General features: G+C 46.8%; 2 protein-coding genes and 2 long non-coding RNA genes across 5 annotated transcripts; 2 read left to right on the forward strand and 2 right to left on the reverse strand.

Annotated features, from left to right (window-relative positions):
* Window positions 1-581: 581 nt before the first annotated feature.
* On the forward strand, window positions 582-65,315 carry LOC146052759 (prefoldin subunit 4-like). 2 transcript variants are annotated; one of them, XM_083167943.1, is made up of 4 exons: window positions 582-722; window positions 4,201-4,408; window positions 62,061-62,198; window positions 65,112-65,315. In XM_083167943.1, exons 3-4 carry the CDS (start codon window positions 62,100-62,102, stop codon window positions 65,241-65,243), a joined length of 231 nt encoding a protein of 76 aa, XP_083024069.1. In that variant the 5' UTR covers window positions 582-722; window positions 4,201-4,408; window positions 62,061-62,099; the 3' UTR covers window positions 65,244-65,315. The 2 variants fall into 2 exon arrangements, with proteins under 2 accessions (XP_083024069.1, XP_083024070.1); XM_083167944.1 differs by having other exon boundaries at window positions 590-722; window positions 4,204-4,408.
* Window positions 65,316-104,354: 39,039 nt separating this feature from the next.
* LOC146052763 (uncharacterized) lies at window positions 104,355-106,980 on the reverse strand. The gene is made up of 3 exons (XR_014467638.1): window positions 106,912-106,980; window positions 106,443-106,556; window positions 104,355-104,392 (listed from the first exon to the last, which is right to left on the reverse strand). It is a non-coding gene; the product is annotated as an uncharacterized LOC146052763 (long non-coding RNA).
* A 2,225-nt stretch (window positions 106,981-109,205) lies between these two features.
* LOC146052765 (uncharacterized) lies at window positions 109,206-112,212 on the reverse strand. Its single transcript, XR_014467640.1, has 3 exons — window positions 111,753-112,212; window positions 111,493-111,570; window positions 109,206-109,236 (listed from the first exon to the last, which is right to left on the reverse strand). It is a non-coding gene; the product is annotated as an uncharacterized LOC146052765 (long non-coding RNA).
* Window positions 112,213-116,902: 4,690 nt separating this feature from the next.
* Window positions 116,903-129,026, forward strand: LOC146052760 (uncharacterized). The gene is made up of 11 exons (XM_083167945.1): window positions 116,903-116,972; window positions 117,333-117,395; window positions 117,884-117,964; window positions 118,358-118,417; window positions 118,618-118,698; window positions 120,499-120,576; window positions 121,233-121,301; window positions 122,682-122,858; window positions 123,718-123,768; window positions 125,599-125,634; window positions 128,848-129,026. Coding segments are annotated over exons 1-11 (774 nt in total). The 5' UTR covers window positions 116,903-116,971; the 3' UTR covers window positions 128,925-129,026.
* Window positions 129,027-144,179: the final 15,153 nt, after the last annotated feature.

Consider the following 144,179-nt stretch of genomic DNA (forward strand, 5'->3'; position numbering starts at 1 on the left):
TCTACCCAGGTCCTGACCTGGGTAGAACACGGCTAGGACCTGGGTAGAGGGCGGTGTAAATGGGAACGCCTGGTCGGATGACCCGGCTCCCATTTACATGAATGGGGAACGTCCAACCTGCGGACCGCAGCGTCCGCAGGTTGGACGGATTGTCAGTCTGACACTGACAGCTGGCGCTGCTGTCTGCTATACTCTGCAGACAGCAGCGGCGGCGGGGGAGGGAGGTGAACGGATGCCTGTGTGCGGCATCCATTCACCTCCTGTCCAATGGCGGGGGGTGCGTGCGGGGACTGGGGGCAGCCTAGCAGCTTACCTTAGTGCTGGGCTGCCCCCAGCAGCGTTACGGGTACGGTGGCGTCGATCGGCGCTTGAAGATGACATCGCGCTGTCATCTTCAAGCGCCAGGAAGGGGCGGGAGGGGGGTGCGGGCGTTTAAGCCCGTCCGGTCAGTGGCGTAGCTATGGCTAGGCAGCCCCAGCCGTCGCGGGGGGGAGCCGGTGCCACTGGGGCGTAGCAGGGTCACGGCACTCTCAAAGCCGTGCAAGCTCTGCTCAGTGCTCTGCTGGGAGGAAGCTGGGTATATACTATTGAGCCGCCTGTAGATGGCGATGCAGCGCACACTGAGCTGAGCTCCTCGGCTGTCAGGAAGCTCCTCTCTCTGTCTCCAGGACATGGGGCTGCCTGATAGACGGAGCTATGAAGGGGTGACATGCTGATTACAGGTTTGTGTCCCTTGTTGTGGGTGCCAGTTGCAGGGGCATGGACAGGGGAGAAAAGTGTGGGCACCATTAATGTAAGCTGGCCCAGTGAGTACTATGTCTTGGTAGCTGCAGTGGGAAGGGGGAGGACTTGGTATATGGAAACTGGGTGCCCTCCATTGCTTGTGGGGGTTATTTGCTTTAGTATTGGTGTTTGTAAATATGCTGTATGTGTGTATGTATGTATACTTTTTGTGTATGCTCTGTGTGTCTATAGCTTGTGTATGTTTCTAAATATGCTGTATGTGTGCATGTTGTATGGTATCTGTGGTTGTATGCCATGTGTGTATGCTGTATGTGTGTGTGTGTGTGTGTGTGTGTGTATGTAAATATGCTGTGTGTGTGCATGTATGGTATCTGTACCAGTATGCCATGTGTGTGTCCGTGTATGTCCTTTGTGTCTAAGGTATGAGTGCTTTTATGTACTGTGTGTGAATGATATGTGCACGTGTGTGTGCGTGTCTGTATGGCATGTCCTGTGTGTATGTATGGCATGCGTGTGATTACTGTAGTGTGCATGTATGTCCTGTTTGTATATATGTATGGTATGTGCGTGTATATGATGTGTGTCTGTATGGTATATGTGCGTGTTTGTGATGTGTGTCTGTATATATGGTATGTGTGCATGTATGTCCTGTTTGTATATATATATGTATGGTATGTGCATGTATGTGATGTGTGTCTGTATATATGGTATGTCCTGTGTGTCTGCTATCTATTAGCCCCTGGTCCCTGGATGCCTGCGTTCAGTATAGCGACACTAGTATCCCTAATGCCTTTAGAAGAGCGGCCGCTGAACTTCAAATGAGTCAGGATGCCAATGCCGTAATACTGACAGGTAGAATCCCGATTGGTGAGTATGAAGGAAAGAGCGGAACGAGACAGCGAAATGCTATGGAGAGAGTGGGGGTGTGAAGGAGAGAGAAATAGAGAGACAGTGACGGAAAGAAAAAGAAAGTGTCAGAGAGAGAGAATCAGACCCTTTGGGCGAAATGTAATAGGGTGTGATTTTTTAGACATGTGCGATTTTTGGTCAAAAACGGCCGAAATCGCACATTTTCCGAAAATCGCACATTTAATAGGTTGAAAATCGCGGTAAAAAATCGCACTTTTTACCGCGAAATCGCACTTTTCTAAGTGCGATTTTTAGTCACATTTCAATTCGCATCCAGATGTTTTCCCATTATAAAGTATACAACTCGCAAATGTAATAGGGTGCGATTTTTGGTCAATGTTACCAAAAATCGCAAAAAAAATAGATCAGGTTCTGACAGGCGATTTTGACAGAACCATGCACAGATCATTGAGATCTGTGCATGGTTCTGTTAATAAAAATGTGTAAAAGTGTTTTTATAAAAAAAAAACGGCGTGGGGTCCCCCCTCCTAAGCATAACCAGCCCCGGGCTCATTGAGCCGGACCTGGTTCCAAAAATACGGGGGGACAAAAAGCATAGGGGTCCCCCGTATTTCTGAAACCAGCCCCGGACTCTTGGACCGGTCCTGGTTCCAAAAATACGGGGGACAAAAAATCTGGGGGTCCCCCGTATTTTGAAACCAGCACCGGGCTCCAACAGCCCGCGGTGTCATGCCACAGCCGGGGGACACTTTTTATACAAGGTCCCCCGGCCAAAACATGAGCACCGTGGCTGGTCAGCCTTGGACGGGGTACCTGGAGGAGTGGGGACCCCCCCAATAAAGGGGTCCCCCCCCCCCAGGCTTCACCCGTCCAGGGCTGAAGCCCGGGGCTGTCACCGGCGTCCGTGGCCAGTGGACGCCGGCCTGATAGGGTTAAATTCATCATACATATCATTACATTGCTTTTTACCGGCGAACTACAAGTGCCAGCAGACCTCCCCCGCATGCTGGGACTTGGAGAACCACAAGTCCCAGCATGCGGGGCATTAATGGGCCCGCTGGGACTTGTAGTCCACCTGTAAAAAGAATGTTTATAAAAAACACACACACAGAGAAGTACAAGTTTATTACACACACACACCTCAATTTTACACCAGCGTTACTTACCATTCCTGGATCCAGCGCTGGTCTGGCTGCTTTACAGCCGGCTCCCCCCGAACTGACAGGCAGCGGGGAGAAGCGGCTGTCTCCGTCGCTTCTAACAGCCTCTGTAGCGCTGTCCGAGTGCTACAGAGGCTGAGAGCGTGATTGGCTGAGCTACAGTATGCGTCTCCATGGAGACGCATAGCTCAGCCAATCAGGACTGAGCTATGCGTCTCCATGGAGACGCATACTGTAGCTCAGCCAATCACGCTCTCAGCCTCTGTAGCACTCGGACAGCGCTACAGAGGCTGTTAGAAGCGACGGAGACAGCCGCTTCTCCCCGCTGCCTGTCAGTTCGGGGGGAGCCGGCTGTAAAGCAGCCAGACCAGCGCTGGATCCAGGAATGGTAAGTAACGCTGGTGTAAAATTGAGGTGTGTGTGTGTAATAAACTTGTACTTCTCTGTGTGTGTGTTTTTTATAAACATTCTTTTTACAGGTGGACTACAAGTCCCAGCGGGCCCATTAATGCCCCGCATGCTGGGACTTGTGGTTCTCCAAGTCCCAGCATGCGGGGGAGGTCTGCTGGCACTTGTAGTTCGCCGGTAAAAAGCAATGTAATGTAGTGTGTAATGTATGATGAATTTAACCCTATCAGGCCGGCGTCCACTGGCCACGGACGCCGGTGACAGCCCCGGGCTTCAGCCCTGGACGGGTGAAGCCTGGGGGGGGGGGACCCCTTTATTGGGGGGGTCCCCACTCCTCCAGGTACCCCGTCCAAGGCTGACCAGCCACGGTGCTCATGTTTTGGCCGGGGGACCTTGTATAAAAAGTGTCCCCCGGCTGTGGCATGACACCGCGGGCTGTTGGAGCCCGGTGCTGGTTTCAAAATACGGGGGACCCCCAGATTTTTTGTCCCCCGTATTTTTGGAACCAGGACCGGTCCAAGAGTCCGGGGCTGGTTTCAGAAATACGGGGGACCCCTATGCTTTTTGTCCCCCCGTATTTTTGGAACCAGGTCCGGCTCAATGAGCCCGGGGCTGGTTATGCTTAGGAGGGGGGACCCCACGCCGTTTTTTTTTTAACTTTTTTTTTTGGGAACAAAATCGCATTTATGAAAATGCGCACATTTTCATGACTGAAAATGCGCACATTTTCATGACTAAAAATCGCGGCAAATCGCGGCAAATCGCATTTTTTGCCGCTAATTCGCATCTCATTACATATGCGAATTCGCGGCAAAAAACGCGATTTTTAAAGGTGCGATTTGGTGCGATTTTTTTTTAGTCTAAAAATCGCACCCTATTACATTTCGCCCTTTATATATTTTGCAATGGGACCCACAAGGTTCTAGTTATGCTCCTGCACCCCAATTGTTTGCCCTGAGTTGCTGGCAGCAGCACCAGAGTACTCTGACCTATGATCATCCTTTTTCATCTCCCACAGCAGCAGCGTGTCTCCTGGGCAGCAGAACTTGCTGCTGCAGTGCAGACTCCACCCTTCCTGTCCTAGAGACCAACCAAGCTTTCACACGCGCAGAGCCAAGGAGGAGCGACCATCACAAAGCACCCGTCGTGACCTTCAAGATAATGGTTGTGACCCACTGCCATCCCCGCGCTTCAGTGTCCTCTCCTGACTGCAGTTCTAGCATCTGGTAAGATGTGTTTTGCTTGGTTTCGGGTCAGGAGATGGGGTAACTGGCGCTCATTTAGGGCACCCTCATATGTTTGTGTGCCAGGATGGTGCTCCCTTCCCAGAGGCTGCCCCGGTTCCTGCTGCTGGTCGTGCATGGGGTATAGAGGTGGTGTCAATGGTGCCTGCAGCAGCACTGGAAATAACTTTCAATATGGCAGCTTAAAGTGCAATGTATGTACACTTCTAAACCTAGTAGCTGCTATACCCCTTCCCTAGCCTCTGCACTGAATGCCCCTATCCTCCTTCTTGCCCCTGCTCCAGCTGATATTTAACCATACCCCTCGCTACCCCCAGTACTGCCTATCCCTAATCCACCTTGGCCTCTCCCTAACCCGTTACAGCATACTTACGGCTAATTGTTGGCTGTTGACATTCCGTTGTTGGCATCCTGATGTGTTTAAATGTTCCAGTTTCAGTGTTCTAATGGCAGTTGGGATGCCAGTGTCGATATACTGAACACCAGCAACCTGATTGCCTGGAAGCTGACCTCATTCAATATATATCGGGTTTCACCATGTGTGCATAATGTGTTATATTCTGTAATGGGCATTACGGTGTGTGGCATAATGTGTAATTGACTTTAAGGTGTGTGGTATAATGTGCAATGGGCATTACGTTGTGGCATAATGTGGCATAACTTTGAGTGGCATAATGTGTTATGGACATTACAATATGTGGCATAATGTGTAATGGGCTTTATGGTAAGGGGAATAATGTGTAAGGGTCATTATGGTGTGTAGTATAATATGTAATAGACATTACAGTGTGTGGCATATTGTCTAATAAGCATTGCCACACACCCTTTATGGAATGATATAGGTTCCAAAAAATGGGAGGGGGGCACCAGATTTTTTTTGGCTGGGGGGGCAAAATTTCTAGTTACGCCACTGCGTCCGGTGTAAATGCCCATAAACGCCGGGTCGCACCCGGCTTCAACCAGGGTCCAAAAAGCCGGGTGCGACCCGGCGTTTTGGTCTAAAAGCATTCAAAGATGCCACAGTGTACTCAAACATTGCAAATATACTGACAGCCATGTGAGGTGACATGTACCTTCCAGTATATAAAAACAATAAAACTTGTTTACAACATATCCTTGTGTCATGCCATGGTTAATGCAATGCAGTGAGCAGTCACCACCCACTTTTGATGACCTCATCTCTGTGTGCATTTAAAACTGTCCTTTTCTTATGACACACAGAGTTTTGCAGGAAAAATCCAGCTTCTGTGTGAAAGGGGTCGACACGGGAAATACCCGGGTTTTTGCTCCTGTGTGAAAGGGGGTCAGCACCTTGCTGCCTAGTTCTACCCGGGTTTTTGTATCCGGGAAATACCTGGGTTTTTGGGATTTTTATGTCTGAAAGGGATATCAGACAGTAAAGATGGGCCCCCTTCAGCTCTGGGCCCCATAGCAGCTGCATCCCTTGCACCTATGGTAGTTACGCCCTTGATCATGTAATAGCACTGTATTAATCTTGTATCCCAGTAGCCACTAATACACATTATACAATTACATCCATTAGAATACTGTACCTCTCTGACTGTTTTGCTACATAATCTATGGTCTTCTCATGCGTCAGTCTTTGTTTTAGGTAATATTGAGATGAGAATATGTTACAGTGTGGCATAGGATCTCTGTTTAGGTGAGGCTGCTACTGTCTAGTCCACCAATTAATTGTCTTCCAGCAGGTGTCCCAGGCTGATGATGTACATCTAGATCAGGGGTGGGCAATTATTTCAGCTGGGGGTCCACTTAATACTTCCAGCAGATATTTGAGGGCCGCACTCTAGAAATAGGGTGTGTGGTCACTAAAAAGGCGGTATGTCTTCGAATGTATTGTAGCACACCATATACCCTTTTACACAACATGCAACACAATAGTAGGCCCCTTATACTTGCCTCTTACATATTATGCCATACAGACTGAGCCAAAAGTCACATTATGCCACACGGAATGAGTGAAATTTTACACCAAAGTAGTAAAAATTCACATTATTCCATGTCCCTCATATTTCCACACACCAGCCCCCATTAGTAATGCCTCACACCTGCCCCCATTAGTAATTCCACACACCTGCCCCCATTAGTAATGCCTCACACCTGCCCCCATTAGTAATGCCTCACACCTGCTCCCTCTTAGTTATTATACACATCTGCTCATGACCGTCACTCCGCCCCCTGGCATTGGCCTTCTCCAGTGCAGCATCGGCAAGTGTGTTTGCAGACCCCCCGCGGTCAGCAGGGATCTTCTAGTGTGTATGGGGCTTTAGCAGCACTGCCCAATGTCAAGGAGCAGAAGCAAGGCCAAATAAGGTATTAGCATGCATAAAGGGCACATAGGGGCTAGGGAAAACAGTGTAATCATGCCACTGTATAAATCATTGTTATAGCCTCATGTAGGATACAGTGTACGGTTCTGGTTACCATTTTTTGACTAGGATGTGATGTTAGATGAGGGCGGAAGTTGTTAGATGCCTTCACAGTGTTTTTTATTTCATTTGTAAGTTACGTAGGTGTAGGTTATATTCTTTTTTTGACTGGATTGTACTCTCACCAGTGGCGTAACTATAGCACCGCAGCCCCCGCGGTCGCACGGGGGGGGGGCGCTGTGCATATGGGGGCGCCGGGGGGGCTGCGGTGCTATAGTAATCCCCCCGCCCCCCATCCCCCACAGGCTTACCTGTCCGCATGTCCCGGCTCCCCTCCTGGCTTCAATCAATGCTATGGAGACGGACTACGATAAAATGGCCGCCCCATAAAGCAGACTGTTCTCTGAAACTGTCTGCGGTATGGGGGCGGCCATTTTATCGTGGTCCGTCTGCATAGAATTAATTGAAGCCAGGAGGGGAGCCGGGACGCTCGTACAGGTAAGCATGCGGCAATGGGGGGAGGGGGCACTGGAGGGGGCACAGGCGGCCGGACGGGCGGGGAGGGGGGCGCCCCCCCCCCCATTAACGGCAGGTGGGGGCGCCCCAAACAAAGCTACGCCACTGACTCTCACGGGCCCACTTCGCTCGCAACAGATTTATATTCGCCCACCAGGTATACGTGGACCCAGTACATGATGGGAAAAGTAAAAAAAAACAGTGGTACTCTGCCAGAGAAGGATGTGATAGGAGAATTCAGTTAATATGTTTAAAAATTGGAAAAACTATTTTATTAGAAAATAGTATACAGGGGTACAATCATTAATATAATGTCCTATAGTGGGCACAGATTGGACAGCCTCTGTGGGTGATCCGGAGTTATAATGAATAGACGGTAACCTCATCTGGGTCATTTACACCACAGGAGATCAGTTATAGGTTGAACTTGATGGACGAATGTCTTTTTTCACGTGCACAAACTATGTTACTATGTAAAATCCCGCCCCGTACAAGCCTGGGAATTGCTTAGTATAGGACTGCGAATAGCGGCAAATCTATTCACATGCGGCTCCCCATGAAATTATGGCTCCCACTGTGTGTGTAGCACCAGGCGCGCATGCAGGGGGGGTTTCCGAGTACCTGGAAACCCCTCCCCCCGATCTATCTGTGCATTTGATATATTTTACGTGGCTCAAGTGCCACGGATATTTAAGCGGCCGTTGCCCCTGCCCCATCCCCCGGCCTGAGGGAGCTGCTGCCGCATGCAAGCCCCTATCACTGCCAGGCATTACTGTTCCCATAGGACTTAGTGCTAAACGGTGCTGCAGCCGGGCTGGCCGGACTCCCGTAGGCAGTGACTGACTGCATGCAGGTCAGGGGTGGCGGCAATGGTGCGGTGGTGCAGCCAGGCTGGCCGGACTCCCGGAGGCAGTGACTGATGGCATGCAGGTCAGGGGTGGTGGCAATAGCGCAGTGGTGCAGCCGGACTCCTGGAGACAGTGGCTGATATGCAGGTCGGGGGTGGCGGCAATGGCGGCGGGTGGTAGAGGAGCACGGACAATGACCTGCTGGGTAAGTTTACACTGTTTAGTAAATAATCATGGCTGCATTTTTATGGGCGGCTGTGTGTACTTGCCTGTATGCTGCTGTGTGCGGGTATGTTTATTGCATTTGTTGGGAGGTTTAAGTATGTTGTGCGTTTTTGCTGTATGTACAGATGGAGCTAGACCCATCCTGGCAGGGAATGGCGCTGGCGACGCCAGCCGCCATCCCCCGCCAGCGCCATGTCGATGGCGAGAAGGGGACGCGCGCGCACGAGAGGCGCACGCGTCCCCTTCCGACGGCGCTTCCATCCGCTCCCCCGGGTCCCCGCCGGCTTGTCGGCGGTAACCCGGGTCCCCGCCACCTGCCCGCACCCCCCCCCTAACCCCCCCTAACCCTGTCCATCTCCCTGAGGCGGAGACGGACAGGGTTTCCGTCGCCCCGCACGCGCGTCTCAGTCTGATGGATGGCGAGGCTGCTGGCGGATCGCCAGCGGGGACGTTCCTGCGATCCGCCAGCCAGGATGTATCCTGCCCCATCTGTATGTATGAATGTATGTATGTATGTATGTTTTTGCTGTATGGATGGATGTGTGTGTGCACCTGTAGTATGTATTTATATATTTAAACCACTGACTGTGTGTTTGTGTGTGTGTCTCCTTTGTGTATGTCTGTTTGTAAGTATACTGTGTATATGTTTGTACAGTTGTATGAATATTTACAAACTACAGTAGGGGACATGCTGTGATTTCATGATTAAGTTCCCCTTGGAGTTCTGATTTTGCTGAATATATGTGTGTGTGTGTATATGTATGGAAGGGATACTTACAGGATCCCTGCGCTCAGGATACCAGCGGTCACCTGACCGAGCCAGGCATCCCCATACTGTAAATCCCGACAGGGGCTCTTTCGGCAGCCTAGCCCTTTCTCGCCTGCAGTGGTGTAGCTAGGCGCCACGGTGCCCGGAGCAAGGCCCCCCCCCCCAATTTTTAGTATGCGGGGCTCTTGCGCGGTGATAAAGGGTGTGTGGCCTAACATTATACAATAATGCCCATTGCACATTTTTGTGAACTTTGTAATAGCCATTACACATAAAGCCACATGGCATAATGCCAATTACACATAAAGCCACATGCCATAATGCCAATTACACATAAAGCCACACATGATGACCATTCCATACTATATAACAAATCGTAATGCCCATTACATACTATATGACAAACCGTAATGCCCATTACATACTATATAACACACCGTAATGCCCATTACATACTATATAACACACCGTAATGCCCATTACATACTATATAACAAACCGTAATGCCCATTACACATTTGACACATAATTGCCAAAAAATAGTGGGTCCCTGGGACCCCTCACGTCCAAAAAATGGGGTCATAATTGTGTTTTTCTGAGTCCCACACAATAGTGCCACTTGTGCACAGAGGCACCTTGACCTACTGTGCCAGGATTACGCACACCAGTGCCGTCTTTACACAATGGGCAGTTGCCTAAGGGCCCCAAGGATTCTAGGGGCCTACCCCAATGACCAAGACGGCACTGCCCCAGGGATCTGCTGCGACTGGAAGCTTATTTGCCGGGTGTCGGGCAGGAAGCACCAGGCAGGCATCAGCCGCAGCCGCTTACCGAGACCTATACATGTTCCTGCAGTGCACAATGCACATCAGCCGGCCCCAACCTAAGATCTATAAGAGGGGGCGGGGACAGCAGGCTAAGCCACCAGCAGCGGTCGGACCTCTGTGTTGTGTCCCTGCCCTGCTTCTCACTGATAGCTGCCCTCCTGTCACTCTGCTCCCAGCTGCAGCCCTCGGTCCATGGCCCTGCCTACCTGGGGTCACTCTACTGCCACCACACTCGTCACCATTACACAAACAGTGTAATGTGACACAGAGCTGTCAGCAGGGAGATGATGGTAGCCACCATGGAGACTCCCAGCCTCTGCCACTAAAGGTGCCCAGCTCTCACATGTCATACACACGTACACTGCCAGGGTGCATGCCTGTCTCCCAGCCGCTGCCGGAAGCCGACGGCTGGAATCCTGTAGCTGTAGCGCTATTTTGCCCGGCAGCGGGAGGCGCTGCTGATTTTGAAAGGACACTGATTAGCTGAGAGAATTCAGCCAACCAACGTCTGGCCAGTCTTTTCAACATCAGCTTCCCACCCGCCGCCCTGCAACTAGCGCGGTGCTACAAGCTCAAAGCCCGGGGCAGCGTGCGGCAATGAATAGGCACCGGGGTGGGGGTGGTTCTGCCCACTGACCAGACAATGCTGCTGTCCTCCCCATCTGCCGCTCCTGACTCCCCCTCCCAGCCGGTGACTCCTGCGCCGCCACGTTCCCGCGAAGCTGCCGCCCAGGAATCCATGTCGATCCTGCCAGTGCCCGACCAATCAGCGTGGGGCGTGTCCCAGGGGACCCGCCCATTTTAAAAAATGGAGTCCCTGGTCAGATCATGTATGAGTTCATGTGTCCGGGACTCCGTCTCCAGCCGGCACAGCGGGGAATGGCGAGCGGGCGAATTGTGGGAGCAGGGCGGGGGAGCCGGCAGCAGAGTGCACGGCTCCGGCGCCAGGTTATATTACAGCGCCCGGAGCAAGTGCTCCGCCTGCTCCACCCTAGCTACGCCACTGCTCGCCTGCCCTCCTAACTCTCCCTTTTAGCAACCTAATCCTACCCCCCCATGCAGCCTGACCCTATTCCTCCCCTTAAGTGCATAACCCTGCAGCCTAAACCTACCCCCTTCTCCCTGCTCCGCAGCCTATCCCTATGTCCCCTCACTAGTGCCTATCCCTAACCTCCATTCCCTGGGCGCAAGCTAGCAGTCCCCACATACTTACTAATCGGGATGCAGGCTGTCAGGATTCCGTTGATGGCATCCTGATGGCCGGTTATATGAAGGCAGTAGGGATGCTGGCATACACTGAACACCGACATCCTGACCACCAGGATTCTGACCTTATCCCATACGGAAACCCCCCCATGAGAATCCTGCGTTTGCCCCTGCGTAGCCCAGGACCTACTCGGCGGCTGTGATACAAAGAGGCTGTTCTGGAGCGGAGCTGAGATGGCAATAGCCCATTGTAGCCTATGGCTATGGGATTGCACTGCCTGGGCTGCAGTGCGTTTGGCGGGGGGTCAGCGCTAACCGCGCAAGCGCAGACCCCCTGGCACCCGGCTCCGGACATCGCAGGGACGGACTCTTTTCGGAGCCCTGTCCCTGCGCCCTCAGGGATGATACATCCCTGTGATGTGTTTACAATGCGATCCTGGGCGGTAATATTCAGCCCAGATTGCATTGTAAATACGATCAATAATAAATGGGCCCCTTAGTCACCACCCAGTCAGAGGGAAATCCTGCCCTGAAAATGGCTTGTGAAAATCACATCAATCAGCGAATAGCTGGGTTTTCAGTCTGTGCGAAACCCAGATCCTACTGTGCGACAGAGACAGACTGATTGAGGCCGGAGCTGATGTCACAGGACCCTCCCTAAAATGTTTCGGCAGGCCAGTGGTTCCCCTGACACTCCCAGATAGTGGCTGGGTGACACCCCCCAAACATCGGCTTCCTGCCAGTCAAATAGCGATGAAAAGAAATGCTCATTTTTGTCGCTGTTTGGCTACAGGCAGGCGTACAGTGATCCATATGCACGTGCACAATGCTGAGGTCTTAATACCCCCAATGTGCAGGGCATAATTGTGAGGGGCTTAATGTGCAGGGCAGTACTGTGTGGGCAATACTGTGTGGGCAATACTGTGTGGGCATTATTGTGTGGGCAATACTGTGTGGGGCATTATTGTGTGGGCAATACTGTGTGGGGCAGTACTGTGTGGGGCATTATTGTGTGGGCAATACTGTGTGGGCATTATTGTGTGGGCAATACTGTGTGGGGCATTATTGTGTGGGCAATACTGTGTGGGGCAGTACTGTGTGGGGCATTATTATGTGGGGCAATACTGTGTGGGGCAATACTGTGTGGGGCAATACTGTGTGGGGCATCATTGTGTGGGCAATACTGTGTGGGCAATACTGTGTGAGCAATACTGTGTGGGGCATTATTGCGTGGGCAATACTGTGTGGGACATTATTATGTGGGGCAATACTGTGTGGGGCATTATTGTGTGGGCAATACTGTGTGGGGCATTATTGTGTGGGGCATTATTGTGTGGGGCAATACTGTGTGGGCAGTACTGTGTGGGGCAATACTGTGTGGGCAATACTGTGTGGGGCAATACTGTGTGGGGCATAGTTTGCGGGTCATTGCTGTATAGGACATACTGTAGGGCCTAATTCAGCATGGATCACTAATATGAGAAGTTTCAGATGACTGTGAGTAGATTGCAGCTGCCAGGGGCGTAACTAGAGCATTCAGGGCCCCATAGCTAAATCCCCTTCCCCCTCATTACAATGCCTCTGGGGGGGTCAGAAAGTGATAGAGGATTTCATGGAAAAAGAGGGAGAGTAAAGGCCCCCATACATTAGGCCGACTTGTCCTAGGGACAAGTCGGACCCAATTTACCTGCGAGCCGCCCGGCAGCTCCCCGGGAGGCTCACATACAATTTGGCACTTGATGTGCCATTTTTTACATGGGATAAATCGCATGCGATTTATCCCATGTTAAAAAAAAAACCCCCGGGGAGCTGCAGGGCGGTGAGGAGTAGTGGGGGCGGGCAGCGGCAGTAGTGGGGGCGGGCAGCGGCGGCGGATGCGGGGGTGGGGGCGGCCAGCGGTGTTGGGGGCGGCCAGCGGTGGTGGGCGGCCAGCGGTGGTGGTGGGCGGCCAGCGGTGGTGGGGGCGGGCGGCGGGTGCGGTGAGCGCTGCTGACCTGGCCGGGCAGTGTACTTACTTACACATAGCAGCAGCGGGGACGGGCAGCGTAGTGGCGGCTATTAGATTTTTAAAATACTTGTCAAATGACCGGCCGCTCTCTGATTGGCCGGAGAGCTCACAGCCAATCAGAGAGCGGCCGGTCATTTGACAAGTATTTTAAAAATATAATAGCCGCCACTGCGCTGCCCGTCCCCGCTGCTGCTATGTGATTGTGTAAGTAAGTACACTGCCCGGCCAGGTCAGCAGCGCTCACCGCACCCGCCGCCCGCCCCCACCACCGCTGGCCGCCGCCGCTGCCCGCCCGGTGTCTGCATGCATATGCCTGTCAGGTGGCAGGCATTTGCATACAGGGAGGTCGGACGTGATCGTATGTACAGACCGTCCGACCTCCCTGATCCGGTCCGATGCGCACGGGACCGCGCATCGGATCGGATCAGATATCACACACATACGATTTTGGGCCGATTTCATCCGATTATCGGCACAAAGTGCCGAAATCTGATGAAATCGGACCAAAATCGCATAGTGTATGGGGGCCTTAAGAGAGAGGTGGGGTGGTGTGAGAAAGGGATGAGACAGATAGAGGACATCAAGGAGAGAGACAGGGTGTCAGAGAGAGACGGAGGGATGCGACGAGTGAGAGAGAGAGTGTATAACAGAGGGAGAAAGAAAAAGAGGGGAGCAAGAGAGAAGGAGAGAGAGAGAGGATGTCAGTGACACAGACAGTACGATTCAAGGAGGGAGAGAGAGATGGGCAGCGTCAGGGAGGGAGAGAGAGATGGGCAGCGTCGGGGAGGGAGAGAGAGATGGGCAGCGTCGGGGAGGGAGAGAGAGATGGGCAGCGTCGGGGAGGGAGAGAGAGATGGGCAGCATCAGGGAGGGAGAGGGAGATGGGCAGCGTCAGGGAGGGAGAGAGAGATGGGCAGCGTCAGGGAGGGAGAGAGAGATGGGCAGTGTCACGGAGGGAGAGAGAGATGGGCAGCTTCGGGGAGAGAGAGATGGGCAGCGTCGGGGAGGGAGAGAGAGATGGGCAGCATCGGGGAGGGGGAGAGCGATGGGCAGCGTCGGGGAGGGAGAGAGAGATGGGCAGCGTCGGGGAGGGAGAGAGAGATGGGAGAGTTGGGGAGACACAAAGAGTCATGAGAGAGAGTCAGTCAGGGGGCAGGCATAGACGGTGCAACAGAGCACGATATGGAGACATAGATGGACAGACATGCAAACAGACGGACAGATGGGTGGGAATGGGGTCTCACATTATTATTATTATTTATTAACAGTTTCTTATATAGCGCACACATATTCCATAACGTTTTACAGAGAATAGTTCACATCAGTCCCTGCCCCAGTGGAGCTTACAATCTATATTCCCTACCACATGCACACGCACACACAGACATTCTAGGGTTAATTTTGTTGGGAGCCAATTAACCTGCCAGTATATTTTTGGATTGTGGGAGGAAACCGGAGTACTTGGAGGAAACCACGCAAGTACGGGGAGAATATACGGGGAGAATCAAAGTACGGGGAGAATCAAACCCATGACCTCAGTGCTGTGAGGCAGTAATGCTAACCATTACACCATCCGTACTGCCCAATTACATACTTATACTGCCTTCCTCATACATACATACATAAATCCACTGACTCCCTCATAAATACTGTACAAACATTCATTCACTGCCTCCCTCATACATACATAAATACATACATGCATGCATACATACATACATACATACATACATACATATATACATACACTGTCTCACTCATACATACATACATACATACATACATACATACATACACTGTCTCCCTCATACATACATACATACATACATACATACATACATACATACATACAGTACATACATATATACATACATACATACACTGTCTCACTCATACATACATACAAACATACATACTGTACATACATACATACATGCATCCATACATACATACACTGTCTCCCTCATACATACACACACACACACACACACACACACTTTATCCCTCATACATACATACATACATACATACATACAGTACATACAAAGTACATACATACACTGTCTCCCACATACATACATACATACATACATACATACATACATACATACACACACACACTGTATCCCTCATACATACATACTGTACACTGTCTCCCTCATACATACATACATACATACATACATACATACATACATATACACATACATACAGTACATACAAAGTACATACATACACTGTCTCCCTCATACATACATACATACATACATACATACACTGTCTTTCTCATACATACATACATACATACATACATACATACAAACATACATACAGTACATACAAAGTACATACATACACTGTCTCCCTCATACATACATACATACATACATACATACACAAGCTGTATCCCTCATACATACATACATACAGGGCCGGCGCTACCCACTCAGCAGCTCCTGCAAAGAGGGAGGCGCCATGCTGAAAAGGTGCTGTCTCCCTCCCTGCTCTGCTAAAGCTGCTTCAGCCCTCACTGTCACTGCCTCCAGCACGCCGCCCGCAGCGCCTGTCTGACAGCGGGCGAGTGGCAGTATAAACAGCTGCTCCCTGCACCGCGAGTGCACACAGCCTGCACGCCGCCCACAGTGCCTGTCTGACAGCGGGCGGCAGTATGGAGAGGCTGAGCAGCTCCCTGCACTGCGCACACACTGTCCTCCTCCTGCGACCTGCCCCTGCCCCCTGCCCCCTCTTCCTCACGGACACTTGCGCTGAGGCATGTAGCGCTGCCTGTGAATGCCTGGATGACATGTCATGTCCGGATCCGCCCCTACCCATTGCTCCCTGCCCCTGTCAGCTGTCAATCAAATGACAACCAGACAGCAGCACCGCCTCCCTCTTCTTCCATCTCCTCCTTCTCTCCCCTCCTTTCACCCTCAGTCACGAGAGGGGTGTAATGGCGTCCTCAGAGTCCTGCCTACGCAGATAGAAGAGGAGGGACTGCGCAAGAGTTAAACAGCAAAAGAACAGTGAGTCTTTTATTATACATGTTTATAACAATTTTTTTAATAATTGTAGGTTTTTTTATATTCATTTAGACACTTTTTAAATAATGGGCTGGGTTATGTGCCTAAAGGTGGCCATACACGCTGCGATGTGCGCCTCTGCGGGCATCGCAATGCACAGTACAAAGAGTATGTGCTGCACATACTTTTTGTACTGCTTTCGGATCGCATGCCGTGCGATGCGATCTAGCCCATAACGTATGCGATTCTCGTGTAGTGCCTGAAACATTTTGCAGACACAGCACTGAGATGGTGTATGCATACATGTACATGCACCTGAGATCCTCCATAGGATAGCATGTGGCATATGCTCCCACAATCGGGCTGCAGCTTGTTGCAATGGCAATGTGAAAGGGCGCAAAATTTATGGTTTGAAGGAAGGCGCCGGACACCCTAGCACCAGCCCTGCATACATACATACACTGTCTCCCTCATACATACATACATACATACATACATACATACATACATACATACATACACACACTGTCTCCCTCATACATACATACATACAGTACATACATACATACATACACACACTGTCTCCCTCATACATACATACATACATACATACATACATACATACATACACACACTGTCTCCCTCATACATACATACATACATACATACATACATACATAGTCTCCCTCATACATACATACATACATACATACATACATACACACACTGTCTCCCTCATACATACATACATACAGTACATACATACACACACTGTCTCCCTCATACATACATACATACATACATACATACATACATACATACACACACTGTCTCCCTCATACATACATACATACAGTACATACATACACTGTCTCCCTCATACATACATACATACATACATACATACATACACACACACACACACTGTATCCCTCATACATACATACATACATACATACATACACTGTCTCCCTCATACATACATACATACATACATACATTCATACAGTACATACAAAGTACATACATACACTGTCTCTGAAGGGTTAATCAGCCATCTTGTTTTCATTGAAGGGTTAATCAGCCATCTTGTTTCTCTATGTCTGTCCCTGCTGATTTCAAGGTGGTTATATCCTGGCTCTTTTCCAGTACTCGCTGCTATCATAAACTTTGTTACTTTCCTTAGACACTGTACATTCTGTGCTTTCTCATAACTAACGAATACTACACAAGGCGATGTATAAGCCACCCCACAAAGACACTGCTATTTCCCTACCTCTGCACCAAATATTAACCAATCATGTAATTGAACCAGCGTCGTTTGTTGTGTATAAATATGTTGTTTTCGTCATCATTAAATCAGAGTTCAACCTTGTATCTGTGGTCATCGTTACTGGTCATATCATATGAGGTTACACTCTCACGGAGCTCTAAGGGGTCTTCACACTGAGGTCAAATAAGGTAATTAATAGATCAGACAATCGATACATCGGCGTATGATCGATTCTCTTCAAGTGGGGGCTCGGCCACCGGGATGCGAGGTCCATTCCTACACAGATGTCATAAAGATTTTACAGTCTGCCTGAATCTGTTGTGAGGTTACGGACATACTCGATCCTGAACCTGTGACACCATGCCTGGGGTATGTTGAATGTCTTATATAGAAGTTAGAGTCTTCTATCATAGAAGTTAAAGTCTTCTATTTTTGTGCACATAACCTGATCTAGGATCAGATGCCGTACTTGGAGTACGAAGGAGACCTGGGGTCTTTAGTCTAAATAGTACCTCACTTTGAACGCCCATTCTTTATTGGCCAATTGTCTTTATTGTATTGTCTTAAAGTATAAGTTTTTCTTTCATTCAATATCCCTGTGTGATTGGTGAGTATACACACTCGTGATATCTGTATTTCCTTGTAAACCGTGCGGCTGGTAAGTTCACGCACAATAACTTCACCATTTGTCTAATCTGACTACTGTATGCCAACAGACTTGCGGACTTTATGCTCTCCTTCTCGGAGTAACGCAACGTGAGGCTTCACATACAGTTCTCAGCAACAAAACCACTGGACTCTATCCACTGTCACGTAGACAGTCTGTGGTTTCCACTAACAAAATCATTATACATTTAAAAATTTTATGAGATGTCTAAAGTGAATACATAATTCTAAAAGTGAACAGACAAAGACTAACTCTCGCAGATTGCTGCTATAGGTTATACCTGCCTTTCTGTGACAGCGTCCCTAGTCTGTAAACTTTGAATTTTTCACGCTCTCATATTATAGTCATATATGTCACATCCTAGAACACCACAAATAGGAACTTGTTTAGATTGCCAGTGTAGTATAGTACTCTGGTACCATAACCCTGAAAGAGACGATTATTGGCCAAAGTTAATATCTGCCAATAGTGAACTCATAAGATTCAAATCTACACTTACATCTCTGCCTAGCGGCACTGTTGCGGAAGCAGTCCTTGTTTTAGGCTGTCATCTGCGCACTGACGTTATTCAGAAATACATTGATCAACCATATCCACCTTTTGTGACATCAATACCGATTAATCTCTTCACTTATCCAATTATCTGTCCCAAATCAATAGAACAAATTCAAAAATTACCTGAGAAATCTGACATATTATATTTCTTAGACTATAGTGAAGATTATACCCATCAACAACAAATAAAGAAGTGGAAATTATTTTCACAAAGACATCATAGACAGACTTATAGTAAACATGGGTTCAAAGCAAAGTAAAACTACTGTCAAATATCCACCCCCATTACCTAGTGAAATATGTAAGGAATATGTTGCCCACAAATTATTACCTTGTTAATCCATGAGGTGGACAATATAATAGATGGGACTGGAATCAAGTCCCCAGTATTAATACCCCGATCCCTGCAATATAGTAAACAGCTGCAGACTATCCCCTTAACAAAGCACAGGAGATAACTGACATGTGGAATGAAATCACCGTACACCAGTTCAGCTTTGAAAGATCTATTTTCTGTTGAGCTCTCAGGGTGTACGGCGGATTCCTGCTAGGCTTCTGTGTCTTTGCTGGAAGAGGGGGGTCTGAGGGGGAAGCTGCAGTATTGGCCTCTCTCTCCCTAACACTGAACATCGCTGCCTATTGCAGTTTCATGTAAATAGAAACCTACAGTCACTGAATTTTGGAAGAGATTTAAAAGATGCTGGACTGAGGAAACGGGACTATTTCTTGAAATATTCCCTTTACTCATTTCCACCTTTATCAATAACCTACACCCCTCCATTTCCACGCCAGTCAAACAGAATGTCTCTACCTGGACATCTGACAAACTCACTGAATTTAGTGAGCACTTATATGAAAAAGAATCTGCTGGATGTTTTGATATGAAGAAGACTGTCGTCACTTCTACTCACAACTTCCAAAATAATAACAGAGGCCCACCAAATAGACCAAATAGGGGGATCCCACAAAATAACCAGAAAAGACCATATAGACCCCCTCAGGGTCCAACACCCCGTGCGCCTCCATACAACAGAGATTACAACAATACTGGTGCAGTACCAAGACAAACAACTTGTTTCAACTGTGGCCGGAATACACACTGGGCTAGGGACTGTCCACTCCCTCCCCAGAAACCACAACAACCTTACACTCCCAGACCCCAACAGGGACCATACAGACCACACTCAACATCAGTTCAAGACCATGTACGTTTCAGAGTGGACTGGTCTGACCCTGCACATTGACGGGGCCCGGAGGAGGGTATCCCATCTTTTGCACAGTTCACTACTCATTGGGAAGATTCACCCCTCATCACATTATATGTTGATGATAAAAAACTGTCCTTTCTAGTAGACAGTGGGGCAACAACCAGTGTTTTGTGTTCTCTTAACTATGATGGTGAACTGCAAAAGACTACTCCTTCAATGGGAATCAACGGGATACCCACTGACACATACCTGACTGACCCAGTTATCATACGCTCTGACAAGGGAAAACACTTAGGGATACACCAATTCAGGATCATCCCAGAATGTCCTGTTAACTTACTGGGCCGTGACTTGTTTAGTAAATTCCACATCTCCATCTCACCCTCTCCACAAGGGAGTGGGCTCCAAGTCACCTCCCCACACTTTGTGTCACTACAAAATACTCTGGACAACTCACTTGATCAAATTGATGATAGAATTTGGGCCATTGGCCCTTATGACACTGGCTTCATACCCTGTACACCATACAAAGCCAAGCTCAAACCAGATACACAACCCGTGTTTTGCAGACAATATTCACTCTCACCAGAAAAGATTGAAGGTCTTAGACCTATGATACATGACTTCCTCGAACAAGGCATACTCAGGTACATTGTCTCACCTTACTCGACACCTATCAACCCTGTTGCTAAGGCCGATGGCTCTGTTAGATTCGTACAAGACTTGAGAAAAGTAAATGATCTCATTGTTCCTATTGCACCCATAGTACCTCAATTCACTCATCTCAGCAATCCCTGCAAACGCAACCCACTTTAATGTCATAGATTTAAAAAACGCGTTTTTCAAGTATTCCTATTGACACAGAGACCCAATTACTCTTTGCTTTTTCATTTAAAGGTAAACAATTAATGTGGTGTCGTTTACCCCAAGGCTATATTGACTCTCCCGTGGTCTATAGCATAATCCTCCAAGCCACATTGGCTCCATGGCACCCCCCCCATAGTTCTGTCCTGCTACAGTATGCAGATGATCTGCTTCTCTGTAGTGTCACCGAGGAGACCAGCCGGTTAGATGGAATCTCATTGTTAAACTGGTTAGCAGAATGTGGACACAAAGTGTCAAGAGAAAAATTGCAATGGTGTAAAACGCATGTCAATTACCTGGGTTTTGTACTCTCTGAGGGAGAAAGAAAAATCAGTCCACAACGCATACAGTCTGTATTGGGCCTGGTCACCCCAACTACCCAGAAGGATATGTTGTCTTTCTTGGGTATGGTAAGTTACTGCAGACAGTGGATCTCTGATTGTTCCTACTATGATAATATCTTGAGACAATGCACACTCAAAGACAAACCCAAGGTTATACAATGGTCAGATGAAATGTATTCTGCATTTAAAAAATTGAAAGAAATGTTAGTACAGAGTCCCGCGCTTGGTCTCCCGGACTATATGTTATCATTTCACTTGTTTGCAAGGGACACATGTACAACTATGGCGGGTGTACTGACCCAACTTCATGGAGGCAAAATGCGCCCAGTCGCATTCTTCTCAAAGGTAATGCCTGTCACTGTGCAAGGAATGCCAGCTTGTCTTCGAGCACTGGCTGCATGTGCAATGGTTGTTGAGATGTCCACATCACTTACATTAGGACATCCCACTGTGTTACATACCACACATAATGTCCTCTCCATCCTCAAAGGTCTACACACACAACACATGTCTGCCCAAAGACTCAGCGGCTATGAAGTACTCCTACTAGGGAACCCTTCTCTCACTGTAAAATACGCAACAAACACAGAAGGACCTGTCCCTGTACTAAACGCACTTTTAGGTCTTAAAGGACCTGACGACGAGGCGCCGCCTCAACATGACTGTACTCTGACAATTGACTCAGAAACTTCACCCAGACAAGACATGTCGACTGTGCCTATCCCCGATGCCGACATAATATTTGTTGACGGCTCCTGCAGCCGTCCCAATGACAACACGTACCAGGCAGGATATGCAGTGGTTAAACTTCCAAACACCACCCTTGAAGCAAAGACAGTCCCCTTACAGTCAGCACAAGCTGCAGAACTCATTGCACTCACTCGAGCTTGTCACATTTACAAAGACAAACCTGTCACAATTTACACAGACTCCAAATACGCTTACGGAGTTGTTCATGATCATGGGATGATCTGGTAACGCCGAGGCTTCACTGGTGCTGATGGGAAAGGCATATCACATGCGCAACTCATCACAGATCTCTTACACGCAATTACATTACCATCTCAAATTGCCATCCTTCATTGTAAAGCACACACTGGAGGAAAGGATGACATCAGCAAAGGCAACGCTCTCGCTGATACCGCTGCTAAACGTGCTGCCACTACAGCAACATATAACCTCACTCTTGCTGTCATCTCGCCTCCTTCGCTAGATGATACATACCTACTGACAGAATTACAGGCTGCTGCCTCTAATTCAGATCTATCAGATTGAACATATCCAATATTGCAGAAGAATCCACGGACTGGATTAATCTGCAAAGAGGGGAAACCATGTATACCCCAAACCAGTGCATCATTGTTCATAGTACATTACCACGGAGTAGGACACCATAGTATAGTAACAACTACTTTACTCCTCTCCAATGATTTCTACATTACTAATGCCAAAGAACTTGTAAAACAGTACATCAGTAGATGTATAGTGTGTCTTAGAAACAACCCAAACAACCCAAATAAAGCAAGACACCAACATCTAGAATACCCAACCACACCATTCACACATCTTCAAATAGATTTTACACATATCAATAATGCAGGAAGCTTATCCCACTAAATCAGAAGATGCAAAAACAGTAGCCCGCATACTCACGCGAGAGATCATTCCGCGCTGAGGATGCCCGCTCCGAATCAATAGCGATAAAGGTTCAGCCTTCACAGCCAAAGTCACAGCAGAACTAGTCAAAGCACTGCAAATAGAATGGAAGTTTCACATTCCATATCACCCACAGAGAATGACTCCACAAAAGACTCTAGGTTACTCCCCCTTTGAAGTACTGATGGGCAGACCTTTCCCCACTCCCTGGGCAAAGAACCCTTTAGTTACCACAGAAGGAGACTTAGAAATAATAAGAGAAGAGTATGTCAGATCCCTAATACAGAAACTTAATGAAGTTGAACAAAATGTTATCTTTAAGAATCCTTCTCATCCACAGATACCCACTCACCCATTTAGGGTTGGAGACAAGGTCGTTGTAAAGATCCTACCCAGAAATAAGCATCCAGGAGATTTCACCTACGGTCCAGAAACAGAAGTGGTCGCGGTTACCAGGACGGCTGTCCTCACCGACGAAGGACCAACGTGGATCCATGCATCCAGAGTAAAGAAAATTCCACCTCCACCACACGTCAACACAGAGGTCGACACCGATCCCGAGACTGACACAGACGGGACGAGAGAGGTAATAACGGGAGCCAGTGGCTCTGACCTCCAACTTGGAGAAGACCTGCCGGCTGGAGGTGATGAGGAATCAGGGGTACAACATTCTGAAGCCGAGGACGACGCTACAGGATATGACTCCCCCCCACCTTAGCCCTAGTGATTTTATTCGGGCTTGTTCTTTATAACTGTTTTGCTGAAGTTGATATTACTCAGAATGATGGACGTTTTACCTTCTGGTATAATTCTTCTAGTACAACTGTTGCTACTTTCATATTTTCTTATTGTGATATTGTATCTTGTTCAAACAATCAAGGCGGGAATCGAGGAGAACCACCGCTGCCCTGGCTGTGTAACATCCAACACACACCACACGCTGTAAGTCACGTATATATCTGTGTCACTAGTACTTACTGGGGAGATTCTTGCAACTCATGGGGGGCTGTTGGGTGGAACACTAGAGCAGATACTACTGTCTTTGAGAGCAGCCAAGACTGGGGATATTGCCCCGATGTTGGCCTCCATAAATGGTCCCATGGTCGATCCTTACTAACCCGTATGTCCCTACGAAAAAAGGGCACTTGCAATAGCCAATTTATTATTAACCTAGAAAACCCAGCCCCGGCGATCCCGGACTATATGTCATGGGTAAACATCAATCAGGAGAAAGCGGGGGCCCAAGGGGAAGATTCCATTTAAAAGACATGTATGATAACCCAGAATACACCGCCCTCAAAATCACTGTAAAACCTAAAACACCATCATCATTCTTTAAACCACATGTCACTACTTTTAATGAAATGTTAGCCATTAACAACCCCACTTACGAAAACACTATATCCATAGAGACTAGATTATCTGACGTAAATTATTGGCTAGAATGGATGAAATATAATGCACGTAAAGTTAATCAAACTGATTGTTATGTGTGTGGAAAATCCAGACCCCACTTGGGTACGGTGCCCATACACATACCTTCAGACCAAGATAAATGTTTCTTTAGCCTGTATACTGATATTATTGTAGAAGAAACCAAATGTGAACAATGGAAGAAAGAATATCCCATAATGGTAAAGAATACCAATCCTGGTAGTACCATAACCATTTATCCTGGTAATTATACATGTTATTACTCAAACAGCACTGCACAAAACACTGTAGATCTGAAATTGTTTCCTGATGGGTATTGTGCTGAACGAAGACATATCAGTGTACCCACCATGAAAAAAAATCATTAGGAGACATTTATTTTATTTGTGGAGACATGAGACTCGGGACAAAGCTGGACAATCCTTGGAAAGGAGAGTGTGCCCTGGCAAAGATCATTATGCCCATACACATTCTCCCAGCCGATTTGTTTGAGCCTCCTCCCACAAATAAACCTACCACAAACTCCAGAAACAAAAGAGAAGCTCCAAAGGAAAGCTTCGATCCACACATATACATAGACACTATTGGTGTTCCCCGGGGAGTTCCTAAAGAATTTAAGGCTCGTGATGAGGTCGCTGCCGGCTTCGAGTCCCTGCTTCCCCAGGTAACCATCAATAAAAATGTGAACTGGATAAATTACATATATTATAATCAACAGCGCTTCGTTAATGATACTAGGGACGCTTTGAAAGGTATTGCTGAACAGTTGGAAGCTACATCACAAATGACATTTCAGAATCGTATGGCTTTAGATATGATGCTTGCCGAGAAAGGAGGAACCTGTGTGTACATAGGTAAGGTTGATGGATGCTGTACTTATATCCCAGACAACACAGGTCCTAATGGGAAAACTACCCTAGCTATTAAACATCTAGAAGATTTATCCATCGAACTCAAGAAGAACTCAGGTGTCACGGACCCCTGGAGTAGCTGGTTTGGATGGCTAAACGATTGGAAACACGCACTAACACAAATAGGCATGTTTATTCTCATTATAATTATTGTACTTATGATAGTAGGATATTGTGTCTTTCCCATATGTAAGAAGATTGGTTCCAAGTACCTGGATAATGTAACACCTGCTATGTACACTGATCTCGCCAAAAGCCTTCCCTCACCAGAAGATTATAGTGAATATGTTAAAATCCATCGTACCAAACAAGATGCCATCTACAAGAATCAAATTGTCTAAAAAGGACATTGATTCTAAGAGGGGATTGAAGGGTTAATCAGCCATCTTGTTTTCATTGAAGGGTTAATCAGCCATCTTGTTTCTCTATGTCTGTCCCTGCTGATTTCAAGGTGGTTATATCCTGGCTCTTTTCCAGTACTCGCTGCTATCATAAACTTTGTTACTTTCCTTAGACACTGTACATTCTGTGCTTTCTCATAACTAACGAATACTACACAAGGCGATGTATAAGCCACCCCACAAAGACACTGCTATTTCCCTACCTCTGCACCAAATATTAACCAATCATGTAATTGAACCAGCGTCGTTTGTTGTGTATAAATATGTTGTTTTCGTCATCATTAAATCAGAGTTCAACCTTGTATCTGTGGTCATCGTTACTGGTCATATCATATGAGGTTACACTCTCACGGAGCTCTAAGGGGTCTTCACACTGAGGTCAAATAAGGTAATTAATAGATCAGACAATCGATACATCGGCGTATGATCGATTCTCTTCAGTCTCCCTCATACATACATACATACACTGTCTCCCTCATACATACATACATACATACATACATACATACATTCATACAGTACATACAAAGTACATACATACACTGTCTCCCACATACATACATACTGTACATACATACATTCATACTGTACACTGTCTCCCTCATATACATACATACACATATTACATCCTATAGATTGTAAGCTTGCGAGCAGGGCCCTCCTACATTTTGACTGTCTGTAAATACCGTTTGTTGTATCCCTGTCTCCTTTGTAAAGCGGAACGGAATATGCTGCGCTATATAAGAAACTGTTAATAAATAAATGGTACTTGTTTCCTAGCACTGCACCAGCGATTTTAATTGCATTGATCGGGACCTAAAAAAACGCGTCGATTGCATCACATGCAACCAAATAGCATGCGATGCAATTGACGCGATCGTGGCGAGCGCAGCGCGCCACGCTTCGGGCACTTTATAATGTCAACTCCACGCCGACGTGGATAGTGGGGTTATGAAAAGTTCGGAGGACACGTACCACCGCCCCTCGCGGCCTCGCTGCGCTCACCACTCTTCGGGTTGGCGTCAATAGTGGGGTGGCGTTAACAATGTGGGGCCATTTCACATACTTAATACCCAAAAATCGGGCCCATTGGGCCATTTCATATTGTTCCATACATGTATGTAAAATCGCGTTGATCGCGTCGGTCGCATTGCATGCCATTATAATGGCATGGGATGGACGCGATGAACGAGATTTTATCCATGCCGGCAATTAAGGCTAAAAATAGCCTAATATTGCGTCGGTCGCATCAATCACATACCTTAAGTTACCTTAACTTAAGGTATGCGATTAACCACGACGGGACCCGTGCTAGAAAACAAGTACCAAATAAATAAACTGTCTCCCTCATACATACATACATACATACATACATACACTGTCTCCCTCATACATACATACATACATACATACATACATACACTGTCTTCCTCATACATACATACATACATACATACACTGTCTCCCTCATACATACATACATACATACATACATACACTGTCTCCCTCATACATACATACATACATACATACATACATACATACATACACTGTCTCCCACATACATACATACATACATACATACACTGTCTCCCTCATACATACATACATACATACACTGTCTCCCTCATACATACATACATACATACATACATACATACACTGTCTCCCTCATCTCTTATATATTTGGCTACATCTGTCACTCAAAGTGTGCCTGAAGCTGTAACGCTGGGTGGAGCCTCTGACTCCCATGACTGACTCACACGACAGAGAACCAGCCCAGTAAGCCCACAGTGCCTCTCCATGGCCCTTATTCTGGTTGGTGCGGTCGAGCTGCATATGCGGCTCCGACCGCACCAGACGAATCCCCGCCTACAAGACGGATCGGCACGGCCGTCCGTACACGGACGGCTGCCGATCCGCATGAAAATGGCGGGGCGTACGCCTCCACCATGGCCCTTATTTTGATCTGAGCGGTACGGCCCGCGTGCGGCCGTACCGCCGATGTTTACACTCTGCACATGCGCAGAGGTCACTCTGCGCATGTGCAGGGGAATTCGCCGAGTAAAAAATTTAGACGCCGCAAAGGGGGCGTATAGGGGTGTGAGGGGCTTAATAGCCTCATTACCCTATGTATACGCCCAGCGTTTCATGGGCGTTCCCATGCAAACGCGGGGCGTATGCATGGTAATGAGGCTATGACGCCAGTGATGGGGGCGGAAAGCTGACATCGCCGGATGTCAGCTGCCCGCCCCAATACAAGCTTTCACACGGACGATTGTCCGTGTGCTCTAAGCTTGCGTGAGCGGGGGGAGCGTGCGGCCCTGCCTTCGATGGTCATCGACCATCGAATGCAGGGGGCAGCTCCCAACATGGTGGAGGCGTACGCCCCGCCATTTTCATGCGGATCGGCAGCCGTCCGTGTACGGACGGCCGTGCCGATCCGTCTTGTAGGCGGGGATTCGTCTGGTGCGGTCGGAGCCGCATATGCGGCTCGACCGCACCAACCAGAATAAGGGCCCATGTTGGGAGCTGCCCCCTGCATTCGATGGTCGATGACCATCGAAGGCAGGGCCGCACGCTCCCCCCGCTCACGCAAGCTTAGAGCACACGGACAATCGTCCGTGTGAAAGCTTGTATTGGGGCGGGCAGCTGACATCCGGCGATGTCAGCTTTCCGCCCCCATCACTGGCGTCATAGCCTCATTACCATGCATACGCCCCGCGTTTGCATGGGAACGCCCATGAAACGCTGGGCGTATACATAGGGTAATGAGGCTATTAAGCCCCTCACACCCCTATACGCCCCCTTTGCGGCGTCTAAATTTTTTACTCGGCGAATTCCCCTGCACATGCGCAGAGTGACCTCTGCGCATGTGCAGAGTGTAAACATCGGCGGTACGGCCGCACGCGGGCCGTACCGCTCAGATCAAAATAAGGGCCCATGTTACACAGCAAAGACACAGCTACTCACCAGACACACCAGGTGAGCGCCCCACACCTCCATACCTCCCAACATGACCCTCTCCAGGAGGGACAGAATGTTCTGTTTGTGGACTTCCATCTTAATTTATGATTGTCATCACCTGTTTTAAACAGGGTAATTGATAAGAAAGGTGTTTAAGCACAGGTGATGGTAATCCATAAATTAAGAAGAAAGTCCAGAAACAGAGCAATGTGTCCCTCCCCCCCCCCCATTCACGGCAAACCCCACGATTAAATGGCACATCCAAAACACTGACACGGCTATGGTCGACAATGAAAAAGGTTGAAATGAGTTTTTGAAGATTTATTTTTCTTTTTTTAATGTTTTCATATTCATTCTCATGTGTCGACATGGACACCAATGAAGTGCCACACTTATGTCAACATTTACATGTGTTGACCTTTCTGTGTTGATTTTTTCTTGTAGCAATTTTTTTACAGTGACAACTACTGTATGTGCACGTCAACCTACACATCATCAACCAATTCTTTGTATAATATATAACACCTGTTCTGTTTTACTGTAGGTGTTTTAAGTCAGATCTTTTACTGCTACTATTACTGTTTATGTAAATGCATTCTGAATGACAGCAACATCCTACTATCCTTCTACAAGAATATATAACCAACTAGGTGATTTATCGCGCCCCGTGCCCCCCCTTTCCGCAATTCCCCCCCCACGATTCACGCCCCCTCCCACGATTCACGTCACCCCCCGCACACACACCCCTCCCGCAATTCGCAACCCCCCCTCCCGCAATTCAAGCCCCCTCCCACGCTTTGCGGACCCCCCCTCTCCCGCGATCCGCGGACACCTGCGCCCCCTCCCTCCCTTGATTCACGGCACCCCCCACACCCCTCCCACAATTCACGGCACCCCTAAGCCCCTCTTTAGTCCCCCGTATTCTCACACACCCCTATCACTACCCAGCTTCCTTCTCTCCTGAACCGTAACTTCCACCACTGGGGAGTCGCTGACGCTGTTTTGCCCACATGCCCCTATCATGCCTCATAGCCCAGCCTCCTGCTCTCATTTACCCTAACTCCCACACAGTAGGAAGAGACACTGACTCAGGGCCACCATCCTGTACTCCTGTACTGCCACACTGAACCCTCACCCACTGGCAGATGCTGCACAGTATCTCCCACCCTCCTCTTTAGTCCCCCTTATGTCCACACATCACTACCCAGCCTCCTGTTTTCCTGTGTCGTGACCTCCGCCAGTGGGGAGCCGCTGACTCAAAAACACCCTACTATACTATTGCACACACACAGCCCCCCCCCCCACACCCACAAATGTCACTGTACCATCCACACTATCAATGTACATCTTACTCTGTAACCGCTTTTTAATTAAACAAAACAATACACACGCCCTTCCAAATCATATGCTCTCTATTTAACACATTTCACCTATAACTCAAGTTGCAATACAGGCCATCTTTCATACAATTCTAACCATCTTTCTCATATACAAATGTTCACAAATTAAGGAAGCGCAGCCCCTTATGACGGTGTGAAGAGCGCCCGTAGGGCGCGATGAATCACCTAGTACATACATACATACATACATACATACATACACTGCCTCCCTCATACATACATACATACATACATTCACTGTCTCCCTCATACATACATACATACATACATACATACAGTATATACGTACATCCATACATATATTCAATGTCTCCCTGTACATGCATGATATGATCTCCCTATATAGTGCTGCAATGTCTGGGGAACACATGGGCAGAATTCCATGGCTGACAGACAGTACCCCCCCCCCCCATTAGGGTCCATGGCAGTAGCCCCACTCCCTGATCCCCCCCCCCCCCCCCAATAGGCTCCATGGCACTAACACCACTCCCCCAGGAGGCTCCATTGCAGACAGTAGCCCCCCTCCCCCCAGCTAGGGGTGCGCTGTAGTTGCCGGCGCTGCTTTTCATAGGACCCCATGCTCCTGTCCCTTATTTGCAGGTGGGCGGAGCAGTTGTAAGCAGCCAGCACCGTGGATGTGACTTTGTGTATCTTCCGGCGCTGCTGCTGCCGACCCGCCGGCGGAGAGACAGGGACGGAAGGGAGCCACAAAAGACAGGGCAGTGCTTCTCTTAGCAAGGAGTACTGCTAACACCCGGCTCTACCGCGGTGGTGGAGAAAAAAAAATACTTGGTGCAGGGGGTTCCTTGCTGTGCCCACGGCCACGGGCCCCCTTAAATGGCAGGGCGGGCGGGCCCCATAGCAAGTGCACCCCCTGCACATTCTATCGTTACACCACTGGCTGCTGCCTAGAAAGAGAACCCGCCCCGTGCAAGCCTGCAAATTAATTATCAAAACTACCACAAAACGCTATTTTCCATAAACATCTAAAGGATTTTGCCATATGCAAATGTGAGAAACTCTGAGGCTTCACAGAGTGCTGCTGTCTCAGAGTGATGATGTCACAATGTACTACTGATCACATGGTCTGAGCTGTTTGGCTCTGGGCTCATATCTTCACGGAAACTGGATGAAGGAAGACGTTATCCGTGAAGATGGGCAGTTGTCTGACCAAGTGCTGTGATGACGATGCTGATGTGCAGTGCGCTGTACCTGTGAGATCCCAGAATGCTGATGTCTGTGTCAGAGATGGCGATTTCCCAACTGAGGATCAGAGATATTTGTTATGGAAGTGGAAGATAATTTCCACACCACCGGCATTTAGCAGCAGAAGGAGCAGATGGCTCAAGCGCCATAGGTTTACCACCAGAAAGAGCAGAAGGCGCAAGCTCCCCAGGTTTACACCTAGCCTGACCCCCATAGAGGAGGAGGAGGAGCCTGAGATACTGTTGGCCCGGGTATTGGCAACTTGGCGCCTGGCATCGGGCTACCAGAAGTGGAGGGATTTGTACCCTATAACATCATTATATTGATGCTTATGCTAAACTGCCTAATGCTGAACTGCCTAATCAGACTGTATATATATCCGTACTGCTGCTGGTCGGTGGTGACATGGAGTGTATACCTTTGTGTATATTTGTATATATGTAAATTTGTAAATATTGTAAATATTGTACATAGTTATAGATAGATCTATCTATCTATCTATCTATCTATCTATCTATCTATCTATCTATCTATCTATCTATCTATCTATCTATAGATAACCAATGTACAATAAAACTCTGTACAATAACAGTCCGTGAGTGTGTGTGATGTGTGTGACACAACCCTGGTGCATGCGCAGCTGGCGCATACCTACACATATCCGACATCACACTAAGACCAGTCACTACCTTTGCTGTGCAGTGCTTCTCAGTGTCAGTAGTGGCGCAGAAGGGTGTGTGTGTGTGTGTGGGGGGGGGGGGAGTGGGTACTTTCTACCTGGGCCTGGGCCTGTTGGAGAGTCCTGCTCCTCCTCCTTCATTGCAGGTTGAGAGAGAACCAACTGTCACTGCAACTGCCTCTCTCCCCAGCTCAGCACATGCTGCTTAGTACTATGTCCTGAGCTGGGGAGAAAGGCTGCTGCAGCACCCCTGAGTGTCAGTCCTCAGGGTCCTTGCAGTGCATTTTTTCCTCAAAGCAAGCCAGCATACTTACGTACCATCTCGGAATGTCTGGGAGGGTCCCAAAAATCAGGACCCACTCCCGGAGGGCGAGGCTAAAATGACGCAAATCGCATAATTTATTGCCACCCCCTCCTCGAAGAGCGGCGAATCACGGCATTTACGGCACGGCATCTGCCCCCCAGACAAGCTGCAGAGAGTCTCATCTCCGGGCTTTTCCCAGAGAGGAAACAGCTGTGGTAGGCAAGTATGCTAGCCAGTACACAGGTGTAGTCATTACTAACTTACACCATATTCTGGGGAAGATGTATGAAGCAGTGATAAGGGAGGAGAAGTGAGCCAGAGGAGAAGTGGCCCATGGCAACCAATCAGCACTTAAGTCACATCTTTTATTTGCATAATATGAAATTATACAGAGCAGCTGATTGGTTGCCATGGGCAACTTTTCCTCTGGCTTATCTTATCTTCCTTATCACTGCTTCATACACCTACCCTAATATGTGCTGCATTCATTGCTAACTGACATACTGTAGAGATCCACAAGTGGTCTGTAGATCATTATGGGGCAGATGTACTAACCAGAGTAAAGTGCAGAAATGCACTGAACGCTGGTTAACTGGGGGCAATTACGTTTTCCATAATGTATTACTAGCGCACCTAATGTGCGCTGGTGACAGCCCGCCGAGTTACGCTCAGCGTGGCTGTCCCCTGAAATCCCCCCCAGTGATTAGCGGCCGGGGCAATGTATTAACAGACGCCCAGGCGGCCCAGTCGCTTCGCCAGCTCAGGGCTAGCGCTGTCCTATCCCCCACTGCGGGGACAACGCTAGCCCTGCTGCTGGCTCCAAGCTGCGCTGGAGATCTCATGATAAAAGTGAGATTTTGCGCATGCCCATTAGAGCCGGCCCTGGGGAAAGCACGAGTACACATGCACTTGGCCGCCGGGGCTGCTGATAAGGATTTAATACTCACAAATGGTGACAGGATATCGGACATATATGTGGGTGAGAACCTGGGATCCAGTGATCATCAATTGGTATGGTTTAGTATCAAGGCAGGGTCCAACTCCAGTCACACAAAAACTAAGGTGTTGGATTTTAGGAAGGCTGACTTTGCAAAAATGGGGAGATGTTTAAGCGATTCATTAGCGGATTGGAGGAACTTGAAAGGAGTGCAGGAGAGGTGGAAAAAAATAAAAAGTGCAATACTAAAAACGACGGACCTTTGTATCAAAAGGCTCAATATAGTATCAAGGGTACTATAATGGAAACTACTGAGGAGGAAAGAGATCTAGGAGTCACTATTTCAAGTGACTTAAAGGCAGGAAAGCAATGTAGCAAAGCAATGAGGAAGGCTAGTCAGATGCTTGGTTGCATAGGGAGAGGAATCAGTAGCAGAAAAAAGACGAAATAATGCCACTTTATAGGTCATTGGTACGACCTCATCTGGAATACTGTGTCCAGTTCTGGAGACCATATCTTCAGAAGGATATAAATACATTAGAGAGTGTACAAAGAAGGGCAACTAAAATGGTGCATGGCCTACATCACAAAACCTACCTAAAAGACTAAAAGATCTTAACATGTATAGTTTGGAGCAGAGAAGGGAAAGGGGGGACATGATAGAAATCTTCAAATATTTCAAGGGTTTTAACATAGTACAGGAGGGAAATTTTCTTCAAAGAAAAAGAAGTAATATAACACGAGGACATGCACTGAAACTGGAGGGAGGTAGGTTCAGGGGAAATGGTAGAAAGAATTACTTCACAGAAAGGGTAGTGGAATAGCCTCCCATCAGAGGTGGTAGAGGCTAAGACAGTAGAACAATTTAAACATGCTTGGGATGGGCATATGAATATCCTTACAAAGAAATAAGGATTAAAAAGGGTTAAGATTACCTGAAGGGTAAAAAAGGGGCAGACTAGATGGGCCAAATGGTGCTGATCTGTCGTCAAATTCTATGTTTCTATGTTTCTAAGTAGAGCCATTAACGCTGGGCATAACGGCTCTCCTTATTGGCTGGGGGGGTCAATACATTTCACCATAACGGGTACCTGCTTCTCCACGTTATGCAGGAGAAGCAGGACCCGCTATTTTAAAAACGTTATAGCCATCTTAATACATCTGCCCCTACAGTATGTAACTAGAGGCAAACTCACAGGCTGGGCCTCCTATTTAATGTCTTGAAGCCCTTAGGTCTACATGTGTAGCTGCAGCCATGTAAGATCCAACGGAGTCACACCGGGAACTGACAGATGAGGAGGGAGCTGTACAGAATGCTGGTCAGAGGCACCCATTATAAATACACCACTGGCTGCACTGCATCCAGGTGTGATGATCCATTGGAATGGCCCTAGAGCCGGCCCTGGTCATATTGTTCAACAATGGAAACTGATTCGCAACATGATGAGTTGGTGAAGCTGGCATACAGTCTGAGACACCTAAACTGCAAACTATGGCAGGGCATGCTGGGATGTGTAGTTCCACAGCAGCTGGAGGGTCGCTTACACTAAGTGCAGTGTATTTGGCCAATGAGTAGACAATTCTATCCAATACAAATCTGTTGGACAGGGCGGGATCCCCAGAAGCCAATAGTGCACATCGGTGTATGTACAGCATCTGTGGTCTATCAGCAAGAGGAGAATAATGTGTATAACTGGCCATGGTCTCACAGCCAGATACACCACTAGGTATGGGGAGAAGTGGCAATAAGGCAGATGTATAGATCTGCGGGTCTATGGTGGTCAGGGCCGGTGCAAGGCATCTTGGCGCCCTAGGCAAACCTAAAGGATACCGCCCCCCCCCCCCCCCCAACTTCACATTACGCAGGAGCTAAAAATCACATTACGTCACACAGTAGGAGACAAAAATACATTACACTGCACATTAGGAGCCAAAAATCACATTAAGTCACACAGTATGACCCAAAAATCACATTACGCCGCAAAGTAGGGGCCAATAATCACATTACACCGCACAGTAGGGGCTAAATATCATATTATGCTGCACAGTAGGGGCCAAAAATCACATTAAGTCACACAGTGGGAGCCAAACATCACATTCCGTGGCACAGTAGGGGCCAAAAATCACATTACACCACACAGTAGGGGCCAAAAATCACATTATGACACACAGAAGGAGCCAAAAATCACATTACATCGCACAGTAGAAGCAAAAAATCTGTGGCAGGAGAAGTTAACATTAGGCTGCGGTAGGGAAAGTGACGGCTAGATTGAGGCGGGGAAGGTGACATCTAAGCTGCGGCGGGGAAGGTGACAGCTAAGCTGCGGCGGAGAAGGTGACGGCTAAGCTGCTGCAGGGAAGGTGATGGCTAAGCTGCGGCGGGGAAGGTGGCGGCTATGTGCCAGGGGAAGTTAGTATTAGGCTGTGCCAGGGGAGGGATGGTATGGATAGGCTGTGACAGTTAAGGTGATAGCTAGGCTGCAGCAGGGGTTGTGATGGTTAGGCTGTGGTATGGGGGTTAAAGTTAGGCTGCACACTCCCTGCTATCTTCCATTTGTGCCACCATGGTCTGCCGCATTGGAATTACGCCACTGGCGTATTAGCTGGTAGCAGCGGGCGCACATAGAAATGTATGGACAATCAGTGATTGGCTGAGAGCTCTATTAGTCAGAGAGCTCTCAGCCAATCACTGGCTGTCTATTCATTTATATGTGCAGGGTGGGTGCATGATTACTACACTGGGAAGTGGGCACATAGCTAGTCCCCAGACCAGCAGCTGCCTACTACAGTGATTATTTAATAAGTACAGGCAGCAGCAGGACAGTCACACAGGCGAATCAAATGATGATGGTGGCATATTCTCCACGGGAGGATGAAAACACCGGTTTCCTCACTCACCAATCAGACAATGGCAGTGCCCCAGGATATCTACACATTTATGACCTGCAGGACCTCACCCAAGCTACCCTTAAGCAAACACAGTCAACCCATGAGCAAACTCAGACCACATGGGGACAAACATAGGCATTTGTTGCCTATGGATATTAAAAGAAGGTTCATCAACCTCAATAACAAGCTCCCAAGCAACCAGCCCACAGACTGCCTCATCGGTGACTCCAATGCATAGTGTCCATATGATGAGCAAGGAAGGACACAGGCGGCACACTCATGAGCAATGCTTCCTTGTTAATCTCCGGCGGGTGGCGGAGCCGCCGCCCGCCCAGCTACTCAGTGACACAGTCCGTGCTGCCAGCACAGACTGTGTCAGAGTAGCTGGGGGGGAGGGGGGCGGACGGCGGCTCCGCCACCCGCCGGAGATTAACAAGGAAGCATTGCTTTCTGAGTCGGAGCGTGCCGCCTGTGTGACTGTCCAGTCCAGCGCACCGGGTAGGGGGGCAGTGGATTGACCGGCTGGGGCTGGGGCGGCCGCCATCGAAGTTTCCCGCTGGCTGCTGTAAGCCTCATGACCGGGCGGCAGCCAGGGGTGGGGAGTGACTGTCTGTCAGCGGCAGGCCGGCAGCAAGGTACACATCGGGCTCCGGTGGGGGATATGGGGGGGGGATCTTACTTACCTAATAGCTGCTTGTTGTTGCTGCAGTCTGCAGATGATCGCTGACGCTGCAGGCAGCATCTTCTAGTTGTTCCTCCGGGCTCTCCTCTGCGTAGCTTCCTGCTGCTGCTGCCGGCATGCTGGCTGGCTGCAGCTCACTACCGCCCTCCAGTGGCCGGCGCCCTAGGCAAATGCCTAACCTTGCCTAGTGGTGGCGCCGGCCCTGATGGTGGTATATAGAGGTGTATGGCGGTATATGAGGGTTTATGGGGGTGTATGGCGGTATTTGGGGGTATATTAGGGTATATGGGGGTCTATGGTGGTATATAGAGGTGTATGGCATGTATGGCGGTATTTGAGGGTTTATGGGGGTCTATGGTGGTATATAGAGGTGTATGGCAGTATATGAGGGTATATCGTGGTATATAGAAGTGTATGGTGGTATATGAGGGTTTATGGGGTGTATGGTGGTATATAAAGGTGTATGGCGTATATGGCGGTATATGAGGGTTTATGGGGGTGTATGGTGGTATATAGAGGTGTATGGCATGTATGGCGGTATATGAGGGTTTATGGGGGTGTATGGTGGTATATAGAGATGTATGGTGGTATATAAGGGTTTATGGGGGTGTATGGTGGTATATAGAGGTGTATGGCGGTATTTGGGGGTATATGGGGGTGTATGGGGTATATGGGATCTCCTGCCAAAATATAACACTAGTGAGGAACCACTTCCAGCCACTGTGACCACCAGACGTTTATAAAAATGCCGGGAAGACCTCAGGTAAGACAAAGACATGAAGTAGCCTATCGTGTCATACTCTATAGGGGACATTTACTAAGATGGGAGTTCTATTTCAGATGGGATGTTGCTCTGGGAAACCAATCAGATATTGTCTATTATCTTCTAGAAAAGAGGTGGGCAACAGGCGGCCCGGCCCGCGAGACACTTAGGTCTGGCCCGTCGTACTGACATATATTACTATGACAAGCGGCCCGACTATAGCCGCTTGTCAGCGCCATGACAGACATAACATAAGCTTTGCAATATGATTACTTTTTTACTGCTGCCGCCGCCGTTAATGCCCTTCTGTGCCTGCCACGCACAGCATTACTGGAAGCGTGGGAGGCGACGCGGCAGCCGCCTCTCCGCCATTGGTTGGCGCGGCCGCGTCACCGCGTCCCCTCTCACGCTCCCGGCAGACAAAGACGGACATTAACGGCGGAAGCAGTAAAAAAACTAATCATAATGCAAAGCTTATGTTATGTCTGTCCTGGCGCTGACAAGCGGCTATAGTCGGGCCGCTTGTCATGTTAACGGCGGTGGCAGCAGTAATAAAGTGTCACCGCGTCCCCTCTCACGCTTCCGGCAGACAAAGACGGACATTAACGGCGGCAGCAGTAAAAAACTAATCATAATGCAAATGTTATGTCTGTCCTGGCGCTGACAAGCGGCTATAGTCGGGCCGCTTGTCATGTTAACGGTGGTGGCAGCAGTTATAAAGTGTCACCGTGTCCCCTCCCAGGCTCCCTGAAATTCTGTGCAGGGCGGGTGCAGTAGGGTTTTGGCCGGCAAATCTTTGAGGCGGCAAAACGGCTGCTACGCAGTAACGCAGCTCTCTCCTGGCTTCCCCCTCTCAAGGAACACCACACCACACCGCACAGAGAATTAATAATAAATAAAATCAAAGTAAGGAACAGGCAATTATTTTATGTGCATCAGCCTGATGACAATGTTTGATGAGCATTGAAACGTTGCTGACAAGCCTCAGTGTCTGAGTATTTAATTTCTTTGAGTGTCCGTATGAAGCTGTCGGAGTGCTGGGATATATTACCGCTGTAATGTGGATGACATGCTCCGGACCAAGTTGTGTTTATTGAGCAGAGTGCCGGCTGGATATATACACACACACACACGTGTAACACTGTATGTACGTACGTGTACACAAGTATGTATAGATGTGTATATATATATATTATATATATATATTATATATATATATAATTTCGCAGATGAGGCGGCACTCACAATAGCAAGAAAGTAGTCGACAGCCTTTATGTCGTCATCAACGTTTCGAGATTTTATTACTTATCTCTTCTTCAGGATACAAATTACAAAGCGAATATAAGCATCTTAAATACCCCACACCACGTGCAAACAGCCACTGCCGTTGGAGCACGTCAGGGGACACCCACAATGACGTCACTCCTGAGCGCTACGCCATCACGGCTGCATCTAATTACAACTAGATACAACAAAAACAAATACAAACATTTACAAAAGTTTTAAAATATGTAGAGAATTACAACATCAGTACCTATATATCTATATGCATTTATAGATATATATAACACACAACAAAACCCGGGGGCCAGGTCGCCATGGCGACCAGATTCTGCTGACTGGCGACCAGATTTGCCAGGAAGCAGAACCCCCGGGAAGAGTGGTGGCTGCTGCTGGGAGATGGACAGGGAAAGGCAGGGAGCTGGCAGCAGCATCTCTGTAAGCAGTGGGTCCCCGTGGCTGGTTATCCTATCAACACTTGCAGCAGCCTTGGGTGCCTGTTTCAGACACGTAAAAAGATGGTGCCGCAGTGGGTTATGTTCAATATGTTCAATATAACAGCTAGCACGGCGGCAGCCCGGCAGAGCGGTGCAGAACTCTCCCGGCTGCCGCTGTATCAGAGCAGGTCAGCAGCGCGCCTATTTCAAAGCCCAAGCACGGCTCCCGATTAGCTTGTGTAATAGGCGCTCTGATGCAGCGGCAGCCGGGTGGGTTCTGCACCGCTCTGCCGGGCTGCCGCCGCGCTGGCTGTTATATTGAATTTAACCCACTGCGGCACCATCTTTTTACGTGTCTGAAACGGGCACCCAAGGCTGCTGCAAGTGTTGATAGGATAGCAAGCCACAGGGACCCGCTGCTTACAGAGACGCTGCTGCCAGCTCCCTGCCTCTCCCTGTCCGTCTCCCGTGTTTTACCGGGCTGCCACAATGCTGGCTGTTGTATTGAACATTATAACCCACCATGGGGACCTGCTGCTTATGCAGAGGGAGGCACCAGAGAACAGAGGCTCCCCCCCCCCGTCATTTTTTTCTCAATATGCCCCTGCCTGGCATCAAGCCACAAACCCATAGCAATGATCATGTAGGTGAGCAGCACTGTGACATAATATGCCATGGGCATTATGGCATGTGGTAATATATGTAATGGGCACTACGGTGTTTGGTTTACCGTGTAATGGGCATTAAGGTGTGTGGGGTATATGTAATGGGCATTATTGTGTGTGGTATAGTACGCAAAAGGTTTTTCAGTGTGTGGCATAATGTGTAATGGGCATTGTGGCATGTGGGTATGTGTGACATGTGTAATAGGCATAATGGTGTCACTTTTTGGCGCACACTGTCACTATTTTTTTCTGGCTCCTACATTTTCATCCTGGCTCCTAGATTTTTAATAAATTTGTCAAGCCCTGTGCTAATCCATAATGCAACAATTATACATTTAATCATTAAATACGCCCATTTAAGATAGATAATCCAGACAGCTATTATATGGTATATATTATAATGTGCTCGATTTACTATATGCAATACAAACATTGCGCAAACTGACAAGGTACATCCTGGCTGTACTGTTAGATACTTCATATAAAACAGTGGAGTCCAGCATACTCATTAAGACCGCCCGGGGACAATGTCCCCAACCTGTGAATCCACATTGATTCACGCTGCAATAATTTCAATCCCCGATCACCCCGTCGCAGACTGCTGGGAATGTGGTCTATTATAATGTATCGTAGTACTGCCATGCTGTGTCCAGCCTCGGCAAAATGCCTTGCCACAGGCTGGTCACTGGTACCCTTTTCCAAGGCCTTTTTATCGCGGAGCGGTGGCCCGCCATCCGCTCTCGCAGGGTACATTCAGTTTTGCCCACGTAACATAAGCTACATGGGCAAATTATCATATATATAAAGAATTTGGTTTGGCATGATACCCTATACCTGATGTTAATAGGCGTACCACTGCGGGGGTGATTGAAGCTGGAGGCGGCAATGAGTGATCTACATGTAGTGCAATTTAAGCATTTAAAGCAGCAATATGGGTGTAATAATCTGAGCCGGATTGAGTTCAAAGCACGAAAAGATTTATCCTCCTACAATGACATTATTATCCGCCCCGCGGATAAAGGCGGGGCGATTGTTATTCAAGATCTTTCTGCCTATAAATGTGAAATTGAGAGACAGTTATCTGATCATTTGGTTTACAGATTGCTTGATGAGGATCCCACCCCGATATTTAGTCGGGAATAAATGCAGTTTTGAAATTTGCTGTTGAAAATGGTGCCATATCGCAGGATTTGGCTAATGCATTGGTTCCATCAAGTCCAGTGGTCCCCTTGCTGTATACGTTGCCCAAGATCCACAAGGGTCTTGTGGATCCTCCTGGGCGACCGATTATTGCAGCAAGGGGATCACTTTTTCAAGTGGTGTCTACATATTTAGACACACTATTGCAACCGTGTATTATTAATAGCATTGGTCACATTAAAGACACCACTTGTTTTTTGAATGCCCTAGCATAGATTAAGGAGTTACCATCTAATTGTCTGCTATGTAGTGTAGACATTTCAAGTTTATACACGGTAATACCGAATGATGAGGGACTTGCTGCTGTACGGTCATTAATTAGTGATAATCCACTGTACAATGGGCCACCAGTTGGTGTGGATCTGGTTCTTACCAGGAATTATTTTTTGTATGACGGGAGATTTTATTTACAGACCTCGGGGTGTGCGATGGGGTCCAATGTGGCCCCATCGTACGCCAATGCCTATATGATGGTCGCGGAGCGCAACATCTTTTTTTGTGATAATATGGTAACACCCTATATTAAAATGTTTTCCCGTTATATTGATATTTTCATTATATGGCAGGGTACCGAGCAGCAGTTTGTCCAATTCATCGAAAAACACAACAGTACCAATAATCCTATTAAATTCACATTTTCAATCGATGCCTCATCTATCCATTTTTTGGACGTCAAGGTATCGATTGTAGATGGAACTGTATCCACTTCATTATTCAGTAAGCCAACTGATCGCAATGTGATGCTGCACGCAACAAGTTTTCATCCTAAATCCTGCAAATACAGTTTGCCTTATTCGCAATTCATTAGAGCGAAGAGGATTTGCAGTGAAGAGGACGATGCAGAACATCACATTGATGTCAAGATTGATAAGTTCCAAGCTCGCGGGTATGAACGCGAATTATTATTAAAATCAAAAGAAAAAGCGATGTTGATGCCCAGGAACCAATTACTCAATCCCAGAAAGAAGATAAATACTGACTCTATTAAGATGCCATGGGTAAATCATTTTAATACTCAAAGTAATAAGATTCGTCAAGTGACTAAGTCTTTGTGGGCAATTGTACAGTCCGATCCAGCCTTGGGTCTAGCGGAGACGCGTATTTTGCCCTGCTACACCCGGGGCAAAACGATCAGAGACTGGGTCATGAAGACTGATGTCACGGGTATTAATCAACAGCAAAGTGTTCAGGGTAATTTTCTGTCATCCAGGCCTGGCTGCTTTAAATGCTTAAATTGCACTACATGTAGATCACTCATTGCCGCCTCCAGCTTCAATCACCCCCGCAGTGGTAAGCCTATTAACATCAGGTATAGGGTATCATGCCAAACCAAATTCATTATATATATGATAATTTGCCCATGTAGCTTATGCTTAGTGGGCAGAACTGAATGTACCCTGCGAGAGCGGATGGCGGGCCACCGCTCTGCGATAAAAAGGCCTTGGAAAAGGGTACCAGTGACCAGCCTGTGGCAAGGCATTTTGCCGAGGCTGGACACAGCATGGCAGTACTACGATACATTATAATAGACCACATTCCCAGCAGTCTGCGACGGGGTGATCGGGGATTGAAATTATTGCAGCGTGAATCAATGTGGATTCACAGGTTGGGGACATTGTCCCCGGGCGGTCTTAATGAGTATGCTGGACTCCACTGTTTTATATGAAGTATCTAACAGTACAGCCAGGATACCTTGTCAGTTTGCGCAATGTTTGTATTGCGTATAGTAAATCGAGCACATTATAATATATACCATATAATAGCTGTCTGGATTATCTATCTTAAATGGGCGTATTTAATGATTAAATGTATAATTGTTGCATTATGGATTAGCAACATATGAGGTGTGTTATATATATCTATAAATGCATATGCCCGGTACTGATGTTGTAATTCTCTACGTATTTTAAAACTTTTGTAAATGTTTGTATTTGTTTTTGTTGTATCTAGTTGTAATTAGATGCAGCCGTGATGGCGTAGTGCTCAGGAGTGACGTCATTGTGGGCGTCCCCTGACGTGCTCCAACGGCAGTGGCTGTTTGCACGTGGTGTGGGGTATTTAAGATGCTTATATTCGCTTTGTAATTTGTATCCTGAAGAAGAGATAAGTAATAAAATCTCGAAACGTTGATGACGACATAAAGGCTGTCGACTACTTTCTTGCTGTTGTGTGAGTGCCGCCTCATCTGCGAAATTGTATGTGGGTCCCTTAACTGGGATACCTGGAAGGCACCCGGCTGACGATTTGGAGAAGGAGTGCTGCTCGCTATGTATTATATATATATACACACACACATACAAGATATAATGTATGCGGCCCTCGAATATTTACTGGTTTTATTAAGCGGCCCCCCAGCCAACATAATTGCCCACCCCTGTTCTAGAACATCCCATGTGGAATCGAACTCCCATCTAAGTAACTGTTTCCCTATGTGCTCTATAATGGTGCAGTGGATTCAGGTAATAAATCAGGGACAAAATAAAGATTGTTACACAGTATAGAAATGGATGAATGACAGAAGTGAGGAAATGACACACACACGCGTGTACACATCCCTGTATATCTCACATAACAGGGCCCTAAATACACGGCACTGCGCTTAAGGTTTGGGTACAGCTGCATCATCGCCAAGGGCATAACTAACATAGGTGCAAGGGGTGCAGCTGCTATGGGGCCCAGAGCTAAAGGGGGCCCATATTTAATATGCATTACCAGGCTCGCCCACAACAGTAATATGTTTTACATACATTTATTACCATCAGTTACTAAATAGGGGGCCCTTACAAACGTTTGGTATGGGGCCTACGAATATCTAGTTACGCCCCTGACCATTGCCAAGGGCAACAGAACTATTCTTAGGCAGCAATAAGGCCAATGTTACTTTCCCTTCAATGTGACCAACATAGATAGAAGCTCACAGATCCCTCCACCGTTGACTTTTCCCTCCTCTGCCATGGGCCTGATTCAGATCTGCTCACATGACAGTGAATTAGTAGCACGGTGCTAATAGTTAGCCGCCGCCGCCGAGTACAATCCCTACCTTCCCAAACCTGCTAATGGGCAGCTCACTCACCATCAAATGATTTCACCACAATGGGCAGCCTGTGCCTAGCCCTGGACTCAGCGGCTGCAAGGAAATCAGCCTGATCGAGGCCAGAGCTAACGTCACACACCCTCCATTGAAACGCCTTGAAACACCTGCTTTTTCCCTAGGCACGCCTGCGTTTTTTTCTGGCACTCCCAATGAACTTCTGCGGCTGAGTGGGCTCGATGGACAGCAAGCAATCCCCTGCACCATGCTTAAGTTTTTTTTTTTTTTTTAAGAGAGCCGCGGCCGCCTGTATGGGGCAGCTCGCCGGAGGGGAGAGTAAGGACTGGGAGGAGCCGGGCGGGGGGATGGGAGGGGGCGCGAGTCGGGAAGAGAGACTGTCTGCAAGGAGGAGGGATTGTCTTGTCTCCGAGTCTGCCTAGCTGCCTCTGGCACGGCAGTGGGGGACTGACAGTGAGGGGCAGCCAAGGGAGGAATCCTGACAGTGAATTGTGATGGCAGTGTCCGACACAGCCACTCACCACGGCCGCCACCTCCCCCAGCCTCCTGCCGGCTGACGGTGAAACCTTCCCCGCCGCCTCCACATGCTGCGGTCCCCGGCAACCACCCCCTCCCCTCCAGGCTCCTCTGCTCCCCAGTAGTGTCACACTTGTAGAAACAGGGCAGCAGCATTTTGAATCTACTGCTGTCAGTGAACTAATCCCTGCTCGCAGATCGGCAGTCTCTCCTGATTGGCTGCCGGGCCGTGAGCTGCGATTTACTTCAGGAGATCTGCAAATTCAAAATGCAGCAGCGCTGTCTCAATACCCCTTTCACACTGACTGTCTGACCCATGTAATTGCTAGGACAAGCTGGTGCATCCCTGGTCCTGGCTCAGCATGAAAGAGTTTACCCAGTCGTACAAGGAATGGGATCATTCGTCAGACTGCATTTAGGTCTACAAGCATTAGGTCCACACCATTAGGTCGACTTGCATTTAGGTCGACAGGGTCATTAGGTCGACAGGATCATTTGGTCGACATGTGTTAGGTCGACAGGGTCATTAGGTCGACAGTGGAAAAGTCGACATGTTTTTTTTTTTTTCCGGCACACTATTTTATTCTCCCACCATGCCCTAGTGGATGGTAGGGCATGAAATACCGCCTGTCAGCACATGTCGGCTCAAAAAAAAGTCAAATGATCCCATGTCGACCTTTTGCCTGTCGACCTTCCCCATGTCGACCTAATGACCTTATAAAAGTTGACCTAATGACCCTGGCGACCTAAGTCATGCCGACCTTCAGTCATGTCGACCTAAATGCATGTCTACCTAAATGCAGGTTTTTTCTTTATTGTTCAATGTTTGTTAAATGTCAATATGTGGTTTATATTTTCACTTAAATGGTTTTTATAAAGATATTAATAAAAGGTATATTTTAAGATACATTCCTTCTTCTCTTTAAAGTGCGCCAACAAAAAAGACAATCCTTCTCTGTCCCTTTTTTCTAAATGCAGGTCGACCTAGTGGTGTAGACCTAAATGCTGTAGACAATATGACCGTATCACGTCGTACAATCAGATTAGCTGTTGTGTGAAAGGTGGACCTGGGTCATACCTAAAAGGCTCCTTATTGGCAGACTAAGGATTCTTGGAGATAATGGCCCTTATTCTGATCTGTGCGGAAATTCCCGCATTCTTACGGAGCGGTCCGCACGCCACGGTGTTTTGCCGCGTGCGGCCATCGTCCGTAGAAACGCCCACGTGTCCTCCGCATTCGGACGGACTCACTCTTTAAGAACAGGGCGTGTTTACGGACGACATACAAACCATGCGTGTGCGGGAGAAACACTCCGATTCGGCACGGTATTACAGAGTATTACAGAGTATGCTCGGGAATACCGCATCCGACCGGGAGCCAAGCGGTGCTACCGCACGTAAGCGGAGTATTTACGCCAAACAACCCACTATGAAGTATCTTCTGCAAGACATCACATGACCCACTTATTCAATTACCTATCCTCATAAAAAACTGCTTATTTGGAAATGGAATCAATTAGATTCCAATATATCCTTACAAGCATGCCTAACACATGCATTGCACACATTAACCCTTACAGCAATTGAAGTGCAATGGTTTCAATTAAAGCACTGACAAGCGTCCTATTAGTGAGTAATGAGTAAAGGAGTAGATTGTATTGGGTTCAGGTGTTAATGGTTGTAGTCATTAGGCGTACGTTCGCCTACCGCATGAACGAGTGGTGTCCGCAAAGCAATAGTACACTTGTGGACACCGCACATTTCAGCCCTTTTTGCTCGCGTGCATTCGGAGTGGTTTCCGAATGTACGCCCCCCAACATAAGTGTACTCCCCCGTGTCCGCCCATGTTTCCGCCCCGTTTTGCCCACTTTGAAACTACGCCCATGTGTCATTCCGCATGACGCCCATAATACGCCCCTATTTCCCGACTGATTGCGGGGACCAGTTTTGGACGGGCTTTGTCCGAACTGGTACCGAGTCAAGGCGTGGCACATGCGCGTAGCGTTCTCCACGCATGCGCAGACGCCGTAAAGACGCTATCCGTAAGAACGCGGTAAAGTCCGCATCAATCAGAATAAGGGCCAATGTAATCTCCAAGCATACTGTATTGATGGTGACAATGTGGGAATAAACCAGGTTCACCAAGGTGGTGTGAAAGGGGTAAGTGTTTGGCTGCCAGTCCCCGATCTGCTTGACTCAGAGCAGAGACAGTCCTAGGGGGGTGGAAATAACAGCAGTCTCCAGTCTCCTGCAGTTCAGGAGCTTTGTATCTGGGTCCACAATCTCCTGCCATGCCCCTTGTTTTTGGGTCTGATGCACCAGTCCCATTTATCCACCTGATGGTGGTCCTGCAGCAGCACGTACACCTGCTCCCCCACTAAGGCTATTGTCACATTATTAAATGGACCCCATGCTCCCACATGTACTTCCCAGCAGTAATGTGATGGTGCAAAGGCCTCTCGTACTCCCACACCTGTGATGCAGACGAGCCGCGGTGCCTGAGGAACAGCGTGGGACACAAGAAGAAAGAACATTGGTAAGTTTGTAACTGTTGCATAATGTGTAATGGGCTTTGCGGTGTGTCGCATAATGTGTAACGGGCTTTGCGGTGTGTCGCATAATGTGTAATGGGCTTTGCGGTGTGTCGCATAATGTGTAACGGGCTTTGCGGTGTGTCGCATAATGTGTAATGGAATTTGCGGTGTGTCGCATAATGTGTGATGGGCTTTGCGGTGTGTCGCACAGTGGCGTAACTATAAATTTTGCTCCCCCCAGCCAAAATATTTTCTGGCGCCCCCCCACATACTGTCCCTTAGGGAACCTAAGTACCTTACACTATACACTCTATGGTTAGGGCTATAGGCTGCGGTGTGTGTGTGTGTGTATGGTTAGGGTTATAGGCTGCGGTGTGTGTATGGTTAGGGTTATAGGCTGCGGTGTGTGTGTGGTTAGTGTTATAGGCTGCGGTGTGTGTGTGTATGGTTAGTGTTATAGGCTGCGGTGTGTGTAAGGTTAGGGTTATAGGCTGCAATGTGTGTGTGTGGTTAGGGTTATAGGCTGCAGGGTGTGTGTATGGTTAGGGTTATAGGCTGCAGGGTGTGTGTATGGTTAGGGTTATAGGCTGCGGTCTGTGTGTGTGGTTAGTGTTATAGGCTGCGGTGTGTGTGTGTATGGTTAGTGTTATAGGCTGCGGTGTGTGTAAGGTTAGTGTTATAGGCTGCGGTGTGTGTGTGGTTAGTGTTATAGGCTGCGGTGTGTGTGTGTATGGTTAGTGTTATAGGCTGCGGTGTGTGTAAGGTTAGTGTTATAGGCTGCGGTGTGTGTATGGTTAGGGTTATATGCTGCAGGGTGTGTGTGTATGGTTAGGGTTATAGGCTGTGGGGTGTGTGTATGGTTAGTGTTATAGGCTGCGGGGTGTGAGTGTATGGTTAGGGTTATAGGCTGCGGTCTGTGTGTATGGTTAGGGTTATAGGCTGTGGTGCGTGAGTGTATGGTTAGGGTTATAGGCTGCGGTGTGTGTGTGTGGTTAGTGTTATAGGCTGCGGTGTGTGTGTATGGTTAGTGTTATAGGCTGCAGTGTGTGTGTATGGTTAGTGTTATAGGCTGCGGTGTGTGTATGGTTAGGGTTATAGGCTGCGGTATGTGTGTGTGGTTAGGGTTATAGGCTGTGGTGTGTGTATGGTTAGGGCTATAGGCTGCGGTGTGTGTGTGGTTAGGGTTATAGGCTGTGGTGTGTGTATGGTTAGGGTTATAGGCTGCGGGGTGTGTGTATGGTTAGGGTTATAGGCTGCAGGGTGTGTGTATGGTTAGAGTTATAGGCTGCGGTGTGTGTGTGTGTGTGGTTAGGGTTATAGGCTGCGGTGTGTGTTTGTGGTTAGGGTTATAGGCTGCGGTGTGTGTGTGTGCATGGTTAGGGTTATAGGCTGCGGTGTCTGTGTGTGGTTCGGAATATAGGCTGCGGTGTGTGTGTATGTGTATGGTTAGGGTTATAGGCTGCGGTGTCTGTGTGTGGTTAGGGATATAGGCTGCAGTGTGTGTGTGTATGTGTTCGGTTAGGGTTATAGGCTGCGGTGTCTGTGTGTGGTTAGGGATATAGGCTGCAGTGTGTGTGTGTATGTGTTCGGTTAGGGTTATAGGCTGCGGTGTGTGTGTGTGTGTGGTTAGGGTTATAGGCTGCAGGGGGGGTACAGTAGGTGTACACACTCACAGGCAAACTTGGTGCAGGTGTATTGGTGCAGTTATTGTACTTATCTGCTCCTGCAGAGGTCTCTCTGCTGGCTTGAAGTCTGCACAGCCGTGCAGTCTGGAGCAGGAGGGTTCTATTAGACAGGCAATGAAATAGCGCTGCAGGCGCTATGTGGAGACACCATCGGGCGGTGATTGACAGCTCCCCCATCATAATGGCACAGCGGGCTCCGTCTCCTCAGCTCCCCCGGCATAATGATACAGCGCGGACTCAGTCTCCTCAAAGCGGTTGCACATATAGCGCCAGGGCTCTCCTCAGTCACTACAGGAGGACGCTGATATGAGGTACACAGCAGGGGCACAGCAAACTGTGCGGTGTGTGTGTGGTTAGTGTTATAGGCTGCGGTGTGTGTGTGTGTATGGTTAGTGTAATAGGCTGCGGGGTGCGTGCTTGTATGGTTAGGGTTATAGGCTGCGGTGTGTGTATGGTTAGGGTTATAGGCTGCGGTGTGTGTATGGTTAGTGTTATAGGCTGCGGTGTGTGTAAGGTTAGGGTTATAGGCTGCGGTGTGTGTATGGTTAGGGTTATAGGCTGCAGGGTGTGTGTGTGTATGGTTAGGTTTATAGGCTGTGGGGTGTGTGTATGGTTAGTGTTATAGGCTGCGGGGTGTGAGTGTATGGTTAGGGTTATAGGCTGCGGTCTGTGTGTATGGTTAGGGTTAAAGGCTGTGGTGCGTGAGTGTATGGTTAGGGTTATAGGCTGCGGTGTGTGTGTGTGGTTAGTGTTATAGGCTGCGGTGTGTGTGTATGGTTAGTGTTATAGGCTGCAGTGTGTGTGTATGGTTAGTGTTATAGGCTGCGGTGTGTGTATGGTTAGGGTTATAGGCTGCGGTGTGTGTATGGTTAGGGTTATAGGCTGCGGTGTGTGTGTGTGGTTAGGGTTATAGGCTGTGGTGTGTGTATGGTTAGGGCTATAGGCTGCGGTGTGTGTGTGGTTAGGGTTATAGGCTGTGGTGTGTGTATGGTTAGGGTTATAGGCTGCGTGGTGTGTGTATGATTAGGGTTATAGACTGCAGGGTGTGTGTATGGTTAGAGTTATAGGCTGCGGTGTGTGTGTGTGTGGTTAGGGTTATAGGCTGCGGTGTGTGTGTGTGCATGGTTAGGGTTATAGGCTGCGGTGTCTGTGTGTGGTTCGGGATATAGGCTGCGGTGTGTGTGTGTGTGTATGTGTATGGTTAGGGTTATAGGCTGCGGTGTGTGTGTGTGTGCGCATGGTTAGGGTTATAGGTTGCGGTGTCTGTGTGTGGTTAGGGATATAGGCTGCAGTGTGTGTGTGTATGTGTTCGGTTAGGGTTATAGGCTGCGGTGTGTGTGTGTGTGTGGTTAGGGTTATAGGCTGCAGGGGGGGTACAGTAGGTGTACACACTCACAGGCAAACTTGGTGCAGGTGTATTGGTGCAGTTATTGTACTTATCTGCTCCTGCAGAGGTCTCTCTGCTGGCTTGAAGTCTGCACAGCCGTGCAGTCTGGATCAGGAGGGTTCTATTAGACAGGCAATGAAATAGCGCTGCAGGCGCTATGTGGAGACACCATCGGGCGGTGATTGACAGCTCCCCCATCATAATGGCACAGCGGGCTCCGTCTCCTCAGCTCCCCCGGCATAATGATACAGCGCGGACTCAGTCTCCTCAAAGCGGTTGCACATATAGCGCCAGGGCTCTCCTCAGTCACTACAGGAGGACGCTGATATGAGGTACACAGCACGGGCACAGCAAACTACAGTGCTGGGACCCCCCCCACAAGCAGCGCTACAATTGAGGGGCTAACTGCGCTGTCACTCAGAGATGTGACAGCGCAGGACCGCCTATACCTGGGGATGGTGGCTGCAGGGGACAAACAGCCTGCGGGCTGCTGCAGGGGTTGCCATGGAGAAGGTTGCCGAGCGCACCTCTCCAACACCTGTGGCCCCGGCTCCCCCCCGCCACCGCTGGGGCTGCCTCCCTTATACACATGACACACATAATGTTTGTTACACATACTGTATGTCGCACATTATTAATGCATTTATACTTGACACACATAATGCCCCTTACAGATATTGCGAACACTATTGCACAACCAACCCACCCGCAGACAGCACTCGCACAGCCACTGTGATCCTCTGCTTGGATACAGATGTTTTCTCATACATCTTGACTCAATAAGCCATGCAGCTCTTGGCCAGTTCTGCTAACGTTGGGTGCCTTTTTTGCTGAAAATGTATCTTATTTGCATTGTTATAACCAGCACACACAAGGAGCTTCCGATGATTCAAATGCTATGCGGCATGCCTATATTCTGTGTGCGACTGTGGCTGTACCTGCATATGGAATGCTATCTTACAGTGATTTCTATGAATACACTATTTCATATGCAGATTCAGCCTCACTCACACACAGAATATAGGCATGCTGCATATCATTTTAATCAGCAGAAGCTGCTGATGCCCCTGGGCGTTCCAAATGCCCTAGGCAATTGCCTAGTTTGCCTATGCCTAAGGCCGGCTCTGATTATTATCATCATCATGATTACTATTATTATTATTATAGCAGGGTTGCCAACCCTCCCGGAATGACGGGGAGGATCCCGAAAATCCCCCTACCGCCCTCATGTACCTGGTTGCAGAGAAGCTTTAAATTGCAGCGATTTGCGGCTTTTCTGCAGAAGGGGTGGGGCTAAATATGCAAATTGCACGTATTTGGCCCCACCCCCTCATCGGAGACCCGCATATTGCGGGATTTGCATTACTGGGGGCAAGGACTGATGATTTCTCCATCAGGCCCCACCCCAGAAGTGTTGCTGACAGTCTCCTCTCCGGGGTTCTCCTGGAGAGGAGACTGTAAAAGTCGGCATCTCTGTATTATAGTTCTGCACTAAAGCAAGAGAGTATTATTTTTGAGCCAACATATAAAATGCACCAAAGAGAACAAGAAATGCACCACAGAGAACAATAAAAATATAGGCTAGTCAATGCATGGGCAACAGTACAGGAAAAAAGAAAAATACATTTGTAAAATAACTGGTTGGTAAATACAATATAGCAGTCAAAATCTAAATATTTTTCTGCCCTCTGAATATGTGCCTAAATAATATATATGATGTATACAGCCTTGAGTATATTTCTATATGCATATTTATTTATACAAATCTAAGACAATTATTAAAATCAGAAGGATAGTATAGTAAAAATGCAAAGACATTGGAGTATAAATACTAAGTGGGGTGATTTCCTTTGCTTAATCCAGCAATATTATTATTAAATGCAAAACATGCTTAGCTATAATTTCAATATTATTGTAGTTTTAAATCCTGCTTTACTAAATACAGTCACAACACTACATTTTCTAATCATATGAGATATAAGAGAACGTGCTTTCTTAGTGCATGCCACTAGATGGCGTCATAAGAGCAACTATATTTCCCTTCTGCAGCTCTGCTCCTCCTGTACCTTTAGGCATGATGATTTGGAACTAAAACATAAAAGTGACTATACAGTAAGTGTGACAGAGGGTGTCGCTAGAGAGCTGAATGAGCGAACATCACTGGCATGCAATGCAGCGTAAACAACCTATTGGTATTCGGAAAATCGCTCTAATTGTCTTCTAGTGGGCCTTATTCAGATCTGATCGCAGTACAATTTTTTTGGAAAATGGGCAAAACCATGTGCACATGTATAGAGAGAGTTACATTTGTGTGAGTTATTTTGTTTCTGTGCAGGGTAAATACTGGCTGCATTATTCTTACACTGCAGTTTAGATTTCAGTTTGAACACACCCCACCCAAATTTAACTCTCTCTGTACATGTTACATCTGCCCCACCTGCAGTGCACATGGTTTTGCCCATTCTCCCAAACAAATTTGTACTGAGCACAGATCTGAATAAGGCCCAGTGTGTAACCTGCTTAACATTTCTGGACTACTGTGCATGCAAAAATAAACAGTATTTACCCTGCATAGAAAAAATATAAATGTATTTGCTCCCCTTGCTTTGCAACATTGTCTGTAACAAATATAAAGTTACTTGCTTTTCCTGCTTTACTTCCAAATCAGAATCACCCTGTAATAATTATAAAAGACATAAAAAAACAACTGGCACTAGACTGATATTTAGATATGTGTTGTTATTAGCGAAACACAGGGGCATGATTCAGACATGATCGCCAGGCTGCATATATTTGCAGCATAATGAGCAGGTTAATGCCACCCCGCTTCAGCCAGAAACACGCCAGCTCTGGTTGTGTTGACAAATCGGTTCCAGGTGAGCACCAGGGAGGCCCCTGATGTCAGTGCACCCAACCACGTGACTTTGAGCATGAGTTTCGAACAGTTGTGGGTATCATATACTGTTCACTGTGGTACACCACCGGTACAGCTATAGGTGCCTCTGGACCTGATTGTCAGTTACACACATACACTCAGTATATACACTTGATAAAATTTGTTAGCACAATCAGATTGTCAGGGCAGTGAATTTATGTAAGCATTGAAGCACATAAGGATAACTCTTACCAGGCAGTGGACAAGCAAGCAGAGACAGGGAAGTGTGGGAGTGCCACCGGACTCAAAAAGCATTTGCACTAAAGATGGAAAATTAATATTTAATGTAGCCCCCCACCATACGCCACCCCCCTTATTATAATGAGTATGCTTACTTACCTGATTTGTTTGTAACTATTGAATTTTAAATCATTACCATACTTTAGGAGAGAAGCAGAATATAAACATCCTTGCTTTATTTATAGACCGTCATTAATTACCTGCAGACACAACTGCTTAATTAATGTATTATATGGTCATTAATTGCACAATGTTTGGTACGGGCCGCATTCAGGCATTACTTGCATTAAAGTGGGAACTTGCCTCTGGCAATGTTAACAGGGATCTGTTTTATATCACTATATAGTTACAGAGCCATCTGCACAAATAGTGCGACTGTAAAGACAAGGTTATTGGAAACGGTTATTATCGTGAAGCATAAGACAAGGTGTGATTAAAGCATTGTAACCTGATAATGCCGTCATTAGTGAATTTCTTTTACAAGAATATGAAGAGACTTTAAGATGATAAGAAGGCTACAAAGGTTATTTACTAACAAAGTGCAAGTGTATAAATCCCACTTGTTTCGAGGAATCTCCTATATAGAAGCAAATGTCTGATTTATAGCTACCAGTTACTGTAAATGTTAAACTTTTAGAGTAAATAAATTCAGGAGTCATCTTCTTTTGACACCCCCAGAATGATGCTGTCTTTGGGTCTGATTCTTTGCAACTTTGTCTATTGCAAATATAAATGCAGAAGGAGGTGCCAGACATCCCCTCGCTGCATTTGCGATCCCATCGCTGTGACTGAGGTCACAGCCTGGGATTAACATCATCAAACAAAAGAGATGAAAAACCAGCGCTATGTTCTTAACCCCTTACCGCCGCAGCCTGTTTTTGCCTTCCTGACAGAGCCCTTTTTTTCAAATCTGACATGTATCACTTAAGTGGGGATAACTTTTTATTGCTTTTACTTATCCCAGTGTTTTTGAGATTGTTTTCTCGTGACACATTGTACTTTAAGTTAGTGGTAAATTTTGGTCGATACAGTCTGTGTTTATTTGTGAAAAATACCAAAATGTCATAAAAAAATTGAAAATTTTGCAATTTGCAAAATGTTAGATTTTCTGCTTGTGAGACAAATAATCATACCACTCAAAATAGTTAATAACTAACAAAGACCATCTTTGCTGATGACACTAAACTGAGTAGAATTATTGAATCAACAGAGGATGTGAACATACTTCAAAATGATCTTAACAAACTAGATGAGTGGGCTAAAAAGTGGAAGATGAGGTTCAATGTGGATAAATGCAAGGTTATGCATCTCGGGAGACGTAACCAGTGTGTAAGTTACAACCTAAGCGGGGAGGCATTAGGTACTTCAGCACTTGAAAAGGATCTAGGAGTCCATATAGATAATAAGCTGGGGTGCAGTGTTCAATGTCACATTACAACAAAAAAGGCCAACAGAATTCTAGCATGTATTAAAAGGGGCATGGAAACTAGGGACTCAAAAGTAATTATGCCACTGTACAAGGCATTGGTTAGACCGCATCTTGAATATGGAGTACAGTTCTGGGCCCCACACTATAAAAAGGACATCATGGAATTGGAAAAAACCCAAAGAAGAGCAACAAAGCTTATCAGGGGAATGGAGAATTTAAGCTATGAGGAGAGATTAAGCAAGCTAGGACTATTTACACTTGAGAAGAGACGTTTAAGGGGGGACATGCTCAACATGTACAAATATATCAGGGGCCAATATAAGGAACTCTCAAGCACTCTTTTTACTGCAAGAAAGGAAACTAGGACACGAGGGCACGAATTTAGATTAGAGGAAAGAAAATTTCGTTCCCTCAAAAGAAAAAATTTCTTTACGGTCAGAGCAGTCAAACTTTGGAACTCTCTTCCTGGAGAGGTGGTGTTGGCAGATACAATAAATACGTTCAAAATAAGGTTGGACAAGCATTTATTGGATAAAAATATCCAGGGGTACTAATAAGAACCATATTCTGTCTTTTACAAGGGATAAGCTATTAAAACGTAGGTTGAACTAGATGGACGCAAGTCTTTATTCAGCCTTATCTACTATGTAACTATGTAACTATGTAACCATATGTCTACTTTATGTTACCATCATTATTTCAACCTCCTTTTAATTTTTTTGGACACTAGGGGGCAGCAGAGACAAAATTATACACAGAACACGGAAAACGCTGCAATTGACTGTTCACATTTGAACAGCCAATTGCAGCGATCGCCGATGGGGGGGGGCATCGCTGCCCCCCCTGGGCCACGAGGGAAGATGTCTGCTGTCAGGGACAGCAGCCATCGTCCCTTTGTCACCGCGTCTATAGACGCGGTGACAGTTTAAAGTCATGACGTACATTTATGCCATGCGTCGGGAAGTACATCCCGACCATGACGTAAATGTACGTCAAATGTCGGGAAGGGGTTAATTGCTCCGCCGTGAAATCCTATGGGTTCTGAGTGGCTTGACTATCTGTTGGAACCACACTTTATAGTTCAGACCCACATTCACATAGCAGTTTCTTTAGGGAAATATCCCAAGTCAAAACGCCATTTTTATATATTCGACACTTACTTAAGAATTCAGTCTCGCGTGCCCGTAACAGTTTTTTTTGACCAGTGATATTTTTCAATCAAGACAAGACAGGTGTAATCTGTATGAAATTTACTTAATGGTTCAATCTCGCTTCCCATAGCAGGTTCTTTTGGAAAACACAATCCAAATGCTTAAAGGTATAAAAGCATTTAATATCCACGAAATCACAAAAAACATGTATAAAACAAAGTTCACAAAAACACTGTTGAGGGGCGGGGTGGAAACCAGATGTAGGAGTGAGATGTTCCGGCCACCGGCGCTGCAGACGTGGCGGGCTGGGCTGGGATTACCATCATGACTGTTGGATGCAATGTTTCCCACAGGTGGATTCATCTGCAGAGACATTTGAATCAGCGTATACTGCTGAATGAGACACTTTGGGGGACCCCCTGGCCAGGGCTAAAGGGTCTGTCCCCAGCCCCCCTGGGCTGTGGGGGATGGGCTGATGCCAGTAAAGTGTAAAACACAGAATAAATAATTGGTTTCTGTTGTGGAACAACATGCTCCAGCAAGCCTCCACTGCATGCATGGACTTGGAGAACCACAAATCCCAGCATGCGGGGCATTAATGGGCCCTCAGGTTCTTGTAGTTCCACAACAAAACCAATACCTAAATAAAACACACAAACACAACGTAATAAAGTATAACTTTTATACACACCACACATACTGTATATACTTACCTATAGGGTCCACTGTAGGCCTGTCCTCTTCTACATGTAGAATCCATAAGGTACCGGTGAAAATAAATCATACTCACCACCCCATCCAGTGTAGATTGTGTCCTCTTTGGTCTATGGCGTTTGTCCCAATAATGCGTCGCAGCAAACCTGGTCGCACGGTGGCACATTAAGTCTGACAGTATGGCATAATATGGAGTTACAGGTGAGTGAAATAGCAGCGATTATGTCATTTTTTTTAATCACCACTGCGCATGTGTCAGATGCACTACTTTATTGTACAACACTGAACTGTACAGTATGTTAAATAGACATTTTTGTCTGAAAATACTATTGCATAGACGTGTGTCTCATTATGCTATTTATTACAGGCTATGGGGATAAGTATACAGTATGGTCGAAGTACATATTGTAGCAGGCCAGACTCTGGTCTATGGCTACCATGTTTCAACTAGGGCTTCATGGGAACCCACATCTATGGAGCCAATGACAGGATAGTTTACACTTGTGTAAGGGAATCGCCGTATGTGCGTCCCATTACGCTATATACAGCATGAGCGACCAGACTCGAGCGCTAAGCGTGTTAACAATATAGCTACCGGGTTTCAGCCAAGGCTTCAAGGGAACCCACATCTTTGGAGATATCGACGGCATACAGTACTTTACACTTGTGTAAGGGCATTGCTGTACGTGCGTCCTATTACGCTACATTAGTTAAACACATAATTATGCTACTGAAAGAATGACATACAGTAAGAGCAGGCCAGACTCGAGCACCAAGCGGGTTAACAAAATGGCTACTGGGTTTCAGCCAGGGCTTCATGGGAGCCCACATCTGTGAAGCTATTGATGGCATAGTTTACACTTGTGTAAGGGAATTGCTGTACGTGCATCTCATTACGTTACTCTAGTTAAACACAGAATTACGCTACTGTATGAATGACATAAAGTAAGAGCAGGCCAGATTCAAGAACTGAGCGGGTTAACAAAATGGCTACCGGGTTTCAGCCAGGGCTTCATGGGAGCCCACATATTTTATTAATGGCATAGTTTACACTTGTGAATGGGAAGGGTGGGTACAGATATGTTAGCTATAAGATGGTACCTTAAAGTTGAACTGCACCTCCAGTGACCTTCCCTTTTTTCTGGTAATGACTCCACTGGCTTTCCTAAACTATTGAAGAGAGACTAGATCTGTACCATTGGCATATTTATAACTAGCTGACCCGCCCGGCGTTGCCCGGGAAAACCTTGGGGTTTCTTTATTTCCAAAATTGCTGAAAAATGTCATCTTACAGTATGCTGTGACAAAGACCTAAGATTGTAATTTGTTATAGATTCCACCATAATGTTAGAATGTGTTTGCATTGATACTCAATGATGGCAATGAAATCAGGTGTGGTGTTGTTGTTTGAAACACCACACTCCTGAGTTGAAAACTTGTATGTGTTGATGAATTCCACATCCACTCCTCAGATTTAGCACCTACTGTATGACATATCCTCCAACATCTGAGGGTCAGAAATCGGTACAAAATTTAGAAAGGGACATGTCCACACCTCAATTTCTATACTTTCAATGGTACAGTTTCTAGGGTGTGTAATTACCGGCGCTGAGTGCGTGGGGTCCGGGGTGGGCGTTACTTACCGCGCCATAATTAATTAAAAATTCACTGCTCCCTGCCACTGCCACTCCCCTCACCGAACCTGCATGCAGCAGTCTCTGAGGTCTGGGGATCTATAAAGCACATGCACCGAGCATCTCTACCAAACAGTGGAGCAGCCCCTGAGTGTGGGAGCATGTCCTCGGGCCTGGCCACATGATGTCATGACGCGACGCACATTATCCGCACCACTGTAATGCACCACTGGGAATGGGTGCAATGGGCCAAATTCTTCCCTACACCCGCCGGACAAATCCACTGATCCAGCCATCACAATCATCAATGGATGCATTGATAAGGTTTGGAGTTTAAGAAGTTGAAGAATAAGACTGAAAAAAAGAATTGCCATGTTACAAAGTGTACAATTTACTCAATAAATCGTGAAAAAAATAAGTTCTGATTCAAACTGATAATTGTTTGGATGGGGTTGGTTGTGAAACAAATCTATAGGTGGGGGTATGGATATTGTGGGCATAATTGGTGTTTGTTACACCTACAGGGGGCCCTCAATTGATGGGATTTTCACTACAGTGTCACGGTCACAGTGTCACCATAGGGGGATTCCCAATTGGGGTCCAGGTGGTCTTTTAGGGACCCTTTACAATCCTGTAGGTCTCTTCTCCTTGAGCTTACAGTCTCCCTTAATGATAGTCAATCACTGAGGGAGACCGTAGGCTCCAGGAGAAGAGACCAACGGGATTGTAAAGGGGTCCCTAAAAGACCACCTGAACCCCAATTGGAAATCCCCCTACGGTGACACTGTAGTGAGAATTTCTCATCAACTGGGGACCCCCTGTAGGTGTACCAAACACCAATTATGCCCACAATATCCATACCCCCTCCACCTATCAGTGATCAGTTTGAATCAGAATTTATTTTTTAATCCTACTTTCATTTCTTGATTGTACTGTACTTCTATGTACACATATTTTTTTCACGATTTATTGAGTAAATTGTACACTATAACGTGACAAATCTTCATCTCAGTCTTATTCTTCAACTTCTTACACTCATAACATTCAAACAAATGCATGCAGCGCTCATGCCCATCGACCAAACATTATCTATGAACCAAAAGAGTCTGGGAAACCCTTAAGGCAGAGCAGTGCCTGATATCCAACTGACTAACAGGGTGAGTGCAGTGTACCCACTTTGTATTGATCAATGGGTGTATTGGCCAGGACAAAGATTTCTCAGTGCAACTGGCCGGGGAGCGCAGTGACGGGCTGGAGGACTGGAGAGACGGATATGGGGAACAAAGTAGAAACGGTACATTAGGTACAGTTTTTATTTGCCGGTACAGACGGTTAAATAAACGGCAAATTATTTTTTATGTGTTCTGTGTGTTTGTGTGTGTTGTACTGTTTTTGTGTGTGTGTTGTAGTGTATGTGGTTGTGTGTGTTGTATTGTATGTATCTGTCCAATGCGTAAGTGTGTGAGGTGTGCTACGTATATACAGTATGTGTGTGTTGTGTCTTTGTGTATCTGTGCAATGTTTAAGTGTGTGTTTTGTGTGTGTCGTACTGTTTTTTGGGTGTGTGTGGTGAATGTGGGTGTGTGTTGTGCTGTTAGAGGTATGTTATGTGTGTGTGTTGTGTGTATCTGCCCTATGTGTAAGTGCATAAGGTGTGCTATGTATAAATCTGTGTGTGTGTAGTGTGCTGTGTGTATCTGTGCAATGTTTAAGTGTGTGTTTTGTGTATTGTACTGTTTTTGGGGGGGTGTTGTAGTGAATGTGGGTGTGTGTTGTACTGTGAGTGTTGTGTTGTGTGTATCTGCCGAATGTGTAAGTTTGTGATGTGTGCTACGTATATATATGTGTGTGTAGTGTGCTTTGCGTATCCTGGCAATGTTTAAGTGTGTGTGTTCTGTGTGTTTGTTGTACTGTTTTTGGGTGTGTGTTGTAGTGTGTATGGATTTGTATTGTACTGCATGTGGTGTGTTGTGTGTGTGTGTATCTGTCCAATGTGTAAGTGTGTGAGGTGCTCTACGTATAAATGTGTGTGTTGTGTGCTATGTGTGCGTATGTGGTGTACTGTGTGTGCGTGTACAATGTGTATGTGTGTGTGTGTGTGTGTTTTGTGGTCTATGTATATCCTCAATTATTTCCTAATTGTTTAAAGCCTTCACCATAATGTTAGTTAATGTGCAGGCATGGGTGGGCAAACCCCATTTAAGAAGGATCGCCTATACAATGCAATCTGGGTGGAATATTACCTCCCAGGATCGCATTGTAATGTGCGAGCAAATCACTGGGATTTACCTTTCTGTACTCCCTCCCTGCTATGCCCTCAGCCAGGTGGTCTGCCAACAGTGTGGCCTGTATCCCATAGGCTACAACGGGCTACCGCCATCCCAGAATGGTGGTATCCCTGGACCCGATGCTGCCCGATATTGATACATCAGGCAGCATCACCTCCCCCAAGAAACCTGTGGGGAAGCTGCTACAAGTGAAGCAAGTGGAATCACAGCGGGAATCCTTCCATCTTGCATTCGGGGAATACTTAATATTTGCGGCTTTACCCTGAAAACGGGTGTTTTCGGGGTATTGACCACAATTTTTAAATGATAAATGGACCCCACTGCAAGCTAATTATGTGATCTGTATCCCATAAGCAAATGCCATATTCAACAACCATGAGCAGTATCCTGGTTAATCTGACAGTATTGCATCCTCCATAGAAACCTATTGGGGGTGACAGCTGCAAGTGACATCAGATTTGATGCTGTCCCTCACATACATCATCAAATCAGTGGTTCCCAACCTCAATCCTCAAGTACCCCAGACAGTTTATGTTTTCCAGGTCCTCCTGCAGATCCTTTCATTCACTGACACATTAAAAACATGTACTGTTGCTGGTACTTGAGGACTGAGGTTGGGAACCACTGATTTGATGATCCTAAATACTTGTACACACACTCACACATTGAACACATGTTGTGGGAGAATAAGTAGAAAATATTGGTACTGCTTTCCTAGCACGGCGCCCGTCTCATTGATTGTATGCCTTAAGTTTAAGGTACTTAAGGCATACAATCAACGCGATGGACCCGATTTTTTTTTTTTTTATCTCATGGATCTTATGCATCCATGAGATAAAAAATCGTGAGCCCCCAATAACCATTGTTAACGCCACCAGCACTATCAACGCCAACCCGAAGCGTGGCGAGCACAGCGGTACGCGTCCTCCGACCCTTTCATACCCCCACTATCCACGTCGGCGTGGAGTTGATTTTATATAGTGTGGCGAGCCACCGAGCCCGAAGCGTGGCGTACGGATGCGGACTACTTTACATGTATTCCGCGTCCCCTCGCAGGGCTCGCTGCGCTCGCCACACTATATAAAATCAACTCCACGCTGATGTGGATAGTGGGGGTATGAAAAGGTCGGAGGACGCGTACCGCCGCCCCTCTCGGGCTCGCTGCGCTTGCCACGCTTCGGGTTGGCGTCAATAGTGGGGTGGCGTTAACAATGGGGAGACCATTTCACCCATGGGGGGGGTTAGCAATTAAAATTGGGGTTTTGGGGGCTTTTTACATTGATTCCAATGTAAAAATCTTGTCGATCGCGTCGGTTGCATCATCTCATGTATCTTATGCCGCACAAACACATAAGATGCATGAGATGCTTGAGATATCAGCCCCACACATACAATCTAGATCGTGGGCGCCGTGCTAGGAAAGCAGTACCAAAATATTTTTTGATAAATGGGCCCCTAGAAGTAATACAACTGGCAGCTGTATTCATCATTGACAAATGTAGTAAAATAACATTGACTTCCTTGTGAAATGTCCCCACAGAAAGAGCTTCAGAATCTGGAAGATGCCTGTGATGACATCATGATGTTAGAAGATGCCCAGCTTATTCCTTATCAAATTGGCGACGTCTTTATAAGTCATTCCCAGGAGGAAACTCAGGAGATGCTGGAAGCTGCAAAGGTTGGTATCTTGTGGAGGAAGAAGTGAACTGTTCATAGTATGCAGAAGCATTTATTCAGTGTCATTATTAATCATCAAAACACATCTAGAGGTCCTTAAGCTTTATGCAGTTCCTGTGTGTATGCATTTCCTTGTGTTGTATGATATCGCCCAGGCATTATGGAGTTTATCTTTCCTGGTTCATTTGTCTTCAAAGAATACTGCATTGTCCTGCTTACCTGCTGCCTGTCACATATACACTAAAGGGTCATGTTATAAATGGTAGACAATGTCTAGGTCGACACATTGACAAAAGGTCGACATGATTTTTTCACTATTTTTGGTGTCTGTCGACATGGACACCGTATAAGTGTGTGACTTCTGCACTTTTCATGCTTCAGGCACACTATTATATTCCCACTCTATATGAAAACTATTCAAGTTCCCAACCCTGCTCTTCACTGGGGTCAGACCGAGACCCGGAGTTTTTCCAGCTTTATAAAACCGGGCATTTTCCCAGGTCGTCAGTAAAAAAAGGGTATTATTCTTTGTATTGGAAGTGTGCTTTACTGCTGACTCGTTCTCAGAGTATGCGTATCTGAATACACCTGTTTTAGTTCTAGTGATAGACCTACATATACCAGCACTGACTGATACATTTAACATGAAGGCTTATCTGAGGAAGGTGTTACCAAGGATAGAGGAAAATAAAAACTGCTCTGACATGATGGTCAATGCCAAAATTCCATTGGCTTCATTTTCCAAAGACTTTTACAATATCAACCGGTGTCTCTAAGAAAGCCATGGTCATAGAAAATACTTACTGGATTTAGGCTGTGGGATGAGGTTAGTTGCCCATGGTAATTTACAATTGCCAGTGATGCTAGCAGTCATCCAGGATTTTTTTTTTCCTGCCCTGGGCAAAAATTTGGGTTTATTGAATTAATTGAATCAGACAAAAATCATGAGAAAAAAAAAAAAACACATGCATCTCTTATTTCTCTTGAAATATTATCGGGGCTATTGGCTATGCCCCTCCTCTCACTTCCTTTCTGTTCTTATTCGCACCCTGACTATTTTTTTCTCACTTCCTAATTTTTTTTTTCAACTTCCCAACCATTCCCATACTTTCCTTATACCATCTTATAAGTTGCATCAATATACGGTAGAAGCAACACAAATGTTTATACTATTTGGAAATGTACTTTATTTTAGGGATAGCCATCGTTGCCATTGCCATCGATGGCAATTCTGCAACTGACCATCGATTAGTGCTAATCTATGCTATGGATGACCATCTATATTTTTACATATCGATGGTCATCCATTGTGTTCGATTGATTGGTCTGTGAGGCAATCAAAACATGGGGGCTGGGCTTCGTGGGTGTCAGGGGCGGAGCTATGCTCCGTGTCCCGGCACTTTGAAAAAAAAAACGGCAAAACATCGTTTTGCTGTACCATCGATGGATGGAAATCATCTGCTTCTCCCCCACCGATGGCTAAAGTATTCGACATCGGCCATGAACCATCGATGATTTTGAATCATCGATGGCCATCCCTGCTTTATTTTCTATGCTTGTGACAGCATTGCATGCCGGCCTTGTTCTCTATTGCATTGTACACAGACTCACACTCTGTTCACCTGGAATTACCAGTTAATAACCATTCTACTAAAAGCTGAACTCCTCCTTTGCAGAATGCTTTTATGTCAGATGTGTTTTCTTTTGTTGCTCAGCAGATAAGATACTTTCCATACATTAGATAACTGTACCTACACTGCAGATCTGTTGCATCTAAGGACAGTGATAAACTGCAAATAAGCTGAACAATATATTACTATGAAGGGGAAGGCTCCATATACACTTTTATGGACACTTCACCATGATGTACTGCCAGAACCTTACATGATGCAGGGTAGAAAAACATTGCACCAAATGTAATAGGGTGGGAGAATCAGAAAAGTGAGAAATTTTGGGAGCGCTTTCCCTCTTGTTTTTAAAGCGGCAATCAATTACATGGCAAAATCCATGTGGTTTATCAGTGTAAATGATTGCTGCTTTAAAAGAAATGGGAAAACCTCTCTCAAACTCTCCCTTTCTGATTCTCACACCCTATTACATTTGGACCATTGTTTCCTATGTATGCTTCGCATAGTTTGGAGCATAAATAAGCACAATTCTGTTGATTTCTCAATTTTATTAACTCATAGGTGTGTACACACTGTACAAGCGATATATCTGTGAACGGTGGCGTCCACAGATATATCGTGTCAGATGTGCAACACAGCCGATGCCTGATTATATCTGAAGATCTAGGGGCATCCTGCTGTTTTTATGGGCGATCCACCGACTGCCCTTACAGCTGCCCGGGAGCTGCTGGTGATTGTCAGCTCAGTGGGCAAGCGCATGCAAATGTATGGAGAACACACTGCCCAATTGTTCTGCAGATTTATCTACCAGTGGTTACCCAGCTCTACACTACTGAATGGTTTATGTGACTATCTTGCTTTTTGGATGTTAACCCCTAATTGTGCTGACTAATGTCCAATCTACAAAGTTGATTGCTTCAATTTCAAATTAATTTTCATGTAACCATTGCAAAGTCTTGTGCTGTCCTGTGACACCAATAATAAAGTGTAAGTTCAGTTGGTCGGATGTCTTCTGTGATTCATGGCATGGGAGCTGGGCACTGTTATACACCTAGAATGAGTAAATGTGTTTTCTTACAGTTTTTATATCACTCTGTGGGGTTTATCTAGTAAGATGGATTTCTATCGAAGATGGATTGTTGCTATGGGCAGCCAATCAGAATTTATTTATTTAGCACCTTTTAGATCTGGAAGATTATGGTATCTGATTGGCTGTCCATAGCAACATCCCATCTTAGTAAATTAAGCGGTGTGTGTTAACATATTGTTCTTTCTTTCTATACCAGAAAGAATTGGAGGAAGAAATAAAATCTTTGCAGTCGAAAGTAGAATCTATACTTCGGGTTCTTGCAGATCTCAAAGTGCATCTTTACGCCAAGTTTGGAAACAATATCAACCTGGAGGCAGATGAGAGCTAAATAAAGTTTTTTTTTTTCTTTTATTTATTCCTCTTTTATTGATCATACACAAATAAAAAAAGAATAGCTTATCTTCTTGTGTCTGTGGGATTGTATGATTAGTGCTTCTGCCTAAAAGCTTGTTACAGGTTGAGAATCCCTTATCCAATTTATTCCGAAAACTATGCATTCCAGAATTTTTTTTTTTTGCTGAAAACTTACTGGGGATATGTGTAACAGCACTACTGGGGACATGTGTAACAGCACTACTGGGGACATGTGTAACAGCACTACTGGGGACATGATATGAAACTGGCACTAAATATCTGCAAGGAAATGACTGGTTGGTATTCAGTGTCTGAGATTGTACACAAACTTTGTTTCATGATTTGAAACCTTGTTTTATACACACAAATATATTTTATTTGTGCATTTCATGTGTTTGATATGTTTTACAACATAATGCAAGATCATTGAAATATAAAAATATTCTGAAATATAGAAATAATCCTTTATCCAAAATTCTTCTGGTCCCGAGAATTTTGGATAAGGGTTACTCAACCTGTATCTCCAATGTGCTGACATCAAAAGATGAGTTAGTTCTCAGAGACAATCATTCTGAGGATCTGGCCAATCAATCCTTGAAACACCTGTCATAGCAATGATAACAAAGAATGTATCGGCAGGAAGAAACCTACAGATCCTTCTATCCTCTTTTGTGTGTTTTTTATTGTTTTAGATGAAAGCCCTGACAAATAGCCGTATAAAATCTTATTTTAAATTTCATTTAAAAACCCTCATTACACCCTGCTGGGATACTATTAACCCTTTGAGTGCAAACATAGATTATATTTCCTGTATAAGGTAAACCTTACAGGTCATTAGGTACACCCAGCTTTTGCCCCATTTCTTATGGGGGGGGGGGGGTCTGTGGGTGGGAGGGGTTAATTAGCTAGTATAGATAGTGGGGTAGGGGTAAGATGGGATCCAGGTATGTCTGAGTTGGGGATAGGTTACACAGGGTGGGGGTTATGGGAATTAGGAGCTTTGCTTTGGACAGTGTTTTTTTTTTGATGGTTAGGAATGTTTTTATAATATCCTGTTATCCTTTGATCTAAGGTACCCAAATGGTGCCTTCGATTACCAGCACTCCTAATTCCCTAATATAATGGACAAGTTACCCCTATATCTGCCATATGTACTTATTTACCAACCATGTATATTGTTAGCGACTACTTGGCTGTTGCATACTGTGTAGCTTTTTTTTTTTTTTTTTTTTTTTTTACAATACATCCTTTTATATGTTTGACTTTCCCATCATTGCTTTGCACCAGTACCATACAATATGGTTCTTCATTACAGTAGAACCTTAAGGTGCCCATACGCTACTGCAATGTATCACATCGATGTACAACAATTATGGAACAGTAATTAGCCTAGTCTTTCTATATTGGTGACAGGCGCTTCAAAGAGTGATCGGCCCTTATTCTGCAAAGGCAAATTCCTTCTCAAATGGACAAAACCATGTGCACTGCAGGTGGGGCAGATGTAACATGTGCAGAGAGAGTTACATTTGGGTGAGTTATTTTGTTTCTGTGCAGGGAAAATACTGACTGCTTTATTTTTACACTGCAATATAGATCTCACTTTGAAATAAAACCCCACCCAAATCTAATTCTCTCTGCACAAGTGACATCTGCCCCCCCCCCCCCCCCCCCTCTGCAGGGCACACGGTTTTGTCCATTTGAGAAGAAATTTGCCTTTGCGAGTGAACTAGAATAAGGGCCATCATCAACACTTCACTGCAACGCCTTAATTAAGAACCTGCAGCTGGAAAAGTTCTGTATAGAGGTGCCATTCTCCTGTGTCTTCTTCCTCATTCCTCTGGTACTACAATGACCTTTAACCTGGGTACACAATGACAGACACCTCGCCCATTCAAGTGCACGTCTGTTATACTGTATATTGCAAGCCCATTGGCAATGTGTACCCCCAGGCTGGATGTAGCTCTACAGCTACCTATTGTAGGCAGAACTAAAGTTTTCATTGAGGTCTATTTTTACTGTAACCCTCACAACATTTGCAAAAAAGGTCATGTACATTGTGTCCATCTCACTGTTTTTGATTATTTAGCTATTGGAGAATGAATGGGAACATCGTTCCCCTTGCATGAGTGCCATCTAGAGCAAAATAAATGACCTTGTTGATATGCCCGTTATTTTATAATGTCTATTAACTGTATGACCGTACTGGGAGCCCTTGCATTAGATTGTTCATACATGATGATCCGAGGACTCCATATTCTGTCCTGTAGCGTATACAGTATATGAGAAGCATTAGGAATAGTTTACCCATTTTTATTTTTATTGTTTAGTGACATCTAGGGTTATTCATTGTAAGCTATTACCAGTGCACTCGGTATTTACTAACCCAAGTATGAATGGTTGACATATCATCTTAATGAACAACAGGGTCTTGAGGTCCGTACGTACCACACAGTGCGACTTTGGCTATGAACAATTTGACTGTGTACAATTTCCATGGAACTCCCCAGAGGCCATAACCACTGATACGGACTACACCACTGATAATGACATTACACGCTCTGCAATTTTGACTAGGTACGAATTTGTTTATGTACAATTTTGACTAGATTGTACTATAGATTGTACACTTTCTAGTCAAAATTGTCTGGTTTTTTTTTTTCTTGAGATACCGACCGCACTGTATACACACAGTGCGATATGGACTATATAGTCTGTATCAGTAGTTCATATGATGTGATCAGGAAGTAGGGTACTTGTGTATTATCTGGGCGCCCAATTTTGTCATTGCACACCTAAAAATCGGTCGCATCACATCGCATGCGATGCAACGCGATTGGACCCGATTTTTCATTGTACAGGCACCCAGATGCCTGATTCCTATGGCAAATGCCCACCCAGACCCTGAAGCGTGGCGAGCGAAGCGGTACGCGTCCTCCGACCTTTTCATACCCCCACTATCCACGTCGGCGTGGAGTTGATTTTATATAGTGTGGCGATCCCGAAGCGTGGCGAGCGCACGTGGATTACTTCACATATATTTGCGGGGCTCGCCACGCTTCGGGCTCGGTGGCTCGCTGCGCTTGCCACACTATATAAAATCAACTCCACGCTGACGTGGATAGTGGGGGTATGAAAAGGTCGGAGGACGCATAACGCCGCCCCTCACGGGATCACTGCACTCGCCACGCTTAGGGTTGGCGTTAACAATGGGGGGGGGGGGCATTTAACATAGTAATTACCCATCAGGGTGGGTGTACAATCAAAAATCGGGTCTGGGGAGGGCATTAAACATGGGAATAAGCCCGAATCGGGTATGATCACGTCGCACGCGACGCAATATAAAAATTGTACAGTCGGGTTTTAAAACCCCTGAAATCGGGTCCCATCGCATGCCTTAGTTAGTGGCATGCGATTCAAAAATCGTGCGCCCAGATAATACACAAGTAATGGAAGTAGTCTGACAATTAAAGACTGTCCTAAAATAGGTGGTTGATTACGTCTAGTGCTAATGGCACATGTGAATAGTATAGAATTGGCATATCCAAACTACGGCCATCCAGCTGTTGTGAAACTACACATCCCAGCATGCTTTGCAATAGTTTTAGCATTCTCTAATAGCAAAACTGTGGCAAGGAATGCTGGGACTTGTAGTTTCACAACAGCTGAAAGGGCCACAGTTTGGACATGCCTGGTATAGAAACATCAATTGTTAAATGGATATATGGGTGTTTTACTTGAGGCACTTCGCTAATTGAGATCTGTAAATATAAACTCTAATCACGTCTCCATTGAAATGAAAAATCAGCCATTGTACCAGGCAATTGGTTTAGCTATATAAATGTAATCCCTCACAAATTCCCACACACATGGGTGAGGGACCCAGAGATGACATTGTCACACCATAATGAGGTTATATTAAAAAAACTAGCAGCAATACAAAAAATATATACATTGTTAAATGTGACATACAGTATCATACATACATACATATATATACTCTTAGTATATCACTAGCATGCCGCACTGGGCTTCCCAGCTTATGATGGTTTTCTGGGGTGCCGCACCCTGCACCTAGATATAGTGCTAGGGACCCCCAATATACAGAGAAGCCTTGACGCGGCTTGGGGGCATAGCATACACCTGCGCAGGTATATGTAACCAATATCTCTGAATTCTATTATCATGTAGTGTTCTAGATTGGTTACTAGCATAGCTCAGTGTGCTGAGGAAAAAATGTCTTGTTTTACTTATCTTTAATGAACCCTTACATCATGAGATAAATACAGTGCTACTGCTTTAATAAGGATTTATTATAATTAATAAAGATAATGCTTTTATCATTGCAACAAGTGTGGTATATTATTTTAAGATCTATAATAAAGGCTAACTATGCCTCACCTCTATGAGGATAAGTATTGTCAATGACCATTAGAGGCAGCTAGATGGACCAAATTACTCCTTTGTGTGCTAAAATAGGTAAACAGAAACTGAAAGCAATTTCTGCAGGGACGCTGATCTGTTTCAAACTGGATATGGAGAGAGGGAGCTGTGAGGACAGATTGGAGGTAGGAGCAGATAGGGACTAGGGGTGGGGTGGAGCTTTTGTGGGCTAAAAACTGTCACAGCTCAAAGTGAAAGTACATTGCAGAAGCTGTCACTGTGATGGGCTTTTATCTAGTGCAGAATAAGTGTGGTGCAGGCAACTAGCCCTCCCTTTCCCTTCTAACATAGGGACTGCATTCAGGTATACAGTTTAAAGGGAATTCCTCACCCCTATTAATATTACACCTTATGGAATTATAAACCATCTAGGGCAGTTGTTCCCAACCTCTGACCTCAAGTACCCCCAACAGTGCACGTTTTCCAGGTCTCCACACAGAATCACAAGTGAAATCATTAGCTCCACCTGTGGATCATCTAAAATATGTCTGATTAATGAGTGCGCCTTCCGAGAGACCTGGAAAACGTGCACTGTGTGGGGTCCTAAGGACCGACTTTAAGAACCTATGGTCTAGATCAGGGGTGGCCAAACCTGTCCTCGAGATCTACCAACGGTGCATGTTTTCCAGGCAACCTGTGGATCTATAGTACGAATGAATGCAGCAGGTTTTATAACATGGGTCTTCAAACTGCTGACCATAGCCATGTCAGCATTTTGTGTGCACCAAAGTTGTCACCATATGTATGGCAACCTATTGACTGTTAATCTAAACCAGGGGTGGCAAAACCGGTCCTCGAGATCTACCAACGGTCCACGTTTTCCAGGTTACCTAGCTGGTGCATGTAGTTCCACAACATCTGGGGGGCCACAGTTTGAAGACCCATGTTTTATAATGTGACAGTTAGTAATGACTACAGCTGTGCACCAGCTAGGTAACCTGGAAAATGTGGACCGTTGGTAGATCTCGAGGACCGGTTTGGCCACCCCTGGTCTAGATTAACAGTCAATAGGTTGCCATACATATGGTGACAACTTTGGTGCACACAAAATGCTGACATGGCTATGGTTGACACATGTGTATTATCACGGCGCCCATCACATCGCATAACACTAATTAAGGTATGCGATGGCATGCGATGGGACCCGATTTCAGACTTTCCCCGGGCTGAGTATACAATTTTAATATCGCGTCGCATCGCATGCCATTATAATGGCATGTGATGCGACGCAACGCGATCATGCCAGATTTGGGCTTATTCCCATGTTAAATGCCCCCCCCCCCAGACCCGATTTCGAATTGTATCCCCACCCTGATGGGTAATGAGTATTTTAAATGTTCCCTATTGTTAACGCCACCCCACTATCAACGCCAACCCGAAGCGTGGTGAGCGCAGCGAGCCCGCATGGGGCAGCGGTGCGCGTCCTCCGACCTTTTCATACCCCCACTATCCACGTCGGCGTGGAGTTGATTTTATATAGTGTGGCGAGTGCAGCGAGGGGATGCGCAATATATGTGAAGTCATCCGCGGCCCCTCGACTCCACAACGACGTGAATAGTGGGGGTATGAAAAGGTCGGAAGGACGCGTACCGCCGACCCTCGCGGGCTCGCTGCACTCGCCACGCTTCGGGTTCGCGTTGATAGTTAGGTGGCGTTAACAATGGGGGGGCATTTAACATAGTCATTACCCATCAGGGTGGTTGTACAATCAAAAATCGGGTCTGGTGAGGCATTTAAAATAGGAATCATGCATCTGGGTGCCTGTACAATTAAAGATCGGGTCCAATCGCATCGCATACGATGCAACGCGATTTTTGTTTGTACAATGCCCTACGATGGAAATCGTGGGCGCCGTGATAATACACAAGTACCCTTTTTTTTTACTTTTTCATATTTTACCATCCACATGACTGGGACAAACATAGGTTCATTTACTAAGATGGTATGTTGCTATGGACAACGAATCACATACTGTTCTCTTCTAGAACAGGGAATCAGGGGACTTTTTTACCTTTTACCCCAAAATATATTTAGATACCCGGATTTTACCCCTTAATTTAAAAGGAAGGAAATCATATAATTGTAATACACACTGTACCCCCAGAAATTGATGATATATCCTGCTAGTACAGTACAGAGCCTGGCAGCCATTGATGATGATGATGATGATGATGATGATTACCATGTATGGCTGTTTGTGGTACATGATAATCACCATCATCATCAATGGCTGCCAGGCTGTGTGTGGTATAGCCATTGATAATATGACCTCCAGGCAACTATTAGTGTCAGTATTTCAGGATGATATACTGTAGTGACGGTCTGTTCAAATGTTCTCGACTAGAGATGGGTATACCTTGACAGGAGCCTATAATCAGGCAAAGAAAATCGGCGTGGCAGTACATACTAAGCGCTGTCGAGATTGTGTAGCAAATAGTTCACTCTACTGAAGAAGCAAGCGGACTTGGAAGTGGGGCCATTGGTGAATTCAGGGGGGCACCATGGCACATTTCCTTTTGTAGCTGAGGACCCGTATCTCTAGCCCCCCAGGATCCGGAGATATTGCCTGGCAAAGCTGTAACATTTTTCCCATAGGATAATATGGGACCCCCACACCAGAAAATGCAGGGACTAGGCTGGTGTAAAAGGGGCCAACCCGGGAATGCATTTTCTGGTGTGAAAGGAGTATTATTTCATATAGCCGGGACCTGCAGTGCTCTGAATACAGGTAGATTTGGGATGGGGGATCTGTTGCACAAGACTGGGAGGTTTGAGTTGGTTGTAGGATAAATTGGCCCCCTGTTATATTGATTATTAGATATATTAATTCATTTATAAGTATTAGGGGTGTGCTACCACAGACAAACCTTCTTCTTCCAAATTATCCAGTGCTCTGAATACAGCCAGGCTCGGCCACTGTCAGTGGCTGTCACTTCTGCCTGGCGGTGGCTGTCCCCCATTTACCCAGAGCATGTATTCCCCCTTGGCAATGAGCATGGAACCTCTGGCAATGAGCATGGAACCCTTGGCAATGAGCATGTATATAAGCAGCACTTGCTGTATGCATAATTTTTAATAGGCCTTATGGTGTTTGGCATAATACGTAATGGACATAATGCGTGTATCTTAGCGTGTAATGGACATTATGGTGTAACTGTTTAATGCGCACCTTTGGGGCACAATGTCCCTTTTTATGAAGCGTATTGTAAATTTAGGCTTAATCTGTGTGCCATTATGTGAATTCTGGCTCAATCCGTGTGGCATTATGTGAATTCTGGCTCAATCCGTGTGGCATTACGTGAATTTTGGCACAATCTGTGTGGCATTACGTGAATTTTGGTTCCATCCATGAGTCATTATGTGAATTTTGACACAAACCATGTGGCGTTATGTCAATTTTGGCTCAATCCATTTGGCATTATGTGAATTTTGGCTCAATTCATGTGTTATTATGTGAATTTTGGCTCATTCCATTTGGCATCATGTGTAAGGGGCAAGTATAATGGGGTCTCGTATTCTGTTGCATAATGTGTAGAAGTTGTATATGGTGTGGTACACTACACTCAAGGACAAGCCCCCTGTTGGGTGGCCACACCCCCTTTTCTGGAGCGCGCCTTCGGTGCGCGCACAACTACATCCTTCACTTTTGTCGCCATGGTGGGCCTGCATACTTTAAATGCCAGGGCCTATTTTTAATCCTATTCTCACCCGCTCTCTTAGCATGTACACTGGCGCCACTAACACCGCCCCTCCCCCACCTAAACCCTCTTTTATCACGGTGCCCCCCCTGTCATTTTATCCTGGATCCGCCCCTGAGTGGGGCCCTGTTCTACACAAGGGCCTACCACTCTCCACCTCTGCAAGTCTGGACTCCAAGGACTAAACACAGACACACACAGCAGTGGAATTATTTCCTGATTATGTACCTGTTTAAATTGGAAAATTGGTTCTGAAATACCATCTGATGTAATGCTGTGTACACACGGGGGAGATATATTGCTCAGCCATATATGGCTGAGCAATATATGGCTGAGCAATAAATTGCTCAGTTTCTCCTGTTTATCAGCGACCAGAGATGGTCGCTGATGAAAAAGAAACTGCCGGGTAAGCCCGGCAGTGGTAATCAGCTGGTCGCAGGTGCATGTTCCTGCGACCAGCGATCACCACAGGGGCAAAAACGGGAGCGCGCACCCGGCGATATATCGCCGGTGCACACTCCCATTGCAGGCAATATGGTCGCTCAGCGACCATATTTCCCGCAATTTTGGACAAAATCGCCCCCGTGTGTACGCACCTTAAGAGTGACAGTTCGAACTCAGAACATAGGGGACCTATTCAAGGCCACTCTTATGATAAAGGCTCTATAATAGAGAATTTTTCTCCTTTTGACCAAATACAAGGTCAAAACCAAATATAAATCTACCGTTAGAGGAATTCATCCCACCTCATTGGATAATTAAAGAACATATGAAAATTCCCAGCCTAAAAGAGGCACAAATACATTTAAGATAATAAAAAAAACTCTGATAAAGTTCCTAACCGGAACGAAACACATTGGGTGCTGATCAAAATAAACGGAGAATCATTCCAGAAAATCAGAAGCTACAAGCATTTCTTTCTTTTATTCTGTTTTATTATATATTAGCATGGACATTACATATTGTACATAGAACGCTAGAGACACTATTGTGGGTAGTGGATATATATATATATATATATTTAAACTAAATATATATTTTAAAGCCATAATCAATATTTGACTGAAGTATTAGTATAAAAAAGTAATAGTAAAAATATTAGAGAATTCTAAAAACAAGTAATTACGCTTAGACTGTCAGGCTAAATCTAGTATGGAAATACATTACATGCAGAGGTGTAACTAGAACTTTGTGGGCCCCATAGCAAAATTTATAATGGGGCCCCCCTAACTCAGGTCTCTACCATTGCGCGTCGCACCGTGAGTGAGACACACCGCATTATGAGACACACCGCAAAGCTCATTACACATTATGCGACACACCACAAAGCCCATTACACATTATGCGACACACCGCAAAGCCCGTTACACATTATATGACACACCGCAAAGCCCGTTACACATTATGGGACACACCGCAAATTCCATTACACATTATGCGACACACCGCAAAGCCCATCACACATTAAGCGACACACCGCAAATTCCATTACACATTATGCGACACACCGCAAAGCCCATTACACATTATGCAACAGTTACAAACTTACCAATGTTCTTTCTTCTTCTGTCCCACGCTGTTCCTCAGGCACCGGGGCTCGTCTGCATCACAGGTGTGGGAGTACGAGAGGCCTTTGTACCATCATATTACTGCTGGGCAGTACATGTGGCAGCATGGGGGTCCATTTAATAATGTGACAATAGCTCAGGGCTGGGCAACACCGGCCCTCCAGATGTTGATGAACTATGCATCCCAGCATGCCTTGCATCAGTTTCAGCATGGCCACATACCAAAACTAATGCAAAGCATCCTGGGATGTGTAGTTCATTAACATCTGGAGGGCCAATGTTGCCCAGCCCTGCAATAGCTGGAGTGGGGGAGCAGGTGTACGTGCTGCTGCAGGACCACCATCAGGTGGATAAATGGGACTGGTGCATCAGACCCAAAGACAAGGGGCATGGCAGGAGATTGTGGACCCAGATACAAAGCTCCTGAACTGCAGGAGACTGGAGACTGCTCTGACTGTCTCTGCTCTGAGTCAAGCAGATCGGGGACTGGCAGCCAAACACTTATCCCTTTCACACCACGTTGGTGAACCTGGTTTGTTCCCACATTGTCACCCTCAATACAGTATGCTCATACCTCCCAACTTTGAGAGCTCAGCAGGCGGGACGCTGCTGCTGCGCACCGTAGGCGCAGTGAAATTTTTGGGGGCGTGGCCTATACTCGCAGCTCTCCCGCGAGGGGGCATGACCCAGAGGCTCTGTGAGCCTCTAGCCATGCCCCCAGCCCCCTGGCTGCGGGAATAGACGCTGTGCGCATGCGCACAGCGTTTATTCCCCGCTGCTTAGCAGCTGACAGGGGGGGACTCCCAACAGCCCCCCCACAATGCGGGACACTGCCGCCCGCGGGTGGGACAGCGGGACAGGCCCTGATAATCGGGACTGTCCCGATAAAATCGGGACTGTTGGGAGGTATGTATGCTTGGAGATTACATTATCTCCAAGAATCCTTAGTCTGCCAATAAGGAGCCTTTTAGGTATGACCCAGGTCCACCTTTCACACAACAGCTAATCTGATTGTACGACGTGATACGGTCATATTGTCTACAGCATTTAGGTCTACACCACTAGGTCGACCTGCATTAAGGTCGACCTGCATTTAGGTAGACATGCATTTAGGTCGACATGCATTTAGGTCGACATGACTGAAGGTCGGCATGACTTAGGTCGCCAGGGTCATTAGGTCGCCAGGGTCATTAGGTCAACTTTTATAAGGTCATTAGGTCGCCATGGGGAAGGTCGACAAGGAAAAGGTTGACATGGGATCATTTGACTTTTTTTTGAGACGACATGTGCCGACAGGCGGTATTTCATGCCCTACCATCCACTAGGGCGTGGTGGGAGAATAAAATAGTGTGCCGGAAAAATAACAAATTTCGACTTTTCCACTGTCGACCTAATGACCCTGTCGACCTTATACCTGTCGACCTAATGACCCTGTCGACCTAACACATGTTGACCAAATGATCCTGTCGACCTAACCCATGTCGACCTAAATGCAAGTCGACCTAATGGTGTGGACCTAATGCTTGTAGACCTAAATGCAGTCTGACGAATGATCCCATTCCTTGTACGACTGGGTAAACTCTTTCATTCTGAGCCAGGACCAGGGATGCACCAGCTTGTCCTAGCAATTACATGGGTCAGACAGTCAGTGTGAAAGGGGTATTATTGAGACAGCGCTGTGGCATTCGGTTTCCCCGTCAGCCGGCAGGAGGCTGGGGGAGGTGGCGGCCGTGGTGAGTGGCTGTGTCGGACACTGCCATCACAATTCACTGTCAGGATTCCTACCTTGGCTGCCCCTCACTGTCAGTCCCCCACTGCCGTGCCAGAGGCAGCTAGGCAGACTCGGAGACAAGACAATCCCTCGCAGACAGTCTCTCTTCCGGACTCGCATCCCCCTCCCATCCCCCCGCCCGGCTCCTCCCAGTCCTTACTCTCCCCTCCGGCGAGCTGCCCCATACAGGCGGCCGCGGCTCTCTTAAAAAAAAAAAACTTAAGCATGGTGCAGGGGAGTGCTTGCTGTCCATCGGGCCCACTCAGCCACAGAAGTTTATTGGGCGTGCCAGAAAAAGCAGGTGTTTCGAGGCGTTTGAATGGAGGGTGTGTGACGTTAGCTCTGGTTTTGATCAGGCTGATTTCCTTGCTGCCGCTGAGTCCATGGCTACGCACAGGCTGCCCATAGTGATGAAATCATTTGATGGTGAGTGAGCTGCCCATTAGCAGGTTTGGGAAGGTAGGGATTGTACTCGGCGGCGGCTAACTATTAGCACCGTGCTACTAATTCACTGTCATGTGAGCAGATCTGAATCAGGCCCATGGCAGAGGAGGGAAAAGTTACCGGTGGAGGGATCTGTGCGCTTCTATCTATGTTGGTCACATTGAAGGGAAAGTAACATTGGCCTTATTGCTGCCTAAGAATAGTTCTGTTGCCCTTGGCAATGGTCAGGGGCGTAACTAGATATTCGTAGGCCCCATAGCAAACGTTTGTAAGGGCCCCCTATTTAGTAACTGATGGTAATAAATGTATGTAAAACATATTACTGTTGTGGGCGAGCCTGGTAATGCATATTAAAGATGGGCCCCCTTTAGCTCTGGGCCCCATAGCAGCTGCACCCCTTGCACCTATGTTAGTTATGCCCTTGGCGATGATGCAGCTGTACCCAAACTTTAAGCGCAATGCCGTGTATTTAGGGCCCTGTTATGTGAGATATACAGGGATGTGAACACGCGTGTGTGTGTCATTTCCTCACTTCTGTCATTCACCCATTTCTATACTGTATAACAATCTTTATTTTGTCCCTGATTTATTACCTGAATCCACTGCACCATTATAAAGCACATAGGGAAACAGTTACTAAGATGGGAGTTCGATTCCACATGGGATGTTCTAGAACAGGGGTGGGCAATGATTTTGGCTGGGGGGGCGCTTAATAAAACCAGTAAATATTCGAGGGCCGCATACATGGAAGCCGGGTGCCTTCCAGGTATTCCAGTTAAGGGACCCACATACAATTTTGCAGATGAGGCGGCACTCACAACAGCAAGAAAGTAGTCGACAGCCTTTATGTCGTCATCAAGGTTTCAAGATTTTATTACTTATCTCTTCTTCAGGATACAAATTACAAAGTGAATATAAGCATCTTAAACACCCCACACCATGTGCAAACAGCCACTGCCGTTGGAGCACGTCAGGGGACGACCACAATGACTTCACTTCTGAGCGCTACGCCAGCACGGCTGCATCTAATTACAACTAGATACAACAAAAACAAATACAAACATTTACAAAAGTTTTAAAATACGTAGAGAATTACAACATCAGTACCGGGCATATGCTAATCCATAATGCAACAATTATACATTTAATCATTAAATACGCCCATTTAAGATAGATAATCCAGACAGCTATTATAGGGTATATATTATAATGTGCTCGATTTACTATACGCAATACAAACATTGCGCAAACTGACAAGGTACATCCTGGCTGTACTGTTAGATACTTCATATAAAACAGTGGAGTCCAGCATACTCATTAACCCCTTCCTGACACAGCATGTTTTTGCCTTCCTGACAGAGCCCTTTTTTTCAAATCGGACATGTATCACTTAAGTGTGGATAACTTTTTTTTGCTTTTACTTATCCCAGTGATTTTGAGATTGTTTTCTCGTGACACATTGTACTTCAAGTTAGTGGTAAATTTGGGTCGATACAGTCTGTGTTTTTTTGTGAAAAATACCAAAATGTCGTAAAAAAATGGAAAATTTAGCAATTTGCAAAATGTAAAATTTTCTGCTTGTGAGACAAATAATCATACCACTCAAAATAGTTAATAACTAACATAGACCATATGTCTACTTTATGTTTCCATCATTATTTCAACTTCCTTTTAATTTTTTTGGACACTAGGAGGCTTACAATATGAATAGCAAATTCTCAAATTTTCAAGAAAATTTCAAACACTGATTTTTTTAGGGACCAGTTCAGTTCTGATGTGACTTTGAGGGACTTGTATGTGAGACACCCCCATAAATGATGCCATTTCAAAAACTGCACCCCTCACAGTATTCAAAACAGCATTTTGGAAGTTTGTGAACCCTTTAGGTGTTTCACAGGAATTAAAACAAAGTGTAGGTGAAATTTCAAAACTTCATTTTTTTTGCAGATTTGCAATTTTAATACATTTTTCTAAGGAACACAGTAGATTTTACTAGAGAAATGTGACTAAAAATTGATTCCCCCAATTCTTTTGTTTTCATAAATATCCTATATGTGGCCCTAGTGTGCACGTTGACCAAACCACAGGCTTCATAATAGAAGGAGCACCTACTTGATTTTGGAGCCTCCTTTTTATGAGATTATTTTTTAGGCACCATGTAGGTTTCTAGGCACCATAAGATGCTAAAAGTTAGGAACCTCCCCCACAAGTGACCCCATTTTGCAAACTACACCCTTCAGGGAATTCATCTAGGGGTATAGTGTACATTTCAAACCCCCAGGGGTTTCACCAATTTTGATACAACTGGGCTGTGAAAATGAAAAAATTTAATTTTTCATTTTCACAGCTCAGTTGTATCAAAATTGGTGAAACCCCTGGGGGTTTGAAATGTACACTATACCCCTAGATGAATTCCCTAAAGGGTGTAGTTTGCAAAATGGGGTCACTTGTGGGGGGGTTCCACTGTATGGGTGCTTCAGGGGTCATTCAACCAGAATCTGTGCTGCAAAATCCAAATATCACTCCTTCCCTTCTGAGTCTTGCCATGCACCCAACTGGTATTTTTTGGTCACATGTGAGGCATTGCCATACTCGGGAGAAATTGTGGCACAGATTTTGGGGTGCTTTGTCTCCTTCATTCCTTGTGAAAATGAAAAATTTTGAGCCAGATCTGCATTTTTGTGTAAAAAAATGTAATTTTTTACACAAAAATGCAGTTCTGGCTCAAAATTTTTCATTTTCACAAGGAATGAAGGAGACAAAGCACCCCAAAATCTGTGCCCCAATTTCTCCCGAGTACGGCAATGCCTCATATGTGACCAAAAAATACCATTTGGGTGCATGGCAGGACTCAGAAGGGAAGGAGTGATATTTGGTGGTGGAATGAATGGTGGGTGCTATGTCGCATTAGCAAGACCCCCGAAGCACCAATACAGTGGAACCCCCCCACATGTGACCCCATTTTGCTCACCAGCTTTGGGAGGGGGGCTGGCGCTGCGGCTGGTGGGGGGGTGGGAGGGGTGCTGACGCTGCGGCAGCCGGGTGGGTGGGAGGGAGGGGGGGCTGCCGGGTCGGAGGGGGGGGCTGGCGATCGGTGGTAATCGGTGCTGTACTTAACAGCACCGATCACCACCGATCACTGTGTTACCGAGCGGCTTAGCCGTCGGTAACACAGAAAACGCTGCAATTGGCTGTTCACATTTGAACAGCCAATCGCAGCGATCGCCGCGAGGGGGGATGTCTGCTGTCAGGGACAGCAGACATCTCCAAACTGTCACCGCGTCTATAGACGCGGTGACAGTTTAAAACCATGACGTATATATACGTCTTCGGTCGGGAAGTACCTCCCGACCATGACGTATATATACGTCATATGTCGGGAATATCTTTCTATCTATCTGTATATATATATATATATATATATGTGTATATATATATATATATATATATGTGTATATATATATATATATATATACACATATATATATTTGTATATATGTATATATATATATATATGTGTATATATATATACACACATATATATATATGTGTATATATATATATACACACACATATATATATATATATATATATATATATAATTCAGTACATTACATGTTAATTTATTTATTTTATTTGTGCTGCGGCTGGCGGGGGGGTGGGAGGGGGGGTGCGCTGCGTGCGCTGCGGCTGCCGGAAGGAGGGACTGCAGGGACTGCCGGGTGAGCTGCCGGGTGGGTGGGAGGGGGGGCTGGCGATCGGTGCTGTACTTAACAGCACCGATCACCACCGATCACTGTGTTACCGAGCGGCTTAGCCGCCGGTAACACAGGAAACGCTGTGATTGACTGTTCACATTTGAACAGCCAATCACAGCGATCGCCGACCGGGGGGGGGGGGCATCCCTGCCCCCCCTGGGCAGCGAGGGGGGATGTCTGCTGTCAGGGACAGCAGACATTTCCAAACTGTCACCGCGTCTATAGACGCGGTGACAGTTTAAAGCCATGACGTACATTTACGCCATGTGTCGGGAAGTACTTCCCGACCATGACGTAAATGTACGTCAAATGACGGGAAGGGGTTAAGACCGCCCGGGGACAACCGGGATCGGGGTGGGATCCTCATCAAGCAATCTGTAAACCAAATGATCAGATAATTGTCTCTCAATTTCACATTTATAGGCAGAAAGATCTTGAATAACAATCGCCCCGCCTTTATCCACGGGGCGAATAATAATGTCATTGTAGGAGGATAAATCTTTTTAGTGCTTTGAACTCAATCCGGCTCAGATTATTACACCCATATTGCACCCATATTGCTGCTTTAAATGCTTAAATTGCACTACATGTAGATCACTCATTGCCAGGGGCGTAGCTAAGGGTTCATGGGCCCTGGTGCGAAAGGTCACATTGGGGCCCCCCTACATACAACAAAATTAAAATCTCGGTCTGTTTATATTTTAATACATCATTGCCAAGGGGGGTTAATGTCCGTTGCCATGGGTTCTTGCTCGTTGCCAAGGGGTTAATATGTGTTGCCAGGGGTTATTGGATGTTGCCAAGTGGTTAAATTTTTTTTTATCAGGGGTTAATGCTCGTTGCCAAGGGGGGTTTATTCCCATTGCCAGGGGTTCTAGCTCGTTGCCAAGGGGTTAATACGTATGTGCCCACCCCAGCCACCCGCCCGTACGCTGCTGTTGCTACCCCTGCCTTACCCTGCGCAGAGAGAGACAGACGCTAGAGTCATTTTTCACTTCCAGCGTCTCTGACAGGGAGCACAGCTCTGCAGCCGCGTTACCAGGAAGTGCAGAGCTGCGCTTCCTGTCAGACGCTAGAGGTGAATTATGACTTCTAGCGTCTGTCTCTGTTTGCAGGGGAAGGCAGGGGCAGCCGTAGCTGACGGGCTGGTGGTCGGAAACATAGGCGCACCGGCAGCTATTGCAGTGCTGCCGGCAGCCTAGTGAGAGCTGAGATGAGGACTCGGAGCGGAGGTATGACCTCTGAGTAACCAGGCCGGACAGTGGCGGGGGCTGGGCCCCCTGGCTCAGGGGCCCGGTCACAGGTGCGACCGCTGCGACCCCTGTAGCTACGCCACTGCTCATTGCCGCCTCCAGCTTCAATCACCCCCGCAGTGGTAAGCCTATTAACATCAGGTATAGGGTATCATGCCAAACCAAATTCATTATATATATGATAATTTGCCCATGTAGCCATGTGGGCAAAACTGAATGTACCCTGCGAGAGCGGATGGCGGGCCACCGCTCCGCGATAAAAAAGGCCTTGGAAAAGTAGCCACTAAAAAAGGCCACTAATGTATCGTAGTACTGCCATGCTGTGTCCAGCCTTGGCAAAATGCCTTGCCACAGGCTGGTCACCGGTACTGATGTTGTAATTCTCTACGTATTTTAAAACTTTTGTAAATGTTTGTATTTGTTTTTGTTGTGTGTGTCTATATATAGACACACACACACACACACACACACAGTGTTACACGTGTGTGTGTGTGTGTGTGTATGTGTGTGTGTGTGTGTGTGTGTATATATCCAGCCGGCACTCTGCTCAATAAACACAACTTGGTCTAGAGCATGTCATCCACATTACAGCGGTAATATATCCCAGCACTCGGACATGCTTCATACGGACACTCAAAGAAATTAAATACTCAGACACTGAGGCTTGTCAGCAACGTTTCAATGCTCATCAAACATTGTCATCAGGCTGATGCACATAAAATAATTGCCTGTTCCTTACTTTGATTTTATTTATTAATAATTCTCTGTGCGGTGCGGTGTGGTGTTCCTTGAGAGGGGGAAGCCAGGAGAGAGCTGCGTTTCTGCGTAGCAGCCGTTTTGCTGCCTCAAAGATTTGCCGGCCAAAACCCTACTGCGCCCGCCCTGCACAGAATTTCAGAGAGCCTGGGAGCGGACACGGTGACACTATTACTGCTGCCACCGCCGTTAACATGGCAAGCGGCCCGACTATAGCCGCTTGTCAGCGCCAGGACAGACATAACATAAGCTTTGCATTATGATTAGTTTTTTACTGCTTCCGTCGTTAATGTCCGTCTGTGTCTGCCGGGAGCGTGAGAGGGGACGCGGTGATGCGGCCGTGCCAACCAATGGCGGAGAGGCGGCTGCCGCATCGCCGCGTCCCCTCCCACGCTTCCAGTAATGCTGTGCGCGGCAGGCACAGAAGGGCATTAACGGCGGCGGCAGCAGTAAAAAAGTAATCATATTGCAAAGCTTATGTTATGTCTGTCATGGCGCTGACAAGCGGCTATAGTCGGGCCGCTTCTCATAGTAATATATGTCAGTGCGACGGGCCAGACCTAAGTGTCTCGCGGGCCGGGCCGCCTGTTGCCCACCTCTTTTCTAGAAGATAATAGACAATATCTGATTGGTTTCCCAGAGCAATATTCCATCTGAAATAGATCTCCCATCTTAGTACATGTCCCCTATAGAGTATGACACGATAGGCTACTTCATGTCTTTGTCTTACCTGAGGTCTTCCCGGCATTCTATAAACCTCTGGTGGTCACAGTGGGTGGAAGTGGTTCCTCACTCCATGTGGCATTACGTGAATTTTGGCTCAATCCGTGTGGCATTACGTGAATTTTGGCTCAATCCGTGTGGCATTATGTGAATTTTGGCTCCATCCATGAGTCATTATGTGAATTTTGACACAATCCATTTGGCGTTATGTCAAATTTGGCTCAATCCATTTGGCATTATGTGAATTTTGGCTCAATTCGTGTGTTATTATGTGAATTTTGTCACAATCCTTGTGGCACTATGTGATTTTTGACACAATCCATGTGGCATTATGTGAATTTTGGCTCATTCCATTTGGAATCATGTGTAAGGGGCAAGTATAATGGGGTCTCGTATTCTGTTGCATAATGTGTAGAAGTTGTATATGGTGTGGTACATTACACTCAAGGACACGCCCCCTGTTGGGTGGCCATACCCCCTTTTCTGGAGCGCGCCTTCGGTGCGCGCACAACTACATCCTTCACTTTTGTCGCCATGGTGGGCCTGCTTATTTTAAATGCCAGGGCATATTTTTAATCCTATTCTCACCCTCTCTCTGCCGCTCTCTTAGCATTTACACTGGCGCTACTAACACCGCCCCTCCCCCACCTAAACCCTCTTTTATCACGGTGCCCCCCCTGTCATTTTATCCTGGATCCGCCCCTGAGTGGGGCCCTGTTCTACACAAGGGCCTACCACTCTCCACCTCTGCAAGGCTGGACTCCAAGGACTAAACACAGACACACACAGCAGTGGAATTATTTCCTGATTATGTACCTGTTTAAATTGGAAAATTGGTTCTGAAATACCATCTGATGTAATGCTGTGTACACACGGGAGAGATACTGTATATTGCTCAGCCATATATTGCTGAGCAATATATGGCTGAGCAATATATTGCTCAGTTTCTCCTGTTCATCAGCGACCAGAGATGGTCGCTGATGAAAAAGAAACTGCCCGGGGAGCCGGCAGTGGTAATCAGCTGGTCCCAGGAGCATGTTCCTGCGACCAGCGATCACTACAGGGGTAAAAACGCAAGCGCGCACCCGGCGATATATCGCCAGTGCACACTCCCATTGCGGGCAATATGGTCGCTCAGCAACCATATTTCCCTCGATTTTGGACAAAATCGCCCCCGTGTGTACGCACCTTAAGAGTGACAGTTCGAACTCAGAACATAGGGGACCTATTCAAGGCCACTCTTATGATAAAGGCTCTATAATAGAGAATTTTTCTCCTTTTGACCAAATACAAGGTCAAAACCATATATAAATCTACCGTTAGAGGAATTCATCCCACACCATTGGATAATTAAAGAACACATGAAAATTCCCAGCCTAAAAGGCACAAATACATTTAAGATAATAAAAAAACTCTGATAAAGTTCCTAACCGGAACGAAACACATTGGGGGTGACATTCTATGGTTTGCGCTAAATGCACATGTTTTTTTCGCGCACCACATCGCCGCAAATCGCACTTTTTAAAATCGCACTTTTCAGTCAAAATTCGCATATTTAATGCGATGCGTTTTTGAGGCTGAAAAGTGCGAAGTGGTGCGATTTGCGGCGAATTGGTGCGCTGTCTTTAGTCCTGAAAATGTGCGATTTTCATGTCTGAAAATCGCACATTTTCAGGAAAGCGCAAAAAAAAAAAAAAAAACGAACGCGGGGTCCCCCGCCCGAGCATAACCTGCCCCGGGCTCACTGAGCCGGTGCTGGTGACATAAAATCAGGGTCCCCGACAAATAGGGGTCCCCTTGATTTCATGAAACCAGCACCAGGCTCAAGGTCCGGCGCTGGTTCCCAAAATACGGGGGACAAAATGACTGGGGGTCCCCCGTATTTTAAGAACCAGCACCGGACACAACCAGCCAGCAGGGTAATGCCACAGCCGGGGGAAACTTATTATATAAGCTCCCGCGGCCAAAGCATTAACCCCCTGGCTGGTCAGCATGGGCAGGGGTCCTGGGGAAGTGGGGACCCCCCAAATGAAGGGGTCCCCCCCCTCCAGGACTTACCAGCCCATGCTGATAGTCCGGGGCTGTCCCCGATGCCCCTGGGCGGTGGGCATCGGGCTGATGGCTTGTGTAAAAAAAAAGAATTAAAACTATTGTTTTGTACTGGCGAACTATGAGTCCCAGCAAGCCTACCCCGCATGCTGGGACTTGGAGAACCACAAGTCCCAGCATGCGGGGCATTAAAGGGCCCCTATTTGTCGGGGACCCTGATTTTATGTCACCAGCACCGGCTCAATGAGCCCGGGGCTGGTTATACTCTGGCGGGGGACCCCGCGCTCGTTTTTTTTTTATTTTAACCCTTTATTTTATTTTTTACAGCAGAACCCTGCACAGAACATTGCGATCTGTGCAGGGTTCTGCCTATTTCGCCAAACAGAACCTGGTCTGAAATACGTGCGCTAATTAGACACCTAAAAAGTGCGATGTGCAAATGCGCATTGCATTAAATAAGCGACTTGTATACTTTTCTGTACGAAAACATCTGGATGCGATAAAAATGCGAATTAATCTCGCACTTTTACTCCGCATACCTTAACGCACATAATATGCGATTTCTGTCCCTTAGCGCATCCTATTAAATATGCGTTTTGATGGAAAAATGCGATATCGCCATTTTGTAGTCTAATTAACGCCAAAAAACGCAAATCGCATCCCATAGAATGTCACCCTGGGTGTTGATCAAAATAAACGGAGAATCATTCCAGAAAATCAGGAGCTACAAGTGTTTCTTTCTTTTATTCTATTTTATTATATATTAGAATGGACATTACATATTGCACATAGAACGCTAGAGACACTATTGTGGGTAGTGGATATATATATATATATATATATATATATATATATATATAGTCCACAGTGACCGGTACTCCCTAAGCATCCATCCAATGGTATCTTACCCGGTGCCTTCCTATTAGGAGCAAGTCCTTTGGATACAGGTTTGTAGGCAAGAAGGTGGCACTCCAGGATTTGAATGAGTGAAAAAAAAGCAATTTATTTGCTGTACAAGTCCTCCTGGAGGACGAAGTCCCCAGATGACGAAACCGGTTGGGCGTGGCCTAAACTGACAACGTTGTTTTGGAGTTCCTGACCATGGAGGCCCTGGCGGTGGCGAAAAGGCTGGTCCCGGCTATTCAAGTCGTTGGTGCACCGTGTTGGATATCACTGTGGCAAGCTGTTTGCTGTTATCTATGATGTATGTGAGCCTGCACTTTTAGTAAAATTTGTTTTACACTTGCTCATATCTGCGCTTTTTCTCCAATTTCTTTCTACATATATATATATATATATATATATTTAAACTAAATATATATTTTAAAGCCATAATCAATATTTGACTGAAGTATTAGTATAAAAAAGTAATACAGGTCGAGTATCCCGTATCCGAATATCCGTTATCCGAATTATTCCGAAATACGGACATTCCAGAAAGTGAAAAAAAAATTTTTTTTTGCTAAAAACTCACTGGGGACATTTGTAACAGCATCACTGGGGACATGATATGTAACTGGCACTACATACAGTTATGGCCTGGTACATCGTGGCTGCGTTGCGCATACAGTGCGCCATGCAAATCGCGCCTGGATCGCGCCTGCTCCTTGCGCTATAGTCCCGTTATAGATCGCGTTATAACGTAACGTAATCTTGTAAATGTAACCTGCACTTACACTCATTGACCACCAGATGTCACTTTTCCCAAACAGTACAGCGCATGCGTAAAAATCTCTTCTACAAAACAGTGGCCGCCACGACTTTTCACTACGGATTTTGTCCTTACTTTACGGACAGATTGTTTTGTATTTATTCGCAGAAGCAGCTACGTACGGTCATTTATGTAATTGGTACAGAAGCCATGCTAACCTTTGCTATTGCTGGATGACTACTTAAAACATTATTTGAGGACCTACAGTATCATACTTTACACTACGGATTTTGTCCTTACTTTACGGACAGAGTTCTTTTCTTTTATTCGCAGCCGCAGTGACGTACTGGATGGTCATGAACTGTATTTGATTGGTGCAGAAGCCATGCTAACCATCTGCCAGGAGTAAAATCACAGGCAATAGTGGCCTAGCGGGTAGAGGCACGGCTTCACTATTTCAGTATCAGTAGTTCGATCCTCAGTTGATTACATTATATTTTTATTTTTTAAACGTTTTTTTTCGCAAAATAGATTTAGCTTTTCAGGTAAAACTCCTTGCCTTGAGGACCGTGTTTCGGGATTAAATTCGCTAACCATTGCTAACCAGCCACTTTTCACTACGGATTTTGTCCTTACTTTACGGACAGATTGTTTTGTATTTATTCGCAGAAGCAGCTACGTACGGTCATTTATGTAATTGGTACAGAAGACATGCTAACCTTTGCTATTGCTGGATGACTACTTAAAACTTTATTTGAGGACCTACAGTATCATACTTTACACTACGGATTTTGTCCTTACTTTACGGACAGAGTTCTTTTCTTTTATTCGCAGCCGCAGTGACGTACTGGATGGTCATGAACTGTATTTGATTGGTGCAGAAGCCATGCTAACCATCTGCCAGCAGTAAAATCACAGGCAATAGTGGCCTAGCGGGTAGAGGCACGGCTTCACTATCTCAGTATCAGTAGTTCGATCCTCAGTTGGTTACATTATATTTTTATTTTTTAAACGTTCTTTTTTTTTTTTTTAAACTAATACAGTTACAGTAGTTGGTGCTTATCAAAATCTTTCGGACTTTTCCACAAACAAAAACGATAGTTAATACCCATACTGTACATACTGTACTGCGCTACAGAGAACGTTTTTTTTCAGCAACAATAGATTTCTCCAAACTCAGACACAGACCGACACCTCAGACAATAAGATGTTGATTGCAGTCATATGTTAATTTCAGTCTGCCTTTTTGTTTCGCTGGTAATTGTACATAATTCAAATGCACCTATCAGCTTCATGAAGGATTTCCTTTGTCTCTGCCAGCATAAATTCAGCTACAGTACATTAAAATTGTCAAACAATCCAGTTTGTTTTTCTGCATCTAAACCGTGTAGAATTGCTACGGATCGTCTCTTCATCTCTTGCCTGTATACAAGCACGAGATTCTACCTGTACACCTGGACTATTCATTCTGCTGAATCCAAAGTCAAGTTGTTGCTGCTTTCGTGTTTCTACCGTTTTACCATCATACTGCCTTCCTTCCGCAAGAACACTACTGTATCTTCTCGCTGGAGCAGTAAGTACACTATACAGTAGTACAGTCATTTGTACATTTCACTGATTGCTGCATTACAGTATACAGTAAGCAGCACTACAAAACGGTCCCTGCGCGGAAGCGCTCGGTTCCCACCCTTCCCTGAATGAAGATGTTTCCCTTCTTTCCCTACTGTTCAAATGCACCCGGTGCAGAATACTGTATACTGTACAAGTGCCATTGAGAATATTGTACAATGTGTTAAAATTGCCTGGTGTGTATGGGCCGCAAATCCCCGACTAGCGATGACAGTACTCTATTAGGGTGGGCTACTGTAGGCTGCTAAATACTAGTTCTCTTCGTAATACCATTGGTGTAATACCGTAAAACACGTATTTTTTCCTCAAACGAGGGGACCGGTGTTTTTCTCATGTTTACAGACTGTTTCGCAGAGTCAGTCAGTAATAGGAGCACATGTGATACAGTATCGTGATTTTCAGCCATGTTGGGAATCGAGATGGCTGCACAGTGCAGTAGAGATAGCGCCATGTGGAATATTGTACAATGTGTTAAAATTGCCTAGTGTGTATGGGACGCAGATCCCCCGCTACATTTGCGAGGGCAGGATCAACTTTCCCTCCCCCTTACTGCACTTCTGCTTCAGGTACTGTACCATACAGTAAGTACCATAATGAACAGTGCATGATTCTCTTGAGGATCATACAGTACACACTAAACGTTTTTCATCTGAAAATTGCCTGGTGTGTATGGTCCAGAGTTCCCCGACTAGCGATGAGAATACTTTATTAGGCTACTGCAGGCTGCCGCTATGGGTATTGTCCGTATAATGTGTAATAAATCCTGGATTGGGGTATTGTCAGTAATATTGTTGTAATACCGTAAATAACGGATCATTTGGCATTTTTTCCCGCATACTGTACTTGTAATTGAAGTAGTCACAGCAATAGGATCACGTGGTATCGTGATTTTCCGCCATTTTAGGGATCAACATGGATGCCACATACAGTACAGTGCAGTGCAGTAGAGATACTGTAGCGCCATTTAGAATATTGTACGTGTTAAAATTGCCTGGTGTGTATAGGCCGCAGATCCCCGACTAGCGATGACAATACTCTATTAGGGTGGGCTACTACTGGCAGGCTGCTACTATGGGTATTCTCGTATAATCTGTGCAACTGTAAATACTGTTGGTGTAATACTGTAAATACTGTATACTGTAGTAACGTATTTTTTCGCAGTTTGGGGATTTTTGCGCATATTAATAGACTATTTCGCAGACTCAGTCATACTGTTTGTGTAAAAAATCCCCTAGCTGTGTACAAAATCCCCTAGCTGTGGGTGTTCGTATTGTAATACTGTACAGTAATTACTGTACAGTAATACTAGATTACAGGTATCCGGAGAACCAGAATACTGTACCAGTTTATTTTTTTATTTTTTTTATTACATTTTTTATTAATTCATTGCATTATTATTATACAGCAGGAACAGCATGTGGTGTCATTGCATTATTATTATTACAGTATACAGAGGGAGCAGCCTGTGGTGTCATGGCATTACTTTTATATTATACAGGGGGAGCAGCCTGTGGTGTCATGGCATTATTATTATACAGAGGGAGCAGCCTGTGGTGTCATGGCATAATGCCATGACACCACAGTCTGCTCCCCCTGTACAATAATAATTATGACACCACAGGTGGCTCCCCCTGTATAATATACAGTAAAATGAATGCCATGACACCACTGGCTGCTCCCTCTGTATAATAATAATAATGCAATGACACCACATGCTGTTCCTGCTGTACTGTATAATAATAATGCAATGACACCACAGGCTACTCCCGCTGTATAATATACAGTACAGTACAGTAACAATAGTAATACCATGACACAAATTATTATACAGGGGGAGCAGCCTGTGGTGTCATTGCATTATTATTATACAGAGGGAGCAGCCTGTGGTGTCATGGCATTACTTTTATATTATACAGGGGTAGCAGCCTGTGGTGTCATGGCATTATTATTATGCAGAGGGAGCAGCCTGTGGTGTCATGGCATAATGCCATGACACCACAGGCTGCTCCCCCTGTACAATAATAATGACACCACAGGGTGCTCCACCTGTATAATATAAAAGTAATGCCATGACCACAGGCTGCTCCCCCTGTATAATAATTTGTGTCATGGCATTACTATTATTAATAGTAATGCCATGACACAAATTATTATACAGGGGGAGCAGCCTGTGGTGTCATTGCATTATTACAGATACTGTATGTCGTTTTAGATCATGTTAACTTACTACTATACTGTGTTTTATCCTCGACCAGGCTCCTCCTGTCCTGCTGCGGCTCCACAAATTTCTGTTCCCCTCTCTGCGGCCTCCTGAAGCGTCCCCCACGAGTTGCTCTGCGGGCGGCCCCAGCCTTCCTCCAGTCTCTGAGTGCAGACGCGTGGGTGGGAGGCGTCAACGTCATGACGTCCACACCGCACCCAGCGTCTGCCGACTGCCACTGGGGATAAGAGGGAACAGGCTGCCGGCCGGAGCCCTCCTCCACGTAGCCGTGGAGGCCGGCGGCCATGTTGCTGTGGCCTCAGACATCATTTAAAAAACCACAGTAACATGGCCGCCGGCAGTGAAAAAAAAAACAAACGGCAATGCGGCCTCAGAAACGGGCGCGGCGGCGCGGCCCGCAGCACACCTGCCAGAGCGGCCTGGGGGGCAGATGGCATCCTGCCCCCCGGCCCAGCCCGCCCCTGCCTCCACCCCTCCTAGTCTGTCTGTCTAAGCCCCATCTGTTAACGTACTGTACTTTTGTTTATCGCTTCATCCCTTTTATTGAAAAAAAAAGCTCATGTCTATGCAGTACGGTCACATAATTTTCGGTACTTGTGACTTACAGTATCTGGGCAGCCAATGTTGAAATTGTATGCCAGTACCCTAAGCATGCGATTTGATGCGATTTCCCTTGAAATTCCTTTGAAGAGAAAATTGCTGTTGCATTGTATGCTATTGTATTGCATGCGATGCGATTTGATGCGATTTTAATACTGTACTGTATGTACAGATGTACCCAGATGCCTGTTTCATACAGTATGTGAAATGGCCCCCCAGACCCCATTTTTAATTGTATTCCCACCCTGATGGCTAAATGCCCCCATTGTTAACGCCACCCCACTATCAACGCCAACCCGAAGCGTGGCGAGCGGCGGCGTTACGCGTCCTCCGACCTTTTCATACCCCCACAATCCACGTCGGCGTGGAGTTGATTTTATATAGTGTGGCGAGCGCAAGTGGGGTGGCGTTAACAATGGGGGCATTTAGCCATCAGGGTGGGAATACAATAAAAAATGGGGTCAATTGTATGATTGTATGCGATGCAATTTGACGCGATTTTAGGTGCGATGAAGAAAATCAGGCGCCCAAATAAGTCACAAGTACTGTACCTACTGTAATTTTCACTACTGTAATACCATAATACAATACTGTATGCTACTGTATTGTACTGTAACTAATGTACTGTACTGTACAGTATGTACTGTATTAACTTGAATCTTATTGTTGTGTATTGTAGAGTGCACTGCCTACTGAAGATGGTGAAAACAAAAAAATTCTATTCTGGAGAACCTACACTTGCATGTCCCAAGAGAATGGCTGCATTAGTGCCAAACATTAAAAATAATATCGTTAAGAAGAAAGCAGGAAAAGAAAATATTCCTGTTGTCAAACTACGGAAAAATGCCAAGGCCAAGAACAAGTCTTTGTTCGCGACTATGTAAAACGTAATGGCTGCATAGGCATGGAGGAGATTAAACATGATAGCTGGGTGTGACCTTAGAGGTCATGTGACATGGAGAGCCTATGGCTATCTTGAGTTTGGGTTGTTGGCTCTGTTCATTACTCTGGGAGTAGGAGGAGTCTTCCTCTTCTTCCAGAGAATTTTCAGTGAGTACACACAGATTTTCCTGCTCTTCAATTTAGGCCCTGTTAACTTAAACTTCCCCTCTCTAGTTTATCTCCCCCCCCCCCATAGCTTTAAGCTTATCATGTCCCGTTCTGCCCCCAGCCGCTCAAGGCGTGCTGTTAGGCCGCCCGCCCGTTTTGCAGAGGCCCTGGGTGCTGTGGGGTCGACTGCGCACTCACCTGAGGCGGACAGCCCCACTTCGCGTGCGGTTGGGAGCTCTGGAGGGGGGCGTCGGGCCAGTGCGGCTGCTGCTGCGGTTCCCTCATCCCCTTCTATAGAGCCCCCGGCTAGCCGCGGGAGGAGAGCGTCGCGCGGCGGGCGTACGGGTTCAGGAAACGCCCGCCGCGGCCTAGTGTTATTGCAGCAGAGCTTCCCTCACGCGTTCAGCGAGCCCGGGCGCGGGTCTGAGCAGCCCAGCACCTCGGCCGGGCGTACGGGGAGAGGCCGTGCGACGGGGGCTGCGGCGCGGCGGGTTCCCGGTGGTGACGGCATCTCGCCGCGCGGGCAGCCTTCCAGGCGCGGCAGAGCAGCATCACGCGGTGGGCGCAGGTCTGTTGACGGCGCCCGCCGCGCTGCTCACGGGACAGGGGGCGCGGGCGTTGTAAGGGACGGGAGTCGCGCTGCTGCCGCTGGTGAGGCTGCTCCCACCAATCGGCGGCCATTACGCAGCGCAGCACATTCACCTGACATGGCGGCCGGGCCTAGTCGCCCCAGAGGCCGGAGCGGGGCCGCAACAAGGGCCAGCGCAAGGGCTGGGGATAGCTCAAGGGAGCGGGGCAGGCTCATGGATCCTTCCCCTGATCCGGAGACTCCCCAATACGGCTATAGGCCATCCTGGGAGAGTCACAGTCAGGATGAGGCAGAGGTGACACAGTCCCCCACTAGAGTAAGGGTCAGGAGTGGGGCTAGTGCGAATAGGAGGCCAAGGAGTAATAGCAGGGACGGTTACTCAGCAGGGGAGGCCGGCAGCACACGCAGGCCAGCATTTGATCCGGACTTATTATCTGCTGCTTTGTCCTCAATGGCTGGGGCATTAGCTCCCTTAGTTGAAGTGGATTCTGAGGGGGCTGATTCACCTGGGTCTGCCAGTCGCAGATCATCTGCTAGGGGCCATTCTATCCCGGGTTGTGCGGAATTTGTCAGGGCTTTTAGAAACATCAGCCCTTCAGGGCACGGTTCCCAGCCAAGGTCTCCTCGCAGGCATGATGTTAACACCTCTTCCAGTGTGCGCAGGTCTGGCCGGGGCAGGGCCGGAGGGCCCTCCCGGTCTGTGTCTGTTGTTTCCTCAGATCCCGGTGAACGTGGAGCTGACCCTGTGGACGAAAGGGAGGCGGATTTGACTGATGACACGGATGACGACACCTGGGCGGCGCAGCCTGAGTCGACAGGTGAGGAGAATACTGATGATGCGGCTGGTTCAGTGCCATACTCATCCACAGTGGGGTCTGGATCTAGCCGTTTTTCCTCTTCCTCCTCCTCCTCATCGGCTGGTGGTTCAGATGTAGGTAGTGCTAAGAAGGCGCGCAAGCAGGCGGCCAAATACGCTAAAAAGGAGGCGGGTCGTCAGGCCCTCAGTCGCAAGCGTAAGCGGGCCACATCAATTTCGAAGAGAGAGCGCAAGCGCCGCAATTTGCCAGGGGTAGTGCACTGCGACTACACCGCTGTACTTAGGGGTCTTAGGGAAAGCTGTAGGTCAAAAATACAAAAAGGGGAATTTGTGGACTTGTTCAGTTTAACTGACGAGTCCAAAAAAGCCTACAAAGCTGCTAAGGCTAAGGGAGGCATAGGGGCGGAAGCCTTCCGCTCCTATGATAACTGGCTAGCGGGATTCTGTGTGTTCTCCGCATGTTACCTGGAAGATAGGCCAAGGGAACACATGAATGTAATTCGATACATTCACATGGTCCATGAGATGAGGCGCACGTACGGTGGGGTAGCGTGGAGGACATACGATGAGCAGTTCCGGCGCAAGCAGGACTGCTTACATGTCATAGATTTCGGGTGTAAGGACGTAGAAGTCTGGATGGCACTCACCAGGACTCCCGTGGAGGCGGTGGAGAACACGCGAGCTATTGCCGCTCCAACTCCCGCCGCAGCGGTGACCCAGCGTCCCACGGCGAGTGACACAGCCGGGCCGAAGCGTTTCCCTGCGGCCGGTAGGTCCTTTACACCAGGTGCTGCAAAGGGAAAGTGTTATGGCTTTAACAACTCCTTCTGCAATCAAGGGCAGCGGTGCCGTTACAAGCACGTCTGCATAAACTGCTCAGGGAATCACCCGGCATTTAACTGCTTTCGAGGGGGCCGCCCCTCTCGAGGGGCGGTTGCCTCGGCAGCAGCAAGGCCTGCCACGTCAGGCAACCCTAGATAGGGCCTACACTCCGGTAAGGGTGGAAGCCATGTCACCATGGCTCCGACACTACCCGGACAGAGATTCCGCGGATTTTCTTTTGCAAGGTTTTACAGAGGGTTTTCACCTCCCTATTCGGGGTGAAGTTGTTGGGGGAAAGTTTAAAAATCTTCAGTCTGCTCGCGCCTTGTCCTCAGTTTTAAAGGACAAGGTTGATGCCGAGCTGCGTTTAGGTCGCATGGCCGGGCCCTTCCCTGCTTCTCCCCTGCCCGATCTAATTCTATCCCCCGTTGGGGTAGTGCCCAAGAAAGTTCCTGGTAAGTACAGACTTATCCAGCACCTTTCTTATCCAGCAGGCTCGTCAGTAAATGATGCCATCCCTGAGGAATTTTGTTCTGTGACCTATCAGTCGTTTGATGACGCACTGGAGATGGTCCGGGCCAATGGTGAGGGGGCACTGATGGCGAAGGTGGACATCGAGTCGGCCTTTCGTCTCATGCCCCTGCACCCCGATGCATTTAGGTACATGGGCTTTCGCATAGGTGAGGAGTACTTCCTTGACAAATGTTTGCCGATGGGGTGCTCCGTATCTTGTGCATTTTTCGAGAAGTTCAGTAGTTTTTTGCATTGGTGCGTGGAGAGGTCATCCGGGATGAGCGGGATCGCTCACTACCTGGATGATTTCCTTTGCGTTGGCCCTGCGGGTTCCGAAAACTGTGCAGTGTTGTTGGAGACGGTTCGTTCTGTCTTCTCGCAATTCGGGGTGCCTATTGCAGAAGACAAAACCGAGGGCCCTATGACCTGCCTGTCTTTCCTGGGGATCCAGATAGACACAGTGTTGGGACAGTGCTGTCTTCCTGTGGAGAAAGTCACCAAGCTGAAGGGAGTCATTGACGCATGCCGTTATTCCCGTAAGATTACGTTGCGACAGGCCCAATCCCTGCTAGGGCAGCTTAACTTCGCCTGTAGGGTCATCCCAATGGGTAGGCTGTTTTGTAGGAAGTTAGAAAGGGCAACCTCTGGAGTAGCCAGAACTCACCATCTAGTACGGCTATCTGCGGAGATCAGGCGCGACCTAACCGTATGGGCTACCTTCTTAGATGACTTCAACGGCATCCGCATCTGGCTGGCTCCCACGATTGACAGCTGCTCACTGCAGCTATTCACCGACGCTGCTGGCGCAACAGGGTTTGGGTGCTTCTTGGGGGGTAGTTGGTGCGCGCAGGCATGGCCCCCTTCGTGGTTTACTAAAGGCCTCACGAAGGACATGTTGCTCCTTGAGCTTTTTCCCATTATGGTGGCGATGGAAGTCTGGGGCGCGCAGCTTGCTAATCGCAGTGTACTCTTTTGGTGCGACAACTACAGCACAGTACATGCGATTAACAACCAAAAGGCAAAATCACCTTTAGTTCTGAGGGTGCTGTCGCAGCTCTTCCTGCAATGTCTACGTTTTAACATCCTCTTTAGGGCTAGGCATGTCCCGGGCACAGAGAATGGAGTAGCCGACGCGCTTTCGCGATTTCAGTGGGATCGTTTTAGGGAACTGGCTCCTTATGCTGACGTTGTTGGGGTCTCGTGCCCGGCTTATATTTGGCAGGTCATCAGCCCGGACTGGAGGGGCTAGCGGAATTATCGGTAGCGCCGGCTACTCTTAGAACATACCGCCAGGCTTGGTCGGAGTGGGAGGCTTTTTCCGGAGGGGCAGCACAGCCAGGTACGCGGGGCAGTAAACTATTCCTATCTTTTGTCTGGCGTCTTTACAAGACAGGGAAATCTAGAGCTGTTGCAGCGCGTTACCTGGCAGGAATATCATTTTTTGCGCAGCTGAAAGGGAAACAGGATTTTACAAAAGGCTTCTTGGTGCGTAGGGCTTTGAAGGGTTGGGCTCGCATTGCTCCCGTAGCTCCCGATTGCAGGCGTCCCATTAGCTTCCCTCTTTTGTTATCCTTGTTGGAAAAAATTAGCTTGTTTGCAGACTCCGAGTTTGAGACCCTCCTGTTCAGTTTAGCCTTTTCCATGGCGTTTCATGGAGCTTTTAGAATATTAGAGTTGGTGGCGGCATCGAAAGTTAAGGTTGCCGCGCTGTTATATACAGACATTCGCATAGATGCAGGGTCGCTTTGGTGCAGGATTAGGCGATCCAAGACCGACCAGGCAGCGAGAGGGACGTGGGTGCACATAGCCTCTGTCATACCCAAATCAGCATGTCCGGTAGCAATGGCTGAACGCTATATGCTAGTGCGACCGACAGGGGCTGCCTCTTGGTTTGTGCACTACGATGGATCTCCCCTGACCAGATACCAATTTGCATGGATGCTCAGGAAATGCTTGGGTGAACTGGGTTTGTCACCAGAGGAATTTGGCACCCACTCCTTTAGAATTGGAGCGGCTACATCTGCTGCCAGCGCTGGTCAGTCGGTTAGGGAAATTAAGAGGCTAGGGCGTTGGCGCTCTGCAGCATACAGAAAGTATATTAGGCCTCACCTACTGCCCTGAACGGTCTATGCATATATGGGTTCCAGCTGTGTGGTTGTACTCCTATGTTACCCCTGCCCGATTGTTTCCTACTCGGGGATTAGCCACACTCTGTTGTTGGGCCAGTGTCCGGAGTTTTCACGCTTTTTTACCTGACCTGACGGACTGAATTCGGCTATATCTAATTCGGCTAATTCGGCTCCAATTAAGAGTCCCTCAGCAGGTTCAGACGTTTTTTCCTCCGGCCGAGTAATCCCTTGTTTTCCAAATTCCCTTCCAAACCTATTCCTCCCCTTGTTTGTGGCTTCCCTTCTGTGTCCAGGAGTGGCTTCAATTGGTATTGAAGCATCAAAGCACCAAATTGTGCTGCAACCACCAAATTCCTTTTTTCTTTTGGCAGACCCTTCCAAAACTAGTGAACTAACGCCCCGGCATCCTAGAGACAGGCGCTAACTGATATCATACATCTCCTTCTTTATAGGTGTGGGCTCCGATGCACGCAGAATATGGATAGTTGGGCACTCCTTTGTACATTGGGCGGCCAGGTTGATAGAGTCAGGCAAGGGACCCGCATGTGAATTTGGTCATTTGGTGAGGTGGATGGGCGTGAGAGGAATGTCCTGGCGCGAGCTAAAGGCATTCTTGCTGATGAAGGTAAAGAGGTTCGGTGTGCCGGGCATATTGGTGTTACACCTTGGGGGTAACGATCTTGGGAAAATGTCCCAATTGCAGTTGCGGGCCCTGATTATAGATGACCTGGCTGCCATTAAGGGTGCCTGGCCTGGATGCACCCTGATCTGGTCTTTTGTGGTTCCCCGGATATGTTGGAGAGGTGCAAGAGACTGTAGGGCTATAGACGAGGCAAGGAAGAAATTGAATTCAGCTGTAGCTAAATGGGTGATTGAAGCAGGCGGAGCTGTGGTACCACACGAGCGTATAAGGTTTAGGCATCATCAGCTATTTAGGCCGGACGGGATTCATTTAGTTGAGGGGGGTCTGTTTTGGTTCATCGAGGACTTGCTAGCGGTTGTAGGTTTAGTCCTGGGATAGGTGGCGGGCGGGTGCCTCTTGCTAGAGACCCCGCGTTGGCGGGAAAGAGCGGCAAGTTATTGATTCAAGGGGTTTATCAAGTTATGTTATTGCGTATTCGGTCATGTTACGGTGCGCTCGCCTCTCATTTGGCTTAGGCCTCGCTAGATTACCCGACCGGGGATGGCGAACCCACTCAGAGGAGTGGGCAGCCAGTGCTGTAGGTTGAGTGGATACCGCTTTTATCTGTTAGACCGATTATGCATGGGTGTTGGGTGGAGCTTAGTTAAAAGCCGCTCTTTTCTGGGCCACCTTTAAAATTAAAATACAAAAAATAAAATAAAAATTAAATATAAATAAACAAACAAAAATAATAAATAAAAATTAGAATAAAAAATTCTTTGAAATAAAATTCAGCTAACAACTGTTCTGCCAAATTCAAGTCTCCGTGTCTTTATTTATTATAGAGGTATAAGTATTATATAGAGCATGATTGGGGTCACACATCTGCTATTACAATGTTTAAGGAGAATCTCACGATGACTGTCTGGTGCAAGACATTAACACTGATGCACAGCAAGACATTAACACAGTGACAGATGTGTCAGTTCCCGTAGATAATGACTTGCACCCTTTGGAGCTTCACATTACACCTCTGGAACAAAAATCTCAATCACCGTCCCGTAGGAAACTTAACTTTCTGGATCACAACCCACCACAATGTAGCTGCACAGGGCTGGTGAGAGACATTTTGGGCAAGATGACCCACCTGGAAACCCAAAACAATGGACTGTCTGTACATGTGGATGAACTGAAAGCGGAAATTCATGTACTGACAGGACAAATTAAAGTGCTGTCAGGAGGTCTGATTGACATGCTTGCTCAAGCCAAACAATGGCAAGCTGCTACAGGGCCACCCATTACACCCACAACATCTAATCCAGTACAATCACAATTTGACTGCCCTGATGCATTTGAAACAGAGGATTTTGACTTGGAAATGACCCAACCAACCACATCTTTCCACTTTTCTGATTTGGAGATGACACCAGCTTCATCCAACCGATTGGCCAGCCCTAGCATGGACACAGAAACTGTTTTACCAAATGAATTGGTGAACATGGACACAACACCAGTGTCATCTCACTGGTTGCCTGCCACACATAATGCTTCAGATACACAACAACGTCAGACCAACTTAACAAGTACCCCACTGACATCTCACTGGTTGGCTGACAGACACAATGCACCATCCCAAGCCTCTAACAACATGGACACTGCAATGGTTGCATCATCCCAATTGTCCCCTGGAAATATGATCGTCGCAACCTTACCTCAACATCAAAGAACATCACCTCTACATGAAAGAACACCTAGAATCATACCCAAAGAATTGTGCGCTGTGGGGATTTCCTTGCCTGACATGCCGCTCAAAGTCATCACAGCTGAGGGTGTCAACACTCTCTTTAAAGCAGCGAAGATGGAAATGCACCGTTATGCACAACAGATTTTCCAAGAGCATGTTTCTTTTGACCTGTATAAGAATTGGTGCAATCGGGTCAATTATGATGGGCAACGTAATAAATTTGCAATCCCAGAAAATCTGCGCCTCGATATAGTGACACGGCTCATGGGGAAATTTGAGCTTACAAAGGCTGATTGTACAAAGATAAAGGACACTATAAATGGATTGCTACGGATGCCCAGAGTTACACGCTGGACGTGCTTACTGTAGCACAGCAACTGGAGACGTCTCTTCAAACTGGCATCTACTGTACTCACAGAACAAAGGACTGGCAATGAAATGGAAAAAAAGTACGTTTATGATCTTACTGTACTGTATCTCTCTCCCTCTCTCCCATCCCCTTCCAACATACTGTATCTCTCTCTCCCCCCCCCCCTGACATCCTTGTGACCATTCAGTACTAACGCTATTCTCTTTTCTTCTCTCCCCATGCCACTCTACAATGAGCAAAATCAAGCGAGTTTGGGACCGAGAACAAAGGACTGGCAATGAAATGGAAAAAAAGTACGTTTATGATCTTACTGTACATTATCTCTCTCCCTCTCTCCCATCCCCTTCCCCTGCCAACATGTCCCCCCCCCCCCCCCCCCCGAAACCCTTGTGACCATTCAGTACTAATGCTATTCTTTTTTCTTCAACCCTTATCCACCACATGCCACTCTACAATGAGCAAAATCAAGCGTGTTTGGGACCGAGAACAAAGGACTGGCAATGAAATGGAAAAAAAGTACGTTTATGATCTTACTGTACATTACTGTATCTCTCTCCCTCTCTCCCATCCCCTTCCCCTGCCAACATTTCCCCCCCCCCCCCCCCTAAACCCTTGTGACCATTCAGTACTAATGCTATTCTTTTTTCTTCAACCCTTATCCACCACATGCCACTCTACAATGAGCAAAATCAAGCGAGTTTGGGACCGAGAACAAAGGACTGGCAATGAAATGGAAAAAAAGTACGTTTATGATCTTACTGTACATTACTGTATCTCTCTCCCATCCCCTTCCCCTGCCAACATTCCCCCCCCCCCCCCCCCCGAAACCCTTGTGACCATTCAGTACTAATGCTATTCTTTTTTCTTCAACCCTTATCCACCACATGCCACTCTACAATGAGCAAAATCAAGCGAGTTTGGGACCGAGAACAAAGGACTGGCAATGAAATGGAAAAAAAGTACGTTTATGATCTTACTGTACATTACTGTATCTCTCTCCCTCTCTCCCATCCCCTTCCCCTGCCAACATGTTTCCCCCCCCCCCCCCGAAACCCTTGTGACCATTCAGTACTAATGCTATTCTTTTTTCTTCAACTCTTATCCACCACATGCCACTCTACAATGAGCAAAATCAAGCGAGTTTGGGACTGAGAACAAAGGACTGGCAATGAAATGGAAAAAAAGTACGTTTATGATCTTACTGTACATTACTGTATCTCTCTCCCTCTCTCCCATCCCCTTCCCCTGCCAACATGTTCCCCCCCCCCCCCCCCGAAACCCTTGTGACCATTCAGTACTAACGCTATTCTTTTTTCTTCAACCCTTATCCACCACATGCCACTCTACAATGAGCAAAATCAAGCGTGTTTGGGACCGAGAACAAAGGACTGGCAATGAAATGGAAAAAAAGTACGTTTATGATCTTACTGTACATTACTGTATCTCTCTCCCTCTCTCCCATCCCCTTCCCCTGCCAACATTTCCCCCCCCCCCCCCTAAACCCTTGTGACCATTCAGTACTAATGCTATTCTTTTTTCTTCAACCCTTATCCACCACATGCCACTCTACAATGAGCAAAATCAAGCGAGTTTGGGACCGAGAACAAAGGACTGGCAATGAAATGGAAAAAAAGTACGTTTATGATCTTACTGTACATTACTGTATCTCTCTCCCTCTCTCCCATCCCCTTCCCCTGCCAACATGTTCCCCCCCCCCCCCCCCCCGAAACCCTTGTGACCATTCAGTACTAATGCTATTCTTTTTTCTTCAACTCTTATCCACCACTTGCCACTCTACAATGAGCAAAATCAAGCGAGTTTGGGACTGAGAACAAAGGACTGGCAATGAAATGGAAAAAAAGTACGTTTATGATCTTACTGTACATTACTGTATCTCTCTCCCTCTCTCCCATCCCCTTCCCCTGCCAACATGTTTCCCCCCCCCCCCCCCCCCCCCCGAAACCCTTGTGACCATTCAGTACTAATGCTATTCTTTTTTCTTCAACCCTTATCCACCACATGCCACTCTACAATGAGCAAAATCAAGCGAGTTTGGGACCGAGAACAAAGGACAGCCACGCCTTGCAAGAAGCTTTGTTGTGACCAACAGTACTTTAAATTATTGTACCTAAAATACTGTATGACTTTGTCCTGTTTAAATTAATGTGCTGTGTTTTTTTTATTTTATTTTTTATTATACTGTATTTGAAGTCCCCACACATGATTCAAATTGTAATGAAACGTACTGACAGTAATGATTGTTATAAATTTTTTATTAAAAAAAAAAAAAAAATTATATTAATCTTAATAATAAATTGAAAATGTGATTTATTATCCCCTGCAGCATTTGCACCACTCTTCTTAATTCTTCTGTGAAAATAAACAAACAAACAATGTACAGTTTTAGAACAGAAATACTGTACATGTTGAATACTGTACTTTACAGTACAGTAAGCATTACTATTACTACAGTATACTGTACTGTACTTTACCTCTATCCATGGGCGGATTTGGATGAGGGGTGGAGGCTGCCTCGTCCTCTTGTACCCTTGGCACTGTGGAAAAATGAGAAAATATACTTTAAAAATAAAGTTTTTATTACTGTAGTATTATTATTATTATTATTACTTGTAATACACTAGTTACTGTATGGTTATTACTGTAAAGTACAGTAAGTGTGCGATATGACGTGCAGCATACTGTATGGCAGCAGCTCAAAAGGGAAGGAGGCTGCTGCCAGGGCAATAAGATGTAATCCCTGGCATCGAGCAATAAATCCCTGGCATCAAGCATGTAACATCTAGCAATGAGAATGCACTGTAGGTAAGCCGCAGTTGTGTGGCATAATACTGTACAGTACAGTATGTACTGTAATGGGCATTACGGTGTGTGGCATAATGTGTGTCAAATAATGTGTAAAGGGCAATACAGTATGTGGCCTAATGTGTAATGGCCATTATAGTGTATAGCATTCAGTGTAATGGCCATTACTGTGTGTACCATTATGTGTGATGGGCATCATGGTGTGTGGCATAATGTGTAATGGGCATCACGGTGTGAGGCTTAATGTTGAATGGGCATCACGGTCTGAGGCATAATGTGTAATGTCTGTGTGACATGTAATAGGCATTACGAAGTGTGAGGTGTACCATGTAATGGGCATCACAGTGAGGGCATCACAGTTTGCAGTGCAATGGGCATTACGGTGTGTGGCATAACGTGTAACGGTGTATTGTTGGCTGATTGTATCCTGTGTCTGTTTTTCTTCCCCTATCAGAGCTTGATTATTATACTCATTGTTAGACTATTGTATTACTTGTTATACAGTACCTGTTATTTCCTATTCCTGTAACCCCCTTTTGTCCATTAGGGACTTTAATACATCATTTACGGAGTTTCTATCTCCTTACTTCTACAGTATACTGTGGTCTCGTCTGTTATTCGCATATAGCGATAAGGTATATTACGGACACTGTCCTTAAAGGTGTATTCGCAGATTAGAGACAGAGTACTGCGAAGGGATCTATTATTAAGGTATTGGTTCTTTGGTGTATAATACACAATAAAGGTACGCTACGCTGCGCCACGATTTGTTCGCACGTACCTACTGTAGGTATAAAAGGTACGCTGGTTACGGACATACTGTAATACGTAACCTAGGCTTTTCACTTATTGTCCTTTGGTCATAATAAATCAACATTAACAATTGGTGGGGGGGCCTGTAGAATGCCCGCAGGGTACCAGCGTGGGCCAATGGCACGCCAAGAGAAGACACAATTACTGTACAGTAGGAGAGAAAGAAAAAAAAAAACACAAACTCAATAAAGAAATGACAGGACTTACTCTCAGACGGAGCGGCTGAGGCAGTGGGGGCTGTTATGGTGCCCTGGTCTGCAATCGGAGTCACTGTGGGAAAATGTCAAAAATGAGAACAAGTGCTGTTTACTGTTAATAAACTTACCGTACTCTTAGTACTGTAAATAGGGCGGGGGTGGCTTTACAAAAAGGCGTGGACTGAATTTTATAAAGTGCTGCGCCCGCCATACTGTACTTTAGAAAATCCACTCTGCTCCACAGTGGATAGGACACATACCGCTGCGCATTCCCTGCTTGCGGCTGCCCTGGATAGTGGTTGTTTCAAAAGGAGGCATTTGCCAGTGCAGTACCGGATGTACACTAGTACTGCCAGTGGCAATTGCCTCCTTTTGTGCATCAGAGGCCTTGGCGCAACGCTCCACCCCCACCCCCCTGACATGGACACAACGCTGACTACGCAGGGCTGCGCTAGGCTGCCATTGGCCCACGCTACCAGCGTGGGCCAATGGCACGCCAAGAGAAGACACAATTACTGTACAGTAGGAGAGAAAGAAAAAAAAAAACACAAACTCAATAAAGAAATGACAGGACTTACTCTCAGACGGAGCGGCTGAGGCGGTGGGGGCTGTTATGGTGCCCTGGTCTGCAATCGAAGTCACTGTGGGAAAATGTCAAAAATGAGAACAAGTGCTGTTTACTGTTAATAAACTTACCGTACTCTTAGTACTGTAAATAGGGCGGGGGTGGCTTTACAAAAATGACGTGCAGCATATGGCAGCAGCTCAAAAGGGAAGGAGGCTGCTGTGGCTCTGGCATGTGGGAATGCAGTTTAAAAAGGAAGAAGGCTGCGGCTCCGGCAGGTATCTGATACGAAGAGTGCTTAATGCTTTCCGAAAGTGTGTGCAGTGTGCCCCCAAGCAATGAGCATGAAACTTCCACTGTCAATTAGCATTTAACCACCCCCTTCTCAGGTAGCATGGAACCCCTGGTAAAATGCATGTTACCCCTGGAAATGAGCAGTTCACCCCACCCCCCTGGCAATTAGCATTTCACACCCTCTGGCAACGAGCATGAGACACCTGGAATGGAGCATGTAGACCAGGGCAATAAGATGTACTGTAATCCCTGGCATCGAGCAATAAATCCCTGGCATCAAGCATGTAACATCTAGCAATGAGAATGCACTGTAGGTAAGCCGCAGTTAATACTGTACAGTACAGTATGTAATGGGCATTACGGTGTGTGGCATAATGTGTGTCAAATAATGTGTAATGGGCAATACAGTATGTGGCCTAATGTGTAATGGCCATTATAGTGTATAGCATTCAGTGTAATGGCCATTACTGTGTGTACCATTATGTGTGATGGGCATCATGGTGTGTGGCATAATGTGTAATGGGCATCACGGTGTGAGGCTTAATGTTGAATGGGCATCACGGTCTGAGGCATAATGTGTAATGTCTGTGTGACATGTAATAGGCATTACGAAGTGTGAGGTGTACCATGTAATGGGCATCACAGTGAGGGCATCACAGTTTGCAGTGCAATGGGCATTACGGTGTGTGGCATAACGTGTAATGGGCATTATGGCATGTGGTATACAGTACTACAGTATGTATTGGCTGTGTGACATGTAATCGGCATTACGGTGTAAATTTTTGACGTGCACCATTGGAACGCACATTTTCTATTATCCCTGTTTTACAAACATTGGTCAAGCCCTGGCATAATGTGTCATGGGCAGTATGGTGTGTAGCATTACTGTATGTAAAATGGTCATTACTGTGTGTAGCATTACAGTATGAGTGTTGGCCATTATGGTGTGTGGCATTATGTGTAATTGGCATTACTGTACTGTATGTTGGGTGGCATTATGTGGAATGGGCATTACTGTGTGTGGCATTATGTGGAATGGACATTACTGTGCATGGCATTACAGTACAGTATGTGGAATTGGCATTACTGTGTGTGTAATTACAGTATCTCTAATGGGCATTAAAGTGTGTGGCATTTTGTGTAATAATAGGCGGTGATGGACATGTCCAGTGATTGACATGCCCCTTGAATGGTGCACCCCCTAATAAAATGGGCTACGCACACCTACTATACTGTACAGTATGCGCAGCAATGCTTACAGTACCTTCTTCATGGCGGATGGAAGCACAGGGACTGTTATATTGGAAGGGGTAAAGAGGACGAGGAGGGGTGTCCAGCCACATCAAGGGCAGGGTGCCCTGGTCTGCAATCGGAGTCACTGTGGGAAAATGTCAAAAATGAGAACAAGGATGGATTGTATGGTCGACCGAAAGATTGTCGACAGTCATAAGGTCGACATACTGCAAGGTCGACAGGTGTCTAGGTCGACATGGGATAAGATCGACAGGTCATCAGGTCGACACAAGCATTAGGTCGACATGGTCTAGGTCGGCAGTCAAAAAGTTCACCATTGAGTTTTTCATTATTGTTGACTGAATGTCGACACAGTCAACATGGACAATAGAAAAGTGCATTGCGTCCCCTCAGCCTCGGCCAAAGGCACGCCAAGAAAATACACAAGTTGGAAAGGAAGAAAAAATACACAAACTCAATAAAGAAATGACAGGACTTACTTTCAGACGGAGCGGCTGAGGCTGTAACGGCCCGCAAGGTCAGGGTGTCCTCCTCGCCTTCAAGCGGTGGCACTGTGTGAAGATGAGAAAAATGAGAAAGTGTGCTGTTTAAATAAAGTTACTGTACTCATTACTGGGTTTACAAAAAGGCGTGGACTGGATTTTATAAAGTGCTGCGGCCGCTATACAGTAGTGTACTTTATAAAATCAACTCCGCTCCAAAGTGGATAGGACCCCTGCGCTTGGTATGGTCGACCGAAAGATTGTCGACAGTCATAAGGTCGACATACTGCAAGGTCGACAGGTGTCTAGGTCGACATGGGATAAGATCGACAGGTCATCAGGTCGACACAAGCATTAGGTCGACATGGTCTAGGTCGGCAGTCAAAAAGTTCACCATTGAGTTTTTCATTATTGTTGACTGAATGTCGACACAGTCAACATGGACAATAGAAAAGTGCATTGCGTCCCCTCAGCCTCGGCCAAAGGCACGCCAAGAAAATACACAAGTTGGAAAGGAAGAAAAAATACACAAACTCAATAAAGAAATGACAGGACTTACTTTCAGACGGAGCGGCTGAGGCTGTAACGGCCCGCAAGGTCAGGGTGTCCTCCTCGCCTTCAAGCGGTGGCACTGTGTGAAGATGAGAAAAATGAGAAAGTGTGCTGTTTAAATAAAGTTACAGTACTGTACTCATTACTGGGTTTACAAAAAGGCGTGGACTGGATTTTATAAAGTGCTGCGGCCGCTATACAGTAGTGTACTTTATAAAATCAACTCCGCTCCAAAGTGGATAGGACCCCTGCGCTTGGTATGGTCGACCGAAAGATTGTCGACAGTCATAAGGTCGACATACTGCAAGGTCGACAGGTGTCTAGGTCGACATGGGATAAGATCGACAGGTCATCAGGTCGACACAAGCATTAGGTCGACATGGTCTAGGTCGGCAGTCAAAAAGTTCACCATTGAGTTTTTCATTATTGTTGACTGAATGTCGACACAGTCAACATGGACAATAGAAAAGTGCATTGCGTCCCCTCAGCCTCGGCCAAAGGCACGCCAAGAAAATACACAAGTTGGAAAGGAAGAAAAAATACACAAACTCAATAAAGAAATGACAGGACTTACTTTCAGACGGAGCGGCTGAGGCTGTAACGGCCCGCAAGGTCAGGGTGTCCTCCTCGCCTTCAAGCGGTGGCACTGTGTGAAGATGAGAAAAATGAGAAAGTGTGCTGTTTAAATAAAGTTACTGTACTCATTACTGGGTTTACAAAAAGGCGTGGACTGGATTTTATAAAGTGCTGCGGCCGCTATACAGTAGTGTACTTTATAAAATCAACTCCGCTCCAAAGTGGATAGGACCGCTGCGCTTGGTATGGTCGACCGAAAGATTGTCGACAGTCATAAGGTCGACATACTGCAAGGTCGACAGGTGTCTAGGTCGACATGGGATAAGATCGACAGGTCATCAGGTCGACACAAGCATTAGGTCGACATGGTCTAGGTCGGCAGTCAAAAAGTTCACCATTGAGTTTTTCATTATTGTTGACTGAATGTCGACACAGTCAACATGGACAATAGAAAAGTGCATTGCGTCCCCTCAGCCTCGGCCAAAGGCACGCCAAGAAAATACACAAGTTGGAAAGGAAGAAAAAATACACAAACTCAATAAAGAAATGACAGGACTTACTTTCAGACGGAGCGGCTGAGGCTGTAACGGCCCGCAAGGTCAGGGTGTCCTCCTCGCCTTCAAGCGGAGGCACTGTGTGAAGATGAGAAAAATGAGAAAGTGTGCTGTTTAAATAAAGTTACTGTACTCATTACTGGGTTTACAAAAAGGCGTGGACTGGATTTTATAAAGTGCTGCGGCCGCTATACAGTAGTGTACTTTATAAAATCAACTCCGCTCCAAAGTGGATAGGACCGCTGCGCTTGGTATGGTCGACCGAAAGATTGTCGACAGTCATAAGGTCGACATACTGCAAGGTCGACAGGTGTCTAGGTCGACATGGGATAAGATCGACAGGTCATCAGGTCGACACAAGCATTAGGTCGACATGGTCTAGGTCGGCAGTCAAAAAGTTCACCATTGAGTTTTTCATTATTGTTGACTGAATGTCGACACAGTCAACATGGACAATAGAAAAGTGCATTGCGTCCCCTCAGCCTCGGCCAAAGGCACGCCAAGAAAATACACAAGTTGGAAAGGAAGAAAAAATACACAAACTCAATAAAGAAATGACAGGACTTACTTTCAGACGGAGCGGCTGAGGCTGTAACGGCCCGCAAGGTCAGGGTGTCCTCCTCGCCTTCAAGCGGAGGCACTGTGTGAAGATGAGAAAAATGAGAAAGTGTGCTGTTTAAATAAAGTTACTGTACTCATTACTGGGTTTACAAAAAGGCGTGGACTGGATTTTATAAAGTGCTGCGGCCGCTATACAGTAGTGTACTTTATAAAATCAACTCCGCTCCAAAGTGGATAGGACCGCTGCGCTTGGTATGGTCGACCGAAAGATTGTCGACAGTCATAAGGTCGACATACTGCAAGGTCGACAGGTGTCTAGGTCGACATGGGATAAGATCGACAGGTCATCAGGTCGACACAAGCATTAGGTCGACATGGTCTAGGTCGACAGTCAAAAAGTTCACCATTGAGTTTTTCATTATTGTTGACTGAATGTCGACACAGTCAACATGGACACTAGAAAAGTGCATTGCGTCCCCTCAGCCTCGGCCAAAGGCACGCCAAGAAAATACACAAGTTGGAAAGGAAGAAAAAATACACAAACTCAATAAAGAAATGACAGGACTTACTTTCAGACGGAGCGGCTGAGGCTGTAACGGCCCGCAAGGTCAGGGTGTCCTCCTCGCCTTCAAGCGGTGGCACTGTGTGAAGATGAGAAAAATGAGAAAGTGTGCTGTTTAAATAAAGTTACTGTACTCATTACTGGGTTTACAAAAAGGCGTGGACTGGATTTTATAAAGTGCTGCGGCCGCTATACAGTAGTGTACTTTATAAAATCAACTCCGCTCCAAAGTGGATAGGACCGCTGCGCTTGGTATGGTCGACCGAAAGATTGTCGACAGTCATAAGGTCGACATACTGCAAGGTCGACAGGTGTCTAGGTCGACATGGGATAAGATCGACAGGTCATCAGGTCGACACAAGCATTAGGTCGACATGGTCTAGGTCGACAGTCAAAAGGTCAACATGGGGTTTTTCCACTGTTTTTTTTTACCCGAATGTCGACATACAGTACTGTAGTTTTAAGTGTCCATGCACTCGGCACACTATTTTATTCTCCCACAATGCCCCAGTGCAGTGATGGCTAACCTTAACACTCCAGCTGTTGTTGAACTACACATCCCAGCATGCCCTGCATCAGTTTTAGCATGGCCAAATAGTAAAACTGTAGCAGGGCATGCTGGGATGTTAGTTCAATAACAGCTGGAGTGTCAAGGTTAGCCATCACTGCCCTAGTGGATATTAGGGCATGAAATACCGCCTGTCGGCTCTTTAAACAGTGAAAAATCCTATGCCGACCTAATGACTTGTTGACCTTGTCCCATGTGGACCTTGCAGTATGTCGACCTAGTGGTGAGGCCCTAATGACTGTCGACCATCTTTAGGTCGACCAACTGAATGCTGCTGCAGGGGCAGAGGACTGGGGGGGCACATGGGTGATGCTGCACTTTTATACCGCTACAGTATGTGCGCTTCATCACTGAATACTGTATAACTTTTTGACAAAATATTTTGCTAAATAAACCAACCAACATTTTTCAATGCTAACATTTCATGTCTTTTAATTTTTATTTAAATCATCGAGGGAAGGTTGGCTTCAGTTTCTCACAAATACAGTATCCTATAAACGACAATACATTAGTGGGGGTTGGTGGTGGAGAGCTTTAACACATAGAAATGCTAATGAGTTAGTGTACTTGGAGTGGGGAGGCTAATAGTGTGATTTTTCCTTTCACAGATACAAGATTCAAATGTAAATGTCCTTTTTAGACAATGCAGTCTTTAGACAATGCAGGTTTATAGCGACCCTTAATCAAATTACTGTATCTGTCTGCACTTAACACTACAGAAAGGAGGTTGAACTGGCATCTCTAGTACAATGCAGCTTTGAAAAGGGGAATCCAGTCATCACATTTGAAGAAAACTTTCAGATTTTCACAAATACAGTACAGTACAGTACAGGTTGAGTATCCCCTATCCGAAATGCTCAGGACCGCGAGCATTTTGGATAGGGGAATTTTCCGGTTTTTGGAATATTTTTTTTGCAGCCATACTTACCTGTCCCCTGATGGTCCCCGGGCGTCCCTCGGCGTCCGCGCAGTCCGCGGGCGTCCACAGCAGGCCTCCGACATCTTCTCCTGGTCTCCAGCGGTCCCAGGAATGCATTGCGCGAGTGTGCGCGCGCAATGCATTCCTGGGACCGCTGGAGAAGATGCCGGAAGCCTGCTGTGGACGCCCGGGGACTTGGTAAGTATGAAAAGAGGGTTAGGGGTTAAAAAATAGAAAAAAAATTCAAATGATTCCAAAAACCACGGTAAGAAATGGCAGGACTTACTCTCAAACTGGGCAGCGGCTGCGCCTGTTGAGCCGGATGGGGCGGCTGTAGCGGCCTGCAAACTTTCAAGCGGAGGCACTGTGGGAAAATTAGAAAAATTAGAAAATGTGCTGTTTTCATAAAGTTACTCTACTCTTATTACTGTAAATGGGGAAGGGGTGGGTTTACAAAAAGGCGTGGACTGGATTTTATAAAGTGCTGCGGATGCCATACTGTACGTTATAAAATCCACTCCCCACCAAAGTGGATAGGACACATACCGCTTGCCACGCTTCCACTTGATGACAAAAGTGCCCTTTCCCTCCTCCTCCTCTGACGTCCTGTGTAAAAATAACATTTACAGTATACTGTAGTGTCCTTTCAAACATTAGTACAGTAAAGTACAAGTACTGTATTTTATTATCCCACCACGCTCTAGTGCACGGGTGTCAAACACAAGGCCCATGGGCCAAATCTGGCCCGCAAGACCTCGACATGTGGCCCACGCAGCCTTCACCTACAGTATTACAGCATTCCCGCCAGCCAATGTTTGTACCGTCATGTGATCAGGGACATCATCCATCAGACTTTGGCCTGGGTAATTTGTACCCCCTACCCCTTTCTCTCGGCACCCCTGATAATACCACACAGTAATGCCCCTTACACATGACACATGTTATTAATGTCCTTACTGTATAACCATAATGCCCCTTACACATTATAATAGATATGTATACACTGTATACAGTATATACTGTATATACAGTATATATATATATATATTTATTATCTATAAATATAATATATATATTATATATATATAGATATATAGATATATATATTTAACTATATACTGTACAGTATATACATAAATATATCTATAATATAAATACACTTGTGGGCAATCTCACATTGATGGCAGTGGTCTCATTTTATAAAAGTTTTAACAACTGCTTTTTTTTTTAACATACTGTATGAGGAGGCAGCGGCTGGGGACCCTGGAAGCTGCTGCGGGGGTGCGGGGGCATCCAGGCAGACATGTCAGGTGGGCGTGTGGCCGGAAGGACCTGCGGGCGGAGGGGTGCCCAGCAGCCTGATGAAATTGTGGCCATTCGGAGGGGTACTGTAGCCGGAATTTAGGTGCATGTTGGGGGAGGGAGCAGGGGGAGGCGGCGGGGCGGCATGCGGGCTGAAAGTGGCTAATCTTTCAGCCCGTGCTGCGTACACACATAATCCGATAGACCGGCGGGTACTTGTGTAGTTTCACGGCGCCACTAAATCGCATGCGATATCACATGCGATTTAATACCTGTTCATATCCCCACTATCCGCTGTGGCGTGGAGTTGATTTTATATAGTGTGGCGAGCGCAGCGAGACACCGAGCCCGAAACTTGGCGAGCGCCGCAAGGGGACACGGAATGCGATATCAGTAATGTACCATAATCCGTGTCCGCTCGCCACGCTTCGGGTTCAGTGGCTCGCTGCGCTCGCCACACTGTATAATTTCGACTCCACGCCGTAGTGGATAGTCGGGAAATAAAGAGGTATTAAATTGCGTTTGATATCGCATGCAAAATCGCATTTCTCCGAATATACTCCGCCCAGCGATCAATTCTGAATCAGGACCCAAAAACTGAAATGCACAGAATAATATGGCCCCTTCTCCCACCCTTGGAAATCAAACCCAGCCCATTATGTACAGTAAATAGCCTTTTACATGAAAGATTTTCAGCAAAGTCTTTCACCTCCTGAACATCTCTTGCTCTTTTGGGAAAATAGATCAGTGTGTACGCACTACTTTGGTGACAGATATATCTATCAAAGATTTTGGCAAAGTCTTTTGAAATGAAAATCTTCAAGTGTGTATGGGCCTTAACAGGAGTAGTGTACAGTACTTACTGGCGACGGAACGGCGCAGGGCCTCCAGCTTCGCAGGCTGCCTTGTGACTAGGTCACTCCATTTTCTTTGGAGTGACCTAATCCTGCGCAGCCGGCAGTACTTGCGCATTATTATCCTGCGCGCATCCTTATAAGCATTGCGCTTCTCCCGGTTACTGCTCAGAGGCTTGTCCCGGCAGCTAACCAAAATGATCAGCTCTGCGTAGCTGTAACGCTGTCTCTGTCTCTGAGCAGAATCCATTTTGGAAGTGAACACTCCCCAGCGCATGACACAAAACGCAGGACACATGGTAGTCAGTAGGCTAAAGTAATCAATCCAGTACTGTACAGTACTATACAGTGAATGAGTTTCTTAACTTTAATAAAATTGTGTCTTCATACCGTACAGTACAGTATATGGGAGGCCTCATACTGTATTAATTTAATTTAATAAACTGTGCGTTGCAGCTGCTACAGTATTATTCTTGCGATTAATACTGTACAGTATGTACAGTTTATGCGGCGCAAGTTTCTTCTGCGAATTTTTCCATATTTAGTGGAGGGTTTCCGTAATCTGTGAAGGCTGTACGGCGTTTAGGTTTATGCGGCGCAAGTTTGTTATGCGAATTTTTCCATGTTAAGTGGAATTTGTACTGCGAATTTTTCCGTTTTTAGTGGAGGGCTTCCGTTTTTTGTTTGACATGTGACCTGTGTCGACATGTGACATGCGTGGAAGGCGGCCACCATTACAGTATACTGTAGACAACATGGCGCACAGAAACAGAAACTTCTGTGATGCGGAGCTCCTGATTTTGCTGCGGCATGTGGACAAATCCTTGGCCAGTAATGCAGAGAAGAACAGCGCATACAGGAGCGCAAAGGAGGAGATTTTGGAAGTCCTGCACAGGGATAGGAGTATCCTCTCGCTGCAGAAGAGGTGGAGTGACCTGCTTCGGAGGCAGCCAGATAAACTGGCCAAATTGAGGGCCAAGCTGAGCAGAGGTACTGTACAGTACATGACATTAACAAAATTAAAGTACATTAGTACTGTAGTACAGTATTTACTGTTATTATAGCGGGTATGGATAATTGGATAGACACAAACGCAAGGGGACGCGGACACCTGTGAAGCCCGCGTGGGTAAGCGTTTATCTGTACAGGTACATATCCGTGTCCCCTCGCGGTGCTTGCTGGGCTCGGTGGCTCGCTGCGCTCGCCACACTTTCTGTTCTAAACTCCACGGCAACGTGGATAGTGGGGTTATGAAAAGGTCGTTGGACACGTAACGCCGCCCCTCGTGGGCTCGCTGCGCTCGCCACGCTTCGGGTCGGCGTTGGTAGTGGGGGTGGTTTACTATGAAAAAAGGTAATCGGGACATCGGTCAGAATGAACTTAGGTCTACAGTCATTAGGTCGACTGTCAGGAAGGTCGACATGGGCCAAGGTGGACATGTGATTAGATTGACACAAGCATTACAGTATGTCAACATTCAAAAGGTCGACATGGTATATTCCAGTGTATTCCAATGCAGGGCCGCACGCTCCACCAGGTCCCGCCACCCAAGACCACACGGACACTTGTCCGTGTGAAATCATGTATGGGGGCGGGCAGCTGACATCCGGCGATGTCAGATGCCCGCCCCCTACACACGCGCCCCCTTTTACACGCCCCTCACGCCACTCTACGCCCCCTGTGCGGCGTGTAAAGAATACGTGCGGCGAAATCGCCTGCACATGCGCAGAGTGACCATCGGCGGGATGACCGCATGCGGAGAAATCTGCACCGATCAGAATAAGGCCCATTGTCTGGCGGGAATGCTGTAATAGTAGGTGTGTTGACCAAATGAAATGTCGACCTTGACCAAAGTCGACCAAAACCCATGTCGACCTTGCTTTCTGTCGACCTAGTGGTGTTGACCCAATGCACTAATGTTTGAAAGGACACTACAGTATACTGTAAATGTTATTTTTACACAGGACTTCAGAGGAGGAGGAGGAGGGAAATGCAGGCCGATACAGCCCCCACCGCCTCAACAAGCGGCGCCGCTCCATCTGAGAGTAAGTCCTGTCATTTCTTTATTGAGTTTGTGTATTTTTTCTTCAGGGGGGTGGGGGTGGAGCGTTGCGCCAAGGCCTCTGATGCACAAAAGGAGGCAATTGCCACTGGCAGTACTAGTGTACATCCGGTACTGCACTGGCAAATGCCTCCTTTTGAAACAACCACTATCCAGGGCAGCCGTAAGCAGGGAATGCGCAGCGGTACTGTATGTGTCCTATCCACTTTGGAGCAGAGTGGATTTTCTAAAGTACAGTATGGCGGGCGCAGCACTTTATAAAATCCAGTCCACGCCTTTTTGTAAACCCAGTAATGAGTACAGTAACTTTATTTAAACAGCACACTTTCTCATTTTTCTCATCTTCACACAGTGCCTCCGCTTGAAGGCGAGGAGGACACCCTGCCCTTGCGGGCCGTTACAGCCTCAGCCGCTCCGTCTGAAAGTAAGTCCTGTCATTTCTTTATTGAGTTTGTGTATTTTTTCTTCCTTTCCAACTTGTGTATTTTCTTGGCGTGCCTTTGGCCGAGGCTGAGGGGACGCAATGCACTTTTCTAGTGTCCATGTTGACTGTGTCGACATTCAGTCAACAATAATGAAAAACTCAATGGTGAACTTTTTGACTGTCGACCTAGACCATGTCGACCTAATGCTTGTGTCGACCTGATGACCTGTCGATCTTATCCCATGTCGACCTAGACACCTGTCGACCTTGCAGTATGTCGACCTTATGACTGTCGACAATCTTTCGGTCGACCATACCAAGCGCAGCGGTCCTATCCACTTTGGAGCGGAGTTGATTTTATAAAGTACACTACTGTATAGCGGCCGCAGCACTTTATAAAATCCAGTCCACGCCTTTTTGTAAACCCAGTAATGAGTACAGTAACTTTATTTAAACAGCACACTTTCTCATTTTTCTCATCTTCACACAGTGCCTCCGCTTGAAGGCGAGGAGGACACCCTGCCCTTGCGGGCCGTTACAGCCTCAGCCGCTCCGTCTGAAAGTAAGTCCTGTCATTTCTTTATTGAGTTTGTGTATTTTTTCTTCCTTTCCAACTTGTGTATTTTCTTGGCGTGCCTTTGGCCGAGGCTGAGGGGACGCAATGCACTTTTCTAGTGTCCATGTTGACTGTGTCGACATTCAGTCAACAATAATGAAAAACTCAATGGTGAACTTTTTGACTGTCGACCTAGACCATGTCGACCTAATGCTTGTGTCGACCTGATGACCTGTCGATCTTATCCCATGTCGACCTAGACACCTGTCGACCTTGCAGTATGTCGACCTTATGACTGTCGACAATCTTTCGGTCGACCATACCAAGCGCAGCGGTCCTATCCACTTTGGAGCGGAGTTGATTTTATAAAGTACACTACTGTATAGCGGCCGCAGCACTTTATAAAATCCAGTCCACGCCTTTTTGTAAACCCAGTAATGAGTACAGTAACTTTATTTAAACAGCACACTTTCTCATTTTTCTCATCTTCACACAGTGCCTCCGCTTGAAGGCGAGGAGGACACCCTGCCCTTGCGGGCCGTTACAGCCTCAGCCGCTCCGTCTGAAAGTAAGTCCTGTCATTTCTTTATTGAGTTTGTGTATTTTTTCTTCCTTTCCAACTTGTGTATTTTCTTGGCGTGCCTTTGGCCGAGGCTGAGGGGACGCAATGCACTTTTCTAGTGTCCATGTTGACTGTGTCGACATTCAGTCAACAATAATGAAAAACTCAATGGTGAACTTTTTGACTGTCGACCTAGACCATGTCGACCTAATGCTTGTGTCGACCTGATGACCTGTCGATCTTATCCCATGTCGACCTAGACACCTGTCGACCTTGCAGTATGTCGACCTTATGACTGTCGACAATCTTTCGGTCGACCATACTGTACAATCCATCCTTGTTCTCATTTTTGACATTTTCCCACAGTGACTCCGATTGCAGACCAGGGCACCCTTCCAGCCCCCACCGCCTCAGCCGCTCCATCTGAGAGTAAGTCCTGTCATTTCTTTATTGAGTTTGTGTTTTTTTTTTTCTTTCTCTCCTACTGTACAGTAATTGTGTCTTCTCTTGGCGTGCCATTGGCCCACGCTGGTAGCGTGGGCCAATGGCAGCCTAGCGCAGCCCTGCGTAGTCAGCGTTGTGTCCATGTCAGGGGGGTGGGGGTGGAGCGTTGCGCCAATGCCTCTGATGCACAAAAGGAGGCAATTGCCACTGGCAGTACTAGTTTACATCCGGTACTGCACTGGCAAATGCCTCCTTTTGAAACAACCACTATCCAGGGCAGCCGTAAGCAGGGAATGCGCAGCGGTATGTGTCCTATCCACTGTGGAGCAGAGTGGATTTTCTAAAGTACAGTATGGCGGGCGCAGCACTTTATAAAATCCAGTCCACGCCTTTTTGTAAAGCCACCCCAGCCCCATTTACAGTAATAAGAGTACGGTAAGTTACTTGTTCTCATTTTTGACATTTTCCCACAGTGACTCCGATTGAAGACCAGGGCACCCTGCCCTGCGGGCATGCTACAGGCCCCCCCTCAAGCATCGCCACGATGCTAAGCAGTAAGTCCTGTCATTTCTTTATTGTGTTTTGTGTTTGTGTGTTTGAACTTGTGTAGTTTTTTGCCGTGCCGTTGGGCGACGCTGTCAGCATCGGCCAACGGCAGCCTAGCACAGTCAGCGTAGTGTCCCCACGGGAGCCCTGCACAATTACCGTAATGTCCCCGTCAGGTACTGTAGCTCTGCGTCTCGTGCACAAAGGGGGTGGGAGTGGAGGCGTGCGGTACGTCTGATGCACGACGTTTTGACCTAGACATTATTTATCTACAGTATACAGTACTGCAATACTGTATACTCTACCATAACCTCAGTGATTACAGTAGTGTGTGTGAACTAATGTTTCAAAGGACACTACAGTACAGTATACTGTAATGTACTGTAATTATTTTTACACAGGACTTCAGAGGAGGATGGAAAGGGTACCCCCAAGAAGGTCCCCTCAAACTTTGGCAGCCAGTAAGTGTCCTCCCGACCTGTTCATACAGTACCCCCAGTATCCACGTTGACGTGGAGTCTATTTTATCAAGTGTGGTGGGCACAGCACTTTATTGAAAACAGTCCACGGCTTTTTTTTTTTAACACCCCCTCCTCCCCATTTAGAGTAAGAATAATAACTTTACAGTATTTTAACAGCACATTTTATCATTTCCCCACAGTGCCAAGCCTAGAGGAAGACCAGGGCACCCTGCCCTTGCGGGCCGTTACAGCCCCCAGCGCCTCAGCCGCTCCGTCTGACAGTAAGTCCTGTCATTTGTTTATTGAGTTTGTGTATTTTTTCTTCCTTTCCAACTTGTGTCTTTTGTTGGCGTGCCGTTGGCCGAGGCTGAGGGGACGCAATGCACTTTTCTAGTGTCCATGTTGACTGTGTCGACATTCAGTCAACAATAATGAAAAACTCGATGGTGAACTTTTTGAATGTTGACCATACCCATGTCGACCTAATAATTTAGTTTTCCTAATGACCATGTCTCCCTAACCCATGTTGACCTTCAGTCATGTCGACCTTCATGCTTGTCAACCTTCAGTGGTCGACCTAATGCTTGTAGACCTACAGTAATGTCTGTCTTTCCTATGACCCATCTTTGTTTGCTACTACAGTACAGTATACAGGTTGAGTATCCGGTATCCGGACATCCCTTATCCGAATGATTCCAAAAACCGTGGTTTTTGGAATCATTCGAATTTTTTTTTATTTTTTATTTTTCAACCCCTAACCCTCTTTTCATACTTACCAAGTCCCCGGGCGTCCACAGCAGGCCTCCGGCATCTTCTCCAGGGTCTCCAGCGGTCCCAGGAATGCATTGCGCGAGTGTGTGCGCGCGCCGGTGACGTCACCAGCTCCCGCACCCATAGACCTCACGGACACTTGTCCGTGTAAAAGCATGTATGGGGCCGGGCAGCTGACATCCGGCGATGTCAGATGCCCGCCCCCAACACATGCGTCACAGCCTCATTACCATGCGTACGCCCCGCGTTTGCATGGGAACGCCCATGAAACGCGGGGCGTATGCATAGGGAAATGAGGCTAAGTAGTCCCTCACGCCCCTATCCACCCCCTTTGCGGCGTTAAAAAAAATTGTGCGGCGATTTCGCCTGCACATGCGCAGATCGAAAACATCGGCGGAACGGCCGCATGCGGCCGTTACCGCTTAGATCAGATTAAGGGCCTGTACAGTATACTGTATTTGTGAAAATCTGAAAGTTTTCTTCAAATGTGATGACTGGATTCCCCTTTTCAAAGCTGCATACTGTACTAGAGATGACAGTTCACCCTCCTTTCTGTAGTGTTAAGTGCAGACCGATAATTTGATTAAGGGTCACTATAAACCTGGACTGCATTGTCTAAAAAGGACATTTACATTTGAATCTTGTATCTGTGAAAGGAAAAATCACACTATTAGCCTCCCCACTCCAAGTACACTAACTCATTAGCATTTCTATGTGTTAAAGCTCTCCACCACCAACCCCCACTAATGTATTGTCGTTTATAGGATACTGTATTTGTGAGAAACTGAAGCCAACCTTCCCTCGATGATTTAAATAAAAATTAAAAGACATGAAATGTTAGCATTGAAAAATGTTGGTTGGTTTATTTAGCAAAATATTTTGTCAAAAAGTTATACAGTATTCAGTGATGAAGCGCACATACTGTAGCGGTATAAAAGTGCAGCATCACCCATGTGCTCCCCCCAGTCCTCTGCCCCTGCAGCAGCATTCAGTTGGTCGACCTAAAGATGGTCGACAGTCATTAGGGCCTCACCACTAGGTCGACATACTGCAAGGTCAACAAGTCATTAGGTCGGCATAGGATTTTTCACTGTTTAAAGAGCCGACAGGCGGTATTTCATGCCCTAATATCCACTAGGGCAGTGATGGCTAACCTTGACACTCCAGCTGTTAATGAACTACACATCCCAGCATGCCCTGCTACAGTTTTACTATTTGGCCATGCTAAAACTGATTTTTGTAAACCCAGTAATGAGTACAGTAACTTTATTTAAACAGCACACTTTCTCATTTTTCTCATCTTCACATAGTGCCTCCGCTTGAAGACCAGGGCACCCTGCCCTTGCGGGCCGTTACAGCCCCCAGCGCCTCAGCCGCTCCGTCTGACAGTAAGTCCTGTCATTTGTTTATTGAGTTTGTGTATTTTTTCTTCCTTTCCAACTTGTGTCTTTTGTTGGCGTGCCGTTGGCCGAGGCTGAGGGGACGCAATGCACTTTTCTAGTGTCCATGTTGACTGTGTCGACATTCAGTCAACAATAATGAAAAACTCGATGGTGAACTTTTTGAATGTTGACCATACCCATGTCGACCTAATAATTTAGTTTTCCTAATGACCATGTCTCCCTAACCCATGTTGACCTTCAGTCATGTCGACCTTCATGCATGTCAACCTTCAGTGGTCGACCTAATGCTTGTAGATGATGGCTAACCTTGACACTCCAGCTGTTAATGAACTACACATCCCAGCATGCCCTGCTACAGTTTTACTATTTGGCCATGCTAAAACTGATGCAGGGCATGCTGGGATGTGTACTGTAGTTCAACAACAGCTGGAGTGTTAAGGTTAGCCATCACTGCACTGGGGCATTGTGTGAGAATAAAATAGTGTGCCGAGTGCATGGACACTTAAAACTACAGTACAGTATGTCGACATTCGGATAAAAATGTCGACCTTTTGACTGTCGACCTAGACCATGTCGACCTAATGCTTGTGTCTGGCGTGCCGTTGGCCGTTTGCTAATTACGGTGACATGTCTTCCAACAGCCCAGCAACCCCCTCAACAAGTGGGAGCTCCCAGACAGCTCTGGAGAGGCCGTATCAGCCCTCCACCTAGTAAGTACAGTACATGTTTTTGTTTACAGTATTTGTTAGTTTTTCTCTCTATGGGGCTGCATCAGATGTTACAGTATTGTACAGTGGTGCAAGTAGAATTTTTTTCTTGGTGGTACTGATAGCTTCCACCAAAAATGGGCGTGGCCATGTGTCATGAGGGGGCATGGTCACACAAAGCTAGGGGAGTGACTTATACCCACTTTAAACCAAAATCCTTGGTTAGACCTGATCTTTGTACACAGGAGTTTCCAGGGTTGAACCCAGCTTTATACCCCATTTACACAGCACTATGTCCCAGGTCGGACCCAGGTCTGCGCCATTTATACTGAACCTGGGTCAGCCCTGCTTTTCCCTTTGGATGACATTAAAAAATGTCCATTTTAGGACTGATAAACTTCCAGTCAACCTTCCGTCATTGATTAAAAAAATAAAATAAAAAAGACATGAAAAGTTAGCATTGAAAAATGTCGGTTTGTTTATTTTGTTAAATATTTGTTCAAAAAGTTTTATTCAGTGCTCAAGGACACATAGCGGTATAAAAGTACAGCATCAACCATGTGAGCTCCCCTGTGGAACCTGGGGTGGGACCATTTACACCACCCACGACCCAGGTCCAACCAGTGTTTAACTTCGGTCAGGACCTGGGTAGGAAACCAGTGTTACTGGACCAGGGTGGCCCCTTTTACACCAACACTGACCTGTGTCCAACCTGGGTTTCTCACTTGGTGTAAAAGGGGTATTAATGACAATAGTAGCATGGCATTGGGAGACAGGGAATGAGAAACAGGGAATGACTGGGGGTGGGTTGGCTCTTGCTTGGGGAGAGCCGGGCAGCTTGTACTGTACTTACAATTGTGGAGCCTGCTCTTCATGCTGTCGGCACCGTGTGACAGGCTAAATCAGCAGTAGCCAGTAGCTGCATACAGCACCAATCATAACACTGGGTGGGCGGGCTGCGGATGCATTACAGTATATTTAGACTTACAATAAAAATAGAATTGACAGTGGGTCAGGGAATACAGTAAGTGGTACTGCGTACCTGCAACATACAGTATTTCTCCGTACCACGCCGTACCCCCTTACTTGCAACACTGGTACTGTATCTCTACCAGTACAGTACAGTATATTATGGAGGCAAGTGCTGCTAATATACCCCACCTCCCTTCCATGCCCTCTTACACATGCGCAGAAATACTGTACAAGTGTGTCTGCTTGTGCTCACCTCTGAATTAGGCACTCTGTCTCTCTTCACCCCTCTCTACTGTACAGCATACAGTATCCTCTACGCTCAAGACTTTATTGTTACCTATTGTATTTATTGTTACCTAGTATACTGTACTGTATCAGCAAGCTCAAATTTTGGTGCAATTTTTTTTACAGACCTGCAATACCCAGAGGTGCCAAAGGAGGACAGTATGGACACCTGCAGTATGGACACCTGGAGCTGTTCATCCCCGGAGCCCCAGGAAAATTGGAGCTACTGTTCCTGCCGCTCGGAGGAAGAAAGCGAGGTGGCAGCAGCGCTTCCTCCTGCATCCAGCAGAACTCCCCCAGGGTGTAAGTACTGTACTCATGGCCAGCAACAGCAATCCTGGGGCCCCATAAATTGATCTCTCTGGGGCCCCTTCCCCATCAAGCATAGTAGTGGTGTGGAGCAGGGGGGGAGTAATAGTGTGGAGAAGGGAGGGAGGGAGGGAGTAATAATGCAGAGCAGGAGGGAGGGTGGGAGTAATAGTGCGGAGCAGGGAGGGAGGGAGGGTAGGAGTAGTAGTGTGGAGCAGGGAGGGAAGGTGGGAGTAATGGTGTGGAGCACTGAGGGAGTTGTGGAGTCCACCTGTAAAGCCATACTGTATACTGTACAGTACTGTACTGTACCTGTGCACTACAAAATTCCCTCAATATTGCCATTCTGTATACTGTACAGAATGACCCATACTGTATGAAGAATGCCCCCCTTTAGTGCCTACAGTAATTACAGTATGCATTCAACCCCCCCCCCCCCATCACCTAATGCACAATGCCCCCTGACTTGTGTAATGCCTTCATTCATCAACACTCACTGCTGCAACTGCTTCTGCTGCATTGAATACTGGCCTACAGTATGGATAGCTGTCCTGAGATTCTGTCTCCAGGAGCAGCTGAAATGGGAGCTGCTCCATCTGTACATTACTGTACACAGAAAGTTGTGCTCCACTATGACAATTCTTATGACTTTATTGGTGTTCATACAGTACTGTACAGTACACTAGTGTACAGTACTGTACTGTACGTGCTGCAGTATGAGACACTATTGTTCAGTACTGTACAGTAAAGTATTTGTACTGTAGTGTACAGTAATGTACCGTATGTACTGTACAATATGCTGTACTGTATTACTATTGTTACAGAAAATGATCAAACATTTCTTTTTCCACAGTGCATTCCCCTTGGCTACCTTGGCAGTATGAACAAACTCCTCCCCAACCATGTAAGTAGTAATAGTAGCAGTACGTTTATTTATTAGGCGCCACCAGTGGCGCCGGAAGGGGGGGGGGCGAGGGGGCAGCTTGCCCCCCCCAAAATTACTGAGGCGCTAAAGCAGCTGTGCGGGCGGCTGATTAATCAGTAATATACAGTAGGCGGGCGGGCGGTGGGCTGATTAAGCTTGATCCAGCCTCCCGCCCGTCCGCCTATATTACTGATTAATCGCAGCCGCCCGCCCGCACAGCTGCTTTAGCGCCTCAGCAAGAATCCGATTCCTATTCGCAGCCGTCCGCCCACATGGATGACTTCTGCGGGGAGATGTTGAGAACCAGCGCCCGCCAATCACAGTGGCTGTGGATGTGATGCGTCCACAGTGATTGGCGGGCGTGATGCGGGCCGTAGGGAGGGAGACTGGTCGCGTGGATCAGTGCATGGGCGGGAGCCGCGGGAGCATCCTACAACAGCCGCAGCAGCAGCCATCACGCTGTGCTGCCACAACTAAAACTTAAAGGTAAATGCTGCTCCTCTCACCCTCCCTTCCCCAGTGACTCCTGGATCCAGGGGTTGTCATTTACCCCTGGATTCACAACCAAACAGGTTTATGTAATTACTGTATGTCTGATTATCATAATCAGACATACTGTAATCACATAAATCTGTTTGGAGGTGACAGTGCCACTTTTTACGAGTAAATGACAACCCCTGGATTAATGTCAGTCCTGGTGTCTCTGGCCACATGTACTGTATACTGTATGCCGCTGCCCGGTGTATAATGCCCACGTGTATATGCCGCTGCCAGTGTGTATAGTGCCCGGGGGTAACATATAGCAATTTAGGGTGCGCCAAAATGAGATTATATCTTGCCCCCCCCCCCAACCTAAAAACGTTCCAGCGCCCCTGGGCGCCACAAAGTGTCCACAGCGCCGTACATACAGTACTGTAGCAAACAAAAAAACAAATTACAAGGTAACGTACTGTACAGGGTGTGTTGAAAATTACAGCATACTGTAAATAGGGGTACAGTATACTGTAGCTGGTAGAACTAAAATCAGCATCAGTTCAGAAGTACTGTAGGTGTTGAAATGAAGTACAGTACAGTACAGTAGATGAAGGGAACAACAGGAGAGGAGCACAGGTGAGGTAAAGAGGTAGGGTGAGTACGTGAGGAAGGAGGGCCCTACTCATAAGAGTTAACAGACTACAGTAAAAGGAGGACGAACGAAAAACAATAGGATACTGTACTGTAAGTACTGTAGGAACAGATGGGAACGGAGGCATGATAGGAGGATCAAAAGAGGTTAGGAGGAGGGATAGGCTAGTCGAAAAAAGTGGGTTTTGAGGGAGCGCTTGAAGGAGGTAAGGGAATCAGAAAGCCTGATACAGTAGGTGGCGGGAGGTTGTTCCAGGAGGCAGAGGTAGAGTGGCGGGAGAGGAAGATGAGCCTAGCAGCAGCGTTAATAATGGATTGGAGTGGTGCAAGGCGTGTTCGAGGTAACCCAGAGAGAAGGATGTTGCAGTAGTCAAGGCGGGAGATGACAAGAGAGTGAATGAGAATTTTGGTCGTGTCAGTGGAGAGGAATGGTCTGATGCGTGAGATGTTGCGTAGGTTAAAACGGCAAGACTTGGAGAGAGCACGAATGTGGGGGGTGAAAGAGAGGGAGGAGTCAATGATGACACCAAGGCCGCGCGTTTGGTCGGTGGAGGTGATCTCGGTTTCACCAATGCTGATGGAGATAGTGGGAAAAAGGGTACTGTAGTATGTTCGGGGGATGGAAGATTAGAAGTTTAGTTTTAAACTAGTAGTAAACTGACAGTGCTTTTTTTTTTTTTACAGCAACTCCTGCACCATCTGAGGATGAAGACCAACAAGGTACAGTACAGTTTTATACTTCTTAATACTGTAACTTACAGTACAGTACAGGTATTTTTAAACCTTTTTTTTTAATTGCAAGATCCCCAGCATACAGTACTGTAGCACAGAGCCAACAGTAGGGACAGCGCTGTCCCTGCTGTTGAGATAGGGCTACGCCAGCCTGCTGCTGGCGCAAAACCAGCAGCGGGCTGAATGGTCAGCAGTGCTGACCGTTCATACATTTGGCCTGCTATCATTTAGATAGCAGCGCCGATATGGACAGAGGCGCATAGTGCCCCTGTCATTTACTGCATGCTGGCTCCTTAATACATTGGGGAGATGTGGTATCAGTGCACATAACGTGCGCTGATACCCCTTCTCCCTCATATCGATCTTTAATACATCTGCCCCTCTGTACCCAGTGTGCTAGGTGCCAGTCTGCATTGTCCCAGGGACGCTTTAAGGGGCGGGGGGGTGTGTGTGTGCCGGTGGGGAAGCAGTGCGGCCACGGCGGTGATCATCAGTGTGCTGTGTGCAGGGGGCAGGCAGCAGCGGCAATTACAACTTTAAAATAATGTGTCCATTGACTGTCCGTCTTCTGATTGGCTGAGATAGAGCACTCTCAGCCAATAAGCTGCCGCCAGAGGGAGGCCGCTGATTGGCTAAGAGTGCTCTATCTCAGCCAATCAAAAGCTGGACAGTCATTCGACACATTATTTTAAAGTTGTAATAGCCGCCGCTGCGGCGGTGCACACTGATGATCATTTGAGATCCGCCGCAGCCCGCCCCCACTGCTCCTCACAGGAACCGCTGCTGCCCCATGCCTGCTCCTCACCGGCACCGCTGCTGCCCGCCCCACTGCTCCTCACCGCCCTGCAGCTCCCCGGTTTTGTAATTGCACATCAAGGGCCAAATTGTTTGTGAGCCTCCCGGGGAGCTGCCGGGAAGCTCGCAGGAGAATTGGGTCCGAATTGTCCTTAGGACAAGTCGGTCTAATGTACAGTATGGGGGCCTTTAGCCAGTGTGCTTGGTGCCAGCCTGCAATGTCCCATAGACGCTTTAGCCAGTGTGCTAGGTGCTAACCTGCATTGTCTCAGTGGCACATCCAAATTACATCAGATAAATCACATGTGATTTATCTGACGCAAATTGGATGTAAAGAATGGCACATCTAGTGTCAAATTGTACAGTACTGTACAGTATGTAGGCCTCCTGGGAAGCAGCCGGGGAAATTCAAGGGAAATCAGATGCAATTTTACAGGTACAGTAAAGGCCCCCATACACTATGAGATTTATCTGACCTGTAAAATTGCATCTGATTTCCCTTGAATTTCCCTGGCAGCTTCCCAGGAGGCCTACATACAATTTGACACTTGATGTGCCATTTTTTACATCAAATTTGTGTCAGATAAATCACATATGATTTATCACATGTGATTAATCACGTGATTTATCTGACGCAAATTGGATGTGCCATGAGATTTATCTGATGGGGTGGCCCTAGGGAGTGGCCTGAACAGGGCTATACCTTGCAGGTATTACTGTTCTGAGGAAAGGGAGGAATGGCGGTATATTTATATGTAGTTCGGGGGTGTCGTCACTCGTACAAAAAGAGCATAGAGCAGGGGTGGGGAACCTTTTTTCTACCAAGGGCCATTTCGATATTTATAAAATCCTTCGGGGGCCATATAAAAATTATCAATATATTCATGCGGGTATTATACACACGGGCAGCGGTATATACACATGTGGGCATTATACACACAGGCAGCGGCATATACATGTGGGCATTATACACATAGGCAGCGATATATACATGCGGGCATAATACAACATCGGCAGCAGCATATAAACTTGGGCATTATACACACGGGAAGCGGTATATACATGTGGGCATGATACACACAGGCAGCGATATATACATGTGGGCATTATATACACGGGCATCGGTATATACATGCGGGCATTAAACACATGGGCAGTGGCATATACATGTGGGCATTATACACACAGGCAGTGATATATACATGCGGGCATTATACACATGGGCAGCGGCACATACATGTGGGCATTATACACATGGGCAGCGGCACAGACATGTGGGCATTGTACACACGGGCAGCGGCATATACATGTGGGCATTATACATACGGACACATGGGCAGTGGCACATACATGTGGGCATTATACATACAGACACATGGGCAGTGGCACATACATGTGGGCATTATACACACGGACACACATGGGCAGCGGCAGTGTGGAGAAAGTGACAGTGTCACCCCCCAAACAGGTACTAGATAACAGACACCACTGTCTGACACTTCTCACAAGCTAAAGTTTATTTACTTTTACAGGAGCAGGGGAAAGGAGGAGGGGGTCCGGGCTCTGCTCTGCTGCCTGTGGTGTCATTCATTCATTCATCAGGAGAGACGGGGGTTTGGGCTCTGCTCTGCTGCCCGTGGTATCATTCCCCCAGCAGCAGGGGAGAGGTCCGGGCTCTAAAGCCCGTGCAGACAATCAGGAGAGAGGAGAGGGGGGGGGGGGGGGGGGGGGGGGGGGCGGCTCGAAACCACGTTCTTATATTCAGCAGCAGGGAAGAGAGAGAGTCCGGGCTCTGTCATTCCAGCTTGAAGCAGGGAAGAGTGTGTCACTGCCGCCCCCTCAGCCCTCTTCCCTCCAATCGCGCCTGCCCCTTCCTGTGACGCCGGCTGCTGCTACTGTCACTGACACTGTTGGGGGATGGCCGCGCACCTAAAGGAGGTACCTAGAGTTCTACATATAGATATATCGCATCTGAAACATCGTGGGTGCTAAAAAGCACCCACGATGGCTCAGATTCCGATATATCTTATGTTCTGCAGGTACGACCACCTGATCCAATCTGATGAGCACGGGAACGCGCATCAGATTGGATCAGATGTCACAAACATGCGATTTTGGTCCGATTTCACCCGATTTATCGGCCCAAAGTGCCGAAATCGGGTGAAATCGGACGAAAATCGCATAATGTATGGGGGCCTTAAGATACAGTAAATCTCATAGTGCATGGGGGCCTTTAGCTCTGCTTGGCAACATCATGACGTCAGGCCATCTGCCAGTCATGATTCCTCTTGGCCTTTTTGTGCCTTGCTGAATGCAGGAGCTTATAAACACTGTAATAATGTTTACTGTAAAGTACTCAACTTGTATTATTGTTCTAAAACTGTTCATTTTTTTTTATTTTCACAGATGCCATACGAAGTGAAATCGGGAGACTCATTGGGGCAGAAAATCAACTCTTTGATTATATTGTAAAAAATATATAAATAATGAATTTTGTTTTAAATGTGCAGTGCTATTTATTTGTGTTACTATCCATCTTAGTAGTAGACTACTTTTTTTGGGGGGTTGATCACCCCGCCCATGGAAACGGAGCCACCAGGGCAATCCCTGGCCCGCCAGAAGGCCGACCACAGCGCGCAGCATGTCACTTGCCATCTCCCCGGCACTGGCACAGTGGGGGTCATGCAAAGCAGCAGAGATTTGGAGACAGGGAAGTTATAAAACAAGTCCCATTCTACCCACCCCCCCACCCCCCCTTAATGGAATTACAGTACTGCGGTGAAAGAGAGTGAGCTGCAAATAGCAGCGAATGAAGATAAAAACTTAGCCTGTGTCCCACAAAATAGAGACATAGGTGCTGCAGGGGGGAAGGGGCCAGATTAGGGCAGAAAGGAGATAGGGAAAGGACAATGGAATAGGCAGCCCACCCCCCAGGGCATAAGCCATACTTAAGGAGGGGGAGGACAGGGGTCAGCACACTCAGTCATCTCAGCAAGGATCAAGCAGCAGCAGCGTCGTTTTGTGCAAAACACCACTACTACAATGGACCGGCCTAGGAGATCCAGAGAAGCCCCAGCAAGATTCCGCTTACCGGCAGAGCAACAGAGGGCGAAGAGGCCAGCAGCAGGAGCCCGGAGGTCGGCGGCAGGACGGGGACCGGAGGAAGCACCCAGAGAATCCAGCATGGAGGAGGCGAAGAGAAGGAGATGCGGAGATGTGGAAGACGGCGACCAGCGGCGGCGGGGAGAAGCAGCATTACAAGACACGGTAATCAGCAGCCCGTCCCCGCTCTACCCGACACCCAGCAGCAGCGGGAAGGAGCAAGCCGCCGCTCCCCACAGCGCCCGCACTGCCAATCACCGCCGAGCCCAGGATCAAGCCCCCGCTCCCATCAACCCGCCGGAAAGGGAGCCAGAACACAGCAAGCAGCCGGAGCGCCGGGACAGGCACGCACCCGCCACCCCCCGCACCGCCCTCAACAAGCCCCTCAGTCAGTCACAAATACCGGCCACCGCCCCCCCCAGCCCGGGCGCCGCCCCCCCCAGCGCCCGCACCGAGCCCCTGTACCGGCCGGAGCTCCATCAGCGGGACACAGCCTCCGTGTCCCGCAGCACTCCCTCTGAGCCCCTGCAGCAGCGTAACAAGCAGGCAGGGAGGCTCAACGTCCCCCACAGCTCCCCCGCTGGTGGCCAGACGGGCCAGTACAGCACCACGCAATTACCTGGGGCAGAGGGAGAAGTTGGAAATCACCAGCGTCAGCTCCCAACCCCAGCCCAGCACACCAGGGACCCCCAGGCAGATCACCCTCCCCCAGGGGCAGCTTCACCCATCCCCAGCCAGCAGTCCCCAGAGCTGTTTACAGCATGGGACCCAACCCCCCCCAGCAGCCAATCCAATGAGGGGCAGTATACCCAGCTGCATCAGCCTAGCCCTTCCCCCCAAATTCAGGTGCCCAGCCAGCAATATCTGCACGCAGTGCAGGTAGGAGGGAGTGGGGGAGGTCACACACAAAACGGACCAGCCCACTATCCCGCCCCTTACACCAACAACAACCAGTTGCTAGGCAACCCCCACCTGCAGCCCCCACAAAGCGACTTGCAGCCAGTTATGGCTGCAGGTGAATCCGCTGAGCCCCTGCACCAAACCCAACCCCCACAGCAGGGACACCCATACGAGCGGCAGGGCGGGTCCCCCAAGCACAGTCTGCGCCCATTCCACATGGACACAACCCCAACACCTGGCCCACGCCCACGTTACCTGTGCAGCAATCCCCTGAAGCCCTCGGGCGCAGCCCGGCAAATATATGGCCTCCTCCCATCCACCCGCCATGCCCACAGGGGAACCCCCCATACCCCACCCAGGCAGCAAATTACCCCCCGCAGCCAGGATTCCCCAATTACGGGCAGCAAGGGTATGGACACCTTTCGCAGCACCCAGGCCCCCAGTATCAGGTGGCCAACTACCAGGGACCACATTACCCAGCCCCAACCCATTCTGAGCCACGCTACCCTTATTCGTACCAGCCCCACAACATATACCCAGGGCAGGGGTATTACCCCCAGCCATGGCAGCATTACCAGTCAGCGCAGCCATCGTTTGCCCAACAGCAGTGCGCACAGCAAGTAGTGCCACCCAGCGGGTACCCACTTCAGAGAGACACTATGACCATAGATCGACCGCCACAAAGGGAACAAGGACAAGCCACAGGACTACAACCAAGGGGGGAGGCCCAGGGGCATCTGGCTACAGGGACAGACAAGCAAATCAACGGACAGCAATACCACAGTGCCAAGCACCCTTCAGACACCGGCGGGCGATCAAGTTGAACAAGAGAGTGGAGCAATAATACAGGAAAGAGGAGAAGAGTCCCAAACACGTCACGAGGATGGAAATACAAGCGGGAGTAATGGTGAGTCAAACGCAGGGTCTTCGGACTCCGACTCTGATTCAAGTGACAATGATAGCGATGCAAACACATCTAACCAAGGCCAGGCCAAGCTCCTTAGAATGGTCAGGCAGATCAGGAATGGGAAAAAGAGCAGCCGTAAGGGACGGGAGAAGAAGAGGAAGAGCAAGGAACTAGAGGCACAGGAGTCACTTACATGCGCATCCACCACAATTGAGACGGGTGTACGCAGCGCAGTAGTGAAGGATATAAAAACTGGCAAATACGTGGACATCTTCGCCATGACAAAGGAGGCCAGGAAGGCAAGTGAGCGGGCAGCTACCAAAGGCCCAGGGGCGGAGGCAGCTTATAGAACATACAACAGATGGTTAAGCGGGATGTACAAATTTGCAGCATGTTACCTTAAGACCAGACCTGGGGAAAACATGAATGTTTTAAAATACATGAATATGATACATGACATGGTGGAGAACAGTAAGGCAAACACCTGGAGGGAGTACGACGAAGCCTTCCGTAGGAAACACAGCGGGAGGAAAGTGCTAACATTGGGGGCAAAGGATGTGGAAATATGGCTGGTGGTTACACAGCCCAAAGAAGAGGAGCCGCCCAGCGATTGGGGGAGTCGGGCGGGGAGGCCTAGTTTACAGGAAAAACCGGGAGGAAAATGCTTCGCGTACAACAACACATACTGCACCAGGGGCCAGTACTGCAAATTCCGGCACACATGCACACACTGCGGCAAAGGACACCCAGCAAAGGAATGCTACAGGAAGGCAGGAGGTCCCACCGTGCCCAAAAAGGAAGGGGAACGGCGCAATAAGCAAGGCAGCGACTCCAATACAACTGAAAAACATGCAAAAATGGCTAGGATGGTACCACGACAAGGAAGATGCAGAGTTTCTAGAAAAAGGGTTCAGAGACGGTTTTAAGTTACCCATTGAAGGAACAGTCAGAGGCGCAGTAATACCGCGTAATTTAAAATCAGCCACAGAATTCCCCCACATAGTAAGAGAAAAATTGTTTAAAGAAATAGAAGCGGGTCGCATAGCAGGCCCCTTCCAAGAACCCCCTTTACAGCAACTTGTAGTGTCCCCCTTGGGGGTAGTACCAAAGAAGGCGCCTGGAAAATTCAGGCTAATACAGCACATGTCATACCCCGCAGGAGGGTCGGTAAATGACGCCATAGAAAAACAGCAGTGCAGCGTGGCTTACCAGTCCTTCGAGGATGCGCTCAAAATAGTGCGCAGCTGCGGGGAAGGGGCCCTCATGGGGAAGATAGACATTGAATCGGCATTCAGGCTCCTTCCACTTCATCCCCGGAGTCAAAAATTCATGGGCCTCAAATTTGAAGGCAGTTATTTCATTGACTTATGCTTACCGATGGGCTGCGCCATTTCATGCGCTTTCTTCGAAAAATTCAGCACGTTCCTGCACTGGTGTGTGGAAGCAGGAACAGGCAGCAAGACTATGGCACACTACTTGGATGACTTTCTACTGGTCGGCCAGGCTAATACCGATAGATGCGAGCAGCTGCTCAAATCCACCCAGGCACTATTCCACACATTCGGGGTACCAATAGCAACCGAAAAAACGGAAGGACCAACCACAAGGCTCTCCTACCTAGGCATAGAAATAGACACCTCAGACAAACTATGCAGGTTACCGGAAGACAAGGTGTCCAACCTCCTGGGGCAGATTAGCGAGCACGCAAGGGCAAGGAAACTGACACTAAAACAGCTCCAATCATTGCTGGGGTCACTAAACTTTGCGTGCAGGGTGATCCCCATGGGCAGAATCTTCTGCCGCAAACTGGAAAGGGCCACAGCGGGGGTGAAGAAGGCGCACCACTTGGTTACGTTAACGGCAGAAATTAGAGAAGACATGCTCATGTGGGAAACCTTTTTGCAAACATTCAACGGAGTACGGATCTGGCCGGCACCGTCGGTGCCCAACAAGAAGCTGCAACTATACACCGATGCAGCGGGGTCATGGGGCTTCGGAGCTTACCTAGAAGGAGAATGGTGTGCAGCGCTGTGGCCCCCTAGCTGGGCAGAGGAGGGGCTGACAAAGAACTTGCTGCTATTGGAGCTTTTCCCAATAATAGTAGCAGTGGAATTGTGGGGCAGCAGGTTAGCCAATAAGGACATAACTTTCTGGTGTGACAACTTGGGGGTGGTGCAGGCGGTCAACAAGCAAAGTGCCTCCTCCCCGCCAGCGATTAACCTGATCAGGCACCTGGTCTTGGGTTGCCTGCAAAACAACATAAACTTCCGCGCCAGGCACGTGCCTGGGATAGACAACACAATAGCCGACGCCCTCTCCCGGGGAAAATGCAAAGCCTTTAGGGAGGCGGCACCACAGGCTCAGCTGCAAGGGCTAACCTGTCCTCCTTACTTATGGCAGATTGTGAAGACGGGGTGAACAAGATGGTGAGGGATTCACTAGCGCCGGTGACATGGAGAAACTACAGTGCAGCTTGGAAAAAGTGGGAGAAGCATAGAGAAACAGCAGCAAGAGAGGGTAAGAAAAAGAGGGAGGAGAACGAATCGCTAAAGGCATTTCTGTGGGACATGTACAAAGACGGCAAATCAAGAGCGCAGGCAAGGGTGGCGCTAGCCGGCATCGCCTTCTTCTCCAAGATGTCGGGGAGAGCCGACATAACTAAGAACTTTACCATCAGCAGGATGATGAAAGGATGGGGCAGGCGAAGTCCAGCCGAACCGGACGCCAGACGGCCCATTACAGAGCCCATGTTAGAACAGCTCATGTCGACAGCGAGCGAAGTTTGCAAGGGAGAACACGAAACAGCGCTGCTGAGGGCGGCTTTTGCAATGGCTTTCTACGGGGCTTTTAGAGTGAGCGAGCTGGTGGCCGCGTCAAAGAGGTGCAAGACATCGGGCATGTTGGCAAGCAACGTATCGATTAGCGAAACAATGGTGGTCTGCAAAATTCACAGGTCCAAGACGGACCAGCAAGGGAAAGGAAAATGGGTGACGCTGAAGGAAGGAAGCAACCCAACAACATGCCCAGTCAAGCGGGTAAAAGATTTCTTGGGGCACAGAACGGGGGAGGGCACATCATTCCTAGATCATGCAGACGCAACTCCACTCACCATTTACCAGTTCAGAACATTGTTCAAGCGCTGCGTGGTAGCAAGCGGCAGGAAAGAAAAGGATTATGGCACGCACTCTTTTAGAATTGGAGCAGCCACGTCGGCATCCGAAGCAGGGTGCTCAGAGAAAACTATAAAAGACATTGGCAGATGGCAATCGGCAAGTTACAAAAAGTATATACGGTCAACAAAGGAAATGTTACACAACTAACACCCATCTGAGCATCCCATAACCCAACCCAGATTACCACGGCAACAAGCAAGAAACTTCTGGACAGCGAGTAAACAGGAGATTAGGACACGGGCAGGCATCAGGGGACAGGAAACCAGAATAGAGTAGGTCCCAGGGCGAGACAGGGTCACGGTTTGGGTGGCGGGCTACGGTCATAGGACCTAGCGTTGGCGGAAGTACTGCGGGCCAGCCAACGGAGGGCGCCAGGCCTGGTGTCGGGGGGCAAAACGGGATCACCCACGGGTACAGGTCGTGAGTTGCGAGAAGGGGATCCCGGTCTCCCAGGCGGTTACATGATTCAGTTGATAAGGGGCTGGTGGACCGCAGTGCTATCTTTGCCACCCAAAATTAAGTAACAGAGAATTTGTAAACAAGTTAATAAATTGTGACCAATTAATTCGCCAAATTTACTTGACTCCGAATGGTTATTTCAGGTACAAGGGGAATTGTGAGGAGACAAGTCACGGGGTTCAAGGTGTTGAGTGGTGAGGGGCATCAGGCGATCAGTGGTTTATTACAAGGTGAGCAGGAGCCGGACAGCCAACACAATAATCTCCCCTGGTCTCCTTCACACTGCCGGACAGCCTCTGCACTAATCCACGCTGGTCTTCCACGCAGCCACACATCCCAGAGCATGGGCTCTGCCGACCTGCAGCAGCGGCAACGCTGCTCTCTCCCCCCGGCTGCTGAAGCTCACGCTCCACTGGAAGCACCCTCCCCCTTCACCTCTCCCGTGGTCATCTTCTTCCTCCCGGGTTCCATTGGCAGCACAAAGAAGAAGGCTGGCTCTATACCTAGCAGCTACAGTAACTGCGGACCACAACAGACACAGGTACAGTACTCCCACTCGCCTGCTCTCTCTCACACTGTGCATCTACAGTATACCATGCTCTCTCTCACACTGTGCATCTATCCCCTGCTCTCTCTCACACTGTACACCTACAGTATCCCCTGTTCTCTCTCCCACTGTCTCCCTATCCCCTGCTCTCTCTCCCACTGTCTCTCTATGGCCCCCATTTATCATTGATCGCATTTACAATGCGATCTGGGCGGAATATTACAGTACCTCCAGGATCGCATTGTAAAATGCGATCATACAGTATCACCGGGATGTACTGTATCACCTGCTGTGCGCAGGGACAGGGCTCCGAAAGGGGGGCTGATACATCGGGCAGCTTCGCATCCCCCATAGAAACCTATGGGGGATGCGGCCGGCGGTGCTGCAGGGGGGGATCGCAGCAGGGATCGGAGATTCCTGCTGCGGTCCACCTTAATACTGTACATTTCAGTGCTACAGTACTTAATATTTGTGCATCTATCCCCTGCTCTCTCTCCCACTGTCTCTCTATATCCCCTGCTCTCTCTCTCACACTCTCTCCCCAATGAACCCCGCCCCCCCAGCATTACACACACACACACACACACACAAAAGCCAAATACTGTAGTACAGTATATGCACCCGCACCCCCTGACACACTTCCCAGGTCACAGCACAGACACACAGGTGTACTCATTACTCACTGACACACTTCTGCAGAGTGCGCACAATGCCTGCTACCCTCTCAAGCCGCGACCTCCAAGCTACAACTCCCCTCACAGCCGCAAAGCCGCCTACTACCTCCGCAGTGCCGCTACCCTGACACCCACCACTGCACTCAACTCTCCGCCGCTGCCTGCTACAGTACTTCAGCACCTGCAAGGACTACCGGTACTTTATTGACAAAACACAGCATTGACCAAAAATATTGTACAGTACATTACAGCACTTCATTTTTCTTAAAACATACAGTACAGTACAATACAGAAAAAAGAAAAGAAAGACCAGCGCTAAGTAATCTGGACGTAATTATAACCCAAAAGATGACAATGACAATGACAATGACACTATTGAGCTAAACTGTCTTTAAGGGGTTCTATTATTTAAATAATCTTGAAACAACTCCATACGAGCTCTATTTTGGGCACTGAGGATAGAGCGCTCCGATAGATGGAAAAATGGGGGGCCATCAAGACTGTAGACATAAGCTATGCCCCACCATCTCCACTGCCCACAATAATAATAATAATAATAAAAATAAAATGTAGCCTGGTGTTGGTAATTTGATTATGAAATTATATGCCTATATATATGTGTGTATCACCATAGTGGCATACCAAGAAGGGAAATATGAGTAACCTAGTAGAACCAGAGGTCTATCTGTTCCATTGAATAGAACGACCCTGGATATGCCTATGTTTAGCAATGTAGCTAATATATGCACCGAATTTGAATTGGGGACGTTTTTTGGCCCGGTGGAACCGGAGGTCCATCTGGACCACCGAGCCAGGCGCTCCTGAACATCTTTTGGTGTAGGTTTACACTCGAATACGTTGTTATATGTGTATGAATACTAATGTTCTTGGTTCCATATAAACTCTCATGAATCCACCAAACAGTGTGCGCTATGTCTTTTGATAAACAGGAATGGCATAGTAAATTAATATAAAGTAAAACATCTTATAAATGTTTAAGTGAATGTATCAATATACAGCCTGTATCTTTAATGATTATTATATTGGACTAAAATAGAAATTATGGCGGCCAGAATAAACTGAGACCTCCATACCTCATACAATGTGCATTTCAATTGCTTTATCCTATGCATGTCAGAGTATAGTTAACATCCAAAAAATAATAATAAAACAAAAAACTAAAAAACTAAAAATTAAAAAATTAAAAAATAATAAAAAAATTTATTTTATTTTTTTATTTTTTTTATCCACCCCAAAAGATATTTATAGTCGATTTAATGGATATATAAAGACTATTTTTGATACTTATATAATTAATAGAAAATTTTTTTATGTACTCCTAACACTACAGACTCCTTCTAAATAAAGAGATAGATATGTGTATATGAATTGATATATTTATATATTTGTAGTTTTTAAATGTTAGTATGGATTATCCAAACAATAAGCTGCTATTCTTGAGACTATTTAATATGTAATGCAGGTCATCGGTTATTGTATTCGCTGTTTATAATGCCCATACGCTTAGTAAAAACAAACAGTGAAGAAAGGGCATATACACACCATTACCCTTATCCAAAATGGCGACCAAGAACTCCGTTTTATGTAAATACCTAACTGATTAATAAAGCACAAGAAATATGATACCCGGAAACGGGTCTGCAATAGGTGATACACGAGTGACCCGCATGACGCTACGCGGAAGTGCGCGTCAACCAAACGGAGCCAATGATCACTACCATTATCAGAATGACACGCATGACTCAGGCGGAAGTGCGCGGCAACGATATGCGCCGCAAGTGACCCGCATGACGCTACGCGGAAGTACGCGTCAACCAAACGGAGCCAATGATTATTACCATTCTCTGAATGACACGCATGACGCAGGCGGAAGTGCGCGGCAGCGATATGCGCCGCAGACACGCCGAGACACTGGGGTATAAATACACCCTTGGAAGCAGCTGATACTTTATGCACGATTTACTCGCTCTCTCTCTCTCTGAGGAAGCCGCCGACGCTCACAGCAGGCGGGGAAACGCGTTAGAGACTTATTTCCACTTCTCCAGATCACTGAAGACTATTGATACTGCACTGAGGGGACCTGTTATTCATCTCTAAGCCACTGGTGTCGCAAACTCCGGATATAGTTGCATACAAATTTGGAAATTCAGTTCTAGCAACTGGGAGGCATCAGAGACTGTAATTTACCGCAGGTCTCCAAAGGTATATACCCAGCTTTTATATTAACTTTTTTTGTCTGGCCAGGCAACCTATTTAACTCATTCTGAAGTTTATAACATCTTTTGCATGCTGCAAGTTTACTAACTCCATCTAAGTAAAAATCTACCAGTTTGAGTATATGGACTTTCTGGATCCAATTATACCAGTTTTCAGCTTGCTAATCTACTAACCTGCATTATTAATCAGCAGAGGCACCCACTAAGCTTGATATTGTATGTGATTTGTGCTATGTAGTTTTTATACTATATATATTTATATATTCTTATTTTTGTTTATTTTTTCATTTTTATGTGGATGTATTTTATGTCCTAAGTTTTTATAGGTTGTGGCCACATACCATATGTACATTTAATATTGTGTAATAAATTCTTTTGATTATTATTAGTGTTTCCCCTTGCGCAGTTTTTCTCCCATTTTCTGTCAGTACAATACAGTGCAGGAGAAGTGTTACAGTATTTACAGTATGCATGTACTGTACATTACATTACATTCAATGACGTCAGGCAAGACCCTGTACAGATGGTTTGCAGTTTGTCTGGGGACTTAACGTAGAATACAGTATAATAATAAAAAAGTACAGTAATTCAATCAGTCCTAACACAGTATTTTAAGTAAAGTACAGTACAGTATTTTACAGTAGGTGACAAGAAAGCTTTTTCCAAGGCAGTGGGTCTCTCTTTTGTCCCAAACACGCTTGATTTTGCTCATGGTAGAGTGGTATGGGGAGAGAAGAAAAAAAGAATAGCGTTAGTACTGAATGGTCACAAGGATTTCAGGGGGGGGGGGGGGGGAGGGTAGACACATGTTGGCAGGGGAAGAGGAGGGGATAGAGGGAGAGAGATACAGTAATGTACAGTAAGATCATTGGTGACATTTACAGTATTAGAGATCGATGGTGGGTTTTTGGCGATTTTTATCGCCAAAACGGCCGTTTTTTCATTGTTTTCCCAAATCCATTTTTGTAATGGGTGGCGATTTGCGGCATACTGTAAATCGCACTTTTCTAAAAGTGCGATTATTTTTAACTCCGGAATTCGCATTCGTGTGCTTTATTTTAACATTCTTTTTACAGGTGGGCTACTAGTCCCAGCGGGCCCATTAATGCCACGCATGCTGGGACTTGTGGTTCCCCAAGTCCCAGCCTGCTGGGGAGGTCTGCTGGCACTTGCAGTTCTCCTGTATTAAGCAATGCTAGGAATGACAATTTAACCCTATCAGGCCGGCGTCCAATGGCCAGGGACGCCGGTGACAGCCCCAGGCTTCAGCCCTGGACGGGTGAAGGCTGGGGGGGGGACCCCTTTATTGGGGGGGTCCCCACTCCTCCAGGTACCACTTTTCATGCCGGAATACACACCTCATTAAATATTCTAGTTCTGGAAAAAAAAGCGATTTAAAAAAACGGCGATAAAGGGCGTTTTGAGCAAAAATCGCATTTTCGGAAAAACGGTAAACACAATAAATCTCGCCCCATAAACTTACTTTTTTCCATTTCATTGCCTGTCCTTTGCTCTCTGTCCCAAACACGCTTGATTTTGCTCATACTGTAGTATACAGTAGTGGCATGTGGTGGATAAGGGGAGAAGAAAAAAGAATAGCGTTAGTACTGAATGGGCACAAGGGTTTCGGGGGGGGGGGGGGGGAGACACATGTTGGCAGGGGAAGGGGATGGGAGAGAGGGAGAGAGATACAGTAATGTACAGTAAGATCATAAACGTACTTTTTTTCCATTTCATTGCCAGTCCTTTGTTCACTGTCCCAAACTCGCTTGATTTTGCTCATGGTAGAGTGGCATGTGGTGGATACAGTAAGGGGAGAAGAAAAAAGAATAGCGTTAGTACTGAATGGTCACAAGGGTTTCGGGGGGGGGGGGGGGAGACACATGTTGGCAGGGGATGGGAGAGAGGGAGAGAGATACAGTAATGTACAGTAAGATCATAAACGTACTTTTTTCCATTTCATTGCCAGTCCTTTGTTCACTGTCCCAAACTCGCTTGATTTTGCTCATGGTAGAGTGGCATGTGGTGGATACAGTAAGGGGAGAAGAAAAAAGAATAGCGTTAGTACTGAATGGTCACAAGGGTTTCGGGGGGGGGGGGGGGACATGTTGGCAGGGGAAGGGGATGGGAGAGAGGGAGAGAGATAATGTACAGTAAGATCATAAACTTACTTTTTTTCCATTTCATTGCCAGTCCTTTGTTCTCTGGCCCAAACACGCTTGATTTTGCTCATGGTAGAGTAGAAAAAATAATAGCGAGGGAGAGATACAGTACACATGACAATCTGTAAGAGTGTTGTACAGTAAGATCATAAACTTACTGTACTTTTTTCAGGCCAGTGGTTCTTCCTTGTTCTCTGACCCAAGCAAACTGCAATGTGTAGTACATGTCAAGTAAACATTGAAGGGAGGGAAATACAGTAAGTTGTGAGGTGGACAGCGAGTAAAAGGAGAGGTACTGTACTGTACAGTACAGTATACTGTACTGTAAGAGACTGCTGCGAGGGGTTCATTTTTACAGGTACAGTACTTTATACTGTATTATACAGTACTGGAGAATCTACTTAGCAGTTGCATGCCCATTTCGCTCAATGACGACAGGCAAGACGGTGTCCAGATGGTTTATGTACTTAATACACTGGACACGTGTCAGTTTTTTTTCCCAAAAAGTCCTGATCCCATCCAAAAGTTCTTGTTTATTTTTCGGTTTCACTTCATTCCTGATGAACTTCTTCATTTGTGCCCAGACCATTTCAATTGGGTTCATGTCCGGTGACCTAAAGTATACGTAGTACAGTACATACAAAAGTTAAGTACTACTGTATTAACATACTGTACAGTACAGTAGTAATAAAATCACGACTGTACAATAAGTAGTGTACGGTAGTTCAGTAAATGCTGTTCGAATAATACTCACTCTGGTGGTGTGCGTTGCCAAATTATTCCTCTCTCTTCCATGTATTTTGCAGAAGCAGAATGTTTTGGGTCATTATCTTGGAATACTCTGTGTCCAGATGGATAGTATTTTCTGATAAATGGCACCAAAACACGATCGACTATTTGTTCTTGGAAGAAGATCTTATCCATAATCCCTACAGAGATACAGTACAGTAAGATGCCATTAACATGTACACATTTCAGGGTTCTGAGTTGTTTAAAACTACAGTACAGTAGAAATGTACAGTACAGTACCTTCAAAAACTAACATAGGTCCAGCACCCCTGCGAGATATACCTCCCCATACGTGGACTTTTAATGGAAACTTTGCTCGTGGTTTCAATGAGATAAAGGTAGGTTTGCAGAAGGACATTCTTGAGAACCTCTCCATAGAAACAGAAGTTTCATCTGTGAAAAGTACATCATTAAATTTTTCGGCACTGTCAATCCACTGTTGAGCTTGTATCACTCTCTTTTCTTTATTGACATCTCTTATCATGGGATGCAGCCTAGAGGTACAGTAAGTAAAGAAAAATTAGGACCATTGAGGCATTAAATGCTTATGACTTGCAGTATACAGTATTGTAAAATTAAGGTTGATGTACTGTACAGTACAGTATTTTACATTACCTTGTGCGACAATATCTCCATCCCATTGTTCTTCGCATCCGTTTCACACTGGAAACTGAAACGTCCATATCATAGTCCGAATGAAGAATGTTTTTTATTTTTCCAGCAGTACGCTCATCATCACCACAAGTTAATTCTTCTACAATCTTTTGGACTTTCCTATAGTATAACACAGACAAAAATGATTGTACAGCATACTGTACAGTACAGCAGGCATGCCCAAACTGTGGACCTCCAGCTGTTGTGAAACTACACATCTGTATCTTTCTCTAATAGCAAATCGATGGCACAGCATGATGGCAATTGTACAGTAGTTTCACAACGGCTGGAGGGCCACAGCTTGAAGCCGCCTGGTACAGTACAGTATACAGTAGTAATGTACAGTACAGTAATTATAGAATCTGCTAATACTGTATAGAGTACTGTACTTACAATGTGCAGTGAGAAGAAGTTCTGTATCTGGGGCGCATCCTCATAGAAGCATGATTGCGCACAGTCTGTAAATGAACTTCAGTACCACTTTCTTTCAGCCAAGCCTGGATCTCTCGTGTTGTCTTGTTATCTTGCTTCATCTTGACGATGATCTGGCTCATTTCTTTGGTGATTTTTGGCGGCATGTTTAATCTCAGGAACTGTGGAGACAAGATACTGTACAGTAATGTACCGTAAATACAGTACTGACCAGTAATGGAAATTTTGGTACTTCGGCAACAAGTCGACTGGCTGTCAGCCGGGCAGGCAGGAGTGAAGTTGGGGCCGGACGTGCTGCCAGTAGGGTTGCCTTCCCTTAATTAGTGGTATGCGATGCGATGATAATAGACAAGTACCAAATACAGTACAGTCTCCAGGATTAAAGGGATGAGGTGGCAACCCTAGCGGCCGGTAATGTGTGGCTCATAACAACACAGAGCAGGGGGAAGGAGCAGGGACAGGAGAAGGGGAGGCGCAGAGGCGGTCCGCAAGTTGAAAGCACGCGCGGTGTACACACACACACAGCGATGATGGATGAAAAATTATCCATCATCGCTGGCATGCTGGTCAAATCAGCAGACGGGAGACTTTGCTAGTGTTGTGTCTCCCATTGGTGGCCTACACTATACACACTTGGAGATTTACTGTAGATCTGAAAATTGGCAAAAAGTAGCATGATTAAAAAAAAATGGGGTACTTGTGTATTATCAAGGCGCCCACCATTTCCATCGCAGGGCATTGTACAACCAAAAATCGCATCGCATGTGATATGAAGCGATAGGACCGATTTGTAATTGTACAGGCAACCAGATGAGTACCCTGATGGGTAATGACTATTTTAAATGCACCACCATTGTTAACGAGACCCCATTATCAACACCAACCCGAAGCGTGGCGAGCGCAGCCAGCCCGCGAGGGGCGGCGGTACGCGTCCTCTGACCTTTTTATACCCCCACTACACACGTCGGCGTGGAGTTTGGAGTTGATTTTACAGTACAGTATATAGAGCGCAGCGAGCCACTGAACCTGAAGCGTGACGAGCGCAGCAAGACCCGTGAGGGGACGCGTAATACTTGTGAAGTAATGCGCGTGCCCTCGCGGGGCTCGCTGCGCGCGCCACGCTACAGTGTATACTGTACTGTACAGTAAGATCAACTTCACGCCGACGTGGATAGTGTGGGTATGAAAAGGTCAGAGGATGCGTACTGCCGCCCCTCGTACTTACAATACGAACACCCACAGCTAGGGGATTTTGTACACAGCTAGGGTATTTTATTACACAAATACAGTACAGTATGAGTGCAAAATAGCGAAAAAATACGTTATTTACAGTATTACACCAATTGTATTACGGAGAGAACTAGTATTTAGCAGCCTAAAGTAGCCCACCCTAATAGAGTACTGTCATCGCTAGTCGGGGATCTGCGGCCCATACACACCAGGCAATTTTAACACATTGTACAATATTCTCAATGGCGCTATCTCTACTGCACTGCACTGAACGTGTAAGGCATCAAAAATCACGATATCACTACCACTGTAGATACTGTATACAGTAAGTCTGCGAAACAGACTCTAGTATTTATGGACAGTGGGGCAGGTGTATTAAGCTTTAACAAGAGGTACTGTAAATCCAAGGGTGATAAGGAGAGATAAACATCCAGCCAATCACCTCCTAACTGCCATGTTACAGGCTGTGTTT

The sequence above is a fragment of the Crinia signifera genome, unplaced genomic scaffold, assembly GCF_055691185.1.
Source record: "Crinia signifera unplaced genomic scaffold, ASM5569118v1 HAP2_SCAFFOLD_122, whole genome shotgun sequence".
NCBI classification, from domain to species: Eukaryota; Metazoa; Chordata; class Amphibia; order Anura; family Myobatrachidae; genus Crinia; species Crinia signifera.

Coding starts and splice junctions, on each gene's coding strand:
- LOC146052759 (XM_083167943.1), top strand. CDS start 62,100: ATGATGTTAGAAGATGCCCAGCTTATTCCTTATCAAATTGGCGACGTC. Junction 62,199..65,111: donor AGATGCTGGAAGCTGCAAAG/GTTGGTATCTTG, acceptor TTTCTATACCAG/AAAGAATTGGAGGAAGAAAT.
- LOC146052760 (XM_083167945.1), top strand. Junction 117,396..117,883: donor CTCAGCCGCTCCATCTGAGA/GTAAGTCCTGTC, acceptor ATTTTCCCACAG/TGACTCCGATTGAAGACCAG. Junction 121,302..122,681: donor CCGTATCAGCCCTCCACCTA/GTAAGTACAGTA, acceptor TTTTTTTTACAG/ACCTGCAATACCCAGAGGTG.